The sequence below is a fragment of the Trichosurus vulpecula genome, chromosome 7 (genome assembly GCF_011100635.1).
Source record: "Trichosurus vulpecula isolate mTriVul1 chromosome 7, mTriVul1.pri, whole genome shotgun sequence".
NCBI classification, from domain to species: domain Eukaryota; kingdom Metazoa; phylum Chordata; class Mammalia; order Diprotodontia; family Phalangeridae; genus Trichosurus; species Trichosurus vulpecula.
Window position 1 is genome coordinate 260,942,126 of NC_050579.1, and position 115,830 is coordinate 261,057,955.

Here is a 115,830-nt window from a genome sequence, read left to right on the forward strand (position 1 = left end):
TCCTTCCCTCCACCCTCTCCAAGACAGCAAGCAATTTGATATAGGTTATACATGTGCAATCATGGAAACATATTTCCACATTAGTCATGTTGTAAAAGAAGAAACAGAACAAAAGGGAAAAGCCACAAACCCCCCCCCAAAGTGAAAATAATATGCTTCCGTCTGCATTCAGTTCTTTCTCTGGACGTGGATAGCATATTTTGTCCATGACTCTTTTGGAACTGTTGTGGATCATTGTATTGCTGGGAAGAGCTAAGTCAATTACAGTTATCATTGCACAGTGTTACTGTGGCTATGTACAATGTTCTCCTGGTTCTGCTCACTTCACTCAGTATCAGTTCATTTAAGTCTTTCCAGGTTGTTTCTGACATAGGCCTGCTCATCACCTCTTATAGCACAATAGTATTCCATTACATTCATATACCACAGCTTATTCAGCTATTCCCCAGTTGATGGGCATCCCCTCAATTTCCAATTCTTGCCCACCACAAAAAGAGCTGCTATGAATATTTTTGTGCATGTGGGTTCTTTTCCCTTATTCTTTGATCTCTTTGAAATACAGATGTAGTAGTGGTATTGCTGGATGAAAGTTTGATTGCCCTTTGGGCATAGTTCCAAATTTCTCTCCAGAATGGTTGGATCAGTTCACAACTCCACCAACAATTCATTTGTGTCCCAGTTTTTCCCACATCTTCTCCAACATTTATCATTTTCCTTTTCTGTCATATTAGACATTCTGATAGGTATGAGGTGGTACCTCAGAGTTGTTTTAATTTGCATCTCTCTAGTCAATAGTGAGTTAGAGTATTCTTTCATATGACTATAGATAACATTAATTTCTTCATTGGAAAACTGCCTTTGACCATTTATCAATTGGGGAATGACTTGTATTCTTGTAAATTTGATTCAGTTCTTTATATATTTGGGAAATGAGGCCTTTATCAGAAACATTTGCTGTAAAAATTGTTTCCCATCTTTCTGCTTTCCTTCTTATCTTGGTTGTGTTTGTGGGTTTTGTTTGTGCAAACCCTTTTTAATTTAATGTAATCAAAATCATTCATTTTGCATATCATAATGTTTTCCATCTCATTTGGCAGATTAATCCCTTCTAATGAAAGTTCAGTGGGATTGCACAGTTAAATGGATCTTGCAATTCTGAAATTTCTTTTACCTTTGCATTGAGGTCTGAAAGACACTGCTGGAACTGTATAACTGTGTTGTCTTTGTGTGGAAATGGAGATGTCTCTTGTTGTTCTGAAGTTTGACAACATGTGAAGTATATAAAACATTACTTGTGATTGTTCGTTGACAAATTTACTTTACTACAGGTACAAGTTTCATGTATAAGCACTGTTTTGCCTCGTAATTTTAGATTGAATTAATTAAGAAACATTATCAAACCTATAGCAAAAGCTAATTTCCAAAGTCAGTGTTCAATTATAGTGGTTCTCACTTAGAAAAATCTCAATCTAGTCTCTGAGCTAAAAACAAAAGTAATAATTTTTTTTTGTCTTTTTCTCTTGTTTTGACATAATGGGTATATACTGGTCATGAAAACAATGACATGGGTTGCATTTGAAATATTGAGTTGTAACTGTGAGGTCAATTATAATTGGATCACTGCAGTTTATAATGTGTCAAGCAAGGAAAGAGTCACATACAATCTCTGTCAGGGAAAGCAGCCATAGACAAAATGTAAATGAAGAAGCATGGTGGTGTTCCAATAAGACTTTATTTATGGATACTGAAATTTGAATTTCATATAATTTCCACGTGCCATGAAATATTATTCTTCTTCTGATTTTTTTTTAGCATATAAAATGTAAAAACCATTTTTAGCTTGTGGGCTGTGGTGGGCCTGATTTGAAATTCTCCTTTATTAAATGTTCAGTGACTTGCTAGTGCCTCCTGTTGTCCCAATATCGAACCCGAACTAAGATGAGGTTGACATTAGGGCCACTCCCCCAACACTTTTATTCTTGGAAATGAGACTTTTATCAGAGAAAAATTTTGCAAAGATTTTCCCCTGAGTTGTCTGTTTCTCTTCTAATTGTTACATTAGATTTGTTTTGTAAAACTCCTTAATTTTATGTATCCAAAATTGTTCCTTTTGTCCTCTGTGATCCACAGATCTGAAAGATAACTTCTTCTTTTCACCTCTAATTTGTTTACAATGTGAACTTTTCTATCTAAGTAGATATAAAAGAGTGAGACTCTTTTTGAGACTGGGCTCGCACTTTGCACCTCCCACACCCGGCTATAGTTTGCTAATCCTCGCTCCGACGCTATGGCCCCAAAGTCCTGGTCTGGTATGCTCCCACCAATATAAGTCGATAATTGACAACAATTGGCTTTTATAAAAGTTTTTTTAAAAACAGTCTATTATTATTATTTTAAATAAACACACATTTTACAACTAATTTGTCCCTCAACCCCCCCCCCCCCCCAGCAAATTAAAAACCACAACAGCAAAAAATGAAGTCAATAATGTGTATCAGAAGGGTCTGACCGAGCAAATTCCCGTACTAGTGCGCTGGTGACCAAAAACGGGCCTGGAAGCTTTTGATCAGTGTACCAAAATGGGGGTGCTGGTTCATGGGTTGGTTACTGTGGAGCCTAAATACACGCTTTGATTCTTCTGCCTCCTACTTTGAGGGTTTCTTATATCCGGCGGTTCCGAACCCTTCAGACATGTATATGATCCTCTTTGAGATTATAAACTCTGCCCTCCTGATACAACTAGCCATGCCTGGAGATGTTTCTCTTTGCACTTTAGGTTTATTGCATCACTATCAGAAGGTGAATGTTGGTATTTCATTTTTATCCTTTTGGACTCGTGGCTTATTATTTCATCGACCGGAGCACTCAAATCTTTCAGAACTGTTTTTCTTTGTGATCTTGTTAATATTGTGTACGCTGCTCTAGTTCTGAAGTTCTCTTTGCTGGGCATTAGTTTATAGAAGTCTTTCCGGTTTCCTCTGAAACTGCCCGTTTTCATCACTTCTTATGACACAATAACATTCCGTTCCGTTCATATACCGTAATTGGTCTGCCCCTTCTCCAATAGGAGACACTCTGAGTTTCCCATTTTTGGCTACCTTGGAAATCTTTTTCCTCTTTCTCTGATTTCTTTGGGGGTATAGACCCAGTAGTGGTAAGCTGGGTCAAAGGTTATGCAGAGTTTGATATCCTTCTGAGTTATAGCATCAAATTATTTTCCGGAATGGCTAGACCGCTTCGCAGCTTCACCAACAATATACAACTAATGTGCTTGTTTTCCCACGGTTCCTCCAACGTTTGCTATTTTCCTATTCGTCATCTTTGCCAGTTTGATAGGTGTGAGGTGGGACCTCAGTGGCTTTTAATTTGCATTCCTCTATTAGTGATTTGTAGTGGTTTTTGTTTTTTTCCTATGCTTATTGACGGCTCAGGTTTCCTCCTTTGAAAACTTCCTTTTTCGCATCCCTTTATTCTTATAAATTTGAATCAATTCCCTGTTGTGATAGGGCAAGTGTTTTCCTGATGTAGCTTTCTTTGGTCCTCGCTTCCCCATGGACCCAACTTCCCTGGTATAGCTTCCGGGCCTGGGGGCATAAAAGGTCCCTGTCTGGTGTAGTCAGAGCCTCCCAGAAAGGCTAAGTGCTGGGGACCACACTAGTTTCCATATTCTGATGCCCATACCTACTGACCAGATACATTTCCAGATGGAGATGAAGGGAAAGAGAAGCTAAATTTTGTTGCTGTTCAGTCGTGTTTGACTCTTTTTGAGGTTTTCTTCCTTTTCCAGCTTATTTTACAGATGAGGAAACTGAGGCAAACAGGGTTAAATGACTTGCCCAGGGTCACACAGCTAGTAAGTATCAGAGACCGTATTTGAACTCAGGTCTTTCTGACTCTGGGCACAGCACTTTATGTTCTGTGCCACTTAGCTGTTAGAAGCTAAATAGCTCTGTGTATTTTTGTTGCACATGTATTAGGGCTAAGAAATTCCCCTTTATTAAACGTTCAGTGACTTGCTAGTGCCTCATATTGTCCCAATGTTGAACCTGCATTAAGAAGGGGTTGACATTAGGGCCCCGCCCCCAACACTTTTATTCTTGGGAGTGAGACTTTCATCAGAGAAAAGTTTTGCAAAGATTTTCCCCCGAGTTGGCTGTTTCTCTTCTAATTGTTACGTTAGATTTGTTTTGTGAAACTCTTTAATTTTATGTTTCCAAAATTGTTCCTTTTGTCCTATGTGATTCATAATCTGAAAGATAACTTCTTTACTCCCGTAATTTGTTTATAATGTGAACTTTTATATCTAAGTAGATATAAAAGCATGAGACTCTTTTTGAGATTGGGCTATCACCTTGCACCTAGTACACTCAGTGCCTTCGCTGCCTCTGCTGAGTCACCAATCCTATCTCCTAAGCCAGTTAGAAAAGGTTTTTTTTGTCATCACATAGTATCTACTGCTGAGGTATTAATGGCAATTAGCTCCCCAAAGTTCTATCTGCTGGATTAGAACCAGCCAATGAACATCTGAACATGTTCTGTATAACCCACCAGTAAGGGGCGATCTGAGAATGTTTAGAAGGACCAATCGATTAACCCACAAACATTTACTGAGTGCCTAACAATTGCTAGGCACCACGTTAGGTGTGGGGGGATACAAGGACAAAAACGAAACAATCCTTGCCCTTGAGAAGTTTATCCTATGGGGAAACAACATATATGCGTATAAGTAATTAAAAGATATGTAAATAAATATAAGGTGTGCATGAGTTTGCGTGCATGTGTGCATGTGTGTGTGCATGCGTGTGTGTGTGTGTGTGTGTGTGTGTAAAAGACTCAATTTCCTGAGTTCAATTCCAGCCTCAGACATTTACTAGCTGTGTGACCATGGGCAAGTCACTTCATTCTATTTGCTTAAGTTCCTCCTCTGTAAAATGAGCTGGAGAAGGAAATGGAAAATCACTTCAGTATCTTTGCCAAGAAAACCTCAAATGGGGTCATAAAGAGTAAGACATCACTGAAACAACCCAACAACACCAATCTATCTATCTGTCTATCTGTGTGTATGTGTATATGTGCGTATATGTATGTGTGTATTGAGAGGCATAGACATATATATATGTATATATATACGGTATGGAGGGATCGGGGTGAGGAACAGATCCCAACTGAGTGGGATCAGAAAAGACCACAAGGTGTGTGTGTGTGTGTGTGTGTGTGTGTGTGTGTGTGTGAGTGGCCAGTTTGGACCCTTAGAATGCATGAAAGAAAAAAATGCAATCAGGTGGGAAAGGTAGGCTACAGCCGGGCCGGTTGTGAAGGGAGTTTCTATTGGATCCTAGGGGCAGTAGTGAGTTATAGTCCGTTAGAAAGAAGTGATGAACGGTTAGTTCACCCAACTTTGAGGCGAAAAGACCATCTACTATTTGTATTAAGCCCATATGAGCAAAGCGGTAGCTCCAAAGGTTATTTCATATTAAGAAGGCACTGTAAATGAAGATATATGAGAGGATGCCCCAATCTCCCTTTTTGTGGAAGTGGGAAGTCCACAGGTGTTACACATTACACATATGTTAAGACTCTTTCTATGTGTTGTTAGCCGTGCTAATTTTTTTCTTCTCTAAAAAATATTCTGTTATATGGGATGGCTTTCTGGAAGGGGGAAGAGGAGGGAAACGAGATAACTATGATCATGTAAGAAACAGAAGATATCAATACTTATTTTTTTTTAAGAAAATGATGTGAATTTTAAAAAAAGTAAAAAGAAAATGATATGAAAATGAAAGATGTCAATAAATTTTTTTAAAAAGAAAAAAAGAACCATGTACTGTATCCTACTAACTCTGTCTCACACTGAAAGGGAACTCAGTTTATACAGGGAAGGTGGGTTGACCCCAGAAATGCCTCCTTTCTTGCCTGGTGCTTCAGCTGTGAGGGCCTCTAGAGTACAAAGACAAAGCGCTTTGTGTTTGAGGATGCTAATGGCGGGCCTGAGCCATGTACAAGTTCAGGTTCTGTAATGCAGGCCTACCTACTTGCAGGCCAAATGTAAAGTGGTTCAAAGATCTAAATATGAAATGGGCACACACTCACAGAAGATTAAAAACTCCGACGAAAAACCACTTTACCAGTTTCTGGTACATCACTCTGTCAGGGGCTTCTCATATGTCCATTCAGGCCTTTCGGTGGTAGCAAGAGACAATTCTTCAAAGTACCCTGCTGGTGATGTTTTTCTCTTGTGACTTTTTTTTTTCCACATTTCAATTTATTTATTTTAGTTTTCAACATTCACTTCCACAAGGTTTTGAGTTCCAAATTTTCTCCCCATCTCTCCCCTCCTCCCACCCCATGATGGCATACATTCTGATTGCCCCTTCCCCCAATCTGTACTCCCTTCTATCACCACACCCCCTTCTCTTATCCTCTTCTTCTATTTTCCTGCAGGGTAAGCTAGATTTCTATGCCTCATTGCCTGTGTGTCTTATTCCCCAGTTGCTTGTAAAAACAATTTTTAACATTTTCATTTTTTAAAACTTTCTGTAGGCTCCTGGCCTTAAATTTGTGTTACCACTGGAAGTCAGTCTCTTGATTTGTGGCCCATCTGTGAGATGTTCCAGAGTTAGTTGAATTTGGATTTTCCTTAACCTGGCGGCTTTCTGGATTCAAAGACCAATCTCTCAATAGTTTTTTTGCTCCCTGTAACTCATGATAAATTACGTCTTCTTCAATTCTAGCATATAAGGGTGACTGCTAGGTGGTTCAGTGGGTAGTGTGCCAGGCCTGGAATCAGGAAGACTCATCTTCCTGAGTTCAAATCCGACCTCAAACATTTACTAGCTGTGTGATCCTCCTCAAGTCTTAATCTGGTTTGCCTGTTTCTCATCTGTAAAATGAGCTGGAGAAAGAAATGGCAAAACCACTCCAGTGTCTTTGCCAGGAAAACCCCAAATCGGGTAACGAAGAGTCGGACTGAATTGAACAATTGCTATAAGGCTTGTTTTTATAATCTTGCAGGCCTTTTAACCTTGCAGTAGTAGGGAGACCATCCAAACACCAAGGTCAGAGGGCCTTTCCATTTTTCACCAAATGGTATCTACCTTGCAAGCCCCTCATACAATGTCTTCCCCCTGCTAAAATGTCTCTCTAGTCTTCACAGGCATTTTCACTATATGATCTTAGATTTGGCAATCTTTGAACTTCACTCAGATTTTAAAACTGCCTTTTTGATGCTTGCTAGCGGTTACCCATTTTCTGTCTCAGGAGCGGATCAGGGCTGTGGTAATTTGGTACACCTAGCTGCCCCACTTTGGTAGCACCATCTACCCACACTTGAACCGAATCTTCTCCAGCATCTATGGCTTTTGTCCTAAGAAGATTCCTAACTCTGGTCTGTGTAATATCAGTGGGAGATTTAGACTTGGTGGTGACGATGGTTCAAGAATTTTCCCCCAGCTTTGCTATGCTTTTCAATTTTTCTACTGGCAAGCTGCCTCTGCTCATCGTTTCTGGTTTTAAAATAAACTTTTCCTTTTCAGAGTGCAGTAGGATCATCAGCTTTTAGAGACCATCACCACTGTACCAAGAAGTAACCCAAATGCTCAAGTTAGCTGGCTAAGGCAGGGCCTGGGGTCTGCTGAGACGAGGACTAAATTGGGAGAGGGACACTAGAGGGATCAGTATCAGTTATGCAGGTCACCATCCTCTCGCTCCTTGTGTCTCACTTATGCACATATACGAATAGGAGCTTGATCTGTAATTTCATTGGTTTAGGGAGCTCCCAGGTGAGGGAACTCCCTTTACCAATGCAGGTTGGTACCTACTCATACCTTAGAGTCTTATTAGAGAATGGCTTACAGCACTGAGAAATTAAGTGACTTGTCCAGGGTCACACATTGTCAGAAACAGACCTTGAACTCAAGTCTTTCTAGCTTTGAGACCAGGGGATAGAAGGTGGAGGATCCACTATCATGCTGTTACTCATATAAAACAACTGAAAACTAAAACCTTGCAACAATCATTTATAATGTAGCCTACTATTTATGCTAAGAGCTAGGGATAGAAAGGCCAAAAAAACCCAGTCCTTGCCCTCAAGGAGCTCACAGTATAACAGGGGGAGGGGGACAATATGCAAATAACTAGGTACAAACATTATAAAATATACAAGCCAAGTTGGAGCTAATCTTACAGGGAGTGGGGGTAGGGAAGGCTTTTTGCAAGTAGTGGGATTTTAATTGGAAACCAGGAGGCAGAGATGAGGAGTAGGAGCATCCCAGACATGGGGAACAGCCAAGGAAATGTCAGTCATATAAGGAGATGGAATATTGTGGGTTAACAGCAAGGCCGGCACCACTGGATCATAGAGTACCGAAGGGTAGAGTTTGGAGGACAGAGAGCTCCTCTTCAGACCCTCCGTTTAGGGATGGGGACCAGGCCAACCATCTCTTCATTAACCAACTGGCTGCACTCTTCTGGATTTCTCCTTCATAGCCAATGGGCTTTTTCACCCTGAAGATCACTTTAGCCCTAGAACCCACATTTCACCAGGACCCTCTGCCCCTGAGGACTCTTCCTGATCTGGAGGATGGAGAGCTCCTCCCCAAATCTCTATCAGGTACTCCCCCCACCTCAGCCCCACAAAGCCCTCTTCCCGTTTAGCTCTCTTTTGTGTGTTGTCTTCTATTAGACTGTAAGCTTCTTCAGGGTAGGGACTAGTTCTTTTTCCTATTTATATCCTTAGCACAGTACCAGGCACATAGATGCTTAATGTTTATTGACTGATGTGGGAGTAAGAATGTAAGAAGACTTGAAAGGCAGGAGTCGGGTTAGGCAGGCTTCAAAAAGCCAAAGGATTTTATATTTAATCCTGGTTCTAACAGGGAGCCAATGGAGTTTACTGAACGGGGTGACAGGCTTTAGAACTATCAATTGGAGTGGAAGATGTAGTGGAGTTTAGCAGTTTATTGTTGCTGCCACCGGAGAAGACCTAGACCCATTCTAGACGACAGTCTCCACATCCTTTAAATTCTACCTTCAAATGCATTCTTTAACCTGAGTACAAATTCTAGTTTCTCAGTATTAGCATATTAATATATCAGTTTGCATTCCTGAGATGCTGGCAAAGGAAGCTTTGGGAAACGTGATGGGCAAGAAAAAATGGCCTAAGACTGTAGGTACAGATGGCGCATGTAGAAGAGTGGCAGCTGACCAAGAACTCCTAGAATCTACAACCATGATCATCAAATAAAAAAATTATAAAAATATATTTATAGATGTTTTTCTTGTTCAGTCAGTTGTATCTGACTGTGACTCCATTTGGGATTTCCTTGGTGAAGATACCAGAGCAGTTCTCCAGTTCATTTTACAGAGGAGGAAACCGAGGCAAAAAGGACGGCAAGCAAGCATCTGAAGCCGGATTTGAATCGTCTCCCTGACTCCAGGCATTCTATCCACTGTGTCACCTAGCTGCCCTGTATTTACAGTGCTCGTCATTTTTTTCTTAAGGTTAGCAGGTGTTTTGTTTTGTTTGAAAAGTAAACTTTAGGTTAGGTCATAAGGTTGATTAGTCGACGTCCCTGTGTATCCAGGTTTAGGGGCCCGAAGAGGTTTCGTATTGAAAATACTGATACTAGGATTTGAGAAACTTAGTCAAAAGTCCTAGTTCTTGGAAATGAGGTGGAGCGAGTGGAGAGAAAGGCTTGGAATGAGGAGGATACGAGTTGAAATTCAGCCTTAGACACGTATTAGTTGTGTGATGCTGGGCAAATCCCCCTATTTGCCTGTTTGCTCATCCATAATATGAGCTAGAGAAGGAAATGGCAAACCACTCCAGTATCTTTGCCAAGAAAACCCAAAATGGGGCCATGAAGAGTCAGACACGACCAATTTTAACAAAGTCTTCTCTGGGTCTGCTGTTTTATCTATAAAATAAGGGATTTGGACGAGATGACTTCTGAGGTCTGTTCCGGTTCTAAGATTCATGAAAAAAAATATTCAATGTCCAGTGAAATTTTAATGTTAATTTTTCTAGTCCAAATTCTTCCCACCCCTTCTAGTCTGCTGCCACCTAACCACTAGAGGTCAGCACAGGCCCAGGGAGGAAGGTGAGGACAACTCATTTCCAGGCAGTGAAGATGCTATCTAATTTTAAAAATGCCCTATCATTTCCCTAGTCTCACTCTCCTGTCATCGAAGAAGAAGCACCAAACGCGTACTTTTGGTCAAAATTAGTAAAACTTTATTTAAACTTCAGTAAAATAAAATAGACGAGAGGCAGCTTCTTGCTGCCTGAGAAGAGCATAGGATCCCACGGACAAGTATTACTCCTCCTCTTCAGGTTTTAAAACCTGCATCTCCTGTCCCCACTTCAATCAAACTAATTAAGTTAGGGCCCTATTGGGGAGAGGCCTAGAGGTGTGTCCTTGGTTGCTCTTTCCACCCTCAGTCTCTAGGCTAGAGCTGGGTGTGCGGAAGATAGGAACAAACAGATGATATCAAGAAAGCACAATCAAAGAAACAAATGAAAAAATACCCATCTATAATGAGATTAAAAATCAGGGTAGGAACTGGGAAGTCATTGGGGATCATCTTGGAAGTAGCAGGGAGAGAATGGAGATAACCTGGCCTTGAATTCTCCCCTCCTCTGGCTTCCAATTTCCCTAGCACCCCCTCAGTTTTCCTCGTCACTGTCATCTGGGCTGATGGCTGGGCTGGTGAGGCTGTAGGTGGGACTGGTTGGAGAGTAGCCAGGTGAGGTGGGAGAGTAGGTAGAACCCTTAGGAGAGGTGGGTGAATAAGTTGGGCTGGTTGGTGAATACTTGGGGGAGGTAGGTGAGTAAGTGGGGGAGGTTGGAGAGTACTTGGGGGAGGTTGGAGTATAAACCGGTGAAGTTGGCGAGTAGGTAGGAGATGTAGGTGAATATTTTGGGGTGGTAGGTGAGTAAGTAGGGCTAGTGGGCGAGTACTTAGGGCTGGTAGGCGAATACTTGGGGCTGGTAGGCGAATACTTGGGGGAGGTCGGTGTATACTCTGGTGAGCTGGGGCTATAGGAAGGACTGGTTGGGGTATATTTAGGTGAAGTGGGGCTATAGCTAGGCGAGCTGGGGCTGTAACTAGGAGAGCTCGGAGTATAGGTTGGGGACTGTGGTGTATAGCGTGGGCTCGAGGGAGAATAGCTAGGGGAGGTTGGGGAGTAGCTGGGGGAGGTTGGAGAGTAGCTGGGGGAGGTAGGACTGTAGTTGGGACTTGTAGGTGTATAGTTGGGGCTGGTGGGTGAGTAGCTAGGCGAAGTTGGACTATAGCTGGGTGATGTTGGGGTATAGTTGGGGCTGGTAGGTGAGTAGTTAGGGGAAGTAGGAGAATAGCTGGGAGATGTGGGCGAGTAGCTGGGAGATGTGGGGGAATAGCTGGGAGAAGTGGGGGAGTAGCTGGGAGAGGTGGGGGAGTAACTGGGAGAGGTGGGGGAGTAGCTGGGAGAGGTGGGGGAGTAGCTGGGAGAGGTGGGAGAGTAGCTGGGAGAGGTGGGAGAGTAGCTGGGAGAGGTAGGGGAGTAGCTGGGAGAGGTGGGGGAGTAGCTGGGAGAGGTGGGGGAGTAGCTGGGAGAGGTGGGGGAGTAGCTGGGAGAGGTGGGGGAGTAGCTGGGAGAGGTGGGAGAGTAGCTAGGAGACGTGGGGCTATAGTTGGGGCTGGTTGGGGAGTAGCTGGGAGATGTGGGTGAGTAGGAGGGAGAGGTGGGAGAGTAAGAAGGACTCTGAGGGGTATAACCCCCTGGGGACCGGGGCTCATAGGCTGGAGATGTTGGTGAATAGCTGGGAGACATGGCTCCACCTGTGAGAAAGGAGACAAGAGAGGGGGTAAATATAAACAAGATGCTGACTCAGAATGGTCATGTAAAGATATGAACACATCCTGGTGTGCACACTCACCTGGTGAAGGGATGTAAGGGCTTGAAGGGCCTGGAGATCCTGGGGAGCCAGGTGTAGGGGACCAGGCTGGTGAATAGCCAGGACTAAAGCCACTAGCATCTGATGCAGCACTAGGGGAGAAGCCAGCAGCTCCAGGAGTCATCCCACTCCCTGCATTCAGAAGGAAACACCCCCACCCAAACAAAACCGAGGTTAGAGACAAATTCCACATGTTCTTCCCTTTCCTCTTACAATTACCTCTCCTCAGCTTTCTCCCCCACTATTATCACTCCCCCATATCCATTCAAAATCAGTCCCTGGGAAACAACAGATGACATTTTATTTGGCAAGCTGTCCCACTGAGATGTGCACAGCCTAGAGAGAGGTTCATTCAACTCGTTCCCTGGGCTGAGGCTACTCACCAACACTAGGGGACCAGGCTCCATAAGCAGGGGTGGCCCCCTGGTTCCAGGGAGTCATGGCAGGAGACATGCCCCCCATGGGGCTGGGAGCTGAACCAAAGAACATGCCAGTAGCTGTCAAGAAATAGAATAAAATGTCAGGCTCTTAGGTCCTCCGCTGGGATTTGGGCCTTTTGACCCAAATCCAAGCGTCTTATGACACCCGCCAACGGGGCACCCCAATACTCACGTCCAGCGGCTCCCAGGCCAGGAATGTTAGTGGGGATCTCCATGCCATACTTGCATTTCTCAGCATCCAGTAAGAGGTCAAAGCAGCCCGTGCCAGCGGGGGCCAGCTGGCCGAGCATGATGTTCTCAGATACACCTTTCATGGGGTCACTTTCTCCATGGGCTGCAGCCTCCATCAGCACATCCACCTGATGGAGGGGCAAAGAGACGGTTAAGAGCACAGGACTGACAGCACTGTCACAAAGCAGTTTAATAGCCCCCAGCTCCAGTCATCCATCCCTAGACACTGAAGAGACTGCAAAATTCATTTTTGCCTCTCCTAGGCTCTCTCTTCTTACTTCTTCAGAGCTCTCACTACTGGCAAGGCTCCCTGCCTACCCTGTTCTCTTCCACCTTTCCCCAGCAGCATCGGCCATTACCGTCTCTTCAAAGGAACACTTCATGAGGGGTCCAGTGTCTTGTCGGTTGACGCCATGCCTAGTAATGGCCATCAAGTGCCCACGGCAGGTCATGGTGTCACAAAGTAGGGCCAAATGGCGGTAGTTGACATAGGACCCATCAAAGGAGATCACATGATACAGTTCCCGCTCTAAAGCCTTCCTCACAGCCTCAATGCCCAACACCTGTCAGGAGATAGATAGATAGTCAGGATTAAGAACTCCACATTCCCATTATCGAGGATAGCGCGTAGCATTTATTAGGCCATTTAATAAAAGCTTGCTGACTCAGTAGCTGCCTGGCTCTGCCCTGCACTCCTCTCAGACCAAGTGATAACAGGAGACTCAAAACTAAAGAGACTCCTACGCAGACATTATTAAATGACAGCTGGAGTACTGAGCTGGAGTGAAGGACGGGAGTGAAGGACAGACAACACCCGCTTCTATCTCCTCTGTGTCTCCTTTTCCTACGAGCTCACGGAAGGCTTCCCTGAAGCAGGGGCCCTGGGGAAAGTAACGCAAATAAAAGAGGAAGAGAAATAACGGCACAAAAGTCATTCATAATAGGGAAAAAAGATGAGCTTCGACCACGGCAAGGATCACGCTCGGACTCCAGGATAGCTTTCTAATTGCAGCCAAGGGAACCACAATCACGTCTTTCCTGGAAAGTCCCTAACATAGCCAAGAGCTCAAGCCGACCCCGAGGGAGGGTCCTCACCGTGAAGATCTCCACGATGTCGTTGGAGGTTGTGCGCACGGGGTCCACATCCTTCTCACTCAGTACGCGCATCAGGCTCACTCCGTCCGTTTCTAGAATCCACTCCTGCAGCGCCTTGAACTCTCCATCTTCCGTGATGATGATTTTCTTCTTATTGTCTGTCTGAGGCAGGTGCATGTAGACCTAGGGAAGAGGGGGTGAGGTCAGAGGGTGACAGGCAAGGGGGAAATCACAGCGAGTGCAGTATGCCTAGAGGAGAACCTTGCTGATCTGCTCGATGCCCTGCAACGTCATATCTGTCAGCATGTTGGACTCGATGCAGCGCAGAAAGACATCATCGTCCATCTTATCCACCACTTCCTCTTCCTGAGGAGAGTAGAAAGGAAAAAGGTAAGTCATGTCCACATTGTTCTGCTCGTCTTCTAAACTTCGATCCTCTCAAAGCCCCTGCACCCAACTTTCTGAATCTCTGGGCAGCTCACAGAACCCTTATCCTCCTCAGGAACCAAGATGCCCAATTTTCACAATCCCTATTACCTCTTGCATCTTGTTCTCATCGCTGTTCATGATTCGAATTCTGAGGACCAGCTTCTCTGCGTTGTCATCATTGAAGATGCAGTTTAAGTCATCACCAAAACCTGTTAAGGTAAAGTCGTTTAATGCTCCTCTTGCCCCCAAATTGCTTCTCCTATCTGCTCTTCTTTCTGCTTTTACTAACACATCTCTTTACATCAAATAGAGCTTCTTCTTTAAAAACTAGGTCTTTCCTTTAACTTTCTAGAACCCCACACCAAATGAGGTAAACAATTAACTGTGAGGAAAATTGGAATGGGGCAGAAAATTGAAATAAAGGGGAAGAAACTAAGAGTAGAAGAAACTACTTGGAAGAGATAGCTGAGAAAGGAAATAAAACTAACATTTCTATTCCAGAAGCAGGACTTGTAAAATGAAAGAGGATGATTAGCGCCCTGTCTCACAGCAGAAGTTAATGCAAACGAGGTTCCAGGATCTCAAGGATAGGAATGGTGTCTCCCACATGAATGGGTCTAACCAGATTGCAGATGTCACCAGTCCTAACTATGGAAGGTGATGAAGCTGAATTGACCCCTGCTTTCTGTGCTCACCTGCATTTATTTTCTCAGCAATCTGCTCCATAGTCAGCTTTCGATCCGTCATGTGCTTACGGTCCAGCTCTACTCGCAGCAACCAGGGTGAAATCCGAGCAACATCAAAGTCGGGCATCTCATAATAGACATTGACCCACTCTTGGTCCTCTGCTACTACTGTGCTCTGGGGATTAGGGTCGTAGTAGATGGCAGTGTTAGCTGTCACCTTCCTCAGAGTTGTGTGTTCCAGCCGGCACAAAATATCCTGGACAAAGTATAGGCACACGGATGACTACCCCAACAGAGTCATGGAACTCAATTATCTACCACCCATGTGAGAAAAGAACTAGATACCCAAAAGCCTAGAAATGATATTACACAGAACCCATGGGTGGAGCCAGCATTAAAAACTTGACCAAGTCTACAATGGCCACCACCCTTGGAAAGGATTCCAAATGCCTTGTCCAGCAGCTGGATTTAGCCATCCCTCTGAGCTGCAGTCAGTGGTTTCCCTGGTTTTCCAATCCTACCTTGGCTCTCTCAGCATCACGGGCAGACTGACCCAACAAGAACACAGTAAGTGAGGGTGTCTTGGGCTTCTTAGAAATGTTGATAAGTTCCTTGAGTCGGGGCACACCCAGCGTCACATTCTTGGCAGACACACCAGCATAGTGAAAAGTGTTCAAGGTCATCTGGGTGGCTGGTTCCCCCAGGGACTGGGCTGCCAGAGCTCCTACCATCTCCCCAGGATGGGCCTGGTGGGTGGGAAAAATCAGTTTTAACAGGATGAAACAGAAACTAATCCTTCCTTCATCTCACTGTTAAGTGAGGGAAGAGGATGCAGCTCTCCACTCCCTCTTTCCCAAATTCTTCAAGAAGTTGGGATTCAAGTCCAGGAAGAATGAGGAGCTTAACAAATCAAAGCCTTCATGGATTATTCCCTGAGCATTGACAGAACTTTTTTAGCACCTGACATGTCTGCTGCTTATTTATGTATGCTATACTACTACTTCCTTTAAACGTTAAGTACCCATGTGCAAAGCTCTGCTTTAGGGAGAGTGTAATCACAAATCTACAACAGTAATAGTCATAAAAAGTTTACTATAAGCTTTCTTTGGAGAAGTCACTTAATTCAGTTTCCTAATCTATAAAATGGGGCTCTAAAACAGTAAGCAGTAAAGCAATATACCTATGTAAGGAATTACTGAGTCTCCCCTAATGCAAGGAAAAGTGTTTTCTGATCCCAATTCCATATATCCTCCCAGCATCTAAAATAGTACTCTGCAAAAAGTGAGCTCTCAAAGAGGGGAACATGGTGTATTGGAAAGACCACTGAATTTAGAATCATGGAACCTGATTTTGAATCCCACTTCTACTTGTTTTACCTGTGTGATGTTGGGCAAATCACTCAACTTCTCAGGGTCTGTTTTCTCTTTGGTAAAAGGATCCTTTCCTGGTCTAAAGACCCTACTCCTATTATCTTCATCTTTGAAATCCTCAGAGTTGATGTTGGAAGGGTTGTAGAAAGACAGGAACACTAATATATTGCTAGTGGAACTGTGAATTGCTCCAACCACTTTAGAAAACAATTTGGAACTAGACAAAGCAACTAAAATGTCCATACCCTTGGACTTAGGGATCCCATTGCTAGGTATGTACTCCAATGTGGTCAAAGACAGAACAAAAAGGCCCACTTATACCAAAACATTTAGAGCAGTACTATTCTACATAATCACATCTTTTGAGAAAAGAAAGGGACTTCAGTTGTCATCAGTCTAGCACAATCTCCATTATGACATATCTGGCCTCAGATGGTTTTACATGTGAATTCTATCAAACATTTAAAGAACAACTAATTCCAATACTTTGTAGACTATTTGGGAAAATAGGTGAAGGAGTCCTACCAAATTCTTTTTATGACACAAATATGGTACTAATACCCAAACCAGGTAGAGTTAAAACAGAGAAAGAAAATTATAGACCAATTTCTCTAATGAATATTGATGCAAAAATTTTAAATAAAATATTAGCAAAAAGATTGCAGCAACTCACTACGAGAATAATACACTATGACCAGGTAGGATTTATTCCAGGAATGCAAGGCTGGTTCAATATTAGGAAAACTATTAGCATAATTGACCATATCAACAACAAAACCAGCAGAAACCATATGATCATCTCAATAGACGCAGAAAAAGCCTTTGACAAAGTACAACACCCATTCCTATTAAAAACACTAGAAAGCATAGGAATAAGTGGAACCTTCCTCAAAATTATAAATAGCATCTACCTAAAACCATCGACAAGCATTATTTGCAATGGGGATAAACTAGATGCATTCCCAATAAGATCAGGGGTGAAACAAGGATGTCCATTATCACCCCTATTATTCAATTTGGTACTAGAAACATTAGCTGTAGCAATAAGAGAAGAAAAAGAAATTGAAGGAATTAGAATAGGAAAAGAAGAAACTAAATTATCACTTTTTGCAGATGATATGATGATTTATCTAGAGAATCCTAGAGAATCAAGTAAAAAACTACTTGAAATAATAAACAACTTTAGCAAAGTTGCAGGATATAAAATAAACCCACATAAATCCTCAGCATTCCTATACATTACTGACAAAGCCCAACAGCAAGAGATAGAAAGAGAAATTCCATTCAAAGTTACTGAAGGCACTATAAAATATTTGGCAATGTCATTTGCCAAGACAAACCCAGGGCCTATACGAACATAACTATGAAACACTTTTCACGCGAATAAAATCAGATCTAAATAAATGGAGAAATATCAGTTGCTCATGGGTAGGCCGAGCTAATATAATAAAAATGACAATTTTACCTAAATTAATCTATCTATTCAGTGCCATACCAATCGAACTACCAAAAAATTATTTTACTGAGCTGGACAAAATAATAACAAAATTCATTTGGAAAAACAAGAGGTCTAGAGTATCTAGGATACTAATGAAAAGACATGCTAGAGATGGTGGCTTAGCCACACCAGATATTAAACTGTACTACACAGCAGCAGTCATCAAAACTGCCTGGTACTGGTTAAGAAACAGGGGTGTGGATCAGTGGAATAGGATAGGTACACAAGTAGGTGAAATCAACAAGTTTAGCAATCTACTCTTTGATAAACCCAAAGAGGCCAGCTTCTGGGCTAATAATTCACTATTTCACAAAAACTGTTGGGAAAATTGGAAAATGGTAGGGCAAAAACTGGGCATAGACCAGTATCTTATACCATATACCAAAATAAAGTCAAAATGGTTCATGATTTAGGAGTAAAAGTTGATACTCTAAGTAATTTGGGAAAGCAAGGAATAGTTTACTTATCAGATTTGTGGAAAAGTAAAGAATTCATGACCCAACAAGAGATAGAGAGCATTACAAAATGCAAAATGGATAATTTTGATTATGTCAAATTGAAATGTTTTTGTACAAAAAAAGCCAATGCAACAAGAATTAGGAGGGAAGCAGAAAATTGGGAGAAAATCTTTGCAACTAGTATCTCTGATAAAGGCCTCATCTCTAAAATATACAGGGAGCTGAGCCAAATATATAGGAATACAAGCCATTCCCCAATTGAGAAATGGTCAAAGGATATGAACAGGCAGTTTTCAGAGGAAGAAATTAAAGCTATCTACAGGCATATGAAAAAATGCTCTGGATCACTACTGATTAGAGAAATGCAAATCAAAACAACTCTTAGATACCACATCTCTCCTGTCAGATTGGCTAAAATAACAAAACAGGAAAATGATAAATGCTGGAAAGGATGTGGGGAAATTGGAACATTGTTGCATTGCTGGTGGAGTTGTGAGCTGATCCAGCCATTTTGGAGAGCAGTTTGGAACTATGCCCAAAGGGCTATAGAAATGTTCATACCCTTTGACCCAGCAGTACCACTTCTAGGGTTGTATCCCAAAGAAATCACACAAGCGGGAAAAGGACCCATATGTACAAAAATATTTATAGCAGCTCTCTTTGTGGTAGCCAAGAATTGGAAATCAAAGGGATGCCCATCAATTGGGGAATGGCTGAACAAGCTGTGGTATATGAAGGTGATGGAATACTATTGTGCCATAAGAAATGGGGATGATGCAGACTTCATAACAACCTGGAAAAACCTACACGACATAATGCTGAGTGAGCGGAGCAGAGCCAGGAGAACGTTGTGCACAGCCACAGATATATGGATTTCGTGAGGACCAACCCTGACATACTGCGCTTTTCTCAGCAACCTAAGGGGCAAGGACAACCCCAGGGGACTCACGATGGAGAATGCTATCTTTATCCAGAGAAAGAACTTCGAAGTTTGAATATAGATCGAGGCGCACTACATGCTCGCCTTTTTTGCTTCTTTTTTGTTTTTGGGTTTTTTTTTTTTTTTGGTTCTGTTTCTTCTTTCTTATGATTCATTCCATTGGTCAAAATTCTTCTCCACGACTTGACTAGTGCATAAATTAATTCAATGCGAAGTTATACATGACAGTTATATGAGATTCCATGCCGTCTTGGGGAGGGAGGGGGGAGGGAGGGGAGAAAAACTGGAATTCAAAACTATGTAGAACCGTGTGTGGTAAACTAAAAATAAATAAACAAACAAACAAATAAATAAATAAATAAATGACATATCTGGCCTCTACTTGAAAGTATCTAAAGACAGGCAGCCACTATTTGTGAGGCAGTCCACTCCAGTTTTGGAGGGTCTGAATTGTCAAGAAGCCTAAAGCCTAAATCTGCCCCTTTGCAGCTTCCGCCTGGGCTGCTGTTTGGCCCTCTAAGCTCCAACAGAACAAATGTATTCCCTCTTCCAGCTGACAGTCCGGCAATCACATTTCCTGAGTCTTCTTTTCCAGGATAAATATTCCCAGTTCCTTTAACCCATTATATGACATGAACTCAAGGCTCTTCTTCATCCAAGATTTTCAATGTCCTTCTTCAACTGTGTTGTCCGGAATATAGCATTTCAGGATGAGATTCGAAGAGGGCAGAATGCAAAAAGACTTTCCTTACTGCTGAAAGGTATGCCTTCTCTGAACACAGCCCAAGATCATGTTAACTTTTCTCACTAATACATCACACCACATCTGACTCTTTATTGAGCTAACACAGCCAACTGAAACTCTTAGATCTTTTCCAGACAAACACCTTCACTTATGAAGATGATAACTGTTTGATACCCAGTTGTAAAATCTTACTGAATATCACGTAAATAAATTCAACCCAATGCTTTAGCTTATCTTTTTTGGATCCTGACTGTCATCTAGCATGTTAGTTTATCCCTCCCAGCTTAGCATGATTTGTAAATCTGAGAAACATACCAAGCATACTTTTTTGGTAACACTGTTAAGCGGCACAGGTCCTGGGGGTACTCCACTGGAGACCTTCTGCTATGTTAACAATGAATCAACAAAAACTACTTTGAGTCAACCAATTCTGAAGCCGTTCAAATGTACCATCATCTAGTCGGTGCCTCTCTTCTCCACAAACAGTTTTGCTATTATCTGTATCTACAGGAGGAGTGCCAAACTTGTTACCTGAACAAGACTGTGATGCAACTGGGAAATACTGAACAAAATAAAAATACAATAAATCATAAAAAGTATTATACTTTACAACTAAGTTATTGTGTGGCCTGCATGGATCCTTATGGATGGATTAGTGACCCCTTTTTTTGACACTGCTGATTTAGAGCATGGGTCAGCAAACTATAGCCTCATCTGGTCCACTACATGTTTTCATACAGCCCACAAGCTGATATTAAATAGTTCTCCATTTTAAAATAAAAGTTGTATCATGGACCATACAATAACAGGTGGGAAGTCAGATGATCTGGCCCTTGGGCTACAGTGTGCCAGCTCCTGATCTAGAACACTCCCCTTATCCACCCTCCCTGTCAAAAAAAGGAAATACTTTTAGGCTGGCATGACCTATTCTTGATGAAGTCATGCTGGCTCTTTGCAGTCACTGCTCCCTTTTCTAGATGTTCACTAACCATCTTATTATTTATTCTAGAATTTTCTCAGTAACTGAAATCTAGTTCCCTGGCCTCTAATTCACAAACTGTATTCTCTTGCCCTTTTTTTTGAAATTGGAGCACTTGTCCTTTTCCTATCTTGTGGCACACATCTCCTGTTTTCTATGCTTTTTCAGTGATTTAGCAATCCTATCTGCCAGTCCTTTCAGTACCTAAGATGTCCTTTCACATGGGTCAGCTCCTCATTCCTCATTTATCTTGTTGTCAACATGTTAGTCATTTTCGTTCTGTCGTTTCCCCTGTAAATGGCCGTTCTTCTTAGCAGAGGAAACAAGCAAAATAAAAATGGAGCCACTTTTGCTGCCAGTCGTTATTCTCCCATCTACCCCAAGCAAAGCAAACGGCACTGTGCCCCTCTAGGCCACACATTCTCTCTCAATGCCCAGTTCCTCTTGCTCTTCAAACACTCCTAACACTGTGGGATCACAGCCAGTGCGCTTACGCTCATTCTTTGTTACTTGCCCTCTTCTGCATGTCTTTTTAAACAAACCTACACTGGTTACTGAGTTTCCTTTGCACCCACAGAAGTCTTTTTAGACAAACTCTATTTTTCCTTCCTAATTGTCTCCCTCTTGTGTTTTCAGAATTTTGTTCTTGAGCATAACCCATCCCTCCTGGACTGAATTCACCAGAGAACTTTAGTCCATTGGCTCCTATCCATCTTCTGGACTCTATGAAATCTGCTTCCCTCAAATCAAAGGTGCATCTCAAACTACCGCCAAATTTCCTTTCCTCTGTCCCAAATTCTACAAGGGAGTGGTCATTTCCTCCTAGGATTCCTTTCATTTCACTCCAGCAACCAAGTCCTCCCTATTGATGAGAATCAGATCCAGAATGGAATTTCTCTTTGTTGGTTCTATCACCTTTTGAAAGGTGAAATCATCTGTAGAACAGGAACCAAACAGAAGTGCACTGACTGAGGAACGGCTCAGTAAATTGTGATATGAAATGAGGTGGAGTATATGGAATAGAACTGATGGGAAATGAAATTCTATTCTAATTCTATTCTATTCTATTCTAATTCTAACACCTAAGCCTTAATCAGAAGTATTGTGAGAATACCATTCTCCCTTTGCAGAGTTGAGAAGAATACATATGTGGAACAATGCATATGCTGCTGGACTTGCGTTATATGTTGGGTGAGTTTTGCTGAACTGCTTTTCTTTTTTATTCCTGGGAGGTCAAAGATATTATACCAAAATACATATATTTCCACATATATCCCCCCTCAGGTTGGTGGAGGGTAAAGGAACATATTGGGAAAAAGTAAAGACAAAAGATCTCAATTTTTAAAAAAACTCTCAAAATGTAGTTAAAGGACAGCTTTGTCCTAGGGATCCTAAAGAGGCTGACTGTGGGCAAAGGTGCAGTACTTACAATAGCCTGGTTGAATTTGGACTCAATCTCCCCTAGTAACCAGTCGAAGGCTTCCCCGCTTAGTCTGAACTCCTCTGCCATGCGTCTTGAGCACAGAGTGGAGCGCAAGTGAATGTTGAAGAGCAACGTGGCATTTTCCTGTGCCTGACGGCTCAGAGGGTCTTCTCCATTGACAATCACCAATTTCTTACTCAATTCCTTAACACCTGAGGTACAGAACATGGGAGAACATTAGGACTGGGACACCTGTCTTCCAGCCCCCAGCCCAACTTATTCACCTCTGCTCCCACACTCCATTTCTTTCTGAGTCCAGGTGTCCGGACTCCCCACTCACCATCGACAACCTTGATGGGATGCAGGTCCGAGGGGAGGCGGGGGTTGATGTGGAAGATTTTCTGGGCATTCCAAATCATACGGAGTAAGTTACAGGGAAGAACCACCTATGGAGAAAAGGGTGGTGGCAGGATTGCCAATGAGCTGAGCTGACACTACTTGCTAACCACCAAACCAGAGTCCTTCATTCCACACTTCCCCATTTCAACCTCTGCCCTCACCAAGTGTGCCACGAAACTACATCTTACCTTGCTGTCTCCAGTAGGGAAGATGACTCTAAGCACCTCCCTGTCCTCACGCATTCGCTCAAACTCACGCTCCAGCTCATTCTGGATGTGGGCATTACTCAGCACATCCTTCACTAACTCCTCCTGCAGGGTACGCCGCAGCGCTCGCTCATTAGTGTAGTCAAAACGGAACCTGTGCCGTGGGACCAAAGACAGAGAAACTGATGCACCCTAGAGTTTGAGGCGTTTACAAGACAGACCCTCCTGAGAGATGGGAAAAGCATTATCAATGCCCTGTGTGGTCACTGAGCAAAGTATTCTGCTTCTATGAATGAAGGCTCATTCGCTCAACATTTTCTTATTGCACAGTAAAGGGATAACAAAATGGGGTCACCCATACGCAAGCGAGCTGCAAAGCGTAAGGCACGATTTAGGAGCCACACAGAGGGAAAGGATGGACAGGTACGAAAGTATTTAGAGTAGCACTTTTTGTTGCAGCAAAGAAGTGGGAACAAAGTAGGTGCCCATTAACTGGGAAATGGCTGAACAAATTATGGATTAGGATGTGATAGAAGAGCGCGCAGTAAGAAATTAAAGTATGCTCTATGGAGAAAGTGAGCAGAACCAGGACGACCACAACAATGTAAATAAAACACACTCTGAGACGGCAGAATTCTGATCAGTAAAGCAGCCAAACTTAACTTCAGAAGACTGATGATGGAGCATGTCTCATACCTCCTAGCAAAGAAGTGACAAACTCGAGCCATGGAATGACACATCTTCAGACATAACCCAATATGTTCTTTTTTTCCCTTCACTACTGTTTATTGCAAAGGAATGTAGGGAATTGTTGGTACAGGGAGTGTCTGGGTGAGGAAATCCCTCATACCAATGCAGAATGGAACCTTCTCTACAACTTAGATTCTTAAAGAGGTGCCACTGATGCTGTTAAGTGACTTGGCCCAGCCCCTATATGTTATAAATAAGACTTGAATCCAGGTCTTCCTGGCTTTGAGGTATACCCACACTACATCATGCTGTGTCTAAGGATAGGAGCATCAGTGACACAAAAAAAGAATGTCAGTGACACATGAAAAAAATTTCCAAGAAATGAGAAATTATTCATAAAGAGATAAACAGAGTAGTTTTGTTAATATTGTTAAAATACCTTGCCAAATGTGTTAATCCAAGTTATTTCATAAACAATCCTCTTTTCTTTTAGTCTTTGTATATTAAAATGTTCATGTTTGTTTAAATTAAAAATAAAACCAAAAATTTTAGAAGAAAATGAAAGGCACTCTACAAGAAAGAGAAAGTATTGTTTCATTCCACACCTAGTTCTCAATACTCAGGGACATTAGGACTGTGCCACCACTAAGACCTTTGCTTACTCACTTTTTCTCAAAGGCCTTATTGGAAGGCTTGAGGGTTGCCAGGTTCTGGAACTCAACGCTTTCACCAGCCAGTCCATCTTCACCATAACGTAGCTGTACCACCTGGTTGATGGAGTTGCGCACTGTTGCATCATATTTCACCATCACAGACTCCATTGATTTGATCAGACGTCTCTGGATGTAGCCTGATGAAGATATGATTCTATATAAGCTTGAGGCAGAACCACAACTCTTAGCCTATATGTGCTTAGGGACTGAATCATCAACAGTTCCAGGATGTGGAAATGTCTCCATTACATATTTCTAACAGGCTGAGACTAAACCTCTGGAAGGCAGATACATAATGAGAATAAGTCCCCCAAACATCTCTGGCATGAAGCTGCCTAAGACGCTCACCCTCAGCCCTCTCCAAAGTAACAAAAAGGGCGTATTTTTGCTTTACGTTGTTACATAAGATTCACAGGAACAGCGATAGCTTCCAGCAACCTCTGAAGATCTTCTCATGGGCTGCTGGGAGCTAAAGGCCCTGGGTGAAAAAAAACTAAATTTCTTCATGAGGGAATTACAATTCTCAGTCCTCCCAAGATTTCTGGATTAGGTGAAGGCCTCACCAGTTTCAGCTGTTTTGACAGCAGTGTCAATGAGCCCTTCACGCCCACCCATGGCATGGAAGAAGAACTCTGTGGGTGTGAGACCAGCCAAGTAGGAGTTCTCCACGAAGCCTCGGCTCTCAGGACCATAATCATCTTTGATGAAGTGGGGAAGGGTCCGGTGTTTAAAGCCAAAGGGAATCCGCTTGCCTTCTACATTCTGCTGTCCCACTACTGCAATAACCTGAGTGTTGAGAAAAAAGAGTGAGGTTATGTCTGCTGTCCTTTTAAGAATAAGAATGTTCCACTTTCATCTTTAACACCAAGTTTCTCCCTTTTACTCCAAATGCCTGGGTTCTCTCTCTTTCCCCCTTCTCCCTAATATCAATACAGCCCCATTATCTATGAAGAAAAAAAAAAGTCTCCTCACCTGGGAAATATTGATTTTAGAACCCTTTGCTCCTGATACAACCATGGACTTAAAATTATTGTATTCAGACAGGGACTTCTGGGCAGAGGAGCCGGTCTTGTCTCTTGCATCATTAAGGATTCGGTTAACCTGATTTTCAAATGTCTGCCGAAGAGTGTTTCCTGGTGTCGGTTCCAGTTCGTTGTTATGTGCCTTCTCGATCACCTAAGGAAATTATTTTAGAAGGTAGGGGATGAGAAGGACATGGAATAAAGAGGTGCCTGGCTTTAAAAAACCAGCCCCCACTTCACCATACATCTTTGCCTTCCTCATTTTTCTCTTTTAATCTCTGACTATAATGTCTACCACCCCTGTCATTTCCACAACCTTCCCTTCTTCTCTCACCTCTATTACATCTTGCTTGGCTTTCTTGATGGTGTTCTGAATATCCTGGTAGGTCTTGGCATCAGCGATGGAGTCCCCAATGCCAATGGTATGACCTAAGGTTCATGAGTAATATCAGAGACAGTTTCCCCACATGGGGTGGAGATGAGCTATACAGTTTGAGGAGTCAGTATGGAGAACCCTTTAAGACCCAAGTGGGTATAGAAAGAACCCAGGAAGAAGGTGAGAAGAAAGAGGTGTGTAAAGAAAGCTAGCAGCAAGGAGTGGGAGAGATAGCATTAAATAAAAAGCCTCCTGCCCTGTATCCTCACCTTCTATGAGAAGCCAGTTATTAATGACTGTCTGAATGTTGGAGTAAAAGAGACGGGTAGTGTCATGGCCCATCTCTAGGTATGAGATATGGACAAGTGATCCAGCTGATGTGCCCAGAGACTTCTTGCACAGAATCCCCATGATCAGCTCCCCATTCTCCACTACCACCTAGGAACAAAGCAATTAACAATTTGGTCGCCTACATTTCAACGTTTCTACACCCTTCGTGAATCCTGGCATTTGGCCTCACCTTGGTGTCCCCAGGAGAGATGTGCTTGTAAGGACCACTGTCTTCATCATCAGGGTGAGTGCTGTGGGTTCGGATACAGTTGATGTGCCCAGGCACAATAAGAGAGAAGATCTGTTTTCCCGTCCACAAAGGTCGGGGTTTCAATATGGCTGGTTGGGGTACCTTCCCATCCCATGTTGAAAGGAACATCAATAAATTCATCACTTCACCCTGTGGGAGAAAAGGAAGATTTGAGCACTATGCAAGGCCTTAATTCACAGGTCTATACCCCACAAACTTGGCCCCAAATTCGACTACACCAAAGACAGGCAACTTGATCAATGGCAGGAATCAGAATTAATCAGTGTCTACTGACAAAAAACCAAGCATGAGGAAGAGGAGGAAGAGGAGAAGGTAGTTTTGAGCCAAAGATCAATTCAACTTTTGTAACTCCCAAGTCACTCACCCTCTCTAGGAAGACGTCTCTCTTGGTGAACTTTCGCACCGCTGTAAGTGTATCTTGCACAATACCCATGACAGGTCGGTTACTCTGAGGTGTAACAATCATTCGGGGCACCATGGCCAGTTCCTGGATCTCGGCTCTAGTCTCTAGAGACTGTGGTAAGTGCAGGTTCATCTCATCCCCATCAAAGTCTGCATTGTAGGGTGTTGTCACACTGATGAAAACACATGGATTCAATATCTGGATTAGGGCCTAAGCAAATTACTCTAATCCTTACTCTTTTCACCAGTACTACTTTCTCTAAGGGATTCGAGTGTTTGATCCTTGAACTGACCTGAGATTCAGGCGGAACGTGGACCAAGGCAAGATGCGGACCCTGTGACCCATCATGGACATCTTGTGTAGTGTTGGCTGCCGGTTGAAGATGACAATGTCCCCATCACACATATGACGCTCTACCTGAGGAAGAAGGTGGGAAATGTGTCAATAAAACAGTATTGTTTCCATCTGTAATCCCTAGAGACTCCTATTTTTTCCTTCAGTTCTGTCTCCTTTACCCTTACTACTCACTATGCATGACTACTGCCCAATGGTAGTATCTCCTTATGTGCTCTAGGGTGATGGAGACACAAAGTGATTTCTCAATAACCTTCTAACGCTATGAACTATGGGACGCAGAGCCATTCTATGAGGTATCCTAGTTGAGGAACATGACAGAGGCATCTAAGTACCTTGTAGCCAGTTTGCAGGTGGAGGTCGCTAGGCTTGGGGTGGAAGCGTAGATCAATTCGGTCACCATTATCCCGGATGATGTACTTGGCTCCAGGGTACTGGCTGTTCCCCCTCCGTACCAGCTCTTGAAGCCTAAGGACAGGGGAAGATATGGCTCAGGTTCTCCCTTTCTACCAAATAAGGCTTCCCTTTCCTAAGGATATCCCCATTGTCTGAAAGGGGAAAGAATAACATTAACTCCTCCCTAATTTCACATGCCTTCCCCTCTCTGTCCCTAATCCCAGCTCCATCCTTGTTCTCTCCTCTTAAAAAAACCACACTAATCACATTAGTCACTTTGGACACCCTGACAAGTTTCCTCATATGTTCTTAAGCATTTCTCTTAAAAGTACCCATGATCCTAATCTTCCATGGCTCCTATGGTCACACCTGTCAATGTTGAAGGGGGTGACGATTTCTGCAAAGGTCATGTTGGCAGCAATAGAACGAGGCACGCCCACTTGGTCGATGGAAAGGTTAGGATCAGGTGTGATGACTGTGCGGGCTGAAAAGTCCACCCGCTTGCCCATCAGATTACCACGGACTCGCCCTTCTTTGCCCTTCAACCGCTGCTTCAGGGACTTGAGGGGCCTACCTGACTTCTGCATTGCCTGAGGGGAAGAGATCAAAGTGGGGAGAGTGAGTCCAGCAATTCTTATTATCTCTCAGCTCAGACTTCTAGAAATCTCTGTTCTGTGCTTCCTCCCCCCATTATCAAGCTCTAGGAGTCCTCACTCTGCCAGTCTCATCTTCTAATAGGTCTTACCGACTCTTACTAGCTAGTCACTCCTAATCTCCTTTTCTGCTGTCTCCCAAGACCACATACTTTACTCACCCTGGGCAGGCCAGGCAGCTCATTGTCCACCATGGTGGCCACATGGAACTGCAGCAACTTCACATCCTCTGCAATCACGTGAGCAGCGGCTCCATTTTGCTCATTCCGCCGCAGCTGGTTGTTGATCTTCACAATGTCAGCCAACTTGTGTGTCAGGTCATCCTGGAGAGAAGAGGCTACAAGCTTAAGGCTTAAGGGGACTCGGGCATCAATGGGCTCTCCCCACCACATTTTTTCTCCCTGCCCCTCCTTCCCTGCAACATTCTGACCTGGTTACGGGCAGAGCCCTGCATAACGACAGCAGGCCGCACAGAGAGAGGGGGAACAGGGAGCACGGTGACAATCATCCACTCGGGCCGAGCATAGCGTGGCTCCATGCCCAACACGAAACACTCCTCATCTGAAATACGCTTGAAAATCTCATGTACACGCTCAGGACTTAGCAAGATTTTCTTTTCCTGTGAGTCCTCATTGACGTGCTTCCACTCTGCATACAGCTCCAATCCTGTGCGCCGAATCCGAGGTTGGTACCTCCCACATCCACCATGGCCCTGCAGGAGAAAGGAGCAGTAAAACGGGTCAGAACCAAGGCATACTACCTCTCCTGGCTTTTCCTCTGTTATTCCCCTGCCTCACTACCTTTCCCCTTTCTCATCCCCATCCTTCTCCTTCGTCGCTAGCTGGATCCTGTCTCTTCTCTTTTCTCCCAAAGCCCTTCCTTCCCTCAGGGTCCCCAGAAAGCATCTGTTACCTTTTCTTTGGTAAGATCCTCATCGCCTTCAGGCTGCTCCACTCCAAACTTGTTGTCCATTTCCTCACCTCCCTCACAGATATTCTTGCCTTTGCAGAGGTCATAGACATGGGTGAGTCGTTTCTTTGGTTGTCCTTTTGACTTACCCAGTATATCTTTGATTTTGGGATTGTTCTGAGGATGAAAGACCAGGGTGGTCAAGGAGACTGCACTGCCATCATCTCTCTCCACCCCTGCCTTTGAGCCCACTCCCCTACTCACTGAGTCCACAAGCAACTTGGAACAGAAGAAGCAGACACAGCGCAGAACTTTCATTGTCTTCACCAAGAAACCCACATGGAACACAGGCTTAGCCAGCTCAATGTGCCCAAAGTGGCCAGGACATTCTGTCATGTTCCCTGTAGGACCACATAAACTCAGCCTTTCAATTCACTTCCCTCTTTTCAGAGGCTCTCTGACCCCAGCCTTCATTTTCCCCCAACAACCCATCAACCCATGCATGCACACAATGTACCAAGGTCCCCTTTCCTTAAACAACCATTTCCTGATTTCCTAGCACTTGCCTGCACACGTCTGACAGCGTCCTGTCCGCTCAATCACGCCTTGCCTGGGATCCATCAGTCCCCCAAGCTTGGGGCGCCCCCCCTCCGTTGTCTCAGGGTACTTGATGCCACCTTCGGTCACGGACATCCGTTTCTGAGGGGAGGAACAAAGAAAAAGAAGAATTAAGATGTCTGGGTTTCTGGAGTTCCTGAAGCAGAGATGGGTGGATGTAGCCACACAAAATTCTATATTAGGTTCATTAGAATAAATGGGACCTGAGAGGAATGAATAAAGCATTTATTAAGCACCTACTATATGCAAAGCACATAAAAAGAATAGAAACTGGTTAAAAAAGTCACAGTCCTTTGTCTTTAGGAGAGAAAGAGGTGTCTAGGAAGGTCTCTTTTAGTTATTGTTTAGTTACACCAGAAGGCTAGAACATATCAATCTATGTGCTTGGCCCAAACAGCTACCACAGTTCAGGGATAAGAAAACCCTTAGGGTTTGGTGCTATATAACTCAGATGCGCAGAGCTTGGCTAAAGGTGCCCCTATTCCCTCTGGCCTTGCCTACTCCAACAGTCACCACTTCTCTCTTATGAAGCCCACATATCTCTCTCCCCACTGGCTCCCTCCCATCTGCCTAAAACCCTTCCTGAACTTTTCTACCGTACCCCCCTTTGCCATCCCATCACTTTCTTCCCTTTCACAGAGTAGGACATTCCAACACACAAAGTAAATATTTAATAAGATGATGTAGTGGGAAAAGCTCAGGATTTAAACAGGAGAAAGACTCGTGTGAAAATTCTGCCTCTTACAATTACTAGTCGTATCTTTACCTTACTCTAAGTCCCACTTTCCACATCTGTAAAACAAGGACACCTGTTGTAAATTTAGAGCTGTTGCAAGAATCAAAGGAGATAATATCAACAGGCATCTTATAAGCAAATGTGAGGAATTGTGCCAAGTGATGGGCATACAAAGACAATCCTGAAGCTCTAGAGAAGCTTATTTATATTCTAACAGGGGAGACAATACATACCTGTACAGAATAAATACAAAGTAGGGAGTTGTATAAACACTCTGGAAAACTTAATGTGTTATTTTTACCCCCCCAACTTCATGAAAAAGAATTTCTATGCATGATCCTTACTCGTCTAGAACAGCTCTCACAAGTCTTCAATGACAAACACAAATGGGCCCTGGACATTCTGGCCCTGTCTCCTTTCTTTTTTTTATTTAATTTATTTAATATATTTAGTTTTCAGCATTGATTTTCACAAGAGTTTGAATCACAAATTTTCTCCCCATTTCTATTCTCCCCCCCACTCCAAGATGGCGTATATTCTGGATGCCCTGTTCCCCAGTCAGCCCTCCCTTCTGTCACCCCACTCCCCTCCCATCCCCTTTTCCCTTCTTTCCTCGTAGGGTAAATTTCTATGCCCCATTGCCTGTGTATCTTATTTTCTAGTTGCATGAAAAAACTTTTTTTTTGTTTTTGAACATCTGTTTTTAAAACTTTGAGTTCCAAATTCTCTCCCCTCTTCCCTTCCCACCCACCCTCCCTAAGAAGGCAAGCAATTCAACATAGGCCACATGCGTATCATTATGTAAAACCCTTCTACAATACTCATGATGTGAAAGACTAACTATATTTTGCTCCTTCCTAACCCATCCCCGTTTATTGAATTTTCTCCCTTGACCCTGTCCCTTTTCGAAAGTGTTTGTTTTTGATTACCTCCTCCCCCATCTGCCCTCCCTTTTATCATCCCCGCCTTTTTTATCTTCTTCCTTCTTCTTTCCTGTGGGGTAAGATACCCAATTGAATGTGTATGGTATTCCCTCCTCAGGTCAAATCTGAACTGAGCCAGATTCACTCATTTCCCCTCACCTGCCTTCTTTTTCTCTTCCCACAGAACTGCTTTTTCTTGCCACTTTTATGCGAGATAATTCATCCCATTCTATCTCTCCTTTTCTCCCTCTCTCAATATATTCCTCTCTCATCCCTTAATTTGATTTTATTTCTTTTAGATATCATCCCTTCATCTTCAACTTACTCTATGCCCTCTCCCTCTCTCTCTACACACACACACACACACACACACACACACACACACACACACACACACATATGCATATTCCCTTCAGCTACCCTAATACTGAGGTCTCATGAATCATACACATCATCTTTCCATGTAGGAATGTAAACAAAACAGTTCAACTTTAGTAAGTCCCTTGCAATTTCTTTTACTTGTTCTTTTTCTTGTTTACCTTTTCATGCTTCTCTTAATTCTTGTGTTTGAAAGTCAAATTTTCTATTCAGCTCTGGTCTTTTCACTGAGAAAGCTTGAAAGTCTTCTATTTTATTGAAAGTCCATATTTTACCTTGGAGCATGATACTCAGTTTTGCTGGGTAGGTGATTCTTGGTTTTAATCCTAGCTCCATTGACCTCCAGAATATCGTATTCCAAGCCCTTTGATCTCTTAATGTAGAAGCTGCTAGATCTTGAGTTATTCTGATTGTGTTTCCATAATACTCAAATTGTTTCTTTCTGGCTGCTTGAAGTATTTTCTCCTTGATCAGGGAGCTCTGGAATTTGGTGACAATATTCCTAGGAGATTTCTTTTTGGGATCTATTTGAGGAGGTGATCTTTGGATTCTTTCAATTTCTATTTTGCTCTGTGGCTCTAGAATATCAGGGCAGTTCTCCTTGATAATTTCTTGAAAGATGATATCTAGGCTCTTTTTTTGATCATGGCTTTCAGGTAGTCCAACAATTTTTAAATTATCTCTCCTGGATCTATTTTCCAGGTCAGTGGTTTTTCTAATGAGATATTTGACATTGTCTTCCACTTTTTCATTCCTTTGGTTCTGTTTTATATCTTGATTTCTCAAGTCACTAGCTTCCACTTGCTCCAATCTAATTTTTAAGGTAGTATTTTCTTCAGTGGTCCTTTGGACCTCCTTTTCCATTTGGCTAATTCTTCCTTTCAAGGCATTCTTCTCCTCATTGGCTTTTTGGAGCTCTTTTGCCATTTGAGTTAGTCTATTTTTAAGGTGTTATTTTCTTCAGTATTTTTTGGGTCTCCTTTAGCCAGTCATTGACTTGTTTTTCATGGTTTTCTCACATCATTCTCATTTCTCTTCCCAATTTTTCCTCTACTTCTCTAACTTGCTTTTCCAAATCCTTTTTGAGCTCTTCCATGGCCTGAGACCAGTTCATGTTTTTCTTGGAGGCTTTTGTTGTAGGCTCTTTGACTTTGTTGACTTCTTCTGGCTGTATGTTTTGGTCTTCTTTGTCACCAAAGAAAGATGCCAAAGTCTGGGACTGAATCTGGGTGCGTTTTTGCTGCCCGGCCATGTTCCCGGCCAACTTACTTGACCCTTGAGTTTTTCAGCGGGGTATGACTGCTTGTAAAGAGCACTTTGTTCCAAGCTTGGGGAGGAATGCGCCAGCTCTGCCACACCAGCACTCCTCCTTCCCCAAGAACCCCCAAGCCCGACTGGACTCAGATCTTCAGCAGGCTCTTCACTCCTGCTCTGATCCGCCACTTAATTCCTCCCACCAGGTGGGCCTGGGGCTGGAAGCAACTGCAGCTGTAGTTCTGTAGCTGCCCCACCTCCGCTGCCCCCGAGGCGGTGGCTGAACCCCGAACTCCTTCCACTCCCTGCAGCTTTTCCCACTAACCTTCTCTGTTGTCTTTGGTGTTTGCGGGTTGAGAAGTCTGGTAACTGCCGCAGCTCACTGATTCAGGGCGCTAGGGCACGTTCCGCCCAGCTCCTGGTCTGGTTGGTCCGTGCTGCCCACGCTGGGCTCTGCTCCTCTCCGCTCTGCTCCCAGCTCCATGCAGGATAGACCTTACCCAGAGACCATCCAGGCTGTCCTGGGCTAGAGCCCTGCTTCCCTCCGCTATTTTGTGAGTTCTGCAGTTCTTCTCTGTTGTCTTTGGTGTTTGTGGGTTGAGAAGTCTGGCAACTGCCACAGCTCACTGATTCAGGCTCTAGGGTCCGCTCCGCCCAGCTCCTAGTCTGGTTGGTCCATGCAGCCCACACTGGGCTCTGCTCTGCTCCGCTCCCAGCTCTGTGTAGGATAGATCTCACCCAGCAACCATCCAGGCTGTCCCGGGCTGGAGCCCTGCTTCTCTCTGCTATTTTTGGGTTCTGCAGTTCCAGAATTGGTTCAGAGCCATTTTTTATAGGTTTTTGGAGGGACCTGGCGGGGAGCTCACACTAGTCCCTGTTTTCCAGTCGCCATCTTGATCTTCTGTCAGCCCTGTCTCCTTTTGAGAGTTTGTCGTCCGCAAATACGATTTTGGCAGTCTTTTTATACTGTCTTGGACAGGATGAAGGTTGCCTTTTAAAAATTCTATCACTTGTGCAAGCATTGATAGACCTCTCACTACCCCTCCACTAAATAATTTTTAATGAAAAAACTAAACCCTCATAAGACATATGCAAAGTCCAGCAAAACAGTGCATATGCTTCTTTCTGCACTACAAGTCTATCACCCCTCTGGCAGGAAGTGACTAGTGTGTTTCATCATCAGTCCTCCGGACTTTTGGTTTATCACTGCCTTTATCAAGAGTGCAAAGTCTTTCCAGGTTGTTTGTTTTTATAACGTCATTTGTTATCATAAATTTGTAATGCTGTTGGTTGTTTCAGTTCTGTTCACTCTCTCTGCATCAGTTTGCAGAAGTCTTCCCAGTTTGCTCTGAAACGGTTTCCTTTCCTTATTTCTCATTGCAAGATAATACTCCATTACATTCACATACAGTTTGTTTAGTCTTTCTCCAGCTGGTGGGCGCCCCCTTAGTTTCCAGTTACTATGGAAAGGTCTGCTAAAAATGTTTTTGTACATATGGTCCTTTTCCTTTGATATCTTTGGGGCGTAAGTGGTACAACTGAGTCAAAGTTTAGTAGCTTTGGGAGCACAGTTCCAAACTGAATTTTCCACAATATCTGCACTAGCACAGTCTCGCCAACAATGCATTAATATGCTTTTTCACCAGTAGCCCTTCCAATATTTGTCATTTTTGCCCATCTGATGGGTAAAAGCGGAACCTTTCATTTTCATTATTTAATAGTGATTTAGAGTATTTTTTCACCACTGTTGATAGCTTAGATTTATTTCCTCCTTTGAAAAATGCCTTTGATTATTTAGCTATTAGAGAATGGTTCTTAGTCTTTTAAATTTGATTCTGTTATTTAATAAGGTATACAAAAAAATACATATACACTTTACCAGTCCATAACTGTGACATCTTCACTTTATCAAAAATAAATGAAGCAGTTAACAAGCAAAGCGTGTGTACATTTAGGGGGAAACACTTTTGCGGGGGGCTAGAAAGCCAATTTGCGTATTTTGGATAAGAGACCACCACCAGAGGCTGCCAAGATTTTTCCTCAGGTACCTTTTCCCCTTTAATTTTAACTGCATTAAATTTGTGCAGAAACTCTTAAATTTTATATAATCAAAATCATGTGCTTTATCTTCTGTGATGTTTTCTATTACTTGTTAGTCAGTAATTCTTTCTCTACCTACTGGTCTGAAAGGTAGTTTCTTCCTTGCACTTCTTATTTGTTATTTTCTGTGTTCATCATTTATTCATGTGAACTTTATCTTGGTATACATAGCTAATTTCTGCCAGACTCTTTCCAGTTTTCCTAGCAGTTTTTGTAAAATAGTCTTCACCCCAGCAACTGGGGTCTTTGGGCTTATCAAAAATAGTGCTACTATGTTCATTTGTTTCCATATGTTAGGCAATTAATATGTTCTACCGATCTATCTCTTTATTTTTTAACTAGTACCAAATCACTGTGATGATTACTGCTCTGTATTACTGCTAGGCGCCTCCTTCCTAATTTTTTAATTATTACTCTTGAGATTCTTGACGTTTTGTTCCTCCATATAAATTTCATCATTTCTTTTAGCTCTATAAAGTAATCCTCGGTAGTTTGGTATGGCACTTCATAAGCAAATAAATTTAGGCAGCAGTGTTGTCATATTAGTTTGACCTACTCATAAGCAATTAATATCTTTTCAATTACTTGAGTCCATCTTTATTTCTGAATAATTTTACAGGTGGATTCATATGGTTTTTTCCTGGGTATGTCTTGGTAGATACGTTCCCAATCATAGTTATTTTTCTCTCTCGTCTTGCTGAGTTTTTGCTGCCCTCTAGGTCCTTGAGTGTGGCCCTTTGAATCCAAACTTCACAGAACAAGGATTTGTTCTGTGAAGTTTGGATTCAAAGGTAATATCAGCGGGCCAGCACTACTGGGGGGATGGGAAAGGCCTCCTGCAGAAGGTAGGGTAATATGGTAATATGCTGATGATTCAACTCTGCTGAATTTATTTAGTTGTCTAGAGTTTCCTAAGCCAAATGTTCTATCATCTGCAAAAAGTGATCATTTTGCTTCCTCTTTGCTTATGTGTCTTCCCTTGATATAATTTTTCTTATTGTTATAGCTGTTTATTAATAATTGGCATACTTTATTTGTGACCTTAAAAGGCCTCTAACTTTCCCCCATTATAATGTTTGCCCTTGGTTTTACATTTTACTATAAAGGAAGTTTGATTTAGTCCTGTGAATCTAGTGTTTTTAAACAAAAATAGGTGTTGGAAGCTTGCTGAATGCCTTTTCAGTGTATACTGATATAATTATGCAGTCCTTATTATTTGATTAAAATTATGTGTTTTCCTTATGTTGAACCAACTCTGAATTCCTGGTATATATCCAACCTGATCATATTGTACAATCTAATATATTAGCCTATTTGCTAATATTAATTTAAAATTTTTGTATTAATGCTCATTAGGATTATTGTTAGGGTTTATTTCTGTTTTGTCTCTCACTGATTTAGGTATAAAGACTGTATAACACAGAAAAAGACTGAAAAGGTCTTTTCTATTACAGCAAAGAGTTTATGTAATACCCTCTTTTAAACAATCAGACTAACTTAATCTAATTTATTAGGCTCCATTCCCCATCCCCAGCTCCTTAAAAAAAAAAACAAAAAAAAAACGGGGCAGCCAGGTGGCACAGTGAGTAGAGCACCAGCCCTGGAGTCAGGAAGACCTGAGTTCAAATCAGGCCTCAGATACTTGACACACTTACTAGCTGTGTGACCTTGGGCAAGTCACTTAACCCCAATTGCCCTGCCTTCTTCCCTCCAAAAAACAAAACAAAACAAAAAAATCAATTCAGTGGGGCTTTCTGGCTATCAATTTTATTATCTCTTCTTTAATTTGCAGAATTTCTACTTTGTTGCTTAGTTGGGGGGTGGAAGTGGGGGCGTTGAAGTGTTGTTCAGGTTTTTTAAGTTGTTATGTCTAAGTCATTGATTTATTCTTTCCCTCTTTTCTGAATTAAACATTTAGATGTAAGATTTGTCTTAAGAATTGTTTTAGCTGTATCTCTTATACTTTGGTAGGAGACCTACTGTCATTTTCTTCATGAGATAGTCTTGTTTCTATCAATTGGTTTTTTGACCCACCAGTTCTTTACAATGTTTAATTTTCAACTGCTTTTAAATTCTTCCTTTAAGGTCCTTTTATTGAATTATGATAAATAAATTATTTATTTAGGATTTTTACTTCTCTACATTTTTTGGTGATGTCCCAAAACATTATCAATTTTTAAAAGGTAAAATATACAACTGAGAAATAATCAACAGAGACTTATTATTTCTAATTTTTCTAGCATTCTAGTCAGGTGATTAACTTATCTTGTCATTAGATTTGTCTAGGTCTAAAAAGGGATACAGTAAGATTTCCCCTCTACTATAAATTTACTATTTCTTCTTCCAATTCCATTAACTTTTGCTTTACATATCCAGATGCTATGTTAAGTATTGATACAGATTTATTATCTATGGTGCCTTTAAGCAAAAAGTAATTTCCCCACAGAGCAATTTTTACCAAACCTTATCTGAAATCATGATTACTACCTGATTTTTTTTGTTCAGCTGAAGCATGAAATGATTTTGCTTCGGCCTCTTATTTTAACTATATGTGAATCTTTTTATTTTAAATATGTTTCTTATAAACACATTATCAAGACAAACTCAATTCATTCACTAAGTGGTTATGATTGTTAGCCATCTATTTCCTCCAGTCTGTACTCTTGCGCCTTTTTTTTCTTTGTTCCCACCCTTTTCTTCATAAATAAGGTGGCAACAGAGAGTTTGCCTGACACAGCTTGTTTTCTGCTCTGTTGAAGCTCTTCTCTTTCTTTTGGCTTGATCCTGAACCCAGGTTTTTACTTTCTTTCCTTGACACCTTCCACCCATTGCCATTTCTCTACAACATAAGAGTTTGTTTTGCTTATGACTATTGCCTCACGAATCCTGCCCTCTCTCCTCTATACCCCTCCCCTGTTCTTTCTTATTTCCACACCAACATACGCATGTGTAGGGAGAAGACGTATAAATGTGCTCAATACTTATCTCATGTACCTCTATTACGTCATCATATTTTCCCCTCCCTTACTCCTTTCTTCCAGGTAATAATCTCTTGTCTCTCCCATCTCTAGCTTCTCCTGAGACCATCAAAACAGAACAAAGCCACCCATGGATCCTCTGTTATATTCTTTTTCTATATATTATGATTGAGTACATTTTTTTCTTAACCCCCAATAGCATGTAAACAATCCATCCCTGTACATCCTTTACAATTAAAAAAGTGTGTGCCTTTCTATGTTTCTCTTGGCTACTGTTATCTACTTAGTTCTAACCTTTTCATCAGGAATATTTAGAAATCTTCTATTTCTTTAAGGGTTTTCAATTATCTGTCCTTGGCCTGGATTACTTATATTTCTTGCATTTTCTTAAATAGCTTGGTTTTAATATTTGTTGGTCTTACTGAGTCATTTTGGTCCATTCTAATTTTCAATGCATTCGAGTCCTAAGTAAGTTTTCCCACCACCTGTTCTGGTGTCAATTATCCTAGATATTCCAGTGTTTCCCTCTTGTTTCTTTTCTTCTGGGTACTCTTTATAATCTTCATGGCCAAGTTTTTGTTTTTGTTTTTTTTCCTCTGAGGCTCTACTGGGAATTGTGGGGTTCTTCCTCCTCAAGGTTTACCCCCTGGGCATTTCTTAGTCCAAGGTATTTCCTAATTAATAGCAGCAACATATTCAACTTGATGCCCTAATCTTAACAGCCTCAACGTCTAGGTTGGGGGATCTGCTTCTGCTCCACCGAATGTCATGAACAAGCCCTGGCTGTTCCTGAATGTGGTGACTAAGACCAGGCCCCTCCTGTAGAACTGTTTGGTCTTGTCTCCTGCTGCACAGGCCCAGGCTCCCTGGATGCCAATTAGGATCCTCCTCTAATGCGCAGAGGTTCCTGGCAGCATTGTCACTAATGTAATTTTCCCCTGCAATTGTTAAATCTCCCAGGCTACCCCCATACCAGTCTTCCAGAGACCCCCCACCTGTTACTGTAGGACTTATGGCTGCCTACCCCCAGGGATCAAACAAGGGCCATCTCTCTCTTTCTTTTGCAGAGAAGCTTGACTCTTGCCACGAGGCTCTGGGCCACTCCCTTAGTGCCTGGGGCCACTTCCTTGTTATTGCCAGGCTTTTACCAAGGGACTCAAAGGCTGCTCCCAGGCTGGGCTCTGCTTAGGACTTTCCTCTTGCCCTAGAGTCTCAAGGGCCCCCTGCATTAGGCTGGCTGGGGCTCTCCTGGTTTCTGAGCCTGCCCCAACCTCCTCTATGCTGTGTTCCTGCCTCACAACTCACTGTCACTCTAGCCTGATCTATACCATCCTTCCATGCATCTGTGTGCTGGGTTGAAGAGTCTACAGGTAATTCTAATTCTTTTTTAAATTGGTACATTTAAAGAGCTTTACTGGGATGTGTGTGAGCGTGTGTGTTGGTGGTCTTGGCTCCTCTGCTACATTCCTACAATACTCCCTCCTCTTTGGTTTTATCACTGTTCCTTTTGGTACATTTTCAATTTTACTGGGTTGTTTATAAGAGATCAAAGCTCCTCTAGATCCTAATACCCTGCCATCCTCCTCCAGTTCTTAAATGTATAGGTTTTTTTCCTCCAATTACATTTTATTATTTTTTTCCCACTTAACAGTATTAATAGCATTTTTTTCCAATTACATGTAAAGATAGTTTTCAGCGTTCACTTTTATAATATTTTGAGTTCCAATATTTTTCCTCCCTCCCTCACCCCTTTCCCAAGATGGCAAACAATCTGATATAGGCTATATATATGTACAATCATATTAAATCTAAATGTAGAGTTTTTAATTGTAAAATATAACACACTCAACAATTGCAAATAAATTAAATCCAAAATAGAACCATATTATCCAAATTATTTACATTTTGATTAAAATGCAAATATAATTTTAACAAAATAATTTATTCTCTGTGTACTTAGTTTTATTGCCATTATTTGTTTTATATAACCATAGTCAATAATATTGTTTACTAATTCTGCTACAAATTACTTTCTATAACTCTTTTCCATATTTATTTTTTAAATTTTAAATTTTTTAATGGCACAATGGAATCAATGGTATCCCATTACCTTGACCTGTGCCACAGTTTATTTAGCCATTCCACGATCACTGAATGTGTATGCTGTTTACAAGCTTTTCACTATTACAAATGAAGTAGCCGTGAATAAAAATACTCATTTGGAGAGTTCCTCCCCTCCCCAAACATTCTTTTGGTCATCTTGAATTACCTTGTGAGGAACATCTGCAGAAAGGCTATCATGAAAAAAACTGAAGATGATTACACACTAGAAGTAAGGAGGTGGCGAAATTCTTGAATAACTCAATTAGAACCTCTAAATTATGTCCATATATATTCTAATACTCAGTGACTTCCATTCAAAGGTGATACCACAAAAATATGCAGGAAAACATGGTTGAGGAGTAAGAAATGAAAGAAGCCAAAGGTTTCTAGACTACACAGAAGGAAGCTTCATGGCTATATATCATGAAGGATATCTTTGAGAAGACAGGGTTAGAAGATAGTAGATAGGGTGAGCACCAAATAACATCACAAAAAATGAAACTAATTACATCTTGACAGATGACTAGTTACTCATATGGGAGTCATTTCCAAATCTGCCATCTTTGTATGGTTGGACCACCAATTTATTGGAGTAGAGATTAAAATCAATTCTAAAAGTTCAAAAATAAAAGTGACAAGATATGAAGTTTAGACACCACTACTCTGACATATTTTGCTGTTGACTAAGAAAAATGGGAAATAAGAGATGTTGCTAAGATTAATCAATGTAAATCAATTAGCACAAAAGAGCCCAGAAATGCCTGATGTCAAACATTTGATTTTCTTGCCATGTACAGACACAAGAATAACACTGGTTTAGAATAAAAATTCATTTGTAAGATTCCATGGAGGAAGGTTAAAAGCAGTATCATTTCATTAAACTACAAGAATCAGTGGAGGGAAAAAAGTTTATAGAAAGTCTGGAGAGAACCAACTCAGCAAAATCATCCTGATGGCAATGAAGAACGAAAACTGGAAAGAGAACACATTTTTTTTAAATGGGAAAGATCTATAAAGATTTTTATAATAATTTTTTTTTCTCATAAAGGACTTGGGTCCAAGACTTAATGTAATCACCACATTTGGATTTTTAACCTGGCAGCACTTTTGCATGAGGAAGTAGGAAGGTAATGGCAAAAACAAAGTCTGGAAGAACGCTATACCCAGAATAGGAAGCACACAATTCTGAGTTGGAGATTGATGCTCAAGCAAAAAGCAGGTACCAAAAGGCTTAGAAAATGATCTGAGATCTTGTTACCGAAAAAAAGGTGACAGATTAATTACCTATATACTCAAGAGTCCACATGAAGAGGGAGTCTCTATAGATTGTGAGGTCATACAAATGTTCCCGTTTGCAGATGACATTGCGCCAATTGTGCAGAACATTAAAGAATTTACTAAACGAGATACATAACTCAAAAAACACGAGCTGATGATCTGCGTACATGGGGTGATGTTCAATGAGTTGGGCTAGAAATTAACTGGGGAAAAGACTGAAATTAACTCTTGGGGAAAATGCAGTCCTTTAATAACCCCAAACATCTCCCTGAAATCAGTGTGCACCTTTTAAAAAACAAGATGGTGATACTATGATTGGGACAGGTTCCAAAGAATTAAGAGTTGGGCAGCACCTCAAAAGGCAGTGGAGATGAGCAGGCTACAAGACGTCACTAACTGACAATTAAGCAAAAGAAGTGGAATAAAAGACATCATTAAAGAGATATAAGACCAATCTATGTGGACCCAGGAATAAACAATGGAAAGCAGAGTGTGCACCTTTTAGCTTGGCTTCCTGCCTCTATGTTCAACATGTTCCCTAGAACTGAAATGTCCTCCTTATTTTCCATCCTCCTTGACTAAAATCCCACCAGTTTAAAAACCACGTAAAATTCAATTCCCATCCTCCATTGAAGCCTTCCCTGATCCCTTCAACCCTGAGTTCCCCACCATAACTAGTACTTTGTTCAAACCTCTCACAGCACTTTATTATTTTGTATACTAGAAAATTCCTATCATATTCCCTTACAAAAGTATAAGCTCCAAATCTGTGAGGAACTCTTAGTATGCAGACTCCCTCTACCTATGAAGACCAGCAGCTCCTCTATAACTAGTTTGCTTGGGACCCAGAGAAATGATTAAGTGACCTGCCTATAGTCATAAAGCCAGTATCAGAAGCAGAACTTGAATCCAGGTTTTCCTGTGCCACTGTGCTTCCCAGACCTTGCCTTATCTAAACTTCAACTCTCCATCCCATCTGCTCCACCTACAGCTCTTATACAGTACTCAGTTTACTAAATTAATAAACAAAATCCAGCACATATATGTACATATTGCCTCCCTAACCTCATGTTTTTTGTCTTTGTATCCCCAGAATCTAGTACATAGAAGGAATTAGTAATTAATAATCCTTTGTTACCAGATGACAAATGGTACCAACCCACATATATTTGGTCCTAGTAGGCTAATATGGCCTAGGTGTCCTGCCCCCCAACTCCCCCGCTTTAGTTCAAATGTCCCCTTTTCTAAGGCTGGAAAAGGCAAAGAACAACATTTTTTGGAAACATGTTTGGTGCTACAGAGTTTTGGGGGGGGGGGTCTCTGGTCAACGAGTGACTGTAGACTTTCCCCCTTTCCTATTTATGCAGACATGGCCTCCCCCTCCATCCTCCAAAATCCCAAACATAGATTACTGACTTTAAACTGTTGAAAATAAACTTGAGTTGCAGGTAAAACATTTGAATACTGGAGGGAAGCAAAAGGACACACAGGGACGAGATGAAAAACATATTAGGGTCTATACATGGAATCAGAAAAGAGCTGGTGCTTCAAAATAGGATTTCCTCAAGAATAGGGAGGTGGGTGAAAGGAAGAAAGTGAGGAAGTGAAGGGAGTAGGAAAAGAAGCTCAAATTCAAGTTCAAATAGATCTGTGACCTCATCAACATGGATGCTGTCTCCAGTTGTGCAGACACTTAATGTCTTTCCACCAATTTGAGCTTGTGACATTGTGAGGGTATCAGTGGAGTACCTGACATTCCTCACCTGGGCCACATGATCAGCCTAGATTGAGAGCCTAAGGGGGAACATCAGAAGGCACCTAGACCAGTCCTCTCATTTTACAACTGAAGAAACTGAGTCAAAACAGTTAAATGACTACCTAAGGTTGCAGAATTTGGATGTTCTGACTCTAAATCAAGAGCTTAGCAACATGAGGAGCAACTTGAGGCCTGAAAGGTAGATGTGTTTCCAAGGCTTGGTCCCAGGGTCTATGGATAACCTCATCAACTCTTACAGGTTTAATATCCATATTCTTCATCTCTATCTTCCCTGAGTTCCAACCTCTTGTCACCAACTGCCTACTGAACATTTCCAACTGGATGTACCAACATCTCACACCCACTATATCCCCAATAGAATTATTTCTCCCCCAAAATTTCCTATTTTTGTTATCTTTTCTCAAGTCTGTGTCATCCTCAATTCCTCACTCTTACTCATCCCAAATATCCGATCAGTTGCCAAATCTTGTTCCTTCCTCCACAAAATACCTCTCATCTGACCTCTCTATATACATAAACACCACCTTAGGTCAAGGCCTCATCACCTAGATCTTTGCAACAGCAATGGTCTCTCTATCACGACTCTCCTCACTCCGGTTCATCATGACTGCCAAAGTGACTTTTCCTTAATGGTAGATCTGACCATGCCACTCCTTCATACTTGGTAAGCTCCAGTGGTTCTCCGTTTACCTCAGGGATCAAATGTGAACTTCTCTGTTTAGCTTTTTAAAAACCTTCAAATCTGGCCCCCACCTATTTTCCCAGCTTCCTGGTTACTTCTCTCCTACTACAGTTTTCAATCCAACAACCTGGCATTCCAGTCTCTCTGTCCTTTTTGCATGGGTCATCATCTCTTCCCCTCCATGCTTTGCATTGGCCACCCCCCACACCTGGTACGTAATCTGTCCTCTAATTCACCTCAGAAAAATCCCCATTCTGGATGCCCATCAAATGGGGAATGGCTGAACAAGTTGTGGTATACGAGTGTAATGGAATACTACTGTGCTATAAGAAATGAGGAAGATAAGGACTTCATAATAACCTGGAAAAACCTACACAATATAATGCTGAGTGAGCGGAGCAGAACTAGGAGAACATTATACACAACCACAGATACATGGATTCTGTGATGACTAACCTTGATAGCCTTAGCTCTTCTCAGCAATACAAGGTTCAAAGATAACTCCAAAGGACTCATGAAGGAGAGAGATATCTACCTCCAGAGAAAGGACTATGGAGACTGAATGCAGATTGAGGCAAACTGTTTGCTCTCCTTTTCTTTTTTCTTTTGTTTTTTTTTTTCTCTTTTTGGGTTTTTTTTTTTTGGTTTTGTTTCTTCTTTCTCATGATTCATTCCACTGGTAATAATTCTTCTTTACAATTTGACTATTGTGTAAATAAGCTCAATGTGAAGTTAGATGTAGAGGATATATTGGATTCCATGCTGTTGGGGGGGGGCAAAAATCTGGAACTCAGGATCATACGGAACTGAGTGTTATAAACTAAAAATAAAAAATCTTAATAAAAAAATTAAAAAAAATAAGAAAGTGCACTAGCACTTTGAGTTGTGATGAGAAGCAAATGTTAAAAAAAAAAATCCCCATTCTTCTAGGAAACAGTTCAATCATGAAGCTTTCCCTGATCCCTTAATGCCTTCCCTTCCTCTTTTTAAAATCATCTTTATATTTTTATATATATCTTTTTATCTTTAAAATCATCTTTGGCATGCACTTATACATGTACTTGTCTCCCGCTTTAGAATGTAAGCTCCTTGATAGCAGTGATTTATCTTCGTATTTGCACAGAGTTAAAGTAAATGCTTGAGTGAAGAGGATCAAAGATCACATGGTTCTCCTTTATCTTCTGACTCCTAGAGGGTTCCCATAAATTATATAGCCAATTATTTCTAGTGAAAACTAGAAACAGCAGATACCATATAGTGTTTTACGGTTTGCAAAATGCTTCATGTTCATTATTATCTCATTCTCACAACAACCCTTAAGTAAATAAGTAGAGGACTCTGTGTAGAATCTCTCTCTAACCATAAGATCAACTCCACTGCAGTTTAAATCTTAAAGATTTGCCTGAGATACTGAGGTTAGTATAAGAGGCAGGGCTTGGAGAGGCCTTCCTGAGTTACATTGTCCCTGAACTGTCTCCTGTATCTGCATCCCCAGAGCCCAGCCCATTCCTATGCTAGGCACATAGTTGGTGTTCAAGGAATGTCTACTGATTGCCAGACTCCTGACTCCAAAGCCAGTGGTCTAAGCCATACTGCCTGTCAAGATAAAAATTACTGGTACTATTATTCCCATTTTGGGGAAATTACCCAAGACCTGGAAGTCTGAGCACTCTGGATTCTTGGAAAAAATTATCAGTCCTTGAAGGAGATATAGAGCTAAGCTCACAGGCCCTTCAAATAAGCCTTCTCTCCACACCCACCTCAAATCAATACCCCATCTCTCAGCAATCCCCCTGCTCACTTTTTGGAAGCCTTCCTTAATTCCGTGCCAAACTCCATTCGTCCTCTTCAGTATCAACCTGCATACTGCTGTCCATGTATTTTAATAATTCCTTGCCCCGTACCCAACTTTTACATAAACCCAGAACGCCCCCCTTTAAACTCTCAACTTTTCAAAAACAAACAAAAATTCTCTACTACCTATGAGGGCCTCCATCCCAGTCTCTTAAACAAGGGTAATATAAATCATTTTTATATCCTTTAAATAAGATGTATAATATAAAGACACACGTGTCTATTCTCACGCTGCCTCCTTGCCCTATTTGAGGTTCTGATCCAGGTACAAACTCCGCCTCTGACAACAGCTACCACTTTTCGATATCCACATGGATTCGAATCTCCATTATTTTCCCAATCCCCAATTTTACAATCTACATCACACGACACCGCCCCCTTCCCCAAAATCTAATCAGTAATACTAGTAGATGCGACTTGAGGTGCACTGCAACCCAGATTCTTAGTTCCAAAGATGCGTATCCCAGCCCAACAGTGAACTTTGCAAGTCTTGCACCCCATCCCACCAACTTTACAGGGGCAAGGCAGCCCTTCGGCTTGCTCAGTGCTCACTAAGTCTTTGATGCAACGTCTCCAGGGCTGACCTAGCACTACCTTCATGACAACTCTTGTACTTTGCAGTCGACGTATGAGGGTTCCGATAAAGGGCAATACGATACAACATAACATGTTTCAACACATGCCCCGCCACAACCCGAGGCTAGGTCCCGAGTAACGGGTGTTGCTTACCAGTTCATCTGGACTGAGGACTCCGAATTGCACGCGCTTGATAGTTCGTAGTGGGCATGCGCTATCCCCAGAGGGAGGTCCCCCACCGTGCATGGCTGAGGCAGGCCCGCCGCGCAGGCGCAAACCTCCCTACAAAAACCCGGCGCTGCCTCTGCCTCGGCGCCCAGACCCCGCCGGGGCGGCCACCGGGTAAGACCTCCCGGGGTCGAGAGGAAATGCCCGCAGGCGAGGGAAGGAGGACGAAAAGGACCTGGGGAAGTACGAAAAAAAGCGAAAGGAACCTTCTCTTCTTCCCTTTTCCAGGGCTTTTACCTCCCCCCCAAAAAAATGCTTTTAAGGGGCTAAAGGAAAGTCCTTGGGACAGAAAAAGGAAATATTAATAAGTAAATAAGTAACCGGGCTCCTTAACGGCCGAAGCGACAGCAGTTTGTCTCTTCGCCTTCCGGGAACCCTTCCTCGCCAACCGTCCCAGCCGCGCTCTCGGCGCTTCTGAAGAGAGCGCCCCAGAGCACCATCCTTTATAGACTCGCCCCCCCCTCACTTCCCCCGCCCCTTCCCTTCCCGTCCTCCTTTGCGCCAGGAGGCCGTAAGCGCGGATACGTAGGGGGCGCGTGCTTTGGACGTTAAGCCTCTCTTCCGGGCCACTCGTCTTCCTTCTGGATAATAGTAAAGTGAAGGGGGGGGAGAACCGATTGTAGTCTCATTGCAGCTACCTGAACCCCCGTTCCCGCTCTTCCTCCCTTAAATATTAAGCTCTCAAGATCTGAAATAGAAAGGGCCAATGGATACCAATTGTTTTTCCTAGGGCGGAGCACTGTTTCATCTTCATCGAACGGCACTTACTCCCTCTCACCGTCAGGACCGAACTTGGTCTGTTCCGTGAGTGCTAAAGTGGGAGCGGCCCGGCCCAAACTCCGCCCAGAAAAAAAATGGCCTGGGAGGGGGCGTCGCCTCTCTTCCCCCCCCCCCGCCCACCTCACGCTCATGAATATTTAATGACGTCGTAGATGTTTTGCCGGAGCGAGATGGCCGGGTTAATTTCTGAAAGTCCGGAAGTTGGCGGCTTTGGCGTAGGGGCCTCGGAGAACGAGTGAGCCGTCGCTCCTCGGTTTCGCCTGGAGATGCGCGCGCAGAGTCCCGGTCTCCCGAGCCCTTACGACACCAGGAAAGGCCCGCGGCTCAGGGGCCTGTTCCACAGCGAGGAGTCCAGGCCTAGTCTACCAAACGCCCTTTCCAGTAGCAGAGATCAGTGGAAAAATCCGAGGGTTTCTTTTGGTACATATCCCCAAGTAAAGGGATGGAGATACCCCAGAGTGGCTCCCTTCTGTCACTAAGAAATTTTATTTTTACGAGACAGCGAAGGACCTTCGATCTACACACACTCAGGATCCCTTGGAGAGGGATTGGCTGATCCCTCCCACCCACCTCAATCCCAAAGCAGAGATGACACCAGGGGCAGAGTCACTTAGATTCTTCCTTGTTCGAAGTCAACATCCTGTCTCTCCCACGTACCAGTTTTCCAGGTCAATCCTTACCAACCCCTCTCCCATATTCCCCACCATGTCCTATCACATTCTCCTTTTGATTGGATGCCTCCTTTCCCCAGCTTCCATACAGAAAATGTGCCCTTCATCCCTTGTCCCACCTGGGATCCCCAACTTCTATTTTCCATTTCTCTTGCTCTTTAAGCTTCGCCCACTTGCCTTTTAAGACCCATCCCCTTTGTCCCCCAATCTTACTGTTCCAGGTCTACTTTGTCCCTTATATTCCTTTAAGCCTCTCTTTCCTGGGTCCTCCAGAACGTTGTTATTCAGTAATCTCAGTCAAGTTCTCAACATTGTCTTGTTCTTTGTCTCCCAGTTACACTACTAATACCTACCCCCTTATATACACCTGAGTTCCTCCTTGCACTAACTTTGAGTCCCAGATCTCCCAAGCCCCAACTTCCTACTCCCCAATACACATATTTACATACACACACTCTGCCTCATTCCTTAAGACTCTCTCTTTCCCGATCACAACTGAGATTCTGAGCAGTGATGATGGCAATGCTACCCAACACAACTCCTGCCCCCATGATGTCAGATGGTGTCACAGTCTCTCGGAGTACATAGTACTGTAGCATCAGTGCCACCACCACCTCAGAATGTAGCACAGCACACACCAGTGCTGGGTGGGCCATGGTGACAGCATAGCTGGCACATGCAAATGAAACGAGGGCCAGGACCCCAACGGCCCAGACACAGCTCCAACTCAGTGGGTCATGGGGTATCACGGGTGTCTGCAACAGGAAGAGCCCTGGCAAGGCCCCCATCACCCCTACTACTCCAAAGAGGAATGCCACAGTCAGTAGGCTGGAAGGGAAATCCAGGGATCTGTAAATCAAAAGCCCCAGGGCAAGGGCCAGGCCACCCAAGACAGCCAACACGTAGCCTAGGGCTGTGTAGACCCCTTCTGATCCCTCCTGTAGAGTGCCCAACCCTGGGCCCACAATGATAAGTAAGCCCAGGATGCTGCCAACCAGGCCACACCAGTCATAGCTACTAAGTCGCTGGCTCTCCATACACAGAGCAAGGAGTGTAGAACAGACGGTAGAGGAGCCTTTTCGGACAGTGGCTGCATTGCCAGCAGGTACAACCAGGACAGCGCTGTAGGCGCAGCCAATGCTGAGAACGTTGAGGAGAGCATGGAGCCAGGCTCTGTGTCGGTTACCTGTAGGCCCCAGTAGTGGACAGCCTCGTAGTTTGAGGAGCAAGGCGATGGGAAGGTGGAAAAGGCATCGGCAAAGGAGAAGCTCAAGGGAGGGTAGATGAGAGGCTTGATAGGCCATTCGAGAGAAAGGCCCCACAAAGCCTGCAGGAAGGCCTCCACCCAGCAGTGCCACAAGCAGCCCTTTGGTGGCATCTGTGGGGCGGCATCGTTGGTGCCAGGGTAGGCTCTCCTCCCTTGCCTCCCCTGGTGGAGAGGGGGGTGGTGATGGTTGGGTGAAGTCATCCAGGGTCAAAGAGGAGGGGTACATGGCAACCTGTGGGAGAGGGGAAATGGAGGGGGGCAGGAGAGAGCAGGAAGGATAGAGGGACAGAGGCAATAGCGGGTCCCTTGGGGTACATGGAAATGGTTAGGGCAGAGACATTTTTGGGCATGTAAAAGCCAAGGAGGGCAATAGGTGGTCCTAGTGGACGTTCTTCCTTCTCCCCCCTCCCATTCTCCAAGGTCTTCTGTGGCAATGACCCTGTTACCAATATAGCATGGAAGGGCTAGGAATTCAGAGGGTGGGGAAAAGGGAGTTTGATACCCTGGGGATTCAGAGTAGGAAGAACCTAGAGGATGAAGGATGTTGTGATGTTTATTGCTCTGATTCACTACGATCATGGATGGGGAAAGTGAAAAGGGTGGTGAAAAAGTGGTAGTGCATTTTGTTTCCTTAGATAAGTGTGGTATTCCATATCATGCTTTCTTGGCTATAGGAGGTCCTAGATGTCACATGTGTATGTGATGTGTGTGTTCCAGGGACATTTTGTGTCTATGTGTACAATCTGATGGAGGGATATGTGTAACATATCAGAGTCCTGGGTGGTAAAGGAGCTTAGGACTGGGGGAAGAGGGGAAGCAGCCCCAGAGATTGAGATTGAGTGTTAGCATGCACCCTATTGGGCCCTCACACTCACCATGGTTCTCTAGACACCATAGTTTGCTCTCTGCCTTCTGCTGCTCTTCCTGGCTTCTCAGAGCTCCAGCCATTGGCTATTATGACCTCAGGCTGGGGATCAAGTTCTCCCATGGAATCTCCTTGGAGTGGGGGTTGGGGGGGGGCATCCCTGAGAGACAAGATATCTTTGTGTCCCTGTCTCTAACTCTATTTCCTAATATTTTCTGATTTATCAGGGTTTTTTTTTTCTAATTGTGACTATCTCTTTCTGTCTGAATCTCTGAGCCTGCCTTCTCGTCTCCAAGTGTATTGTCATTCCTGACCTCTAAGTGTCTAAATATTATAGATCTCCATTTGCTGTCTCTCTCCCTGTTATCTCTAAGTCATTTACTGCTGTTCACATGTTTCTGGAAGGATGAGTGTGTAACTAACTACCTAACTCTGCCTTTTGAAGAATACTGTTGGGTCTTCTTTTCCTTATAATGTGTCTTTTTCTAATTCTACAAATTTTTTACAAGTATACTTCAGCTTCTATGTTTCTCAGCTTCTGACCCGCTTATCTCCGTGCTGTAATTTCCTCATTCGTATAATTTTTTTGCTTGGGTATTTGAGTTGACAGTACTTTAAGTTTCTCAACCATCAAGTTTATTAGCTATATGTATGGATACTTATCCTGGTATATTTTTGTGTGTAGAAACACACATGAATCTGTATATTTTGTGCTTTGGCTGAAGGGCAAGTTTTTTGGGGATCTCACTGTGTCCTGGTGTTAGGTGTTTGGAATGTAAGTGTATTGGCCCAACCCTTGCAACCTCCACCGTATGAGAATTGTTGTTTTCCATTCCTGCTATGGCCTATGACGCACTGGTAGGGTCTTCATGTGGTCATGTGTCTGTCTGTCCATTTGTTTTCTGCGGAACTCCATACCAGTGTTCCTCAGTCATGAGGGCAGGGGTGGTTTCTGTGTCCCTTTATATTGTGTTTTTATGCCTGCATTGTGCATTTTGTCTCTCTCTGGCACGGTTGTGTTTCTATTCCTGCTGTTGGTGCATTATGTGAACCTTGTGTGATACGTGTTCTTTCCTCTGACTGCCACCCCCTTCCTTATGCTCTAATGTGGCCCCCTTTCTATGCAGAGCCATGTTCAAGTGCTTTGTGTTTCATCCGCACAAGGTGCTGCCCCTTACACGGCTCCTTTGCCCACTGGCCTAGCCCGGTGGAGAGTGGTTACTGTGGGTATTGCTGTGTAATGTTGTTAGGGGCACAGCTGTCTGTCACCACGAGTAACATGTTACATTTTCCTCCCAGTTGTAGCACTGTGTCCCTGTGCTTGTTGTTGCTGACCCAGCGCGCTGGGGTGAGTGTGTGGGTTGTGTATGCTGAGCGCCCCCCCCCTCAAGGCCAGGCAGCGGCGGCGGCGGTGGGGGACGGTGTGTCTGGGGGGGGGGGTGTTGGGGGGTGTTTCCGGGGGGAGGGGGGACCGGGGAGGAGGGAGGGGGACCGATGATGTCAGCGGCGGCGGTGGCGGCAGCGGCGGCAGGGCCGGGGCCGGGCCGGGCACTGGGGGGGGGTGGGGGGGTGGGGGGGTTGGGCCGGAACCGAAGTCAGAGCAGGAGCCGGAGCAGGAGCGAGAAGTGGCCTTAGCTGGAGTGGCCGGGAGCGGCCAAGGCGATGAACTGGGCCTGGCGGACGAGGCGCCATCATAGTCAGGTGGGCCGGAGCCAGGGACGCCTGGGCCCCTTTCCCGCGTCCCGCCTCACCTCACCCCGACCGGTCCGGGCCTCGTTCCCCGGAGGCGGACGCGCACGGCCGGCCCTCCCCTAGCCCCCAGGCCGCGGGGCGCTGGAGGATTGTGGGCCCTAGATTAGGGGGGTCCGGGCGGGGAAGACCCCGGGACCCCCTCCAGGCTCCGCCCAGGGAGGCGCAGAACTCTTGGTCCGAGCCCGCTGGGAGCACCCGCCTCCTTTCCGGGGCACCGCCAACACGGACCCCGAGTTAGTGGCATCTGGTGGGCAACCTCTCCACTGGGAAGAACGAGCTGCTGGGATGCCTTTGTGCCTAGGTCGTGGGGGGCTACCGACTCTCCCCCTCATTAAAGGGGGGAAATATGGCTGAAGAAGGGTTAATTATGCAACCTGGTCTCTCTCCTCCCTCTTTCGTCCCCCTCCTCCAAAGGGGATAGGGTGGGGGTGGGGCGGGGCCGGGTCTGGGCTCTGCTCTCTGCTGGGAGGGTGATGGCGTAGTAGCCGAGAGGGAGGGAGGGGATGCAGAGTTAGGAGCCTGCGAATGGAGTTGTGATGTAGGGGGATGGAAGACTAGCTAGAGTAAGAGGTGGGGGGTCTATTCGGCTGGGGAGTCCAGTATGTATAGTGCGTGACGTGTGTGTTGTGGCATTGAGAGTTGTTTTCTTCAGGGCTCTAAGATTTGTTGGGTGGGGAAGAGGAATAGCCTGGGGGGGGTGGTGTTGGGGGGGACGGGGGTCTTGCTATTCCCTCCCCCCCCACGAGTGGGGAGGGTGGAGTGGTGTGGAGTGGTGTAGAGTGCTGCGTGGCTATATTACAGTGTGTCTGTGTATGTGACATTCGACATTACCAAACATAGTTTGTTATACGGATAGACTGTGTGGTGTTCTATGATATTACCATGTGTACATGTGTGTGTCTCATATCCATGTGTTTGACTTAATACGAGGATGCCGAGTGCCATTTGTCTCTCCCTGAAATGTACATAAGATCGAGGATCTGGAAAAGACTTTCCAGGTGATCTAGTCCAACCTTCTAATTTTACAAATGAGGATCCCTAGGCTTAGAGAGGTTGAGTAGTGCTTAGCACAGTGCCTGGTATATAATAGGAGCTTAATAAATGTTTATTGATTGTTTGAAGTAGCTTGCCCAAGGTCAGTATTCAAACTCAACTTCCTTTAGTTCCACCATAGCTCTTTGCCTGGCACCGTAAGATCCCCCTCCTTGCTCATGGCCTCCTGTGTTGTTTATATACAACTATGAACCCTACATATTGTAGAAAGGAAATTGAACAACTTGAGCTAGGTAATATGTCAGCCAGTTGTGTCTGTGTACCATCCCTGTGTGATGAGACAGATGTGTTGTGATTCTGTGCTCCCGGGAAGTGTGTCTGTATTGCTTGTAGCGTTTGTGTGTCCCCTTGTGGTGTAATGGATATCACTCCTAGGATGAAAGCAATAGTTGACATATACACAGAACTTTGAGGTTTGCCGAGTGAGATAATATACATTACCTCGTTTAAGCCTCTCAGCTGTCTAATGAGATGCGACCCTACGTAAACGTGTTATTCTCATTTTATAGACGAGGAGACTGAAGCTTAGAGAGGCGACTTGATCACATTTTACCAACTCAATCAACAAGCAATTATTAAAGCACCCCCATGTGCTAGGTACTTTGCTAGCCTCTGGATACCAAGAAAAAAGCCAAACAGTCCTTGCCCTCAGGGACTTAACATTCTAAGACAGGAGATAACATGTATGTTTATATAAGTATATACAAAAAAGCCTTCTATACAAGATAATTAGCAACTAGGGGGCCAGCAGAGGATTCATTGAGCAGAATATGGCATTTAAGATGAGTCTTAAAGGAAATCAGAGATTCCAAGAGGTGGGGGAAGCGAGGAGGGAGTTGTTTTTGGACATGGGGGATAGTCAGTAAATAGGCCCAGAGAAGGGAAGTAGTACCTTGTGGGTACTGGGCATGAAGATGGCCAGTTTAGCTGTTCTGTAGAATGCGTGGAGGGGATGATAAGAATGGAAAAGTAGGATGTGAATAGGGGAGAGTCTTAAAGCAGATAGCCTGCTTAAAAAGTTGTGATAGTAGTTCAGGAGACAGTTGATGAGGGCCTGAACTAGGGTGGTGGCTTTGCTAGTGGAGAGAAAGACTATAGTGGAAAAGATACTGCGGCAATAGAAAGACTCTTTGGCAACTCTCTGGATATGTAGGGTGAACGAGAGTGAGAAGTTGGACAACACTGAGGTTGCACACTTGATGACCGGAAGGATGATAGTGTCTTCTGCAAAAAGTAGTGAAGTTCAGAATAGGGGTGGAGTTTGAGTGGGGGCCTAGAAGATTATGAGTTCAATTTTGGACAAAGAGTCATAGATTTAGAGCTAAAACAGACTCTGAGGCTATCAAGGCCAACCGGTCTCATTTTACAGATGAGAAACTGAGGCCAAGGGCTCGCTCGGGATCACACAGCTTATAAGTAATTGAAATAAGGTTTGAACCCAAGTCTTCCTGACTTCAGGTCCAGTACTCTGTCACTATACAATATATCTCTCCTAAAAAGCAGCCCCTGGAGAAGCTGTGTTGAGTTTGAGATGCCTACAGAACACTCAGTTTGAAATGTCTAGAGGAAGTTACTGGTGTGAAATTAGAGTTCAAGAAAGAGATTGGGGTTGGAAATACAGATCTAGAAGTTTTCTACAAAAAGATGCCACTTAACCCCTTATATGCCTGTAATTCACTCCTTGCTCACTTCTGACTCTTCAAATCCTTGGTTTGTTTCAAAATCCAGCTCACTTGGCACCTTCTACGTAAAGCCCCATCTGATTCCCCTGGCTACTAATATCTTCTTCCTGCCAACAAAGAAAAATTAACTTGTATTTTTTCTATGTTTTGTGTATGTTATATATGTGCACGTTTTATCCCCCTATAAAATTAAACTTGAGGGTAGGGACTAGTTCATTTTTGTCTTTATAGCCCCAGTGCTGACGTAGGGGCTGGAGTGCAGTTCCTGGTACAGAATAAGAACATAATAAGTTCTTGTTGGTGAATGCATATTAGTTTAGAGGAGGAAAGTAATTAGGTTGGTTTGGGTGTGTGCTTCTGGGATGGAAGTGTTTTTTGTGTTGTATATATATCTGTCTTGTGTTATTCTTTACTTTTGTGCAGTGTGTATTTGTTTGTGTTTGTGTTTTTAAAGAATGCTGTCCAAACATAGATATGTATATAAGGGAAACAGTGAAACAGGCAGAGCCAGGTGTCATTCACGTGACTACTATCACCTTTGTATACAATGTGCTCCTGAACTTACCTGTGCACATACTGTTGGGACTATGTTATGTCTGTTCAGACCCCTTAGCTGGTGAAGAGCAGTGGACTTTGGAGAAAGAAAGGTGGACAGGAAGTTTGGGGTTAGAGTAAGGGGGAGGGGTGGGGTGTGTGTGTATGTGTATGTGTTAGCACTTGTAGGCCTCTGGGTTCAAATGCATACGTGGTTTGTTATCAAATTGAAGTTTTCAGGCTGTTTCCCTTTAGCTCTGTGACTCCCTCTCCTTGTGTCTGTATAGTCTTTTCTGAATAATAACCAGCCAGAATCTTGAGCCTTTGGGGACAGGAAGGGGAATTCAGTTCCTGATTAGAGTCTGTATTTCAGGTCTTTGGATTGGTCTTCCTTATATAGGTATATATATGTAGTGTGGGAGTGGTTTACATGCATGAGAGAGAGAGAAGAGAGAGAAACAGAATGTGTGTGAGTGTGTGTGTGAGTGTGAATGATGGCTCATATGAGAGACATGTGTGCATATGTATGTATGTGGTGGTATCTGGGTCTAGACACACTTGGTGTGTCTCTATCTATGGGTAATGGTGTACGTGCTAAATGGGATGGATGGGTGTTGGAGAGGATATGTTGGGGGCAAATCTGTGATGTGAGTATGAATGTGTACTTGGTATGCCTATTTATGTAGGAAAGGAGTATCTTGAGTGTGAACAGCTGTGTGTGAACCAGTGTGGTTTAGAAAGGAAAAAAGCACAGGACTTGGACTGACTCAGGATACATCCTAGCTCTCACTACATAGCTATTTAACTCTGGATAAGCCACTTACCCTATGTGTTCCAATTTCCCCATTTGTAAAACAGGGATAATAAAACCTTGCTTACCCAAATGCAACAAAATTGTTCTGAAGATGAAATGAGATAAAATATATGAAACAGTTTTGTAAAGTTTGAAGTGTTATATAAATCTAAGGTTTTACTGAGTATGGATGTATGTGCCTTAGTTTGGAACTGTCCCTATTCCTGCATTCCCAGCACTGGTCCTCATCGCCATTCAGGCATCCCTATCCCAGGAAGAAAATGTCAGGAGCCCCTCAAAGCCTTTGCTTTTCACCCTTTCTCCCAGTTTAAGTACTATTTGTCCTTTAAGGACTAATTTTATTTATTTTTTTTAATTTAAAAAAATTTTTAAGGACCAATTTTAAAAATTGTCCCACATCTTCCACAAAGCATACATCAGTAAATCAACACATTAAGCGCTAAACACTACAGATATACAAAGACCAAAATGAATCATTTCTTTCCCTTAGGGAACATACATTCTCTGAGGAGATAAAACATGCATGCATATAAGTATAAACAAAATATATACAAAATAAATAAAAGATGTAATAAGGTGTAGGTGTAGTAATTCTCGTGTAGCATGATGGAGTCAGATTGGCTGTGTGATACATTGTGGTGTGGTTGTCAACTACTTTACCAGTTATCACCCCTCACTAACTGCTACGGGCTCTTCCTTACTCTTTACCAAGATTCTAAATACCTTTAACTAAAGGGTATTTTCTGATATTTGCTCATAAATTAATAGAAACACACAATCTCATTAATTCTGTTTGAGTCGCTACCACAGTTTGTAAACTGGATAAACCTCCTTTCCTATAAGCCTTCCCTTCCCTCTCTCCTTCCCTCTCTCCTTACCCCTTTCCTTCCCCCTCCTCTGCCCTCCCCACCTCTCCCCTCCCCCCCGCCTCTTTGCAGCTCTTATAGGTTTCCTTAAATGAGTGCTGCTGCCTATGTAGTTTATTAGGAGATCAGCAGCAAACAATCAAAAAACATATTTAGACTTTTCGACAATGTATCTGCTCTTAGAAAATATGAGAGTCCCCTTTAGCCATCAGCTGCAACTGCTGGCTTCTCTTGACACTGAAAACATAGTCCCAGGATGCAGCTCTCCCAGAAGGGCAGTTAAAATCTCTTCTCTTTACAGGATGAGTTAAAAAAAATTTAAACAAAATTTTCTCAAAATATCTCTTCCATATTCTTTAAGGATATCAGTTAACTCAATCTCTCAGGAAAGATGTTCTTATGGTTCTTTCTTAGTAACTCACACAGTCTCTTTCACATGTGACAGTTAACTCTTAAATGACACAAACTGTAACTCCCCCCCCAGATTCTATTTTGTATAGAACAATATCCAAAGTTTCTATAAGTATTTAAACAAGAGTTACAAAGGTAATTTGGGGAGAAGGCAAATTATTGGGAAAATTAGCCAGGAAAATCAAGAAAGGACTCTCATAGGAGGTGGCGTTTGAGCTGAACTTTGAAGGAAGCTAGGGATTCTCAGATAGAGGTGGAGCAACAATGTATTTCAGGCATGGGGTACAGTCACTGGAAAGGCATAGAGATGGCAGGTGGTGACTCACGTATGAGAAACAGAAAGAGAGCAGGTTTGGCTGTACATGGAGCCTCTGCCTGCAGTATGATCCACTCTCCTCACCTTTTCTTAGTCTGAGTCTTACTTCAGGATCCAGTTTTAGTACCATCTCTTCCACAAAACTTTGACTATTCCCAGTACTTGTATTTATATTTTCAGAATGTTATATTCTGAATATATTGAGCACAGTAGGTGCTCAATAAATATTTGTTGATGATAAGGAAGATAAGTAGGGACCAAACAACAAATGCCATCATGAAGAAAAGAACCCAAGTTGGACTGGCTTGAAGTTGGCAGTTTACCTCCCCCGCCCCCGCCATGCACATAGCCCCACAAAGGTTCTCTACCAATTTTTCCCTGGTGGCTCCATGATGAATACTCTTAGTTTTCCAGGGTTTTCACTTCTGCCTCCTTTGAAATTTACTACTCTTGGTTATCCCTTTAAGTCACTTCACCCTACGTCTTATAAGGTCACAGCTAAATTCTGGTGAGACTAGCAAAATGGCATCATACAGTGGAAAGAACCCCAGAAAACTTGGCTTTGAGTCCTCAGACATAATGTCTGTATGAGTCCAAGAGAATGTAAGCTCTTTCAAGGTGGGTGCTGTTTCCTTCTTGTCTCCAGTGCCTAGCAGTGACTGTTAGGCAGTTAATGCTTACCAGATTGAATTAAAGAAGTGAAAACCTTTCTGAGCTTGTTTTCTCCTTCACAAAATGGGCATGATACTTAAACTGCCTATTGAAAGGAGAAAGTTATTTGTAAAGTACTGTATCGTGGCACTATCTCTCTCATTTTACAGGTGAGGACACTAAGGCGCAGAGAGACACGGTGACTTAACTCAAGGTCACATGGGCCGGCATTTGAACCCAAGTGTTTGAATTCTATTGGGTTCCCCGCTCCCCCCTCCCCCCCAGTGACGAGCAATTATTTTAATCTCTCCCATGTAAACAATTCCTTCTCTCATATACCTTACTTGGGAAAAGTGGGGATGGAAATAGAGGGAGCGGGCTAGAGGAACTGAAAATATTGAAAGCTAAAGGTGATACAAAGCCACTTTTACGCCAATACCATCCCATGTATTTCATTCTACTACCACCTCCACCCCTCCCAGTGCTCCTCCCTCCCAACTTTTTGCCTAGAGCTGATAGGAGACCTGTTAAAATTTCTCTTCCTCCTGCAGTTTCCTCTGGTGAAGGATCAACAAATGGGCTAGAAAGCATGGATTCCAGAAGATAGACAGGAAAAGCCCAAATAGGATATGATTAATCACAGAGTCATATGATAAATGAGTTTGAAGAAACTCAGATTCGTAGTGTCATGGATTTAAAGCTGGAAGAGAATTTTGAGATCATTAGTCTAATCTCTTCTTTTATAAATGAAGTTGAACAGAGGAGGCGAATTGCCCAAGGTCACACAACAAGTTAGTGGCAGAGCAAGGATTAATGCAAATACGTTTGTATAGAGCTTTAACAATTTGGAAGCCCACCAAATTACTAAACTGTGCATATCCTTTGAACCAGCTATACCTCTACTATGCCTGTACCACAAAGAAGTAAAAGAGGAAAAATAAATGTACAAAAATATTTATGGCAGCTCTCTTCATGGTAGCTAAAACTTGAAAATTAAGGGAGTATCCTCCTATTGGGGAATGCCTTAACAATTTTATTGAATTGAATATGAATGTAATAGAAAATGATGAAATGGACAATTTCAGAGGGAAGTGGGAAAAACTCTACGAACTGATGCAGAGTGAAGCAGAACTAGGAGAACAACGGATACAATGATAACACTGTAGTAAACAACTGTGAAAGAATTGATCGATGACGTGATAAACCATGAGGCCAATGGAATGAAGATAAAACAACACTCACCTGACAGTGAGGTGATGAAATTAAATGTAGAAAGAAACACACGTTTTCAGACATGGTTAATGTGAGACTTTGTTTTGCCAAACTGTGCAACTTTTTTATTAAGTTCTTTAAGTTTTTATTGTTTTTATTTTTTATTCTGGGGGTGTTTTTAAAATTTCTGCTCAGTTAGAGATAGTAGGAGGGACAGATTAAAATCATAAAATCATGTATTGAAAAAATAAACCATTTTTAAAAGCAAAAAATATGCAGAAGTTTAAGGTTTAAGACCACATTTACATAATTATATTAAAAGACAGAACATGACATCCCGTTGCATTTATTTTTTTTTATTATGAGAACATATTTTACATGACAGAGCAAATTACATCCTCAATACGCCAACAGATTGTCTCTCATGCATATGTTAAGATGATATATGATCACAAAATAGATGAAACAAAGATAAATGTTTCATTGAATATATTGATTACACAGTCAATCAAGGAATAAAAACAGGAAAATGTATGCTTGCCAGAGTTGTTTACCAGTTGTGGAGGATGTCCTGGGAAAGTTCAAATGGAAGAGGAGGGATTCCTTCTAGATGGTAAGGTCCTCCGGATGTTCGTGTTTACAAATAAAATTGTACAGATTGCATCATGTCCCAAAATACTAGAGAGCGTCCCATTGAGATTCAAAGATTCAAAAGAGTTTTGCCTAACAATCCACATAGGAAAGGCCAAGTGGATGACAAATATCTACGATGTGTAATTGAATTACATTGACTTAGTCCATCAGTTCATATATCTCAGAGAAACAGTGCAACATGTCCAACCATTGAATAGTCTCTAGTAAACTAGTATTTATTAAGCAGCTACTATTTCACAGGCACTGTCCTGAGTACTGAGGATACAAAGAGGCAAAAAACAGCCCTTGCTCTTAGGGAGATGACATCCTAATTGGGGGACTGAAAGTTGAGAATAAGCTGAAAAGTGCTGCAATTTTTTTAATACTTCCAAATTGCTCATTAACACAAAAATCACATCTTTTTAACACCAGTGTTTTTCTGTGATAATATGTGGCTATAAAGGGAACTCTGAAGAATCAAAATTTGAGCAACATGAAGGTCAATGAAAGTCAATGAAGGGATGCATGGTGAATATAAGTCGGTTATCAACAATGATGTGCACAAGAAATGGTGTAAAAATATTGACTATGTGATGGAGAAAAAAAAAGGTGTGGGACAGTCATGTTATGAACAAGGAATAAGAAATAGGCAGCCTGATGCTACACTGGTACCTGTGGAAGGTTGAAAGACTTTGAGTCACCTCCAGTATGTCAGGTACGTCTTTTGTGGTAGATTTCTGCGGACTACCTAGACAAGGATCAAACAAAATGAGAAGGCATGGAGGAGTTGTATGAGGTCTTGATCCACTTCAGAATTTAAGACTTATGAATTGCCTTCTTCATGACAACTCTGACAGATAGGTGGTGTAGGTATTTTACAGGTGGAGAAAATTAGGTCCAGTTGTCCGTAAAACTCAGTTTGCCCAGATGGTGAGCTGTATACCTGTCCCATGAACACATGCATACCTATCGTTTACCACCAGGCCTTTCATTTAGCATGTAGAGATGATGATGGCTATACATAATAATGTGGACATTTGGGTAGTAGCTCCACTTCCAAAGGAGTACAGGAGAAAATACACTTGAATAAGTGCTCACGCACACACATGTTCTCTTTGTGTGTGAGAGGATGGAAAAAACACTGGATTTAGAATTGGACTTGGGCTTTAGGCATGGTTCTACCATGTACCAGATCTGAGACCTTGGCCAAGTCACTTAACTTATCTGTAAAATGGGGATAGTAATGTCTCACAGAGTTGCTAGTGAAGGTCAAGTGGAACGTTTTATAGCCATAGAAAAGCACTTAGTAACTGCAAAATCTCCACATTAATACAACATTTATTCAGCAAGTATTTTTGAAGCATGTAATATGTACAACCAGTAGGGGGCCTATGGCCTCCAGGCCACATGTGACCTTCTAGGTCCTTGGGTGCAGCCTTTTGACTGCGTCCAAGTTTTACCGAACAAAGCCTTTTATTAAGGGGATTTCTTCTGTGAAGTTTGGATTCAGTCAAAGGGCCACACTTGAAGACCTAGAGGGCCACATGTGGCCTTGAGGCCTAAGCTGTCCTAGACACTAAGGGAGATATAACGGTATATAAAATACTATCTTTGCCTCAAGGATCTTATAATCTAGTATTGGTATACCTAAGTGCCTTGTTTCTAGCTGCTCCTCTACCAGTATATTGCTGTCTTGTTCTTTCGTTGCATCTCTGTCTCTCTCCCTTTCTGTCTAAGAGTGATATGTCTCTCTGGGAAGTTGTATCTTTTTGCAGGAAAGGCTAGTCTGTCCATGAGAAGAGGCTGTATATGTATACATATTATATGTTCATATAGTTTGTAATGAGTTTCTAATTTTTAATATTTAATTCAACCAAATGTGCAAAAACCTGAAAGCTACCATATTTGGGGAATATTTAAGTGTGTAAGATGGTATGTGCCTAAGAGAAGACTGGGAAGCTGTATATGAGGATGTCTAAAAGACCTCCCAAAAGGCATTTTTATAAAGAGGGTGTGTCTAAGTGAGAGAGATAGAGCTCTGGACTGAGTTCTGCCGCTTAGTAGGTGTTTGATCCTGGGCTTCAATTTGATTATCTGTAAAACGGAGCTAATAAGCCTTTCACAATTTACCTGACAAAGTCCTTGTGATGGTCACATGAGATCATTTGTGTGGAGGTATTTTTCATACTAAGGGCTGTAGCATATAGAGGATCATCATGCTTCAAGTTTATGTGGTGCCATAAGTTTTACAGAGTCCTTTGACGTATATTATTTCATGGAATCTTGATGTAGTAAGGGCAGGTATTCTTTCATGTTGTATAGTTAAAGTTACAAAGCTAGTTATCAAAAAGAAAACTGAAATTGCTGTCAGAAGACCTTGGTTCAGCCTTAAGTGTGGACTTGGGGAAGTTACTTCACCACTTTGGGCCCCAGGATTGTCATTTGTAAAATAGGAATGATATGTTTTGCACCACCCACCTCTCAGGGTTTTTTGGGTGGGGGGAGGAGAGAAGGGAAGGCAATTGGGGTTAAGTGACTTGCCCAAGGGGCAGGTAGGTGGCGCAGTGAGTAGAGCACCGGCCCTGGAGTCAGGAGGACCTGAGTTCAAATGTGGCCTCAGGCCACTTAACCCCAATTGTCCTGCCTTCCCCCCTCCAAAAGAAAGTGACTTGCCCAAGGTCACACAGCTTGTAAGTGTGTCAGGTGCCTGAGGCCGGATTTGAACTCAGGTCCTCCTGACTCCAGGGAGAGACCCGTGCTCTATGCTCTACTCACTGTGCCACCTAGCTGCCCCCTCAGGGTTGTTTTAAGCAAACGTTTTGTAAAACTTATAGCACTATATAAAAATATTAATATTATAATAAATGACAGATTCAAGGTTAGAACCCCAAGTCTCAACTGCTGCTTTGGTGTTCTTCCCTTAAATCGCTAGGAAATAGAGATTATATGGACATGTATGTGTGTGAGATCTGTCAGAGTTCTTGATGATGGCTAACATCAATCTTGGAACTGTTCCTTTGGGAAGAATAGAGAATGACTGGTGACCCAAACTGAAATTTCCTGGTTGGCCTATTATTAAAGTCTTTGTGATGGAACAAACTTTGTGGTCTGTGGTTGTGGACATAGGTTTGAATCTCCCCATAACTGGGTATTGATAAACACTAGCCCATTGAAAGCTAGAACCATAGAATTCTAGAACTGGAAGGGACCCGTGGAAAAGATTATGCAAATCATCTTCAGCGTAAAAGAAATCTGTTACATGGAAGGCAACATACAAATCTCAAGTTTTCTTTAATACTTGGTTAGCACTATGTAAGTCAAATAACCAATACAGTGAGACTGGCTAAAGGCTTGTGAACAAATTTGGGCTGTGTACGTGAAGCAGTATGGGGCATTGAGATGGTAATATGCAAATTAACTGACTAGACTTCTTCAGGCCAGTAATTTTGCAGAATGCAAATGAACTGTCTTCTTTGGATCAGTAATGGGATTCTGCAAATAAATTGTCTTGTTTCTTGGAGCCAGTAAAACTGTGCTGTGCAAGTAACCTGACTGGGGCTATCTTTGTAGAGGTGAAAGTGTGCAGACAAACCAGCCTGGCTACTTTAACACCTCCCCTCCGGCCCCGCCCCTCACCCATTCTGTAGCTTCTAGCTTCTGCCCTTTTCTTCTCTGCTCCCCTGCCATCTTCCATAAGATCCCACTGATTTCTCATCTTTTATTTCTCCACAGAAAATTGAAACCAGGCTGAAGGAACTACCCCCTCCACTCCATGTTGACCTCTCCCTCAGGTAAAGGCTATGATAGGGGAGTCTCAAGAGAAGGAGGTGGGCAGATGATCCTGGTATAAGATCTGGAATTTGGATAGGGAAGTCGGGGAGGCCAGGAACAGTGTGCCAAGCGGGGAAATGGGCATTTTGTCTTGGGATTAGAAAGGTGATTGTCATTGTCCAAGACCCTCATCCCTTGTGAGCTCTGACCACTTCAACTACTCAGCCCCTCTAACCCTCTAACCAACCTGGTGGAAACGGCCTCTGAGTAGATCAGGTTGTGGTCTAATTTAAAGAACACTGGATTTGTAGTCAGAAGTCCTGAGTTCAAATCCTGGTTTTGCTACTTGCTACCTGTGTGATCATGGGCAAGCTGTTTAACCTCTCTGAGCCTCTTCCACAAGATAAGGGGGTTGGGCTAGATCTCTAAGGCCCTACTCCAGCTCCAGATCCTAAAATCTGTATTTCTCCAGCATTTTGAACTTTGACTTTCATCTGACCATCAGCCTTTCTACTTTGGTTTCTTGGAACCCCCAATATCGGACACTCTATTCTTCACCTTTGACCCCATGCTTCAGGGAACTCTTTTTTTTTTCCTCCTTTTTTGCCCTTTGAGCCACAACAGTTGACCCTTCCCAATTTATCTCTCCATTAATTTTGACTCCCTTTACCTTTCTCCTTTTTTGACATTTGTCCTCCCCAGTCTCTGACAATTGACTGCTGTCTCCCTGGCACTTCCTCTGACTCCCTTCCCTTTTTTAACCCCTGACTCCATCCCTGATCCCCTGGTATCCCATCCCCCTCTGGTTTAACTCATCCTTCTCACCCATTGTCCCAAAACCTCCTGGACAGCTTCCTTCAACCTTAGATTGAATCTTCTTTGCCCTTCCCTCTTCCCTCTGCAGGCTGGCGCCATGCCCCCCCCTGCAGAGGTGACAGACCCGTCCCATGCCCCAGCTGTGCTGCACCAACTCAATGAACAGCGTCTCCGTGGCCTCTTCTGTGACGTCACCCTCATTGCTGGAGACACCAAATTCCCAGCTCATCGAAGTGTCCTGGCTGCCTCCAGCCCCTTCTTCAGAGAGGCCTTACTGGCCCAAGCCCCATCACCACTGCCACCTGTGACAAGGGACCCTGCCCCTAACCCTTCTGCTTCTTCTGCTTCCTCCTCCTCTTCCTCCTCCTCTTCCTCTTCCTCCTCCTCTTCCTCCTCTTCCTTTTCCTCTTCTTCTTCCTCTTCCTCTTCTCCACCTCCACCATCCTCCTCCCCTACAGCTTCACACCCACCCCGAGTTCTAGAGTTGCCAGGAGTCCCAGCAGCTGCCTTCTCTGACGTCCTCAATTTCATCTACAGTGCCCGACTGGCGCTGCCTGGAGGTGGTGGGGACGGGGCAGCTATGGCAGAAATTGGGGCTTTGGGACGGCGTTTGGGTATCTCACGACTTCAGGGTCTCAGTGAAAGTGGGGATGCTTGGGTTCCTCCTGCTCCACCCCCTGCAGCTCCACCTGAGGTTGATAGCTTTACCACTGGGCCTTCGAAGGAGTGGCAGGGAAGTGGAAGTGAAGTTCCTACATCTCAGACTTCCCTTCCCCGGCGCTCTCTTCCCTGCCCTCGCTGTGGGAAGAGTTTTATCCATGCTAAACGGCTGCAGACACATGAGGCACAGTGTAGACGAGGGACAGGGGCCCGGGGGACAGCAGGCGGGCAAGGGGATGGGGGCTCCCAGGAAGAGAGCCCAGAAGGGATCCAAAATTCATCGGCTTCCCCTAGCACAAGTTTCCGAGGGGGTCCAGAGCATGTGGTGAAGGTGGTGGGGGGTCATGTGCTGTATGTATGTGGGGCTTGTGAACGCTCCTATGTGACACTCTCGAGTCTGAAGCGGCATAGTAATGTCCACTCATGGCGCAGGAAATATCCCTGCCGCTACTGTGAAAAGGTGTTTGCCCTGGCTGAATACCGGACCAAGCATGAGGTGTGGCACACAGGGGAGCGGAGGTGAGTACCTGGGACCTCAGACTTTGCGGGGGGGGGGGGGGGGAAGGGGGGGAAGGAAGAGAGTTTGAAGCTGTATCTGTACTTCTGCATCTAGGATAGAGGCTTGGCCTACATAACCCAGAGATTCCCTTCCGATACAGCAGGAATTCTGAGGTCCTGGGGTGGGGGTGGTGAGTGTGTATGGGGATGTGTGTGGGTTCTGTCTTTTTAAGATTCTGTATTTCAAAGAGAGTCTTGTTTGGAGTTAGAGAACCTAGTTTCAAAGCCTTAGGGGTGTGTGTGTGTGTGTGTGTGTGTGTTACAAAATGAAAGGGCTGGACATAAAGGGTCTCCAAGGCCCCTTCTAACTTCAGAATCTAATGCCCCTATGAGACAATGTTCTAGACAGCTGGAAGCCTGTTCAAACAAAAATGAGTAAGGAATCTGAAATCCTGACCCCTGGGGAAACAGCCTTCAATGACCTGGACCTGTTTCCCAGGTAACACTGTTTCCTGTTGACCTGTTGCTTCTGTCCAGGTACCAGTGCATCTTCTGCTGGGAGACATTTGTCACTTATTACAACTTGAAGACTCACCAGCGAGCCTTCCATGGTATCAGCCCAGGCCTCTTGGCCAGTGAGAAGACCCCCAATGGTGGCTACAAACCCAAGCTGAATACCCTCAAACTATACCGTCTTCTCCCTATGCGGTCTGCCAAGCGACCCTATAAGACTTATAGCCAAGGGGCACCCTCTGCCCCTGCTCCTGCCCCTTTGTCACCAGAACCCACTCCATCTGCATCGACCATCCCTCCGCTCCTCCCCACACCACCACCTCCACCACCCGTTCCTCCTCCACCCCCCAACCCTGCCCCCCCACCCTCTGTCATTGCCTTTGCCCACCCAGCCCCTTCAGTTATTGTACATGGAGGCAGCAGCGCAGGAAGTAGCATGATTGGCACAACTGGAGCTCAGGCTGCCTCAGTGATTGCCTACACAGCTCCACCAAGGCCTCCCAAGAAACGTGAATACCCGCCCCCTCCCCCCCAGCCAGCAGTAGCAGTGGTCACGGCAACACCATCCACCCCGGCCACAGCCACAACGGGGGCCACTGCAGAAGAGACCAAGGGTAGGAATCTCCGGGCAGGAAAGACTCTGACATATACAGCCAAGCCAGCTGGTGGGGGGGGAATGGGCCCTTCTGGGGGGCTTAGCTGGGGCGGAGACTCTTCCCAACCCCAGCCTCCCCCACCACTGTGCCAGATCACAGTTCGAATAGGTGAGGAGGCTATTGTCACTCGAAGAATTTCTGAGACTGACCTCCACCCTGGAGAGGCTAGCGGCCTTGAAGAAGGAGAGGACAGTGAAGATGAGGAAGAGGAAGAGGAGGAGGAAGAAGAGGAGGAAGAGGAGACTGAGGCCGGGAGTGAGGACCAGCTCTGGCGGCCATACTATTCCTATAAACCTAAACGAAAATTGGTTGGCACCGGTGGGGGGAGTAGCGGGACCAGCAGTGGTGGTGGGACCCCCAAGTGCCGACGCCCTCGCTGGAGAAGGAAGTTTGAAAGACGAGCCTGGGAAGAGTCCAGATCCACCGAGAGCCCCTCTGGACAGGCCAGCGATGAGTGGAAACATCAATGCGGAGACTGTGGCAAAGCTTTCTCAGCCCTGAGGAAGCTGCACAAACACCAGGAAGCCCATGGCGGTGGGGGGATCCAGGGACCCCGGGCCGGCCGGAAGCCTTTGACCCGATTTGCTTGTTCCCACTGTTCAAAGGTGTGTAAGACAGCAGCTGCCCTGAGCCGCCATGGGCAGAGGCACACTGGGGAGCAGCCGGGGGGTACCCCCACACCTGTCATTGCCTATTCCAAGAGCAGGGGAGGAAGTGGGGCTGGGTCAGGACTGGGATTAGGTGACAGTGGGGTGAAGGAGGAGGCCCCCCAGGAAATGCAGGTGTCCTCATCCAGTGGCGAGGCTGGTGGGGGAGGGGCGGTTGGTGGGGGGGGCCCTGAGGCTGCCTCTCTCCAGGATCCTGTTATCTCAGGAGGGGAGGAACCCCTAGCAATGGGAGGTGGTAGCTATCCTCCGGTGCAAGAGTTCCCCCTGGCCTTGGTTGAAGATAAGCAGGAGGTTTCAGATGGTGTGGAGAAGGCTGGAGCTGAGGGACTGATTGGGGGCGGTGTGGAGGGGACTGCACCGGCCAAAGTCACTTTCTACCCTGAGCCCTACCCCCTGGTGTACGGTCCTCAGCTCCTTGCTGCCTACCCTTACAACTTCAGTAACCTGGCTGCACTTCCAGTTGCCCTCAACATGGTCCTGCCTGATGAGAAGGGTGGTGGTGCGCTACCCTTCTTGCCTGGGGTCTTCAGCTATGCTGTGAACCCTCGGGCAGCACCCCCGACACCCCCTCTCCCTCAGTCTATGCCTTCACCAGTCCCCCCCAAGGGGGATGGGGGCGGGGAAGGAATTGAGAGGGCCCAGAAGGGAGATGTGGGGTGAACTCATTACTTGGTTAGCCCCTTCCACCGGAAGCCACCCTTGCTTTGTACCCACCCTTCTTCGTGCTCCTGCCCCACTGTCCCTAGCCTGTACCCCAGCTGCCCTGGAGATCTCAAGTAGCCTCTGTGCTATAACTGCTAATATGAGAGGAATACAGGGGAGAAGATTCCTGAGATCTCTTGGGTTGAGGCTGATTTGGGGTTTATAGCAATTTTCCCATTTCATGGGAAGTGATAGTTGGTGGGTCTCACCATGTCTTTCCCTCTTCCCCAAATCCCTTCCCACAGCTTCACCATGATCAGCCCAGGGTGGTCCCTATGGGAAGGGTATCTTGCTGTATCAACGTAGTTACCCAGATCCCCAGCTCCTGGAGCAACATAGATACATGTGGGTGTACACACATGCATATATATATGCATATACGTATATATGTGTGTGTGTGTGTATATATTCCCCCTCAGAAATGCCACTTGTGGTTTCTAGATCTAGGGGGACACCACCTTTCACCCTGTAACCTACTTTCCCTCTACTGTTTCCTTCCTACCACTCCAAAAAAACTTTTCCCAGCACATTCCATAGCACTTCTCTCTCTTCCCCTCCCCCCCTCCCAGTACAGCTGACAGGGTAGTATGGCCCAGTGCCAGAACCATTGTAATACCCACCACCTGCACACCCAGGGACCTTCTGAAACAACTCTTCCTGTGCTACTGGGGAATCTTTTCTCCCTGTCCAGAGCAATAGTCATGTTCTCCTGTCCCCCAAATTCAATGTTGGTGATTCCTAGACTCTTTCAAGTGAAAAGATTTGGTTACTGGTTGGGCCATATAGGAGGCTCTTTCTCTGCTCAGCCGGATGTGGGGAATAATAGAAATCACCTCTATTTTTTTGGTGATGGTTTCACCCAGACCAGATTAAGTAGCCAGGAAAACTATTGGAGTAGTGTCTGGGTATGGGAGGTACTAAAATTTGCACATGCCCTCCCACCCTTTCAACAACTCCATTTCTCCCAATATCATATCCACAAACACTCTGGTATGGATCCAAGTGGAACTGTCTTATTCCCCAGGCTGAGTATTAGAGCCCCCCCCCCCCAACTTCCCTATTCAGGAGGTCCCTTTCCATCCAAAAGAGCACCTTACCCAATTCCCCATTCCCCAAAATCCTACATAAGGGATGGGGAACGAGGGACTCCCAAGTAGCCCCCAAGCCTCTAATTTGCACTAGTGATACCCCATTAAGGGGTACCCCATTCCCTCCCAGTAGGGAAAATGGGTACTATTCCCCAATCCCTTGAGCCCATGGAAAATAATCTGCTCCTGATGTCAGCCCCATGCTGGGGAACTGGAGCTAAAACCCTATTTCTATTCACCTCTCAAATTGGGCCTGTCTAAAATTAGATGAAAGATAACTTCCCCTACCCATGTCTAAATGAAAACACAAAACAAGGAGAGTCAGGTGGGGGGGTAAATTTGATGGCCGGGAAGTAATTTGGAAAGAGCAAAAGCTGCTTTCTGCTTAAAACAGCAGACTTTCTTCCAGCCACCACCAACTGGTCAGGGGTCAAGATAACCCTTAGCATGCTGTGCTGCTGAAGTCAAGGTAGTGACTCCGAGAGGCAGGTGGATTTGGAGTGTAGGCACTATTCCGGCAGATTCCAAACTGCTTGTTACTCTCCCACAAGCAAAACAATCAGGGGCATTGGGGTGGGAGAGAAGGCCTGCCTCACTCCCTATACGTTAAGGAGTATCATTCCTCTCTCTCTGTCCTCCCTCTCTCTTTGCACTTTTTTTGGTCTTGGCCAAAACCCAAGTAAAGAGTTTCCTACTGAATGTACCAAGTCCCAATGTTTAAAGAAAAAACTAAAAATACAGGAAAATATTCCCCCCTCACCCTCCAAAAAAGATATTGTTTCTGGCACTTTAGAGAAAAACTGTGGGAAAATACATAATAAAAAATAAATATATATCTACACACAAATATGCATATATGTATATGTATATATACATATGTGTGTATACATAGCTATATAGCAGAACCACAAAAGAGACTGAAGAATGCCTGGAGGCAGGGAGTAGATGCACTATGGGCCTCCCTCCCCTCTTAACCTTTACCCTTCTCCAGAGAGAGTAGGGGAGAAAGAAGAGGAGAGTTAGGGACGCTTGAGAAATGATTAGATAATTTTCATTTCAAAATAGATTGACATTCCAAACACGTAGAGATTCTGGAACAATTAAGAGTCCAGGCATTTTGAAGGTTTGGCAATGTCGGTGTTTGGGAAAATCCAGATTCCAAAATTTGGAAGCTTTGACTAAATTAAGATTGTAGGAAATTGGAAGGGCTCTCTTTAGAATGAGGCATCTTGCCATTGTGGAAATACCAGATATTGGAAATTTTAGATTGAAAATGATTGTGATCCCTGTTGTGCCAAGCCCTTTCACTCCCTCACTGAGAGGGAAGCCATTGTAGTAAAGAGGGGGAAGGCTTCTAGATCAGTGCTTCGAAGAGAAAGGAAAGATTTAAGATAAAAGAAACTTTTTAGCTTTATATTTTTAAGGAAACAGACTTAGAAAAACTGATTATATTTATCTTTCCACATCTGTGTGTGTCCAACTCTCTACCTTCTAGGTCAATAAACTGAGACAAATGGACTGTGCTCTGCATTAGGAATGCCTCTTGCACTTATTTCCATAGGAAGGGGTGAGGGGGACAGGGTCTTAGGGTGATTCAAGAGGTTCACAGGGAAAGAAGGAATTACTACTGAACACCTGGAGGTACTTGGGAACTGAAAACTGATTGCTCTGTGAGGATGCGTCCCCCACACCATTCCCTCCTTGGGGGCTTAGGGGGTCTACCCCCATTCAGGTCCTTGCACTCCTTGACCCTGAATAAATTGCTTAAGATGACGGCAGCCAACTCCCAGTGGCCCTTGACAAAATACCGCTCAGCATTTTAGTCGCTAGAACTAGGAAATCCTAGCTATGTCCGAAGAGTGGTTCTGCGGTGGGGTAAAAACACCCCTCTTCCAATTCTCCGGGCTTCCCTTATTCCTCTGTTGTTTTAACCTTGGTATTTGGATCATCCTCTCTCTCACCTTTGGAGACCACAGAAATAGGTCAGGTTCAACCTCTCCTAGGCTGAGGATCAACCCTATTGTCTCCCTAGCTCCTCCCTCCCCTCTTCTCTCCTTACCCCTTAAATGTCCCTCATCTTGGCCTCAGAAATAAAACTGAGAAGTCTTAGGACTCCTTCCTACCTTTTCCTGTGACTAGCTCTGCCATGTACGATCTAGTGTCACCTAACCCGAGCTCATGTGAATAGAGATTTCGAACCCAGGAAAGCTTTCATGAACAAAAGACTAAGTCTATGATGACAGATTTTCAGGCATCTCTGGGTGTTATAAAATTGTCTTGTGTGCTACCCAAAACCTCATCCAACAAGTAGATACCCGCTTAGCCATCCATTCGTAAAGCAGCCTAGCTTAGAAAATTAAGAAGCAAGAAAAGACTGGTTTTGTCGTACGACAAACATTTATTAAATCGGGAGTCTGGATCACGACGAGCAAATCGGGGGGAAGGAAGACGATCCAGGCACGGGGCTCCCGCGGAATATTCCACACCACACATTCCAATATTCCACACTTGGGGCTCGGACGTCACTCTAGGGGAAGGGGTCGGAAGGCGGCAGGTGGTAGGAGGCATCCAGGAAGATTATAAGTGTCCCCACGCTGGTGAAAATGATGAAGGTCCACAAGAAGAGTCGGTCCACCACCATAGCCACATATTGCCAATCCTCCTTCAGCTGGGGGGGGGGGGGGTAGAGGGGGAAAGGTGAACGAGAAGAGTCAGCCTAGACTCCAACCTCACAGACCTTGATTACCAGTCCAACTGGCAGGGACCTCCTCCCTCATCCCCTGCAATGACAATCCAGCTCCTGCGAGGGAGCGTGACCAAGCTAGGAGAGTGGGGCGCCGAAAAGGAAATCCTGGGATCGTAGATTGAGAGATGAAGACACCGAGGAACAGAGAAGTTAAAAGACTTAGCCAGGATCGCACAGCTAGGACATCTAAGGGTAGCATTTGCACCCAGGTCTTTCTGGCTCCAAATCCCCTCCATCAAACTGTAAGGAGCCAAGACCAGCGAACCTCCACGCCACCCCCACCCCCTTTTCAGACGTACGTCTTCGTAGTCCTCTTGCTCCTGCAATTGGCGAGCGATGTAGCTTATGGAGTTCACCACTTCCCGCAGTTCTGGGGGCAGCCTCCGACTCCCGCTCGGACCCCCGTTCATAAAACGCCGAAGGTCGGGAGGGGAGAGCTCAGGCTGAAACCTGAGAGGCAGGGCTAATTTGGCTTGGACAGCTGCCCAAAGCCCAGGTCCCTCCGAAGTTTCCCTGCCCCTGCCTCCTTGTCCCTCTTCTTTGGGGATCTATTCCAGCGGGCCACACGCTCCCTATAAAGACCTTCCACTCCACCCCCGAGAAACTTTGGACCTTTCCAAAAGCCCGAAGAGGAGGGAAGGAACTGGAAAGGTCCAGGCCCTTTGCCAAGCCCTCCTACGCTGAAAACTACAACATCCACGATTCCCTGCGGCAGCGGCGTTGGTCCGGACAGCTTCTAATTCTGTACTTTTCGCATCTTTTGCAAAACCCGGGTGGGGTCAAGACTCACCTGTTGGTTTTAGAGAAATCCCCCGGAGGCTTCCGGATGAAATATTCATCTGTGGCTCGACCCCAGCCGCTGCCTGGGGAGTCCCTGAGCGCCAAGACTGGAGGTTCAGGCTTCCGTGTTCGCTCCACCTTGGGCCTCTTCAGACCCAAGTACCAGGGGAGTTTGTGGATGAAGATCTAGAGAGGGGTAGAGGCTGAGAATCAACCCCAGTGCAGCCCATTCCAAGCTGTTTTCTGTACTTTGAACATGAGGATGGACAGGGGAAGTGCGGTTAGCAGTAGGACCCTGACCACACTGACAGGACACTCCATGTTCTAGCCAAACAGCTCTCTAAACTCATCCTACCTCCATCACCTTGCCTGAAAGAACTCCCTCTTCCCATCTCCTGTCTTTTGGAATTTATTCCTCTAAGGCCCAGTTCCATATCTTCTCTTAACCATCAGATCCTATATTTAGAGCTGGAAGGGGCCTCAAAGGTTATTTAATTCACCTCTCACTTTGCAGATGAGGAAGTGGAGTTCATATAATAGTTATGTGGGTAGTAAGTGGCAGAGGTGGAATGTGAACCCAGGCCGATGCTTTTTGCACTATATCCAGCCATTCTTCCTTAAATCTCTTATGTCACATGATTTAACCCCCACCCCCATCTACTTAATTATTTTCTAACGTGGTATAGAACATAAGCTACTTAAAAACAGGAGTTATTTCTTTTTTGGTTTTCCATTCTCAGCACTGAGAATAGGGCTTGGCACAAAGTTGCTTAAGAAATGGATAGTTGATTGAATAATTATAAACTCCTTGGGAGCAGGGGTTGCATCATTTTAAAACTTTTAGCCCCTCTGTCGCCTAACAGAAGGCATAAGAAATTATTATTTGTTGAAATTAATTGGATGCTGGACTCACATTTTAAAATCTATTTCCCCCCCACCCCTACCCTCTTACACAGTTTCACACAAATTAGGGAGGTGAATGGCTAAGTCCCAAGGATGGAAATTTATGTCTCTGAGGAATAGTCCCTTTTACCTGATGAACCCAGAGGGGCATTTGATGGGTATGAGGGGACCGATGATGCAGGTTGAGGACAATGACACTGAGTATGACTGAGAAGGTGACCAGAATCATGGTGAACATGAGGTACTTGACAATGATGGGGACAGCCAGGGATGTCTCAGGAACCTTACTGGCCAGCAGCAGTAGGAACACCGTCAGGGTCAGCAGGGCAAAGATTGAGAGTGTCATCTTCTCCCCTTGTTTGTGAGTGGGAGATGAAATGAACAAATTGGGTTAGCCCACCCATCCCGAGGAAGTTATATGGTGTTCCAGGGGAAGAAGGCAGTTTTCCATGTAAAAGAACTCAAAGTTTCAGCTCTCCCTTCTCTTTCTTAGGCTGAGGATGCTAATAAAGGGGGTTGCTAAAGAGGGAATTCAGTTTTGAGAGAGTCAGGAGGGAGAAGGCGAGAGACATTGGTCTCACAGGGAATAGGAAAGTTGTGAGGTCCTGTTGTGAGGTCCAGATGGTGGCAGGATGGTGGAGGGACATTAGGACATTCAAAGCAGAGAGAGCTGGCCCAGTAGGAGGGGAAACTCAGTAATTAGCTGTGGGCTGGATTTTAGTCGTTTGGACTGTAGAAGGAGAATCTTTGAACAGGCTTGAGAAAGAAAGGTTGAATTGGGGAAAGGGGAGAATCTGGAGTGCGGCAGATGATGAGATGATCACAAATACTCTTTTCTAAATCTTCTCTTCCCCCACAGCTCCCAGATTTCCCTTACCAGCATCCGGGGGTAGGTAGAAGACAAAAATGGCCAGGAGAGTGATCAGAACGCAGGGAATTATGACATTGACCAGGTAGAAGAGTGGCTTCCGGCGGATGATGAGATAGAAGGTGACATCCTGGCGCTCTCCTTCCTTCCCTCCTTGTCCCTCTCCTGAGGGGCCATTCAGTCTTGAGGATTTATGGATTATTTCCCACTGGCCATTCTCTGGAAGAGTGGGTAGGCAAAGGTATATAGGTGACAGCAGCTTAGGTTTACTGTGTGATAGCTACATAACACGTGTGCTACATATCTCCCACTAACATGTGTGTGCTAGCTGTTTCATTTAAGTAGGAAAATCATATCTGCTCCTTCCTATGGGCCATGGACATGCATATGTGGTGCATGTACCCAATGTATATACCACTCTATCCTTCCCTAATTATCTGTGTCAAGCACAAACCAATGAAGTTTCCCTCATGGATGTAGATCTCACTCCTCTGTTGTCCATCCAGATCAAGCCCTGGGCTCAGGCTGACCTGAGAGCTGTCATAACTGTAAGAACTGAAGACCATAGTGCAATTCTGCCAGTCAAAGGGAAAGTAGGTGACCTGAAGGGTGAGAGAAGAAACATCAGAGAGATATTCCCCAGCTATTGGTTAGGATGATACTAAGAGGCTTGGTTGGGTCACTGGGACTAGGGACCACTGGGAAGGGTCACTTGGAAGGAGAGGGATAAAGCGCTATGGGAAGGTCATTGGGAGGGACTGGGAGTTTGGAGGAGGGGTTACTGGAGAACTGAGAATCCCCGGGGATGGTCCTTGGGAGGAACGTGAAGTTAGTTGGAGACTAGTGGTGACTGGGGAGCATCACTGGAAGGGCCTGGTATTATTGCCGAATCATTGCTCATTCCTGTGAAGAAGGGGTCGGAAGTCAGGAACCTGGATACTACAGCTGCTGCGGTAAATGGCAGGGGGCAGCCAGCGCACGGAGCCATCAGAGGTCACCAACACATGGATATTTAGAGCGACGTCGAAGTTTCCATCATTGCTGAAGGGCGGAGCCGGATCAGCCAAGTATATTTTTACAAGCTTAGCCCAGAAACCCTCCCACCTACCCTGCCCCCTGGGTCCCTGTCCTACACCCCCCTCCCTCTTAGTGACCACGTCGCTCCTCCCCACCATCTCCACCCCCGTCATCTACTTGTTCATGAGCACTACATCCGGGAGCCACACGGAATCCGATGCAATCCTTAACGAGTCTATCCCCTCATGTTCCTCAGGGTTCCAGCTTAGTCTGTAATCCGTCCATACCTAGAGAGGTGAATGGTGGCGATTTAGCGTTCGCTGGGCAACCAATTTATCTCTGACCGTAAGTAAGGTTCTTGGAGACAGGGACCTCTAACTTAAGGTATGGTGCTCTGCACACAGCAATTTTTAACAATTCGCATTTATATCACGCTTTAAGGTCCTGAAGCCGGTTCCTCACAACAATCCTGCGAGTCAGGGGGTGCAATCATTATGCCCATTTTAAAGAAAAGAAAACAGGCCCAGAGAGGTGGAGTGACGTATGTCATCCGTATATAGTTACACAGTTAGTATCAGAGCCAGTATTTGGATGCTGGTCTTCTGACCCCAAGTCCAATGCCCACTAGATGCTTAATAAATATTTGTTGACTGAATTGCTTGGGGCGGGGGTGGGATGGGGAGGGAACTGTCAGATGCTTGGGTCCTTCCAGTGCCAAGTTCTTAATCTTTTTCTGCCTCAAGTACTCCTTTGGCAGTATGGTAAAACCTATGGACTCGTTCGCAGATTATGTTTGTTGCTTCCACTGGCAATGGGAGGAGAGTCTCAGTTTCAGTTAAAGGTTAATGAAAAAGAAGATGTGATTTTTTTTTCTTATGGATCCTCCGAGATCTCTCCACGGACCTCCAAGTCTGTGGACCCCAGGTTAAGAACCCCACCTCTACGGTAAGGAGGCTCTTAAAATAGGGGATAAGACCTCCTCCCCAGTCAATCCCACCCCCGCAACCTTCCCATACGATCTCCTCCGTACCAGGTCCACATACACCTTGGTGATTAGCTCCTCGTCCTTCTCGTTCTGTCAGGGAAGGAGCAGGAGTTAAAGGGGCTAAAGGAGAGAACCAGTAAAGGTGAACTTCCCGACTCTTAGAATCCCCTCCTTTACTTTCCCCCGTCCACTCAGCTTTTCCACTCTCCAGATGCCCCGCTGGCCCCGCCCATTTCATAGCTAGCCCCGCCCCTTCCCTCTGGTCTCGCCGGCTTCTGGCTCCACCCCTTCTATGTATACTTAGAAATGATCCTTAAGCCTCTCCTCCTGAGGGCCCCTCCCCCACGAACTCCAGAGCTATGTCCCTACGTCCTAATCCATCACTCTTTAGGCCCCATACCTTCTTTTGCCCTTAACCGCACCTCCAACCCTAGCCCGGTACCTCTAGCTCACCAAGCTGATGATCTGCGCTAGGGTTAGGCCGATGCTGACGGGTACACGGTCCCCAGGGTCCCGGGCAGGCCTCACGGAGCTGTCGTAACCCGAGAAAAGCTTTTCCAGGAGCTGACCCTCCGCCAACGTGCCGCTTGCCCCTAAAAATGGGACCATGAAGGCCCTCCCAGTCATATCACACATATTCGTGCCAATCTCCCCTCTCAGTGACCCAAGGAACTCACCCCAGTACCCAAAAGTCCCATTATCTACCGTCTATGGAGAACAGGACCGCCAGGGTCCCCAGCAGCAACACTCCTGGAGTCATGCTTGCCACTGTCTCTCTGCTCTCCCGTGGCTGGCTCCACAGCCCAAGTGAGCTGGGATCGGGTGGCAGAGGAAATGACTAGGCATTGAGGAATGTGCACCTGTTCCTCTGCCTGCAGCTGCTGGGACCCTTGCCCTAAAACCCAAATGTTTCCCCTCCCCTTTTCTGTCTTCTGCCCCCTTCTCTAAAAACTTAAAGTAATTTTATCTCCTTTCAGGCACCCTCTCCCACTCCAAGCGTTCAATCTTCCCAATCCCAGAACTGACACAGAGATTGTACAAATTGCCTTTAATCGAAGAAATGAGCAGGGGAAGGACCCTTGTTCCCTGGAGAGGGAGGATCCACAGGCAGCAGGGTAATGGTAGGGAGTGGGGTGGGATTGGGGTTCTACCAATCATGCAACAGTCTGGGGAAGCTGAAATAGGTTCTGAGAGATAATTCCTCATCCTGATCTCAGTTCTTCTAAATTCTTTCCCAGTGACTTCCAGTTCTCTCTAATGCTTCCTACTGATTCTTGAATCTTTTTCTCCCATCACCTTAGTTCCTCCCTAGTGTTCCCAGGGAGTCACAGTACAACCCTCCCCCCACCCCTCCAAACGCCTTCTCAACTCACTACTGATTGGTTCTAATCTCATTTTAGTTGTATTTATTCCATCTGCCAAGCATCCCTTTCTTACTTTCAACCTTGTTGAATTGTGACTTAACTTCTCTTTTCAATACTTCAGAGATCTGTGATCTTATCAAAATCTCCATAAACATGACTTACATACCTCCCTGCAATTTAACAAATAGACTTTGAAACTTGTCTTAGCTGAAAAGTTCATCCCTTTGAAAATAACCTGGTGATGGACCTCTCTGAGTTCAGAGAAATCTTTGGACTATAGGCATAAAGCCTGTCTCTGGGGCATACTTGAAGCCTCTGCATATTAAGACCTTCCAGAGATTTTGATCCCCTGGAAAAATTCTTAGGAAACTCAGAATTATTCTATTTTGGTTAAAAATCTGGGGATAGTGAGATCTAGAATGAAAGTTCCCTGAATTTTCCCATTATTACCTGACCAATATGAGAATGTTATTGCTGATTCAGAGGGTTCTCTATTTGCTCTCGTATGGACAGCTTCTACCAGTGTCTCATTATCCTCTTCCCATCCCAGACATTGAGGATTTTATGCTATTTATGGAGGACCCCTAAGGTGTCCCTGGTGAGGTAGCTAAGTATTCGTATTTCCATATAATTCAGAAATTGTTCCCATAGCCCCCACCTCCCCGCCCCAACCACAGATGTTTTCCTCCTTTCTCTACCCACAGTATCTGGGTCTCAGTACCTTCGCCCTGAAATTTCATTAAATATGAATTTTCTTTCCTGGCCCCTACCCCTAGACTCCCCAGCCTATTGCCCTGCAAATACTCATGTTTAGGGACAGACTGAATCCTAAGTTTTAGAAAGGGTATTTAAAAAGAAGATGGATTTGGTTTTTTCTATATGGAAGAATAAGATTTTTAGAAAACTTTCTACAGACAAAAAAGGAGGTGGGTTTTGGTCCATATATAATGTAATTCTCTCTGGATCACAAGTAGCATTTATGGAAGAAGCATGATCCATTGTTTAGAACATCTCCTAGAGCAAGCATGTGACTATTCAGACTCTAGCTCCATCCAGGGAAAGGGGATGACCTCAACTACAAACTAGAACCACAGGACATCATAACAGATTCTAAAACAGGGTCCTTCCCTGGCCAGAGGTTAGGATGGTGGTAGTCTACAACTGGGCTCAGTGTAGACCAAGACAATGTCTGTGCTGTGCTCTAGATGTGGGTTTCTTGATTAACAACATTAATCTTCAATGACCCAGAACAGAAGGTAGCAATGTGACTCTACTATAATACAGAAGATTTTGATGCCAAATTGACTGGGTAGGGTCCAGATTTTCGAATACATCCAGAACAGTCAGAAGGCTGAGGGGATAAGCAAGAGAAAAAGGTCTGTGCTCTGGGTGACTGTGGCTCTGTGGTTATGTAGAAGAATGGCAAGGAAACCAGGCTTTGTCTAGCCATTTTTAGAACCCGCAGCTTCATCTCTCGGTAAATCTTCTGAGAGCTTGTGCAGAAAAGGATAAAATACGGTGATTAGCCAGGCCCCTTAATGGTATATAGCAATGTTTCTAGATCCCCTGTAAGGGTCCTTTGATAAAGAAAATTGCCAAAGAGAAGATCTTTCTAGGATTTAGGTTCTGCAGTAATAGCCCAAGAGTCACCCTTAATCTTTCAGATAGCTGTTGGGCAGCCGATAATGGCCACCACTTTGGTAGTCCTCCCTAAATTACCCAAGGAAGGTCAGAAAGAAATATTCTAAGTCAGGAATTTATGGCTTGTGGCAGGGGAGTGGCAAGGAAGGAACGGAACAAGATGAGAGACCAGAATGATTGGTTCAGTCCGGGATCTGCGTGGCTGTCTTGATGGAAGACTTGAGGGGCGCTCCCAAACAACAGGGTTATGTTTTTGGAGGAAAAGAGACTGGAGGAGGCTCGTCGTTCGTAGGAGACGTCTCAGGTACATTGTGCAGGGAAGGCTCCCGGTACATGGCCACTGTGAGGAGAATGAAACACAGAAAGAGAAACAGTCAAGGATCAAGAAACACAGAAATAAGAAGTGGAGAAATATGAAGATAGGACCACAGCCCATGGACTAGATGATCTTCAAGGACCCTTCTAGTTTTAAAATCTATCATTTTATGGTTCTGCGAAGGAGCTATCACTGTGTCAATGCTTGGTTGGCTTCTGTGTTACTATTGTTCACCTGAAATACGACCTCCCTTCCTCCCTCCAGGTGAGCTCTGGACAGAGCGTGTCTTACAATTTTGAGATAATCTAGCTCAACTCCCCCCCCTTTCCCCGATGCCTCACAGACCCCACTTTACAAACATTCACTATTTCAAGACCAAACTTCCAGCTCCAACAGGGTCTCTTCGTCTCTTTCTCTTCGTCTCTCTCTCTCTCTTCTATCATCACTATACAACTTTTCTGTCCCAATATAAAATATCTTTATTGGAAAAAACAAACAAAAGCAGAAGCCTCGACATACACAGTGACCGAGGACAGAAATCTCCCCGCTCCTCATTCCTCCCTGTTATGGCCTAGTCTGAGATATTTGATGTATAGCCCCCATAGGATGTGAAGGTAGACAGAAGCCTCTCTGTGGCCATGGAAATGTACTTGACAGGGTGTTCACACCTTCCAGGAGTTTAGGCACAAAATGGGCGGCTGCTTTGGTCTTCTTAACTCTGTTTCCCTTCATGACGCGGCCCTCCTTGTCCAAACCCAGATACCAAGCTCGGCCCGAACGACGCTGGCGGTAGAGGGCAGAGGCGTAAAGGACGTAATAATTCTCAAAGACGCACTCCTTAAAGCGACACTCTGCTGTGAAATGCGGCTTGAGGATGAGGTCGCAGAAGGAGAAAACAAAGGGTGGAAGAAAGAGAGATTTATATTAACGGTTAAGAGGCTGATGTTTCTTAGTCTTGAGCCCCCCCATTAGGAAGTGATATGTAAACTCTACAGTGTGGAACCAAAATCCTTTGAGTGGTGAGGGGAGGAAAAAAAGATGAGCTCTGGGAACCCAGATGCTTGTGGGTTTGGGGCTGGATTTCTGTATATTCCTGTATCTAATTCTCCAACCCGCCTCCCATCCCCCTCGCTCTAACCAATCTCTTCCTTTTCCTCCAGTATAGCCATTCTCAAAGTGTGGTCTACACCATAGATCCTTGGGAGTCAGCCAATGGGAGAGGGGACCTCAAAGTTCCAAACTATTTTTGTAATAATACTAAGAAATTATTTGTCTATTAAATATACCCCTCAATTTTTCAACTGCATATCTGTGTGAGACCATATGTCTTCAGATACTTTAACCAAAAAACATATCACAGCAGATTGAATACAGAAGTATATATGAGAACCTAGCTGTCTTCTATTAAGCCCAGGCATTAAAGAAGTTTGCAAAAATATGCAACATAATGCCACTTTTCTCACTACATTTTTTATGTTTTAGAAAATAAGAGTTATTTTTCATGAAAATGTTATTTATGTTGGTTAACATGCTTTTGTTGTTGTTCAGTCATGTCCAAGTCTTTGTGACCCCATTTAGGGTTCTCTTGGCAAAGATATTGGAGCGGTTTGCCATTTTTTTCTCCAGCTCATTTTATAGATGACAAAACTGAAGCAAACAGGATGAAGTGATTTGCCCAGGGTCACACAGCTAGTAAGTATCTGAGGCCAGATTTTAATTTAATTCAGGAACATGAGCCCGGCGCTCTATCCACAGAATCACCTAGCTGCCCTAAGATGGTTAACGTACTGAGTTTAGTATTGTTATTTTAAATGAACTGATACATATTTTTAAAACATATGTTTTAATTTCTAATATGTTAAATATTGATTGATGTAACCCATGTAAACAAAAACTTTTTGGATTATTCAGTAATGTTTAAGAGCAAAAAGTTTGACAACTCCCACTCCAGTATATTTGGGCTCTGAACTGGAGGGAGGGGATAGGAAATAAACACAGACTCTTAGGCAAGTCAGTCCTCAGTCTCTTCACCTGTAAAAGGAGGGGATTGGAACAGATGGCCTCTAAGGTCCTCTCTGGCTCTAGTTTTAGGATTCTAGCATATTCTAGTTCGATCCTCTCTTTATGCTGATGAGGGTACTGAGTCTCGGAGAGTGCAAATGACTTGGTCAAAGAATGCACTACTTGGCAGAGCTATGGAAGAACTCAGGTCTCTCTCTCCACATGCCCTGCCTGGCTCTCCTAATCATTACTAAATGTGGAGATATAGAGGGGTACTCAGAAGAGAGAAGCCATAAGGGGTCCTAGGCATGTGGTTGTGAGGGTGTCCCTTGCAGAGGCTATAAAGGGATTTGGAAGGAATCTCCCTCAAGGGCCTCTTGTCTAGTGAGGGGATATGATGATGGTATTGAAAGGTTACTGAGGAGAGAGTTGAAATGGGTCCTGGTAGGATATGGGAGAGTAAATCTTCGAAAAAATTTAGGGAATTCAGAGAGGGAAATGATTTTGAGATTGATGACTGTTGTAGAGTGTGTGTAATAAGATCTGAAGGATTGAGAAGAGGGCCAAGTGTAGGATCAGCAGGTAAAGGAGGGGCAGGGGGAGGGTCCCAGTTAAGTGGTTCACCAGCACAAAGGAAAGTGAGGAGAGGAGTCTCACCGAGCTATAGAGTAGTCCCTCAGCATTCATGGCTACATAGTGCCCCAGCTTGGTGCTCTGGATTGTGACCACACGGAGACCCACAGGGATCAGGTTAAACTGAGCTGGAGGGTAAAGTGAGAGTTAGAGATCCAAGGCATCCAACCCCAGACCTTAATCCTTAAGTACATAGAATTCAGATGCCTTGTGACCACCCCCTCAAGAAAAAAAAACAAACAAACCAACAAAACCCTGAGCCTACCATCAGCTCCATTCAGGGACAACCACTCTGACTCTGGCCCATCCCCACTCCTGGATGTCAATGCCAGACAGAAACAGACTGAAATAGGAATAACTGGGTGGATAGGAAATAGATAAGCCATTCCTTCAAGGGCCCAGTTGCCTCAGGCATAAGGGTACAGTGAGAGAAGAGAAGCCCTAAGCATCTGATACCCATTTCTCCTCTCCTCTTTAACTCCCCACACCCCAAAAATTCCCTTCTCCCCTCACTGAAGGAGCTGGTATCCTCTTGTGTCCCATTGATGCTCCCATCTGGATTGGCCTGGAGATAGAAACCCTGACGGCAGAAAAGCTTTGTGATGATGCCTTTGAGCTGGGGCTCTAAGGAGAGAGAGACAGGAAGAACTTGACATTAATCTTTGGTGAAGATTTCTCTTTCCAATTTTGATCCTAGAAATGGGGGGTGAGAGAAGTGGGGAAAGTAGTTAGGGAGAACTAAGGTCAACTTGCTCTTTCACTAACTCTCTGTGTGTAACCCTCTAGCTCTGGGCTCTCTGTCTCCTGGGGAAGTCTGCACCCAGTCCCTGCCCCCACCATTAGCTCTTAGTTTAATTTATTGAAATTTATTTAAATAGTTTAGTTCCTGCTCAATAGCTGAGCTAGAGGGGGAAGGGAAGGAGTTATGATAAGGGGAAAAGACAGTGACAAAAGCAGGCAGAAACACTATAATTTTTGTGGTGGGTAATCTCAGGTTGGTCGTTGGGGGAAGGGGCTGCTCAAGCTATGGGGGGCAGGGAGCTGACTCTGCTGGAATCAAGCTTGCTGACTCAGCACCTGATGCTGCCCAGCCTGGTTTGGGCCTCTGCCGTCTGCCTGGTCATCTGTGCCACTAATCAGACTGCCACAAGCCTGTCTTCCTGAGGAACCAGGAGTCAGGGGGCTCCAGCCTCTTCCCCTTCTCCAGTCCCTATTAGCGTTAGGGACCCCGGACTTCCAAGCTGGGGAGGGAGGATTTGTAGTGGCGCATACAAAGGATGAGTTTAAGTGAAGGACTGAGTGTAAATGTATGTATGTGAGTAAGGGCTAGAGGGGTGTGGAACAGAAGGGCAAAGGGACATTTCCAAAGGGTGGGCTCTGGACTGTACCACAGAAAAAGGCAGAGTGGGTGGGGAGAGGAATCGTTCAACGAGAACTTGGGGTGGGGGTTATTGAAACTCTCAGTCCCTAATCAATTTGGAAAAAGTGGGGAAGGGAGCACAGGGACAGCGCCCCTTCTTGAGAAAGGGTCGTCTCCTCCTCACCCCTTTCTCTCACAATATAATTCCCCAGGAGGAATTTCGTATAGTACCCCCTGCCCTTCTGCGGGTGGTACAGTCCCAATCAGTCTTTCCTGTCCCCGTCCCCCTGCCCCCCCACTCCCCGCCTCCTCATTCCCCTAGACCCCCAGAATCTGTTCTGAACGCCTGGGTTCCTGTGGGGAGGGGCAGCCAGTCCAGCGGGTGCCAGGTCTTTGTGTTCTTGATGGAAGCAGAACTTGGGGGTGTGAAAAGAATTGGGGAGGAGAATCCAGAGGACATTCCTTGTTCCGTCCCCTGGGTGTGAAGGAGGGGAAAGAGGGAGGACACAGTAGAGTTCTGGGATCGGGCAGGGAGAGCAGAGTGGGGTGCGGGGGAGGAAGCAGGGAGGTAGGGGTGGGGGAGGGGCTGATCTGCAAGAACACCCTAGGGAGAGTTAGGAAGGTTTAAGGTTAAACGAGAAAGACCCAAGCTAGAGTGTGGGGTAACAGAAGAACAGAGGAATGGGTATGGGGTGACCAGCTAAACTGGGGGGAAAGAGAAAAGAGCGTCGCAGAATCGAAGAAACTAGGTTGTGTGACCCAGGCGTTCCGAGTCCTGGGTAGTCTCAGTTTGGGGCTTGAAGCAAAGCAGCAAAAGGACAGGAAGAAACGCACGTAGCCTGGCAATGCTGGGAGGGGGTGGGTGGGGAAACAGGATGCTTGGGTTCCTGAGAAGGGCGGGGGTTAGTTAAGCTCTTTTAAAACCTCTCACATTTCCCCTAGCTTTAGAAGAGAAAGAGAGAGGCTCGGGCTTATGCGGGAACAGAGAAGGGAAACTGAGAAGCAGCAGAAAGGGAGAGTATCTGAACTTCTAGTCTCCCCATTGCCCAACTCTCATTTAGGAGTTTTCGTCTATCTTATCCAACCATCAGCTCAGCCCTCTAAAGTATTTTCTCTCTGGCTCTCCTCGCCCCGCTACTCTCCTTGGGGACCCGGGTATTCGGTTTTCCATCTCTGAGATTTCTCCTTTAGTCTAGCTCCCACCTCAACCTACTCAGGAGCCCCAAACCCCAACTGTTAACACTCACCCGGGGCCCTGTCCGGCCGCGCCCGTCGCCCCCCACACAGACGGACCTTGGAGAGCAGAATCAGTATCTGCTTCTGACACAAGGACTTAGTACCCCTCGGGCACACTCGCCGTTGGGCTGACACCGGTCGACTTGTCCCAGGGTCTCGTACCTCTCTCTTCTGCCTGATCAGGCTGCTGGCCAGCGCCGCCATCTCCAACCACCTTCCCTCCCTTTAGGGGACAGTCCAATCTCCCTACGATATCCCCTAACACCGCCACTCTCACAATGGAGGTATACAACCCAAATTGTATGGAGGCACCTCAATAGGACACAACCCTCAATCTCAATCTGGCTCCCAGAATGCCCCCTCCCCCAATTGAAAAACACTCCGAACTGGCAGATAGTTCAAGGATGAAAGCCCTTTCCTTTCTCCAGGAAGGCACCCTCCAATCTCTTGTCTCAAACAGGGTCGTACCCCCTAATTTATCCCAGATACTCCCCTCTGTGTTCCTGGATTCTTTGCTGTTAAGTAGTATCCCAAAGAGCCCTCCCCCTTAAGTACTTCAAAAGGGTCCCTTCAATTGCCCTCTCCCCCTGTCACCCCCAAACTTGATGGGAATCCTTGAACTCTTACTTGGTTCAAGCTTTGTGAATCCCCAGCTTTTGCCGCCAATTCTCTGGGTTCCCTTTCCTCTTAGCCCCAAATTTTCTCTCCTTTCCTTCACTGTTCTGGCCCTAAATCGATGTAACTCAAAGGCTCCCGTTTTTCTGCACCTCTCCATATAATCTCCGCTGACCAGACTTTGCAGACCCTAACTCGCTATGGGAAATGACAGAAATGAATCTCACAGCTCCTCCCTGTCAGGTCAAGAAATCTAGAAGGGGTGAGAAGGAAACAGGGCTACAACATACCCAAATCATCCATGGCAGCAACACTTAGTACAGCAGCTGTGACGAGGTTAAAGGGAACTGGGGGTCTTCTTTGCCACCCTTTAGTCCCCAGATTGGAATGTATCTCCTACCTCTTCCCATCACTCTCAAAACCTATAGCCCAGAACTTCTGGGAGGTTCCATTTGCTGGGCACTGAGCTTCTTTCCAAATCAACCATAAACTTGGCTTATGCCTCCCCTTTTCAGCAAGTCAACACTCTCTATCTACCTCCTCAAATCCCTAGAGGCCCTAGCTTCTGGTGACCAGGTATCCTCTAAACTTATCCTTACCTCTACTTCTTCCCTGGTGCTTCCAAATACGCCCTTCCAGCTCCAGCAACTCAGGGGTTATCAAGGTGCAGTGGGTATGGAAGGTCCCTTCTTACATTCTGTCACCCCCAAATAGCGAGTCTTTAACTTCACTCTGGGTATCCCACAAAATGTTATTGGGGAGTCAGTCTTGATGCAGTCTTCCAGTTATTTGACCTCCAGCTAAGCTACTCCAAAGTGTTGCACCCCACTTTCTCCCTGGTACTCCCCAAATTAACCTGCCTGCTGGACTCCCCCCACGCAGTTCCGTGCTCCCCAGGGTCCCCGTCCACGTTCCTAAGCGATTGCTTACACCCCACTTTCTTTCGTGAGACCCCCCAAACCTGTCCTGTTGATCCTGCTGCCGGCAGTGATGGATGGCTCAGGCTCTCATTTTCTCCTCCCTCAGTGTCCCCCTGTCAGCAGAGGGTTCCCCGCGCGGTCCACCTCGGCGCTCTCTATCCCTCCCCCCCAGGGAAATAGGGGTGGGTTCCCAGGGCGTCCCCAGTCCCCCGATGGCGGCACTCCAGGCCTCAGCAGCAGGACTGACTGGAAAGCAAGCCCAGGCAGCAGAAGCAGTAACGGTAGCCTTAGCGGCAGCCGCAAACTCGCGTCCTGCTCCCCCACCTCAGCCCAAGAACCCTATTCGAGGGCGGGGCAGGGGGCGGAGACAGCATCAAAAAGAGGACGGTGGAAAGGGACTCCTGGATCTGTTAGAGAACCTGGAAATGGAAGTGGCTGGGGATGTAGGGAGGAAACAAACAAGCTGATTGTGGGAGGCGAGTCATGACTCCCAGGAGGGGGAACAAGGTGCAGAGCTTGACTCTGGGGGACAAATGTATAGAAAATGCATGAGAAAAGGGGGAGGGGCTAGCTGAGTACTGGAGAAGAAATTGAACTGTGGCTGAACACAGCAGTGCGTGTGTGTGTGTGTGTGTGTGTGTGTGTGTGTGTCTGTGCAGCAGATGAGGAGGGGATCCAATGCCAGGAAGTGGTGGCTGTTTTCTCTGATATTTCCAACCTGATCACATTGGCCGGGCCCCATTTTATTTATCCTCTCATGCTGTGTCAGCATCTCGCCTAAACCCCTTTACTTGGCTCCCACCTAGGGTCATACATAGGAGAAATTCCAAGAGAATTTGGAACGAGAGGGCAAGAATAGACAAGGAAAGGACGACGAGTCCCTGGGTCAGGGTCTTGATGGGAGATGTGTGCATTTTGGGACGAGGGTGACGGTGCTGAGGACAGGACCAACATTTTTTTTTTCAGGGTCAGGACCAAGACAGCCAGCGGCTTCAGAAAGTTCGAGGGCTAAGTCCCCCAGAATGAGTCATGTCACCGGTTGGGGAGAGGTGGGAATGAAGGAGGTTGGAAAAAAAAAGAACCCAAATTCTTCTGTGTCCATCCAACTGCAAATATTTTAATGACCCCCGCCCACCACCCCGCCCCCCTTCCGCGCAGTCTTGGCCTCCTCCACCGCAGTTCTGAGAGCCCCTACAGGGTCTCCCCGGAGTCGGGCGAGAGCTCCGGCCAGCTCCGTGGCCCCCTCCCCCGCCGCTAGCTCCCGCCCTTCCAGGAAGTAGTCAGGCAGTGCCCCAGCCTCTAGCCCGCGGCTTAGCTCGTCCAGCAGCCCGAGGCAACAAGCCCCGGCGTTCTCGGGCCGCCCCAAATAGAGGGCGGGGAGGCGCTCGCAGGCCCAGTAGAGCAGGGTGCGCAAGAGGTAGGGAGCCGCGCAGCCGGCCCCGGCCACCAGGGGGCGTAGTAAGGCCTGGGCGGCGGCGTGTGCCTGGAGTAGCGGCTGGGGGATGCGGGCCTTGAGCGCCAGCTCCTGGCGGGCAAAGCAAATCCGCCAGCAGAGCCCATTCTCCTTTTTGGCTCGGTAGCCCGGCACGAGGTAGCAGGCGGTAGGCCCAGCGGCGACGGGACCCATCCACGCGTGGGTCCGGGTTCTCGCGGGCCAGCCGGCCACGGAGACCCCTGGCACCAAGTCAAAGAGCAGCAGCCGGGGGGGAGGGCCTGGAGTGGACAGAAGGATGGTAGTGACGCCGGCATGGAGGGCGGCATGGACCAGGCGTACAGCACCGGGGTCCGGGGTCAAGGAGACAGCTACGGCAGACAGGGCGGAAAAAAACCAGGCGGCCACTTGGGTGGGGCACAAAGAGGGCCAGTTTTCCTGAGGGCCCCGCCCCTCAGGCTCTGGGACTGGCTGTCCAGGGAGTTGCTCTGTGACGTCACTGTGCGGTTCCTTCCATGAGCGGAGCTCTGCCGGATCCGCCGAGTCGCCGCCGGGCTCTTCCGCGGCCGCTGGCGACTGGGGGTGGGAGTCTTCTCGCACTGGCCCGGCCGTCGCCGCAGTCTGGGGCCCCGTGACGTCACACGGAGGCTTCTCCAATGGACATGCCTCTTTTACCGCCCCCTCCCCGCCTAGCTCTGCCGGGGCGGAGGGCCCTAGGCAGTCGCACCAAGCCTCCAGGGCCGAGGCCCCGCCCCCGCGCGCTTGGAGGCGGAGCCACGCGCTGCCAGGTTCCAGCTCGAGGTCGGGCTTTACCCCCTCGCAGTCCAGCCAGAGCAAGGGTACCAGGAGCGTGAAGCCGGCGTCGTAGTGGGGCCCCCGCACGTAGGGCCCTAGGGGTCCAGGCCCCAGATCGAGAGAGCCCTCGCGGACTCCGCCGCGGAGGAGCAGAAGCTCGGTTTGCTCAGGAACCCGGGGGTCCCGTCGGTGGATGAGACCTGAGGATAAGGGGAGGGGGTCAGCGGAGGCTCTCTATGGGGCAGAATGGAGAACTCGCGTGGGGGCAATGGAGAGAGGACAGGAAGGACCAAAGGTGACACACTTACTGAGCAGAGAGAAGACAAAGTCCTTAGCCCGGAGGAGGTCGGCCCCGGGCTTTGGTCCACCGTGCCAGCTCTCCTGAACCCCGAGCTCTTGGATCAGTTGAGTCAGCTCCTGCAGCTGCGCTCCGGAGCAGAAGTCGAGGTCCGTGAGGGGACGGGCAGGGGCTGGGGGTGGCGGACCCCACCAGGGGGTGCCCCCCCAGACTGCGGATGCCATATGGGGGCTGAAGCTAAGGACGCGGCGGGGAGAAAATGGGGCTCAATTCCTTCTGGTAACTCGGGCCAGGTCCACCCACTCCTTCCCTCCTCTGCACCCCAGCCTACTGGGTATTCTAGAGGTGCCTATCCCAGGGCGGCTACGGACTTCTTGTTTATTTAAATGGAAAATGCACAAATATGCTTGTTTCCTCCCCTTCCCTCAAGGTATGTCCCCAGATCTCTCCCCCACCCCCACCCTGCCCCCAGCATCCGAACTCCCTAGTCTTCTAAGTACCATTTAGACCTGACAGGTGGTTAAAAAAAAGGAGCTGTCTCTCCTCCTACCCCACCCTAAGTTCAGCCCGGGACTCGGCAGTCCAGTCCTATCCCTAGTTCTGAGCGCCAGAAACATCTTTTTGTCAGCCCCTAGTGTTCCCTTCCCTTACCTGCTATTTGGGGGTGGGGTCGGGGGATGATGGCAAAGGACCTCAGGCGACCGCAGGGAGGGAAAAGAAAGCGGGAGAAAGCTACGGAGAAAATCCTACCGGTAACTTCCTACTCTCCACCAGAGCACGCCCCTTTTACCTGAGGCTACACCCCTCTCTGCCTAGACTCCAACTCGAAAAGTTCTGGCCGCACCCTATGCCTTGGTTGTTTTTTCGAAGCTCCGGGTTCCTGAGACGTTTCTGAATAATCATGGAAATTGAAGTCTCTCTCACGGTCCTTCCCTCCATTGTTCCAGCCCTTTCCAGTAAATACAGAGTTCAGACTTCACTTGGTGGGGAGGCAAAGGGTGCCTGCTAGAAATTATAGTTTAGTTTCTGTGTACCCTAGCCGTGCTTGGGAGTGGTCTTTTCAGGCCTGCTGGTCCTCTGCTGCGCCCTACTGTCTAGTCAAGGTATGGGTGGAGCGTCTTAGATAAACTGAATTTTACAGCGTTTCGACGGACCTCAGCAGACATCAAGTCCTAACTCTAACCTCCAAAGGAATCCTCACAATAAAACTACCGGACAAGTGGCAATCTTAAAGATTCTGCGTATGATTAATTAATAGATTGCCGGCCCTGAGTCAGGGAGACACCAGTTCAAATACAGCCACAGACACTTGTGTGACCGTGGGCAAGTCACTCAGCCCTGTTTGCCTTAGTTTTCTCATCTGTAAAATGAGCTGGAGAAGGAAATGGCAAACCATTCCAGATCTCTGCCAAAAAAGCCAAAACAAAACAGTTCAAAAAGGGGTCACAAAGAATCTGAAAATACTTAACAATTAAGAAGTTTTTTCTGACATCAGGCCTTAAAAGTGCCTTTGAAACTTCCATCCAGATCATGATTCTGCCCTTCAGGGCGAAACAGAACAAGTCTAATCTGTCTTTAACACGATAACTTTCAAATATTTGAAGACAACCATCAAGTCCTTGCTAAGTTAAAACATCCGCTGTTCCTTTAGCTGATCATGAGCTCAATCCTTCTCAATCTTGGGTGCTCTGCTCTGGACCATTATAATAATAATAAGCTTATTACAGTAATATCATTTATGTAGTGTTTTAAGGTTTGAAAAACACTTTACACTTTTACATTTTACCGTCACAATAACCCTGAGAGGTAGGTTATTTTAACAATTTGAGTGGTAGCTATTTGTATCCTCATTTTGCAGGAGACCAGAACAGGACACAGTAGGCCATTTGAGTGCCTGACCTGGGCAGAGGGACTATCCATTCTTTATTCCTGGAAGCTGTCTTAAGGAACCCCAAGATCACAGGCTTTTTTTTTTTTTTACTAACTTATCATACTCCTATCTTACCACTAGAGTCACCGCATCACACAATGAGGGATCTTACAGTCCACTAAATCTCATACCCACCAAATTTTTCCTGACAAACTACTTGTACTTATGAAGTTGGTCGATTGAATTCAAATGTAATACTTTATATTTATCACTATGGTAAACATGCCATCTATCAAAGGCGCTGATAAAAATGTAAAACAGAATGTGGCCAAGCATGGTTCCCTGGGGTTCTCCATTGGAGACTTTCTGCTAAAGTGACATAGAAACTGTTAATGCCTTGAATCAGCATTGAATTTTTCTGGTTGTATAGAACTATCTAGGTCACACCTCTCCATTAGGACATGTGCCCTTCTCTATTTCTGCACCTCTCCCATTTTCTACAATTTTTAAGATATTGGTATAGCTGAGCCCCTGGTTTCCCCATTATAATCATGGTTAGATCTAGGAAGACTAGGTGAACCTGTGAAAAATCTCTTAACTGCTCTGAGCCTCAGTTTCCCTGTCTGTAAAATGAAGGATCTGGATGAATCTCTAAACCTTCTTATAGAGACAACAGAGCTTAGTGGAGCTAGAGGGTCGAACCTGGAGTCAGGTTCAAGTTCTTCTTGGATTGTGTGGTCATGGACACACTCTTAATTTCTGAGTGCCCCAAGCAATTTTCCGAGAGTTTGCTACACAAAGTTGCCTTTGTGTACTGATAAGAGAAAATTGCCACACTAGAAATCCCCAAAAACAGATCCCTTTAAGCTCTAAATGCTTTGACAAAAAGGTAAGTGTTTGTATTAACTAGGGCTTGGGTTAGAGGCTGCATTAGACCAGATGGGAAAGGTCAGGATCATATGCCCCAGAGGAAAGGATAAGGTCAGCCAGAGTTCAGAACTTGGTATTCACCACTGATGACCAGAAGTCTACATGAACGGTTCAAATTAGAATCACAGACCTAAGACATGAGGCTTGTAAGGAGTAGGCTCCTGGCACTGAGAAAATGGGAGGATGATGGCGGGAACTCAGCAAATGGGAGAACAAGGGCCGGAGGAAGGAAACCCCAAAAAGGGAAAATCACCATTGTCTCCAGGATCGCTTAAATCCCACCTCCCTTTTTGGTGGGGATGGGGGTGCCCAGCTGTTGTTGCTTTTCCCACCCCTCTTACCTTCTGTTTACTCTTTACATATCATGTATGTACCTAGTTGTTTTTGTGTTGTCTCCCCACTAGAATGGGTGCTTCCTGATGGTAAGAACTGTTTTGCCTTTCTTTGCATTCCTAGCACTTAGCAGAGTGCCTGGCACTTAATAAATGACTGGTTGACAAGGAGCGAACCTTGATCTGCCTGTCCTTTCAGACTCAAAGGACTCCAGACTCTGAGCCAGATACTACTCCTCTGGCTAAGGCCATAATATTGATCGTAGGATTTATAATTGGAAAAGACCAGAGGGACCATAATCTACCTCTCTCCTTTTACAAGGAGGGAAAGTGACTTGCCCAAAGTTGAACAGAGAGATTGGACAGAGATTAACTCAGGTCCTTCTGATTCCAGAATCCGGGGATTTTTGTACCATGTCTCATGAGGGAAAGGCTGCTGCTGAGGCTTAAATAGGCACTTCAGTCAAAGTTAAAAAGGCTTATGTTGTGGGTCTAAGTATCCAGGTAAACACTCTGCTGTCCTGGAGGAAGATAGAAGGGGGAAGGGAACAATCACTTATTAAGCACCTACTATGTGCCAGGTACTGGGCCAAGTGCTTTAAAAGTGATCCTCCCAACAACCCTGTGAGGTGGGTTATTATCCCCATCTTACAAATTAAGGAAACTGAGATAGAAATCAAGTGACTTGCCCATGGTCACACAGCTAATAAATATCTGATGCCAGATTTGAACTCGGGTCTTATTGACTCCCAGGCCAGTGGCTCTATCCATTGAACCACCTAGCTGACCTCTAATGAGGGGAATGTTCACAGGGCTCTCTCTGTAGGCCCAGCATCATTGCTGGGAAAGTGCCTTTCTCCTCTCTTAGCCTTAGAGCTAAGCTGGAGTCCCTAAGGCAAATATGGACAACAGCTGAAGGATCCTGCCTCACTGGACAAAGCAGACCAGGCCCAGAATTGGGAAAGAGAAGAGGAAGTCCTGGAGCCTCTGGACAAGTGAGGACTGGTAATATCCAGATTTATGGCGGTCTATGACTTATTGGAGGATGATCTATGTAGTTGGAAGAGCACCGTATTTCACACAATCACAGAATTGGAGAGCTGGAAGGGACCTCAGTGGCTGTCTAGTCCAACCCAATTGATTCCGATTTGAGATGAGTGGAATAGCCTGCAAATCCTGGCTCTGCTACTTACATGATCCTACTACTTGGCCAGTCACTGAGCCTCAGTTTCTGCACTTTAAAATCAGGAAGTTGGACCAAATTGATCTGTAAGGCCTTTCCAGCTCCAAATCCTACCATCCTGTGTCTTCTATCTCTGTGCCACCCCCCCCCTGCCCCCGCCCTCCCTCTCTCTCTCTCACACACACACACACACACACACACACACACACACACACACACGCATAGGGTTCTAGAGGTTCTAGAGGCCTTTTGGTTACCTAAGGGGATCTAAATAAGATGGAGGTAAGAAAGGACAGTTACCTCAAAGATCTGGTCTGGACTCTTCTCTGTGATCATAAACTCTAGTCAGGTTTGGAAATTCACTGGACCCTGAATACCACTGTGCAAATCTTTTTCCTTTTTACACCTGTCCCTTTATTGCCGTGCTTTCCCCCAAGTGTTTGTCATGGACTGGTATTCCCAGTCTCCCCTCTGCCTTTCCCTGGAACAGTCAGAGGGGTTTTAGGGCTGTAGGAAGCCCTGGGGACACAGCCTCTGGCATGATCCTTGTTTAGCCTGAGCTGCCTGGCATCAAAGACCACATGACCTGTTGCGAAACCAGATCCCTTGCTCGGAGGCATCTGATGGAGGGATGGCTGATTCTGCATGGGCATTTCCAGAGACTTGTACACCCAGTTTTGGTTCCATCCTCGGGAGTGATGGGTCTGAGTGAGAGTGGAGACCTCTGGTAGTTTCTGTATATCACAAGCCATCTCACCCTTTGAAACTTCTAGAGGTTCTACAAGAACCTTTGAAGGCTTCTGTTGGTGCAATGGAGTCCAGCTAGGAAGGGGGATTTCAGAAGGCCTGGGTGACTGGGAAGGGGTAGAAGGACGGCAAGGAGAAGTGGGATAGTCAGAAAGCTGTAAAGAGTCAGTATTTGGGGAAAGTAGAATCTTCCTCTCAGAATAACCTTTATCAGCATGGGACTTGGAGTTGCAGGAGAGTGTGTCCTTGTTCCTTCCTTCAGGAAAGCTGGCTCTCTGCTCCCTGTACTCTATGTGCTCCATGGGGTGGTCAACAGGGAAGGTGGGCAGATTGAAGGGCCTCTCCAGGGTCGGGGAGATGAGATTTTGGCCCTTTTTACTGAGCTCTGGCGGGGAGCCTCCCCCTGTGGAAAGGGACAAAGCTTCCACAAATTCTCCCACTGGGTAGTTTGGGCCTTTCATCTTCCTGGCGTCATATACCACATGGCCAGCTCGGGGACGAGGAACAGGGAAAGGGGAGAGGAAAACCTGGCATGGCTTCTGAATATCTCTGGCAGACTGAGACTCTATTTCCTCGCTGTTCTTTGAGCTTTGAGGCCTTTGCCCAGGGTAGAAAAGGGTCTCAGGGCGCAGGAGTGGGGTGGTACTAACTCCAGCAGACTTAGAATGGGAAAACTTTCCTGCCTTGCACCCCAATCCTTCTCCCTGCCTCCATGGTCCATGGGAGATCATCGGGCCTCCAGAGTGGCCACATTGGGGCGGCAGCCATCGGCATTGTGAGAACTTATCATCATCTGTGTCTGGAGCCCATTCCGGGCTGTGAGGAGGGCGCATCGGGCAGGTTTGATGCTGATGGGTGTGGGGAGAGCCCCGAGGGATTGGGTTCTTGGGGTCCATGGTATGGCAGATACATGTTGGGTGGCATTGTTGCTGGTCTGAGAGAGGGGAGAAGGATGAAATTGGGGGTGAGGAAGGAGAAGCCTTGGTTTTTAAGGGGAATTTGGGCCATTATAGGAAAGGGGAGGAGGAGAAGGATAGAGGACAAGGGGAATAGATTCAGCATGCCTCCCTAAGCCCCACACTCACATTTTTCCCCAGCATGATGAAACAGTATTCGGAAGGAGGCTTTCAAATGATGCCAGAGCTGGGGGTTTAGGGAGCAAAGAGGATAGAGGATAGAGTGAACAAGGGTAAATCCAGGTGACTGAACCTCCAGGTTCAAATAGCTATATGTTGTCTAGTTCCCATTTTTGTTATCCCCACCTCTACCCTCTACTGCCCTTAAGGGACCCCAGGTATCCTGCCTCCCTCAGCGCCCCATTTCCCTGTCTTCCGCCTCCCTAACCCTACCTCCCCCCAGCCCCTGCTTTATCTACAGGGACTCTGGCCTTGTACCCTCCCTGACCAGCATCACCGCATTCATTCCAACATTCAGCAGGATCACGCTCCCCAGAAGTAACAGGATCGAGTCCCCCAGGTCCTGGCACTTCCTGGGGTTGGGTCTTGAGTATACTTGGGCCCACTTGCAGGACCTGCTTGCCCATGTTGGGGGTCGCAGAGCCTCCTGGGATGCCCCAGCCCCCACCCCTGCCCGCATACCCTGGGAGCTGAGGTTCCTGTGGCAGGAGATGGGGAGGCACCGGGTCACAATGGGAAGGGTCACAATGAGGGTGGGAGATGAATAAAGGGAGCCCACGTCAAGCCTCCCTCAGCTTTAGGCTCCCAGGCCTCCTGTTTCTTAGCAGCCAGTTCCTCCCAGGGCTTCTGGGCTGACTCATTCATTCAAATAAGCAATTATATACAGAGCATAGAATGTCAAAGGTGGAAGGGACTTGAGGCCCTATTTAGTTCAACTCCTTCATTTTACAGGTGAGGACAACTGAGGTCAGTGGCTTGCTGAAGGTCACACAGTTACTTGGAGCAGAGTGGAGACCAGAAACCTGACCTCCCATACATATTCTTTAAGCTGTGCTGCCTGGAGTTCTTAAACCAGTACTAGATGTTTTGGTGGCCTACTCATTTTTGGGTGCCAGAGTCAGCATCTAAACTAATTTGGGGGCGGGGGAGAGAAGTCTCCTGGTTTCTGTTATAACTTAATCTTGAAGGGTCTAGGCCTCAGGTCTCCCTACAAGAGGGCACTGAGGCCTGAGAACACTATCTCCTACAACCCCAGTAGATATATACAATCCCTAGTGGAGGCAGAGGGAAGGAACAAAGAGTTGATGGGGTCCTCTAGATATACTGGAGGACAGAATCCAAAGAAGAAGGGAAGGATGATGGGGCCCTAGGGTATCACTCCTGGCCAGTTCGGGTGATTGGGTAAGAAATTATTAAGTCCTATTGGCAGGGAACCTTGCCTCGCCTCCCTATCATTTGACTTAGCAACCATGGCTGGAAGAATGGAAACCTGTGGGCTGGGGGGTTGGGGGGTAAAGGAGTCAGGTCTTGGGAATAACACCTACCAGGAATAACTCCCTAGCCAGGGGTCTCCTGACCTTCCCTACCAAAGACAGAAGCATGCAATCCCTGTTGGCCTCTTTATTCCCTACTCCGTCTCTGACAGTGTCTCTCCTTCCATGGATCGGCTGACCTCAAGGTTTTCAGTTCAGCCTCCCAGCCTTGGTTCTGTGTAGAGAATGCCAGGATGAGGAAGGACCTGTGCGGGGTGTGGCAGGGGAGTAGGAAAAGGCCTCACCTCGACACCCATGGCCTTCCTGAATTTGCCGCTTCAGCTCCTGGCTATCATACACTTGGTAGTTGGTGAGGCCCCCTGGGCTCCTACTAAGGGGGATGAAGGCAGGTGCACAGCCTGGGTCAGGAGCTGGAACTCTGGCTGGAGCACGTGCTGAGACATAGGACAAGGGCTGGGTGACCTCGGATATCAGGCTCTCATTTGGGGCAGAACCACAGTGGTTTTGTGTCTCATGGTTGGGGAGTCTGTTGAAGGAGGGGGACGAGCCCATTGTGGTCCGGTGGGGCAACGGTTCTCTGTGGTCTCCATCTCGTCGTTTTACCTCTGGCCTATCCCGGCTGCTGAAGGGCAAATGTCCTGCTGAGACGTGAGTCCGAGTGAGGGGGATGTGTGCTGAGATGAGGGGCACTGTGGTCCGCCGCACAGACTGTTTAGATACAACATTCTCAGCATAGCTTTGGGGCTCAGGGCTTCGAGGTGCAGACTGGGGTGTCTTGGGGACATCGGTTCTCTTGTTTCCATCTCGGACCCTTTGTCTCAGCTCCCAGCTGTCACATAAAACCCGGCCACCTGGAGGAAGGGGGTTGTGGGTGCCAGGCATCCAAGATGGGTTAGGGGGGAACCGGTGTATGAATTGTGGGGAGGTGGGGATTGGGCCAGGTTCCATGTTCTCTTTTAGATTCTGAGGCCAGCTGCTTGGAGATGACTGATAATAAGTCTCTAGTCTCAACTCAGACTTTGCTTCCACCCTTTTGGGAGCCCTCAGGTCTTGAGGAGAGAGATTTGATCCCCCTGGATAGTAACTGCTCCAGTATCCCCTGTAATGCCTAACGTTTCCAGGATGAGAAGTTTCGTCCCAACTCTGCTGGTAGTTGGACTTTTGGTTCCAGGGCTCTTTATTGTCTTCTAATTCTGTGTCCCAGGTTTCTTGGTGACAGAAGGAAGTGGGTGAGGTTGCAGGTGAAGGAGGAGGGGGTGGGGGCAAAGATGTTCGAGGGTGGCGATGGTAACGAAGACGGCGTTGGCGACCACGGTGTCGGCGACTATGGCAGCTTCCCCAGTAACTGCCACGGCCACTTCCTGAGTGCTGACGGTAGCAGCGATGTCGTTTGGATGCAGGGTGGGCCACGTTTAGAGCCACAGGGTCCAAGGTGCAGTGGATGCACAGAGTTGGGACCCCTGATGGCTTCTTAATGGAAGGCTTGGGAATCTTACCTATTGGGAGTAGGGTAAAGGCAGGGAAGTTGGGGAGACGGGCTGTATACACAGGTTCCCTATGGGGAATGATTGTGTGGGGTGTGGGGGGGCCATAGGGCCAGACATCTGAGTCACTTTGAGAATTGAAGCAGGCAGGTGACAGGGTTGGGAGTGTCAGAGGACAAAAAGGAAGGAAATCAGGGTCTCTCCCCAGACCCCACACTCACCTTTAGGTTGAAATAAACCCAATGTTCCATTTAAGGACCTCGTGAGACTGCGCCAGATCTGAGGGATTGTGGTGGGGGTGGGGGGATCAAAGAAGATAAAGGATGGAAAGCGAATCGTGCTAAGGCTGTTGCCCCTGGCCCCTGATCCCTTCCCGTCTCCTCTCTCCCAATCATCAGGTTCGCGCCACCCCGCCCCCAAGCTGTCTCCTCCCGCCCTCCCAGGATCCATCCTTATCTAGAAGCCCAGGGCCCATCCCTGACCAGGATCATCACGTTGATTCCAAGGTTGAGCAAGATGATGAGGCTTAGGAGCAGAAGGATCAAGTCTACAGGATCAAGATTTCTTGCAGGCCTATTGCCAGAGTGCATCTGCTCAGCCATGGCGGGGGGGTCCCGGGGTCACCTGGCCCCACCCCGGGCCCTGGCCACAGCTCACACATGCCAAGAGCTAGGAGGCCAGGCTTCCTATGTGGAGGGAGATGTGGTTCCTGAAGGGGGTAGGGTTGGGTCATAATGGGGATAGGCAGCAGGGGTCACAATGAAGAGTAAGCTACTGAGGGCTCTGATCCCTTCACCAGTCAATTCATTTGTCTTATAGTATCTCCTTTAGCTGCCTTGATGAATCTTTTCCACCTCTTCCCATCGATGTCGTCTTCAGCATCATTATCCTTTTCTTCAGAGAAATAGCTCCACCATCTTCCCACATCTCCAAATTAGAATCACTTAAATGTTTCTCCTTCCTTTCTCTCTCATTTAATATATCTGTATGCTTGTTTTTCTTATTTTGTTTCTCATTCATTTGACTGTATTTTGTGTTACTTTCATGTTACAGCAATGTGTTTGTTAATTGTTGTGCATAAATGCTAATGCTTAGAGATAAGTTGTACTTTATAGATAGGCCTATTGATGTGTTATGGCTGCAGCTAGCTTTGCTTTGTTAATCAGCGATGCTTATTGCTTTTGAATGATTGCTATTTGCTATTGACAGGCACGTGTTATATGTCCTATATGTAGCGAGGCATATTGTCCTTCTAATATGTACTGTAATGGACATTTATTTTATTTTAGTTTCAGTGGTTACCTGGGATGTCAGAAAAATCATATTTATTATTTTAAAGCACCGATGTTTGTGTTGATACTGTATATTTATTTACAGGTTTTGGACCTGCTCCAGTTGATCTTTGCAAGGAATTGTAGAGTTTTGTCCCAGGGGAGGAATGTAAGGGATAGGAGTCCCAAGGCCCATTGATATAGAACTCTCTCCTCATGGATGGTGATGATACTCTGGTGAGAGCAGGAGAGCTCTAGCCTTCTTTAGTCTTCTTTGGGACTCTTCCAGCTCCTACTCGCTTTGGGCATTTCTGGCTTCCAGCTTCAAGAAGGAAGTTATAAGATGCCAACCCTACTTCAGGCTGCTGAAGGAAAAGACTCTGGGAAGACATGGGAGGAACTCCATCATGTCCCTGTCACCCAACTGGCTACACTAGAAACCAGGGAGCTTCCCCTTGTGCTGCCTTGAAGTTTTAGATTCAGTCAAAGGGCTGCACTTGAGGACCTAGAGGGCTACATGTGGCCTCCGGGCCGCAGGTTCCCCACCTTTGACTCTAGTATATATTTTCTTGTTTTGCTACAATCTGGATAAATGGGTTTCTTTGCTATTCACGAAGTATGTTTGTTGTGAACTGGTATTTGGTAGGAAAGGGGTTGAGTTTTGGATGTAAACCTTGGGTTCCCCTTTCCTGATAATGACACAGAGCAATCAGAAGTTAAGCTGAATCTGATCATATACTCTAGACTAACAATATTTAAGGGATCAGATAGATATAATTCTAGCCCAGTAACCCCACTCTGAGGAGAGCAGAGTGGTAGCCTTCAGTCCCAACGTCTTGTTTCCTCTCCTGGTAAAAATTAAAATCTCCCTTGGAGAAAGGCAGGGGGTGGGGGAGAGCCTCCTTTCAAGCCATACAGCAACACCCCCTGCTACAGGCAGGGGGCAAGCCCTCATCACACACGTGGCCTCACCCTTTGCAAGGAACTGTAGAGTTTTGGCCCAGGGGAGGAATGTAAGGGATAGGAGTCACATGTGGGGTACCCTTTCTACATATGCTACACCCTTCTTCTTCCATAGTTCAGTTCTTGAAAAGATCTCCTCCTCCTCCCACCCCCTCAACAACAATGGCCACCAAATTGGACTGCACAAGCCCAGTCTCTTCCTTATCCTCACCATTTAGAATCTCTAGTGTAACATTTCCTCTAATCTGCACTTACATTTGGTTTGGAGTCCACTCACTACTCTCAGGGTTCTAGGGGTAGTCCAGAAGGTTTGGGTTTCTAGTACTACTGTTCATGAGCCCCCACTGGTGTGAATCCCCATTTAGCCGTCTAAAGTTAGTTTATTTAAAAAAAGTATTTACAAGGAAGAGATAGTAAGATAAAAAACATCTTCCTCAAAACCTGAGGTGTACTCTACCACAAATATACGCAATAGCCATGGGGAGAATGTAATCAAATGTAGAGCACAATGGTAGTGAGGCACATTTATGGAGAATATGTGTGGCAAAGGGGTATCTTCCAACTCCTGGCCCTGAAATCCTTTTCTACCTTTATGGAATCCTCATGAAGTTTCCCTTAGGAGTAGCTCTCTACTTGTATCTACCTGGCTCCCAGGATCCCTACCTTCTAGAGTTCATTGTCAGCACTCTCTGCCATGAGGGGTCACATTCTTTGAAGTTCATATCTATTCATCTTCAGTGGTCTTGTTGGTCTTGTTGCAGTTGTTTTCACTCCTGTTATGTTAGCCAGTGCCACTCTGATGGTCACTACCACCACTGCCATTTAGCCTCTGTGGGACTCTGCCCCCCTTTCCATGCTACCTTTCAAATTCAAAAGGCATTGCCTGGACATGTCCACCTTGAAATTGCTGCTTGGTTATTTTCTCGGAGAAGAAACACTAAAGAGATAGGGACAGCCCTGTATTCATGGCCGTCATTGTCTGGGTGGGAGTCAGAGCAACTGCCCTTCTCTTCCCTGATTCTAGGCTAGGAAACAGCTCAGTATAGTCTTGCCTCCTCTCACAGTCTCAGAGGAAAAAGACTATCCCTTTCATGTATTCACTCAGTTCTGGCTCAAAAATCCAGTAGCATCAATTTTTCCAGCCCCACAGCCAATTGTTATTTTAAAATATGCATTCATTTTTATTCTGAACTTAAATACCAAATACCACAAGCATTTCTATATACGTTATAGAACAGGAGAGGATTATATGTGAAACAGTAGGTCTCTATTACCTATAGTGTACCTTTTCTTCTTAAATATACAATAAATTCAACATAATTTTCAGAGTTCTGCTTATTTGGGATTCCTTCTGACTTTTTTTCTTTTCTCTTTTTTGGGGAAAGGAACCCTCTCTATATCCCAACTTCTTTGTTCCACTCTCCTCCTCTTAAAAAAAAAACCCCAAATCCAACAACAAAACAAAACAAAAGCTTGTAACCAACATCTGTAGTCAAGCAAAACAAATACCCATGATGGCTATGTCTGAAAATGTAGGCCTCACTTTGTATCTTGAGTCCATCCCCTTTCTGTTGGGACCCTCTAAATGTTCATGTTCTGGGGCAAAGCCCTGGGCTCTTCACATGTCACAGCTCTTTTAATGGATAGCTATCAACTTAGAAGGAGATCTCTAATAGAGTGCCCCCGGGATTTATCCACAGTTCTATGTTGCTTAACATTTTCATAAAAAAAACTTAAATGAAGGTGTAGTAAGTATGCTCTGGCTCACTCTGCTAGGGCCAGGCCAGACCCCCTCTCCTAGTATTACCACTGAAGGATTGGGATATCACTTCTCTAAGGCCATCACAGCTCAAAATGTCACCAATTGTGTCCTCTTATAATTTTGTTAGCTAACGGTGAGTTGCTAGCACCCCAGTTCCATTTAATTTATTAACATCAAGTAGCTTTTACAAATGGATATTTACTTTGAAATGTTTGACAAAAGTCAAACATTTTTTCCTGCAGTACAAGGACATACTCTCTCCTCTACCACTTCAGTCTCTGGTGAGAGAGCTGACTTTTAGTACAGTTTCTATATAGCATTGATCCTACCAAGTTCATCTCAAAATGCAGAATCTCTGCTAGATGGGTTTTAGTTCCTGCTGGGGGCATATGTGCTGGGCTGGCTATAAAACCAATCAATTCAGATTTTGGGAATATCGTTCCCTTGACCTTTAGAAACTCACAAGATTAGAGACTCCAAATTAATCTTATCTACAGTAAAAACACAATCTCCAAGGTAAAGAATGAAAGTTTTTTTTATAGGTTACATGGTGGCCTCAGGTGGAGAAAAGACTGTATATTTCTCCCCTTACAAAACTGTCTTTACCAAGTGCCATCAATGAAGGAGACAGAGATCCAACCAAGAGAGTGGTTGAGGCCAATTAAGGCCTTTTAAAGATGCCTCTAGCTCTTGCTCCACAACTGAAGCCAATTAAAGAGACTGCCATTTACCACGGGGTTAACCAACATGAACCAGTTACGGAATGTCTACCCGTGCTGCACAATCTCTCCAAGGCATCTCCACGTGTAAACATCATGACTGTCCCAGAAGCAGGATTTCCACATATGGGAAATTGCATCAGCCAGACAATCTGATGCCCTCTGCACAGGCTCATAAGAATTGGGTTTATTGGATAGTTCTGTTAACACAGGCATTCGGGACAATGGGTAGAGAGTTATGGAGGCAGAAGATAGAATGACAAGTTTGAGGAGGAGAAGGCAGAGCGGCTTGTCTGGAATATAGAGTTTATTAAAGGGAGTAATGTGAAATAATTCTGGAAATGTTGGCTGGACCCAGATCATAAAAGACTTTAAATGCCGGGATGGGGACTTTCCATTTTATCATAGAGGCAAGAGAGAGCTACTGATGTTTTTTTTCCCCCAATTATTGTTGTTTGGTTTTGGATTAATATTTGGATGTTTATTTACATCCAGGATAATGATAAGACTAGAAATTATAAGTGAGAATTAAGTCATTACAGGTCACGTGAGGTCGTCCAACTTGTAGAGGGGAATTTTTGTGTGACTTCTCTCAAAAAGGCTGGAAGTCGTTGAGGGAGACTATCCTCTATAGCCTAAGCATGCAGCAACAATGGGCTCTTCTGATGGAATTTCCTCAGTCCTTGGACTTCATGACTTAGCATTTGGAATTGTTGACCCACCTCTCCTCCTAGACAGTTTCATCTCTGGGTTATCATTACATTACTCTCTCCTGGTTCTCCTCCCATCTCTTTAACTGTTCCTTTTCAGTTTTCTTTGCTGGCTCCTGTTTCAAGTCACGCCCTCTAACTATGCGTGCTCCCCTAAACTCCGTCTGAGAACTCTTACCTCTCTATGCTCTCTTTCTTGGTGACTTCATCAGCCCCCATGGGTTTAATTGTCATCTCTATGAAGGTGACTTAAAAATAAATAAATGGATAGATGAATAAATAAATAATACACAAAATATCTCTTTTGAGTTTCACTCTTACATCACTAACTGCCTACTGAATGTTTCAAACTGGATGTCCCATATACATTTCAAATTCAATATTTCTGAAACAGAATTCATGGTCTCCCTCCCTCCCTAATTAATTCCTCTTCCAAACTTCCCTACTTCTGTTAAAGGCACTGCTATTCTTCTAGTTTCCCAGGTTGATGATCTGGGCCTTATCCTGACTCCTTATACCTCCACACCTCTCAAATATCACTCTTCTAATTCACACTGCCACCAATTTAGTTCAGGCCCTCACCCCCTCTTATCTGTATTACTGCGATAGTTTATTGATTATTCTCCCTACCTGAAATCTCTCCTCACTCTAGTCTATCTTCCACATTGCCACCAAAGTAATTTTCTTTAAAATTTTTTTTTCTGAAAATAGTCAAGCATTTTCATATACAAAATAGAACACAAAAAGAAGATTATACATTAAATGTACATTAAAAATACATAATGAATTGATTTGATCTTGTTCCTTTTAAAATGGTCCTGCTGATGCTTTCAGAAAAGCACAAAGACTTATATGAACTGATGCAAAGTGAAATGAGCAGAACCAGGAGACTGTTGTACATGGTAGCAGCAATATTGTACAATGATCAACTGTGAATGAATGACTTAGCTATTTTCAGTGATACAATGATCCAAGACAATTCTGAAGGACTCATGATGAAAAATGCCATCTGCCTCCAGAGAAAGAACTGATGGAATCTGAATGTAGATTGAAGCATACTTTTTCATTTTCTTTATTATTCTTGAGATATTTTTTGTCTGTCTTCTTTTGCAACATGGCTAATACGGAAATATGTTTTTCATGACTGAGAATGTATAATCTATGTCAAATTGCTTCCCTTCTCAAGGAGGGGAGAGGGGAGGAAGAGAAAATATGAAATTCAAAATTTTAAAAAATGAATATTAAAAATTATTTACATGTAATTGAGAAAAAATAAAAATTATATATAAAAAATGGTCCTGCTTGTCTGCGCTTCTTTCTGAACTTTCTTCTCTATTTCCCCATGTGCTTCTTAAAATGGTTTTTCTTTTTTTCTTTTGGTATCACTATCATTATCCTCCACTCTCTCTCCTAATTGAAAACAGCTGAAAAATCCTGTTTGATGTGTAACAAATACACATAATTTAGTAAAACAAATCCATTTAGTGAACACATTCAAAAATGCATGTTTTCTTCCATACCTTTGTCAGGAGGTTGGTAACATACTTCATCATTGGTGTTCCAGAGATATGGTTGGCCATGCCTTTGATCAGAATTCTTAAGTCTTTCGAAGTTATTTTTCTTTATAATGTCATTGTATAAATTGCTCTTCTTGTCTTCTCACTTCACTCTTCATCAGTTCATACTTCCTAGGATGTTCTTTCATCCTTTCTTTGAGTGCAACAATATTCCACTACATTCATACAATACAACTTGTTCATATATCTATTCCCCAATTAATGGATGCCCCCCTTAATTTCAAGTTATTTTATTCTTTTTCCCCCTTTTTATGTCCTCTTAAGGATCAGAAAGTTTGTTTTGCTTGTGACTGCCATTCACAGTATTATCTTCTCTCTTAAACCCAACTCCCCTTTCCCCACCTGTTTCCCTGTTAAGTTTGAAATTTTTTATGTGTGTAGTGTGTTTGTATGTGGCATATGTGTATGTTTGCATGTGTTTAATACTCTGCTGTCCGGCTTAGGTAAGAATGAGTTTTATTTGATGTCCTTCCTATCACCTCTTCTTCAATGTTTATAGACTCTTGTCACACACCTCAATTATGAGAAATAGTAAATTTCACTTCTTTCTTCCTCCTTTCTACACCACTGCATTCGTTTTTACCTTCCATTTAATTTCATCTCTTAAAACCCTCATGATAGAACCAATCCACTTTCATGTCCTCTGTTTTTCTTATTTAACTTCCTTGAAGACATTAAGGTTGTAAAGGAACATTATTTCTTTTCTCTCTATTAGAATATGAGCCTTTCTTCATCATATAGTTCCTTTCAAATGTTGAAATAAATTTACTTTTTCAAGTTTCTCTTGACCCTTGCGTTTGCATTTCAGCATTCTTCTGCTCTGGTTTTTTCCTCTAGTACTACATTCAGAGTTGCTTTTTGAACTGTTGTATTCCAAGAGCTCTCATTTATAGCAGAAGCTTCCAAGCTTAGCGTGATTCTGACTGTACCTCCTTGGTTCTTCAACTTTGCCTTTTTGATGCTTGTAGGATTTTTCTTTGACACAAAAGCCTTGGATGACATTCCTGCAATTTTTCCTTTTGGGGTTTCTTAAAGGAGCTGATCGATGTATTATTTCTATTTTAGTTTTTCTCTTTGATTCCAAAAGATCTGACTAGTTTTAATTTATTTTTTTTGTTTGGGCCTTTTTATTTTTTATTTTATTTTATTTTTTGTTCAGTCCTTTTTTAAAAAACCATGGTTTTTAGGGAGTCTGATGATTTAAATTATCTCTCCTGGATCTATTTTCTGTGTCAGTTACTTATAATAGTAGCTATCTTAAATTTTCTATTTTCATAATCTTTGATTTTTGTTCAAAAAATTTTTTTGACTATATCATGGATCTTTGATTTTCTTTTTTTAAGGAATCTGTTACTTGGGCAAAGTTTACCATTTCTATTCAAAGTTATTTATTCTCCTAATTCTTTCTTCTAGAATTTTTAGCTCATTTTTAAAATCTCTTGCTTCATTTCTTCTAGGTATTCATATAGTCCTTGTGGAAAACTCATTTCCCCCCTATTTGATTCTCTGCTTGCAATTATCATAGACTTATTCTTTCTTCCTAAATAAATAGATAAAGCATTTTTTTTTTAGCATAGTATCAGGTACTATAGTAAATGCTGAGAATACAAATAAAAGAAAGACTCTGTCTTCAAGTAGATTACCTTCTAATCAAGGAAGACAACACATAAAAGAGAAATGAAAAGTGTTGGGGGAATAATGTGTTTTAACAATCCGGCTAGCCGTTGCTGTGGGGGGTGTAAAACCAATAACAACCAGCACACAGAACGCTGCAAGCCAACTTTTTTTGGTCTGCTTTACTAAGGAAAGCAATGTTAAGGGGTTAACAATCTTACTTTAATCCAACATACAAATATCATTCACTCAGCTCAGGGGGAAAAGCCAGCACCCTGAACTTCAGAGCAAATACAAATTACAAACATCAACAGACAGACCTTGTCTGATTCAAATCTCAATTCATAGTTACCAGAGTTTAACAAAATCCGAACAACTGGGTTTACAAGCTGGAGGGTTCTTAACTACAGCTGCCTCCACATCAGAGTCTCCACATCGGCGAACCACCAAGAGTGAGACCCCTAAGCAAATAGCTCTGTCTTCCCTTTTTATGCACTCTTTAGCCATCATCAAACGTCATCTGAGCCACCAGAACTTAAGCTCCAGAGTTAGCAACTCCCCTTAGGACCCACGTGACCTAAAATCGTCACAAAAATGTGACTTAAACCCACGTGGTCTAAAAGCCTCTGATGTCACAAACATGTCACTCAAACAGGCAAAGAGGTCATCAAGGACTCCTAATTTAGTCAAGGAAACAAAGACCAAATTCTTCAAGGGCACTTGGTTGAATAAGTGCTAACAGCCCATCTTGATTCCCAATACATAATGTTAATCTGTGATTTTCTTAGTTAATTTGCCGTCAGCAGGGATCTGTTTCTATCTGAAGTGACACCGCTGTTTTAAAGCAGGAATTGTTTCATTCTTTGTTTTTGTATCCCAGTGCCTAGCAAATACCAGACACATAGTAGTTAGTAAATGCTTGTTGAATAATTGATTGGTTCTCATCCTCAGATGGCATCTTTTGATACCAAAAGTCTCCAAAGTAGAACTTTCCTGCTCCAACCCTGCAGAAGAGAATTTCATGCCTTCTTGATGTTTGTTGTTATTGCTGTCCTCGGCGATGAATGGAAAGGCTATTTAAGTACTGAGACCTAGCTCACATCCAATACCAGTACAGCCTAAAGTTATTCCAAAAAAACCCAAAACCCCAAAACTCCATATGGATTTCTCGGGTCTACATATTATAAGGCAATGGTTTCCACTTCTCCCCTAGTACCCAGGACCCCACTAAGAAATTCCTAACATATCATATGTAATACAAACACAGGTAGGCCACGTCCTTACATGGGGGGTAGAGATTTATGTTTCCAGTAATCTTCATAAAACAACTGGAACAGAATTGTCAGGTTGAGATCCAACGTCAAGTACGTCAGGATGTTAATGCCTTCAGTCCATAGCTGCACAGGGGACTATAAGTCCAGTTGGAAAGAACCCAGGAAAGGTTGATGGGCAGGGGTGAGTTCTTTAGGGGCCTAGGGTTGGGGAAGGACACCTGTGTCCCAAATCCTCTGTCCTTTTTTTTCTTTTTTGAGGGTGGAAGGCAGGGCAATTGGGTGAAGTGACTTGCCCAAGGTCACACAGCTAGTAAGTATGTCAAGTGTCTGAGGCCAGATTTGAACTCAGGTCCTCCCTGAACTCTATCCACTGTGCCACCTAACTGCCCCCAAACCCTCTGTCCTGATGTACTTTGGTAGCCATCTGGCAAACAAATCTTCTCTTGAGCAAACCTAGCATGCATGTCCTCATCTTGTCTATAATTATAGCAATATGCTATTCTGACTCTTTGCGAACACATCTTTTATTTGATTTCCAAATCGGGTGGCCCCTGCCTCTGAAACCAGACCTATTTTTCTGTTGTTTTACAAGGAGTGACTCTGAACAACAGTTTGACTCCCAGGACACATGGCTCCTTCCATGAGGCCTGTTTGGTCTGAGTTAGCATCTGCTTTGGTCTAAGTAGCTTACTGTAGAGGGAGTTGCTTTGAGCCACTGAAGATCCACCTCTTTCACCTTTGAGTACTCTTTCAGTCCATTCTTTCATCTCTCCTTTTTCATTCAACTTGAAGGAGCTGGGAGTCTTGTCCCCAATGCTCAGGGATGAACAGTGGTAGTTTGAGATTTAAAATCTCTACCCCAATACCTTGGGTCCACTTTGTGTAAACTATGCACTCCACCTTCGGCCACTGGTCTCTGGAATAGTCTGACTTTGGGGCAAAGTTGGAGAGATTCTCTTTGTCTTGTGGGTCAGTTAGGAACTTCGCAAAAATGCACGTCTTCTATACCATCAGTGGCAAAATTGCAAGCATTTTAATTCTGTCACTTCTAGATGTTGCATTGCCAGGCATGATCTCAAAGGCAGATCCTCTCAGGCTCTCTAATCACTTGAATTTCTCTCAGCCATTCTGGCTTCATATCTGGTGGCAGTTTGAGTTAGGTATCAAATGCATCCTTCCCCTTGAAAATAATCATTTTTTCTGTGGTGGATACCCTTGGACTATGCTGCTTGATTGATAGCCTGACTCAAAGGCTGAGATCCTTCTGCTGGCATCAGACATCTGACTGAGGAGGAAAGAGGGTATTACCCTCCCTAGCAGGATCTTTTATAATCTGCAATCCATCCTGCCTTCTCTGTGATGGATTGTAATATCAGAAGTGGTCAGAAAAAGAAGAGTTAGTAACTAATTTCAAAGCACCTCATTTTCCAGATATTTCTTTGGGGATATGGGGTAGCACCTAGGTTTCAAAAAAGGCATACAAGTTTATATTTGCCCTCTTTTCTGAATACACTACCTACACCACCTCAGAGCCAGTAGAAGTGTGCAAAATTCTTTTCAATGGTACCCTTGTCACAGTCCATAGGCATACCCCAAATGAGTAGTCCTTGGTGAGGGCCCATACAGAATCCCTGAATTTAAGAGTTGGAAGGGGCTTCAGAAACCATCTAATCCAACACATAAACAAAAGGAATCTTCTCTATAATATCCCTGGGTCATCCATCAAAGACCTCAAATAAGGCAGAACCCACCATATCTCAGAGTACCCCATCCTTAGGAAAAATTTTTTTTTCTAACATCAAGCCTATATTTACTTCATCGAAATTTCCACCTATTTTTCCTGGTTTTATCCTCTTTTTTCTATTTATTCCCAGTAGAGAAATAATTCTACTCTGTTGAGGAAAAAAGAAACAAAAGGATTATTCCTGGGCCTGTGCTTTAATTGTTGTAGGGAATACCTGGATGAGGAAACTCCTGACATTGACCCAGTAGAGATAGGTCAGTGCCAGTTCTGCAATGTATGGTCTTATAACTGTAAGTTCCCTGGCGAACTAAGAGGGTCAGTGTCTTGCATCAGAGGCAGGACTTCAACCCAGATCTCTTTGGCTCTGTATGGACTATATCACATGCTTCTCTTATATAGGTTAAAAAAAAAAAAGCAAAAACAAAGAAGCCCCTTATACTCATCTTTTGCTACTGGGCCTTGCTTCTAACTTCTACACATCTCTTTTAAAAATCTAAGTAAGTGGGCGAGTTCCCTGTGCATTCAAATCAGTTTCTTTGGACAAATCCTATTTTCCCTCCTCACTGGAATTCTTTGTTATCTTCATAATTTCCTCATTGAGCTTTGCCCCGTTCATCCTGGGGCTGAGTTGCCAGAAGCATTTTAGGACCTGGAATTCTACCTATCTGATAAATCCTTGGTATTCGGCTCTACCTGAACTCCCTAACTGATAAGAACTTCTGGGAAAATTGGAAAGCCAAGAGGTGGAAATTAGGCTCATACAAATATTTTATGTCATATTCCACATTAAATTCAACATGGATATTTGACTAGAACATAAGAGACTGCAACATAAAAAAATTAGAAGAGAAGCAGATCATATATCTTTCACAGGTATGTATCAAGGTTAAATTCCTAACCAAATGGTAGATTTACAATAAAAATGACAAACTATTTTATTTACAATAAGCAATTACAAATGACAAAATATAAAATACACATTAGTACAGGCTTTTGGCCGCTAGATGGCGCAGTGGATAGAGTTCAGGGCCCGGAGTTGGGAAGGCATCTTCTGGGTTTAAATGTGACCAGACACTTACTAGCTGTGTGACCCTGGGCAAGTCACTTAACCTTTTTTTTACCTCAGTTTCCACATCCATAAAAATGAGCTGGAGAAGAAAATGGCAAACCATTCCAGTATCTTTGCCAAGAAAACCCCAAATGGAGTTCTAAAAAGTCAGACACAACTGAAAAATGAATGAACACTGAAGTACAGACTCTGGGGCTACTCACGCACACCATAATCTTACTGTCAGGCTAGGTCCCTAGAAGATGGCTGGCTACTTTTTCCATTAGAATTCTGAGGATAACCTTGCAGGCCTGAAAGTTTTTCTAGTACCATAGCTCAGGAGCTCCCATTGGTTATCAGTTGATATTAATTAATCAGCTAGATTTAGTCAGTTTTTAGAAATGGGTATTTACTAAGATTTTACAATAAGAACAATTAGTACAAACATTCCCCCAAGAGCACTCTCCCAAAAATAGATTCTAGGGGAAAGTAGGTTCAATTTGAATATTCAGAGGAGGTCAGACTCTACTAGGCCTGTCTCCTGTTCCATAGCTCTAGCAAGCTTAAGGTATAAACAGCATCTAGTTCTAGTTATAATAATAAAAAAATAAAAATAAAAACAAGATTCACTTGAAGGAACAAAATATCTAGAATATCAAGGGAAATAAAAAAAGAGGTAGAAATGAATGGGAAATGGAACTTCTAGCCCTCCAACTATAGTATAAAGCAGCAGTTATCAAAACCATATGGTATTGCTTAAAAATGAGATCAGTGGAACAGACTAGACAAAGGAGAATCAGAAACAATGAACTTCAATAACTTAATGTTTGATAAACCCCGAAACACAAATTACTTAGGAAAGAATTTACTATTCGATAAGCACTAGTGGGAAAATTAGAAAGTACAATTAGAAGAAATTAGGCTTAGACCAATATCTTATACCATATTATACAACAAATTCAAAATGGATATGTAATATGGATATTAAAGGTCATACCATAAAAAGTTAGAAGAGAAACAGATCATCCATCATTCATAGCTGTACTCCTAGGAGGTCTCTACTATGAAGGGATCAAAGAACAGAGAAAGAGGACCTATGGGTACACAGGTCCTAGCTGCACTGTTTGTGGTAGAAAAGAGTTGGAAAAAAGTGGATATACATCAATTGTGAAGTATAATACACCACTGTAGGAAATGCCAACCATGATGAATAAAGGGAAAAATGGAAAGACTTATATGAACTGATGCAAAGTAAAGTAAGCAGAGTGAGGAAAACAATATACACTATGACTCCAACAATGTAAACAACTACAAAATAATCAAAACTGAGTGTCTTGAAGTTATAAAGAATAACTTTGGCCCCAAAAGAAAGATATGAGAAGATCTCTTTTCCCTTTACCCCTCATTTACAGAGTTTAAGGTCAACAGAACATAGCCTAGGACATTAGATTTTTTTTTTAATGTGTCAATTGGTTTTTCTAAAAATTTTTCCTCTTCCTCTTTTTATTTTTTTTTTAATTTTTACTTCTTGATTTAAGGGATGGTTCCCTGAGAGGCAAGAAAGGAAAGGATGAAGGAAGAAATTTATGCCATATAAAAACAACGTATCAATAAAATCTATTAAAAATAAATTTGATTTCTCAAAATCTAGAGTACATGTCAGACTATGCCTAAATTTCCTCTCTTCTATCACAAAGTAATCATTTTCTCCCAAGGTTCCAATTCCAGCAACAAATTCCTCTCTGTTAGTGAGGATTAGATCCAAAATAGAATTTCCCCTCATTACTTTCTCTACCTTTAAAAGGATAAAATTATCACCAAGGTGAAGCAATTGTTAACTGCTCTGTTTTTGGCTGAGAGAGAGCTCCAGCAGATGTCTAAGCCATTGAAATCCCTTATACTACTATGTCATGTCTCTGCCAGAGTTGTGATCTATTTCCCAAATTCCTTATCTGTTTCCCTTCCATCCAGGTGGTCTGTAGTGCACTCCAATGACAAACTTATTTCTATTTTTCTCTCTTTTGACCTTTTCCCAAACTACCCTCCATTGTGATGACCTCATTTGAATCCTGGATTTGTTCACATAGATTGTAGCAACAATTTTGGCTAGCAGCTGCTGTAGGGGTATAAGACCCAACAAGACCAGCAACAGGAGCTGCCAGCACAGGTTCTTTTGATCAGCTTTTCTAAGGAAAGCAACTTTAAGGGGTTAACAATCTCACTTTAATCCAACATACAACTATCATTCACTTTGTCCAGGAGGAAAAGCCAGCAACCTGAACTTCAGAGCAAATACAAACAAATTATAAACATACATTATAAACAGGCCAAATAGGAACCAACATCTGGGTTAGCAAAGCCAGGGGACAGTTACAATGGCTTGCCCAGAGCCACATGCCACTCTTCTAGTGAGTGGGAGCCCCCAAACAAAACATCTGGGTTTCTTCAAAGCTGGGGGGCTCTTAACAACGGCTTCCCAGAGTCTCCACATCAACACTCCTCCAGTGAGTGAGAGCCCCAGACAAAATGCTAACCTTTGAGTTTTTGTATCCTATGGAGGGCTGGAAGGATTCGTACTTAATCAACAAAAGGGTGTGTGCCTGGAGCTTTGCACCTAGTAAGACTTAATCAAAGGCACTTAGTTAATTTAGGGTTCTAAAACAGTAAAAATTACCTTAATTACCAATACATAGATATACCTTTTAAATACATGATACTCTCCTTCCCCACCCCATATATCTTTTTTACCTATCCTGTTTCTTTTGAATGATGCATAACCACACGTGGTCATGGTTTATTCACAGTTTCATCCCACTGCACATTAGTGATATGTGTGAGGTTAAGTTTGCTCCCTTGAGAACCTTTAGTTCTTCAATATCAGTTGCTTAAACTTTGGACATTTGTGAACAGGCACACTTGAGCCTTGGTTGTTATTACTGGTTCCTTTCTTGGATTTTATGTCCTTTGAATTTCTGGGTGTCATTTTTCTGATTACAAATACGTAGTACAGTTTGAGATCTGGGTCTTTCCCTCTGTTTAGAGGGTGGAGGGTGGAAGGTGAAGGACTCTTTCCAGAACCTCCACTTCAGGAGGGCATCCAGGCCAACTGTCTCTTCATTTCCTACCTAGTTATGTGCTCCCTGGACTTTTCCATCATGCTTTGGGCCAAATACCTTCTCTATACCCCTTTTTCTTCCACCATCATCCTCAATTTGTCCATATATCCCCCCTCTCACCTTCCTTTTATGAGTTCTCTTCCACCATTAGAATATAAGGAGGACAGGGATTGTCTTTCATTTTTGCTTGTATTTGTATTCCCAGAATGTAGCATGGTGCCTGGAACACTGTAAGCACTTAATAAATGCTTGTTGACTGTTGACTAGTACTTCCTACTATTCTTTCTTGTTCTTCCATAGGAATTTTGTTTTCCTTTTCTAACTCTATAAAATATTTTTTAGGGAGTTTAATTAGTACAGTATTAAATAAGGTAATTTAGGTATTATTATCATGTTTATTATATTGGTTCAACCTACCCATGAACAATTAACATCTATCCGATTTTTAAGTCAGTTTTTATTTCTACAAAGAATAGTTAGACTCAGATAGTCCATGAGAGAATCTTGAAAGATACATTCAAAAGTATTTTATAGCTTCTTATTTTGAAAGGCATTTCCCTTTCTGGCTCTTCTTGCTGGGTTTTGTTGATTATAGGAATGTTGATAATTTATGTGGGTTTATCTTATCCTAAAAGTTTTCTAAAGTTATTAATTATTTAATGAATTTTAATGACTCTCTATGGTTCTCAAATCATCAGCAGTAAAAAAGAATGATAATTTTATTTTCTTTTTGTCTATTCTTGTTCTGTTGTGTTCAACTCTTCCTGACCCTGTGGATCATAGCTCACCAGTGATGTATGTGGAGTTTTCTTGGCAAAGAAAATTCTCCAGTGGATTAAGGTAAACTGAAACTAAATGACTTGCCCAGGCTAGTACAGCTGGTAAGTGTCTGAGGTCAGATTTGAACTCAGGCCTTCCTGACTCCAGGCTCAGTGCTTTATCCTCTGAACCACCCAGTTGTCTTTCTATTCTTAGTTCTTCACTTTATTTTTCTTGTCACTGCTATCTAGCGCTTTGTTGTATTGTTATATAGGAGTGGTGATAATGAGCATACTTGTTTTACCCCTGATATTATTGGAAAGGCCTCTAACTTTTCTGCCTTATATATAGTTTTTGCTTATAGATACATACTATATTAGGGAAAGATCCCATTTTACTATGATTTTTAGACCTGACTCCAGGCCGGGTATTCTATCTACTGCACCATATAGCTACCTGATGGAACTTCTTACATAGTCACTAATACTCATCACAGATTAGGGAGAGTTGAACCAGATCGCCCAATATACTTATTGTTCCTTGCCTGACCAATCAGGGATCCCACGTGGATCTCCATGGAAGGAAAGTGGTAGAGTGAAGAAAACAAAATCTTCACCCCAAGAGAGGTCTCTGAGGCACTTATATAGTCAATAGTCAATAAACATCTGTTAAGTGCTTACTATGTACTAAGTACTTACAATACAAAAAAGGCAAAAGACATTTTCTGCTTCTCACAGTCTGAATCTCACAATCTAATGGGTAAAGATGACACATGAAAAGAAGCTGAGAAGGCGAGTGGGGAGGGGAAAAAGGGCACCTGGTAGGGTTGTGATGAAGTCCAGAAAAATTGCAGCTGGGTGAGAAATGATGAGATGGCTGAGGTGGGTGCCCTGCCTAAATGGAAGATATGGAAGGAACTCCCTGAAGTTCACCTCCCCAATCAGACGGTCCCCAGGGTCCCTGTGTATTGAGAAAGTGTGAGTTTCAGAGTTGATGTTATCTTGCAGGATGATGAGTTTCTGGAGACCATAGAGTGCAGTCTGTGAGAAAGTATTTTAAGGCTTGCGAATCACTTTATAGCCATAATCTCA

The 115,830-nt window shown here is 44.6% G+C and overlaps 7 protein-coding genes across 9 annotated transcripts; 1 reads left to right on the top strand and 6 right to left on the bottom strand.

Annotated features, from left to right (window-relative positions):
- Nucleotides 1-10,208: 10,208 nt before the first annotated feature.
- POLR2A (RNA polymerase II subunit A) lies at nucleotides 10,209-46,853 on the bottom strand. The gene is made up of 29 exons (XM_036766857.1): nucleotides 46,363-46,853; nucleotides 29,519-29,651; nucleotides 29,217-29,353; nucleotides 28,956-29,129; nucleotides 28,474-28,755; nucleotides 28,205-28,366; nucleotides 27,760-27,980; nucleotides 27,330-27,462; nucleotides 26,933-27,057; nucleotides 26,602-26,812; nucleotides 26,157-26,366; nucleotides 25,906-26,074; nucleotides 25,595-25,689; nucleotides 25,211-25,414; nucleotides 24,802-25,024; nucleotides 24,192-24,375; nucleotides 22,818-22,989; nucleotides 22,571-22,676; nucleotides 22,237-22,442; nucleotides 15,339-15,563; nucleotides 14,827-15,073; nucleotides 14,240-14,340; nucleotides 13,964-14,068; nucleotides 13,703-13,885; nucleotides 12,967-13,170; nucleotides 12,549-12,735; nucleotides 12,320-12,433; nucleotides 11,919-12,068; nucleotides 10,209-11,820 (listed from the first exon to the last, which is right to left on the bottom strand). The coding sequence occupies exons 1-29, from the start codon at nucleotides 46,453-46,455 to the stop codon at nucleotides 10,664-10,666; spliced, it is 5,913 nt and encodes a 1,970-aa protein (XP_036622752.1). The 5' UTR covers nucleotides 46,456-46,853; the 3' UTR covers nucleotides 10,209-10,663.
- Nucleotides 46,854-48,349: 1,496 nt separating this feature from the next.
- SLC35G6 (solute carrier family 35 member G6) lies at nucleotides 48,350-50,033 on the bottom strand. The gene is made up of 2 exons (XM_036768398.1): nucleotides 50,025-50,033; nucleotides 48,350-49,387 (listed from the first exon to the last, which is right to left on the bottom strand). Exons 1-2 carry the CDS (start codon nucleotides 50,031-50,033, stop codon nucleotides 48,350-48,352), a joined length of 1,047 nt encoding a protein of 348 aa, XP_036624293.1.
- A 1,293-nt stretch (nucleotides 50,034-51,326) lies between these two features.
- Nucleotides 51,327-70,849, top strand: ZBTB4 (zinc finger and BTB domain containing 4). 2 transcript variants are annotated; one of them, XM_036767165.1, is made up of 4 exons: nucleotides 51,327-51,368; nucleotides 63,677-63,735; nucleotides 64,620-65,710; nucleotides 66,227-70,849. In XM_036767165.1, exons 3-4 carry the CDS (start codon nucleotides 64,629-64,631, stop codon nucleotides 68,184-68,186), a joined length of 3,042 nt encoding a protein of 1,013 aa, XP_036623060.1. In that variant the 5' UTR covers nucleotides 51,327-51,368; nucleotides 63,677-63,735; nucleotides 64,620-64,628; the 3' UTR covers nucleotides 68,187-70,849. The 2 variants fall into 2 exon arrangements, with proteins under 2 accessions (XP_036623060.1, XP_036623059.1); XM_036767164.1 differs by lacking the exon at nucleotides 51,327-51,368 and adding an exon at nucleotides 51,611-51,721.
- An 878-nt stretch (nucleotides 70,850-71,727) lies between these two features.
- On the bottom strand, nucleotides 71,728-77,375 carry CHRNB1 (cholinergic receptor nicotinic beta 1 subunit). 2 transcript variants are annotated; one of them, XM_036768687.1, is made up of 11 exons: nucleotides 77,322-77,375; nucleotides 77,069-77,221; nucleotides 76,661-76,705; nucleotides 75,808-75,917; nucleotides 75,546-75,654; nucleotides 75,068-75,215; nucleotides 74,623-74,832; nucleotides 73,876-74,099; nucleotides 72,853-73,028; nucleotides 72,362-72,512; nucleotides 71,728-71,984 (listed from the first exon to the last, which is right to left on the bottom strand). In XM_036768687.1, the coding sequence occupies exons 1-11, from the start codon at nucleotides 77,373-77,375 to the stop codon at nucleotides 71,844-71,846; spliced, it is 1,521 nt and encodes a 506-aa protein (XP_036624582.1). In that variant the 3' UTR covers nucleotides 71,728-71,843. The 2 variants fall into 2 exon arrangements, with proteins under 2 accessions (XP_036624582.1, XP_036624584.1); XM_036768689.1 differs by having other exon boundaries at nucleotides 77,069-77,208; nucleotides 77,321-77,375.
- Nucleotides 77,376-78,708: 1,333 nt separating this feature from the next.
- Nucleotides 78,709-86,739, bottom strand: FGF11 (fibroblast growth factor 11). Its single transcript, XM_036765945.1, has 5 exons — nucleotides 85,178-86,739; nucleotides 83,084-83,194; nucleotides 82,595-82,698; nucleotides 80,605-80,803; nucleotides 78,709-79,960 (listed from the first exon to the last, which is right to left on the bottom strand). The coding sequence occupies exons 1-5, from the start codon at nucleotides 85,368-85,370 to the stop codon at nucleotides 79,866-79,868; spliced, it is 702 nt and encodes a 233-aa protein (XP_036621840.1). The 5' UTR covers nucleotides 85,371-86,739; the 3' UTR covers nucleotides 78,709-79,865.
- Nucleotides 86,740-87,818: 1,079 nt separating this feature from the next.
- On the bottom strand, nucleotides 87,819-89,887 carry TMEM102 (transmembrane protein 102). Its single transcript, XM_036767907.1, has 3 exons — nucleotides 89,878-89,887; nucleotides 89,237-89,463; nucleotides 87,819-89,128 (listed from the first exon to the last, which is right to left on the bottom strand). The coding sequence occupies exons 2-3, from the start codon at nucleotides 89,448-89,450 to the stop codon at nucleotides 87,819-87,821; spliced, it is 1,524 nt and encodes a 507-aa protein (XP_036623802.1). The 5' UTR covers nucleotides 89,451-89,463; nucleotides 89,878-89,887.
- Nucleotides 89,888-96,887: 7,000 nt separating this feature from the next.
- Nucleotides 96,888-98,784, bottom strand: SPEM2 (SPEM family member 2). Its single transcript, XM_036765996.1, has 3 exons — nucleotides 98,665-98,784; nucleotides 98,404-98,461; nucleotides 96,888-98,194 (listed from the first exon to the last, which is right to left on the bottom strand). The coding sequence occupies exons 1-3, from the start codon at nucleotides 98,782-98,784 to the stop codon at nucleotides 96,888-96,890; spliced, it is 1,485 nt and encodes a 494-aa protein (XP_036621891.1).
- Nucleotides 98,785-115,830: the final 17,046 nt, after the last annotated feature.

Coding starts and splice junctions, on each gene's coding strand:
- FGF11 (XM_036765945.1), bottom strand. CDS start 85,370: ATGGCGGCGCTGGCCAGCAGCCTGATCAGGCAGAAGAGAGAGGTACGA. Junction 80,804..82,594: donor AGGGACTACTCTATAGCTCG/GTGAGACTCCTC, acceptor CTCATCCTCAAG/CCGCATTTCACAGCAGAGTG. Junction 79,961..80,604: donor TGTGCCTAAACTCCTGGAAG/GTGTGAACACCC, acceptor TTCTCCTCACAG/TGGCCATGTACCGGGAGCCT.
- CHRNB1 (XM_036768687.1), bottom strand. CDS start 77,375: ATGACTCCAGGAGTGTTGCTGCTGGGGACCCTGGCGGTCCTGTTCTCC. Junction 77,222..77,321: donor CGGTCCTGTTCTCCATAGAC/GGTAGATAATGG, acceptor AGGGCCTTCATG/GTCCCATTTTTAGGGGCAAG. Junction 74,100..74,622: donor CTACCTACCCCCGGATGCTG/GTAAGGGAAATC, acceptor CTCACAAACAAG/GGGAGAAGATGACACTCTCA.
- POLR2A (XM_036766857.1), bottom strand. CDS start 46,455: ATGCACGGTGGGGGACCTCCCTCTGGGGATAGCGCATGCCCACTACGA. Junction 27,463..27,759: donor ACCCCCTTCAACATTGACAG/GTGTGACCATAG, acceptor CCCTGTCCTTAG/GCTTCAAGAGCTGGTACGGA. Junction 14,069..14,239: donor ATGAGAACAAGATGCAAGAG/GTAATAGGGATT, acceptor TACTCTCCTCAG/GAAGAGGAAGTGGTGGATAA.
- SPEM2 (XM_036765996.1), bottom strand. CDS start 98,784: ATGGCTGAGCAGATGCACTCTGGCAATAGGCCTGCAAGAAATCTTGAT. Junction 98,462..98,664: donor GAATCAACGTGATGATCCTG/GTCAGGGATGGG, acceptor ACAATCCCTCAG/ATCTGGCGCAGTCTCACGAG. Junction 98,195..98,403: donor GGGTTTATTTCAACCTAAAG/GTGAGTGTGGGG, acceptor TACTCCCAATAG/GTAAGATTCCCAAGCCTTCC.
- TMEM102 (XM_036767907.1), bottom strand. CDS start 89,450: ATGGCATCCGCAGTCTGGGGGGGCACCCCCTGGTGGGGTCCGCCACCC. Junction 89,129..89,236: donor CTTTGTCTTCTCTCTGCTCA/GTAAGTGTGTCA, acceptor CCTTATCCTCAG/GTCTCATCCACCGACGGGAC.
- ZBTB4 (XM_036767165.1), top strand. CDS start 64,629: ATGCCCCCCCCTGCAGAGGTGACAGACCCGTCCCATGCCCCAGCTGTG. Junction 65,711..66,226: donor TGGCACACAGGGGAGCGGAG/GTGAGTACCTGG, acceptor GCTTCTGTCCAG/GTACCAGTGCATCTTCTGCT.